Genomic DNA, 141,239 nt, shown 5'->3' with positions numbered 1-141,239 from the left:
TCAAAACGTCTTTCAAACCAATAAATGGTGTATTTTGTGCAAAAAATTTTTATATAAAGACTGTTTAAAACAACCAGATAAATATTTTTTAATTTTATTTTTTAATAATTAATACTTAACTAATTATATGCTAATCATGTTTCATGTTTTGCGTGTGGCCAATCAGCCAAAACCAATCGTCAAAAAAATGGACCTGACACCGATTTTATATTAATCAGATAGTCTTATTTGGAAGAAAACAAGTAGGTTTGTTTGAAAACCCAAGAAGGAATCCACCGAAGCCAATAAACAAGACAAGCGGAACTCATCCAAGATCCAAAGAAGGATTTTTCCCCCTCTTTTCTAATATTCTAGATTTGTTTACATCATCCCTTGGCCATTGATGCAATGGTTAATATTTTTATTATTCAACGGTTAAAACCACATTATACTAAGGAACCCCTTTGAGGATAGGGTAACACAGGAACGCATGAGTATTAAGATGTACATAAATTTACTAGCACGGTATTTTTCTGTAGCTCCAGAAGTTAAATGACAGCAAGCTTAATGCAAAAAAGAGAGCTGGATAAAAAATCATAACCCAGAATATATAAAACAGTCAGCCAAGATGTGTTTCAGAGCATTTCAGGCTGAGCTGTAGGGCAAGATCGAGCTAGGTGACCTTGAAGGTCGGTAGTGGCATCTGCAAGGCATTTCTGTTTTCCAGATGCCTCCAAATCCAAGACGCAGGGCGCAACACGCAGATAATGTTAAGCATTTTTCTGAAAACAAATGCAAGCTAATTTTTTTGTCCTTAAAACTGATGTGTACTCAGATATCACCACCGTATGCAGAAAATCAAAGAGCTCTTTGGGCACAATTTCAAAACTCACAGTTTTTGCAATATGTACTAATGGGCTAACATTCTAGTCAGAGCTAACTTTTTCACAAGTCACACTAAATAAAAAGTGGTGGTTGGAAGGTGATAGTTTTATGACAGAACAAAATGGCCTTGTATGTGATCTCATACTTTCAAAGACCAATGCCCCTGAATGCACTTGAAAAGAAGTTGTTTCAGGATGAGTTGGTAGGTGAGTGAAGCAGCTTCACCTATCTGTATTTCTAATATTATCATTGCAGTGAATTTTGATTCGATTTTTATGTCACTTAGATATAGCTGTTGTGCACATAGAACTACTATTTCAGAAAACTTGGTTCCTGCATAATTTGCAACAAGCTCCAATACTGACTAAATAAACTGAGGGACAATACAATGGTCCTCATGCATGTGTGGGTTGAGTCGTAGGGACGTTAACCATATTAATTAACCTGGCTGTTTGCACATGTTATATTACGCAGTTTACTCTAGCTAAAACAAGGGGATTAAGGGTCTGCTCTTAAGAGCTTAGCTACTCCTCATTTCCCATGAAACGTCTTTCAAACCTATAAATGGTGTATTCTATGCGAAATTTTTTATAGAAATTGTTTAAAACAATCAGATAAATATGTTTTTTATTTATAAATTGTTTAAAACCTATAATTAATACTTAACCAATTATATGCTAATCATGTTTCTTGTTTTGCGTGTGGCCAATCAGCCAAAACCAACTGCCAAAAAACAGACCTAGCAATGATTTTATATTAATCAGATAGTCATTTTGGAAGAAAAATAGTAGGGCTGTTTGAATACCCAAGTGGGAATCTGCCGAAGCCAATAAACAAGACAAGCGGAACTCATCCAAGATCCAAACAAGGATTTTTTTCCCTTTCTTTGGATGTTAATTCTAGATTTGTTTATATCATCCCTTGGCCATTGATGCATTGGTTGATGATCTTGTTATTCCGTAATGGTTAAAACCATATTGTACAAGGAACTATTTTTAGAATAGAGTAATATAGAAACACAAGAGTATTAGATGTGCATAAACTTATTAGCATGACATTTTTCTGTTGCTCCACATGTTAAACGGCAGCAAGTTTGGCCTGCTGCCGCCTACCGCCAACGCGGCCCAAAGCATGTCGAGGAGCGCCAAATCCCCCCGTCGTCGTCGACATGCCACTGGCTGCCGCCGGCCGGCCCGGCGCACTTCCGCACCACCCCTACCCTTCAGGGTGGCGGCCACCGTCGAAAGAAGCCTCGCCGCCGCTGTCCTTGTAGCCGCTCGGATTGCCGGCGAGCCGCTCAGGCAGCGACAAGGTGGAGGGAGGCAGCTAGGCAGTGTAGTGGCCGGCGGACTTGGTCGCCTGCCCGAGTCGCCCTGGGCTCAGGCGATACAGGCAAGCCCTCAGATTGTTGGTGGCGAATTTGAGATAGCTTGGTGCAAGAGAGAGCTAGATGAACAGTCATAACCAAGAATAAACGCTTAGCCAAGATGTGTTTTAGAGCATTCCAGAGCTGAGCTGTAGAGCAAGATCAAGCTAGGTGACCTTGAAGGCAGGTAATTGCATCTGCAAAACATTTTTGTTTTCCCGATGCCTCCAAATCCAAGACGCAGGGCAACACACAGTTTTGTACTGTCCATGCTGTCCAACAATTTGCATCCATCCAGAAAGAGGGCACAGATATATATAAGCTGAGTCACACAAAACTGATATATATTGAACTTCAATATATTATGATTATCAGACCCGCTATACGTACGATCCAACTGTACTACTTACGTTCGACTGAAACACTATAATTGTTGATTAGTCAAAAGGGATCAAGTAAATGACACTCCAGCCGTTGATCAATTGTGTCGTACATAAGTCGGATGTATGAATCGTACGTATAGTAATTTTCTATTATTATATATTTTTCTACTACAGCTTAATGGTTAACAGTGAAACCAAGAGGATATCATTGTTCGATAAACCCTTATAGTTTGATGGATCTGGGCATCCTAATATTACTGAAGGACTGTATAAAGGTGGTGAAATTGTACTCGTTTTTCAGAAACCAAATCACAGTTAACCGGTTTAGTATCATGTTTTAGGAAGTTCATGTCCTGACATTAATTCCAGACTAATACCCATCAAGATTAGACATTAACACTTTACTGCTACTCTTTCCCTCCCTTGAGTACCTTCTCAAGTGTGATGCCATCTGACTTTTTGTGCCCTTCTCATCTGATTCTGCAATGCTGTTCAAGTATAGATTTCAACAGTCCCAAGTTTCTTTGACTGAATTTTGTCATCAGCACAATGATGTTCTAATTTTGACACATCTGTGATGTACTGATGGCCATCCTTTTTATATTGTGCAAGACTAGAGTGTAGCAAGTTTCTATTTATTTACTCTATATATTATAACAGCATAAATCAAAAAGGGTTTAACCTTTCTAGCCAAAAAAATATTAAAGCTTCCGGGGCCAACTCAATGAAATGAAATTTGAAACAATCCTTCAGTGGCATATTTCTTATGGTCTTCAATTATTTTTTTCTTCTGTTTCCTTTCCAACTCAGCATATTGGTTGGAATGGTTGTGGCTACGTACCAGTAGAAAAAATATTCGAGTAGTTGATATGTTAGTATAAATAGATCTGATTTATTGGATTAGAATAAATAAATAGTCTAGATTAATTTTACTACTAATATATAACACTATTTCAGATAGTGGTTTGAGAAACCATGAGCCATTTCTGTTTTCTCAAAAAAATGTCAGCATCCACGTGTGAAAATGCTAGCTATAAAGAATACGGCTGTACTTTTTTAAAAAATTTCAGTAACCATCTCTACTCATCCAAATTGATGTTCAAAAAGAGAAACACATATATGGGAAAATACTACGATCGTGTTCGGCAGTTGGGTTGTTAACCTGCGTAAAAAATATAGCAGCGGATTAGTGTATGATTAATTAAATATTAGCTCAAAAACTTGAAAAATAAACTGATTTGATTTTTTAAGAAAACTTTCCTATAGATTTAACGCACAATCTAGCAGTTCGAAAAATATACACACGCAAAATAATAGAATATGAGTTGAAAAAATGGGGTAAAGAACACGGCCTATGTTAACTTATAAAATAACCATCGGATTGCCTTTGAATCTAGCAGCTATCGTTGCATCGGATCTCCAGCGACCATGCATATTATGACTTTGAGCGATTCTCCTTATCCATAATTCCATGCACCACACCTTGCAACCCATTATCACCATGAGGGAATGTTAAGGCCCATGGGAACTTCATGCTGACTTTGCTACAGTACTCTTTTCTAAAGGCATCAATGCATCATGGCAGATTGGGGCCTTTAGGCAAGGCATATAAGTTATCTTGTTACCTTGTTTTTCGCACGTCCACTTCCAAACTGTTAAACGGTATATTTTTAAAAAAATTATAGGAAAGTTGTTTTAAAAATCAGATTAATTAAATTTTTAATTAATAATTAATTAATGATGTACTAATCTATTACTATGTTTTTCGCGCTAGCTCCCACAGACACACTAGCACTTAGCACAAATGATTCCCTGTGTAATGCTTGTCATCTGCCTCGTGCGATGAACATTTGAGCAGTGACTTAAACGTGACAATCAACTCAGTGATATTTTACTCAGATTTATTTTAGGGTACACCAAAACTATTTTGAACCATCCATCAAAGTTTGATCTAAGGAATAATATTCATCTCACCTCATAGGAGGTAAGATGACATTTATTGTCATTTAAGGTCAATTAATATGAATCACTATATCAGAATGTGGAAAGGATCAATTTTCCTTGTAGTAATATAAAAACAGTGTAATATTATTAAGTTATTCTATTATCAGATTAAAAGAGTGTGTTTTACTTTCATGTTTTAACTAAAATTTGATTACATATAGCAGTTTCAAACATGAAAATACAACCTTTTTTTCATGCTCAACAACCTTTACGTTGAATATCTCAAAGTTTCACCCAATGTGTTAAACTTTGACTATGCTAGCTTTGGTGCATATCTGGATGAACTTTTATGTGTTGGTAGGTATACAACACGGCTAAGTCTTTTTTTGGAAGGATAATTATGTGGATAATTAAATAACATTTCCCTCTGTCAATGGAAAGAGTAAATATTCTTTTACAATATCAATAATCAAGGTTGAGAATCTTTGATGACACTCTTGCCTCTAGAGAGGTAAGTTGCTAGAGAGGTAAGTTGGAGTACCGTAAAAGAGCTCATTTTACTTAGCACCGAGATGTGTCCGAAGCGTCTACACATTAAAAGAGCTTATTTTATTCAGTACTGAGACATGTCCTGAGCGTCTACACATGAACTTTAGTGTAATATGAAGGCAATCCAAGATGCAGTGATACACACATTTTGCTACTGTGCATGCTCACTAGCAATCAGCTATTGTATCCAGACAGAGAGGACTGGAGGAAATTTGGGGAACAAGAGCACTGGGTAGTTCCAAAAGGGGAATCTGATATATATTATATGGAGGAATTTTAAGGTACTTAAAAAATATCTCAAGATATCTTTTTTAAAAAAAATTGATGCCTTGGGGCACTAAATTTTTATACTAAAATATAGTACCGCAAAGTATTTGTTTATTGATGTTAAAAATAACTCATATGGTATTCTTTCAGCTTGCCTTCTCAGATCACTAGCCAATATATAAAACCGGGCTTCTCACAAACAGAACATTAGTAATGTGCTTGACACTATAACCAAGACATTCAATGATGATATACTTATAGGGCTCCTAAGCAAGAAGGCTGGGCATAAGTGATGATATTGTAAGCATCTTTCACAAACAAAATATTAGTGAAGCCAAAGCTTTTGAGGAACATTATATAAGCTTTTTGGCTGCCACTAAGATATGGATACCGTACTGATCGTCAGACTTGGGTGGGTAGAGTAGTTGAGAGATTGCCATTATTATTTTGACATTTTTAGATTAACGGGATATCGACTATCAAATATTTGAATGATAACATGTTGGATAGCATGAAAAGACAAGTGCCAATAAGCAAGGACATTTATTTAATAAGTATTTTTCCGTGTTTGCATTTCGAAAAGGATAAAAATCCAAACCTCCATAATGAAAGATATTGTGTTAAAGGTACTTAAGTATTGATAGAGGTACGTAAGTAGGACTGATAACGGATAATTTTACAAAAGGGCAAAAAGTCATTAAATTGGAAAGGTACTGCGTAGGCACGTGTAAATGATTTAGCAGGCACTGATGATTGTCAAGCAATGTTAGATGTCAGGTTGATGTTACAGAATCCAAAATTTGACAAATTTATATTTTTATAGAAAAGTGAGAAGAATATGCGCCATGAAATTTGGTAAACATTTCCCAAAATAACATGAACTTAGGTAAACATGTGGTGACTGATATTTGCGAAGTTTTTCTTTATTTGCATTGTAGTATTGAGATTTATAGTTTTTTTTCCAAGAACCAACTGTAATAATGAAATATTTTTCTTAGAAGATCGGTAGGTTGAAAGAATGAGACATCCCTAATGTTTGAATCCAAATGAGCATGACAACAGTGATGGTTGATTCTAAAAACAATTCCACAACTCCACATGCAAAGTTAGGTAGTGGATTCCATAGTTTGTAGCCAAGCTAGGACATTTATATCAGTGACCATGAACACACAAATTAATCACATTCATATGATGAACATTCTAATATTGCCATCTCCATTTTCCCAAAGACTCACATTCCTATATGCAGAGTTCACATGCACTTCTGATATCACATTAATTATGCAAATTAAGAATGTGTCTATTCATCTATGGCTATTGATAAATTAGAAGCTTCTCCCTCGTGTGAAATCTGAAGCCACTATGTGGGATCGAGCCCTTCCTTTTCGTGATAGGTATTTTCTTTTTGTTTTTCAATTTTATTTTACTTATTTTGCTCTTTTCTTAATGAAATGAAATGCAGGTTTTAGTTCTCTTGCGTTTTAGAGAAAAAAATGATGCATTAGTTACTCTCACTTCTCTTATTTTTTGTTTTACAGATGATCCAACTTGCATATAAAGTTTTGGCTACAAGTTGTATGCAGGGTTTTATATTTCAGATCCAAATTTCAGAAATTAATCGGTCCACACGATAGGTTATTATGTTGGCCAAAATATTCAAACAGATTTTAATTAAGCAAAATTTGTTCAAAGTTTAATTAAAACTTGCTCAAAATTCAACTTATTTCAGTCTGGAATTCCCCGAGTTTTTTCCTCACTTTCCAAAATTTTGCTTATATCTAAACTTCAATCCTGAAAGAAATGTATAAACCGTATATAGATCCACTGCCTGAGTGTACTTGTAGGAGGTTGCTTTCTCAGAAGTCTAAGCTGAGTTGCTAGTTGAGTGAAACTTATGTATATCTCTAATTCTATTTTATGAGCTAAAAGAGTCAGAAAGGAGGTCTGTAAAAAAGAGGAAGGGGCTGCTAGCTCAATATTTCATCCAAGTAACAAAATTTTTAAAATTACCTAGCACTTAGCACATATTACACCCTATAATGTTTGTCATCCCCATCCCAATAAAGGCTAAGGCAGTGACTTAACCATGACAATCACATCAGCCATATTTTACTCTGCAACAAGATGGTCATAAGGATGATAACTTGCAACTTCATGACATCTCCACTTTCCCGATGCCTCAAATTCCAAGAAGCAGGGCTACACAATCTGTGCTCACTAGAGATTGGCATGCTGATGGAGATCTTGGAAAAAAACAATAGAAACCGGTGCTTGGATATGGGGAATATGTGTTGTGTTCTTTCCTTGCCCTTCTCAGCCCACTAGCCAATCTATATAAGCTGGCTCACACTTCTTTGATGATCCAGTTAGGCTCACTGAACAACAAGGCCGGTTACAAAGTGATGATCCAATTTAAGGATCCGTTTGGTATAGCTTTTGATTGTGTGATTCTGATTCAGATTTTGATTGCGTGATTCTTATTCTGATTTTGATTGAATCACATACCGAAGAGAATCAAAGTCGGTTTAATTAATAAGCATTTGGCAGGAAACATTAGCTCTGGATCCTAACGGGGAGACTGCCGGTTTGATTAAGCAAGATATTTTGATTTATATAAACATCTTTAAGAAACCAAATCAGGGTTCAAAGAGTCATGGCCCATTGTGTCATTTTGCTGCAGTTGATGAAGAGGGCACGGAGAATTAGGGATGGCAATGGGTCGGGTTTAAAGCAGGTTTTATAAAAACCTACCCGTCACAAAACCCGTGACTAAGATAAACTCATACCCGTAAATCTTCATGGGTACAAAACTAAATCCATACCCATACCCGCCGTGTATCCGAAACCCAATAGGTATCCAGGGGTGAAATCATGTAAAACAAAAAATATCTTAATCAAGACATTTTCATGGGCATATTAAGCTTTTTAATGCAGGGAATAAGCAAATAAACATAGTCAATTGATTAATATAGCAACAAGAAAATCAAAAAGGTACAATATTAAGCAAGTAAAACTAAGCTCGATGAATTCTAACGTTCAGTTATCCAATCATATCGACATAAACGGTCAATCATGCATCAACGATATTCTCATGCTCTCAGCTTATAAAACTAAACAATAAGCATGCTTCATGTCGAATATTTCGAGGTGTCGCTAGATTTTTGGGGCTCCAATGGACACCTGCGGGTTAAATCTAAAACCGATACCCAACTCATAGCTTCACGGGTATCCATCTCCATAAACCCATGGGTACAAATCTTCACCCATACCTGTACCCGTTGGGGCCCAAACCCGTAGATCCAATTGCCATTCCTACGTAAAGTTGAACCCACCATTAATTATGTGGTTATTAATCTGTCCATCCTACAAGCGAGTGGTTATACCTACTGAAAAAGAACACGTGTCCCCAACTACTTCATTTTATATTTCATCACTGCATAAAAGGCAGAAAAATAATGGCAGTTCTTTGTTGTTACTACTTGCAATCCAGATCTCAAGAACCCTATCCTTTCTTTATTCAGCCACATGTCAACTGTGGTCATCTTTTTGTTGATTGGAGGAGAAAACAAAACAACATATTAACAAACAAAAGACAATTTATTAATAAAATTATTTTATATATATAATCAAAGACAGAAAAATAAACTATGATAAAAAACCCTAAAATCAACTCTAAATCAAAAATTAAAAATTTAAATTTAAATTTATAAACATAAGTAAAAACGAAAAAAAGAGACTTTTGATTTCCTCTTCACATACACTGTAAAGCAACCCATCCTGTTGAGGCCTGATGAAAAATCTAACCCTGAAATCCTCTCCGTAGATCACATCCCCGGCGCCGGCCGGCATGTTCGCCGGCGAGGGCCGGGGCGGCGCTGTCGCCATGATGGCGGTGTCCCTCGTCTTCCTGGGAACCTGGCCGGCCCTCCTGACTTTCCTGGAGCGTCGAGGCCGGCTGCCTCAGCACACCTACCTCGACTACTCTCTCGCAAACCTCCTTGCTGCTGCTGTGGTTTCCATGGCCTTTGGGCAGGCTGGAGGGAGCAGCCCAAGCTTCTTCACTCAGCTCACTCAGGCCAGTGCCTTTGCTGCTCTGTTTCAGGTTTCTAATTGGTTCAGTTTGGCTTACTCTGTTGTGATGCGCATTCGATCTATGAAATATGTTATCCGAATTTTAATTGGAATTATATTCAAATTAGTTTTCTATTAGACTCCCTTATATATATCTTTGGTAAGCTGCATGGGAAGGACGCGTGATGGTCGGTCCGGTGTATTCCCCTGTGCTGGATCAATCTTAGCCATCATGAATTTAGTGTGGTTTTCAAAAGAAGCTGTGGGTTATTGATTACTGAGAGTGATTTGAAAATGATGATTAGTTCGAGTTGGTAGCTGCAAATTCAAATTGAATTGCTTCAAGTTGACAGTTTTGACTTTGGAATTCAGTGTATGTTTGAACTCATGTCGCTGTGATTATTATTATCAAAACAGCTTATTAACAATTAACACATTATATAGATGTTCTTAGCGATCTAAAAGTAAATATCGTAAGATAAACTACGATGACAAAAACCCAAAAAACAACTCCAAAACTAAGTTTTAAAATTCAAATTTCCACTTAGCCTGTAAGCTGTTGGCAAAACGACGGGGGTGAGAGTGTTCAGCTTTTGTTTGGATAATCATCTTCAGTTCCCTCATTTTGCAGCTAATGATCAATGCAGGATAACTGGCCTTCAATCCTATTTGCGATGGCCGGTGGCGTTGCTCTCAGCATCGGAAATTTGATCTCGCAGTATGCATGGGCATTTGTCGGACTGTCTCTGACAAACATCATCTGCTCAAGTCTGGCTGTAGTTTTAGGTGCACCCAAACATTGCACAAAATTCTGAATGTTCTGTCAGTCCATCACTCCTGTTCCTGCACTTTGCTGATTTCATATTATGAATGAAATCTTTCAGGAACAACCATTAACTACTTCCTGGATGGCCGAATAAACAGGGCGGATATTCTTTTCCCGGGTGTCGCGTGCTTCCTCGTCGCCGTCTTCCTCGGCTCTGCTGTCCACACCTCCAATGCCAAGGATGAGGAGGAGAAGCTAAGCGTGTCAGGATTCAGGAATGTGTTTGAGAAACTACCGATCTGAATTTTCTTTGAGAGGGTCTTTCCTTTGATCTCAAGAAGTATGTAACCTGTTTGCAGGAAGAGTGAAGAAATAGAGCTCAGCTGTGATGTCTCTGACAAAGGTAGTATACTAGTATCACCACTGAAATTGGTATGATCACCAACTGAAATTTGCTACCAAATTCTTTTTCAGTGATGTTGCTGCCTGATCAAGAAGCGCTGAACGATTGCGACGGCGAAGATTGCGATACCGGCACCGCAGAGTTCATCATTCAGGTCGAGAAGAGGCGATCGATCAAGGTCAAGATCAGTGAATCATAGAAAAAAAGTTATCTTTTACCAAAAAAAAACTGAACTCAGATTCTCAGAAATTTCTGCATTGCTGAAGCTGCAGGTGCTCGGCTCCAGCAGGTCACTAGGACTGGGCCTGGTGGTCCTCGCCGGAGTCTGCTTCTCCCTCTTCTCGCCGGCGATCAACCTGGCCGTCAACGACCAGTGGCGCACGCTGGACGACGGCGTCCCGCACCTGACGGTCTGCACCGCCTTCTTCCACTTCTCCGTCTCCTGCTTCGCCGTCGGCGCCAGCATCAACGTCTGGCTCCTCCGCCGTCCACCGCCGCAGCATACGCCGGAGACTGGGACGGCAGGCAGTGGGCGCTGCTGGCGGGGCTACTGTGTGGGTTCGGCAATGGGCTCCAGTTCATGGGTGGGCAGTGTTGAAGTTTATTTCAGCTGTGGCCCCACGCGGACCAGTTATCTCGGAGCTTAATGGGAGGAAGATTTGGTCACGGCAAAGTTGTTGCAGATGCGAATAAGGTGGCTGATCAGGAGATCAGGTGACCGCGTCAGGCGTGTGTGCGTGTGTGAGAATTCAGAGATTCGCGGAACGTGGGATGGCACGTTTTAGCCTCGGATTCGTTTATTTTTGTGTTAAGTATAAGTAGGAGTTTAGCTTTACTTTGCACTTGCAAGTTTTTCAATTCAGTTGAATGAAAACCACCAGAAAATTGCCCCGCAATCTCTCGCATTTCTAGTTCTCCTCTGAAAATTTGCTGCTTGTTCTTTCTCTGAAGTTTTTCTTCTACGCGTGTTGCTTGCTGCTGCCGTGCCGGACGTGAGCAGTGTGCGAACAAGTTCTTCGTCCGTTGTCCATCGGTGTCTCCGCCAACAAGTGGTATCAGAGCACTCAGGTTGAGGGCTGATCTGACACCATGGCCTTGATTCCGTCGTCGCAAGATCCGGCGAGGGGAAGCTCGGGGAGTGCATTTCTCTACCCGCAACTCACGGTGACAAACTACACCAGCTGGGCGATTCGCGTACAGGCTATGATGGAGGACCAGGGCGTATGGGACGCCATCGAGCCGGCGGCCGGGGCGGTCGTCGATCAGAAGAGAGACAAGAAGGCAAAGTCTCATTTGCTGCAGTCGCTGCCGGAAGACTTGCTGATGCAAGTGGCGAAGAAGCGAACCGCAAAGGAGGTATGGGACTGCCTGAAGACAAGGTTCGTGGGTGCTGATCGCGTGCGTGAGGCGCGGTTGCAGACTCTGAAAGGCGAATTTGGCGCGATGGCGATGGAGCAGGGCGAGTCCCTGGACCAGTACGCTGGGCGGATCACCGCGATCAGTGTGCGCCACTCGGCGTTGGGTGCGACGCTGGGCGATGCTGCGATGGTGAAGAAATTGTTCGACACCGTGCCGGAAAAGTTCGTCAGCCTTGTCGCAGGTATCGAGCAATTCTATGATATTGAATCCATGCCATTTGAAGAAGCTGTAGGCCGACTCAAGGCCTACGAAGAGCGCGTTCGGAGGAAGAAGGGGGCTGCTGGCGGGGTCACCGCCGACGGCCAAGTGCTGCTCACTCAGGCTGAGTGGGAGGCACGTTTCAAGAAAGACGACGGGGGCTCCTCGTCGCCGCAGAAGGGCAAGACCTCCGGTGAGGGGGCAGGACGCGGCCAGGGCGGCCGTGGCCGAGGGAAAGGTCGCGGTGGAAGCGGACGTGGCGGCGCGCCGCGTGGCAACTCAAGTGGTGGCAATGGCGGCAGTGGCCGTGACAAAAGCCACATCAAGTGCTTCAATTGTGAAGAGTACGGGCACTATTCCAACCAATGCCCTCTCCCGAAGAAGAAGAAGGGAGAAGCCCACTTGGCGCAAGTTGAGGATGCCAACCCTGCACTCTTGCTCGCGGTGACGGTGGACGAGTCGGAGTGCGCGGTGAGTGGGTTGGTTGAACATGAGGAGCATGTTTGGCCGAGCCTGCTCATGGCAGAAGCCGGGGCGCAGGCGAGCGACGTCTGGTTCCTCGACAACGGGGCCAGCAACCACATGACCGGCGACTGGGACAAGTTCCGTGAGCTGGATGAATCGATCACCGGCCGGGTAAAATTCAGCGACGCATCCACGGTGCAGATCAAAGGGAAGGGCTCTATCTTGTTCTCATGCAGGAACGGAGATCAATGGCTGCTGCAGAACGTCTACTACATTCCCAGCTTGCAATGCAATATGGTGAGTTTGGGCCAGCTCACCGAGACTGGTCACCGGGTGGTCATGGACGATGACGTCCTTGAGGTGTTCGACAAGCATCCATGGCGGCTGGTGATGAAAGTCAGGCGCACGGGGAATCGCCTGTATCGGATCGAGCTAAAGCTGGCCCACCTAGTGTCCCTACTGTCCAGCCTTGACGACCCGGCGTGGTTGTGGCATGCACGGTTGGGGCATGTGAATTTTCAAGCTCTGAAGCTGCTGGCGGACAAGGAGATGGTCGGCGGCGTTCCGGTTATTTGTCACCCGAATCAACTTTGTCAGTCCTGCCTGATTGCAAAACAGGCCAGGGCATCATTCCCGGCGGTGGCGCACTTCAGGGCGGAGGAGCCGCTCGAACTGCTGCATATGGACCTGTGTGGTCCGATCACACCAAGCACCACAGCCGGTAATCGCTATTTCTTTTTAATTGTTGATGATCACACTCGGTGGATGTGGGTGTTCGTGATCAAGACGAAGGACCAGGTGGTAGAAGCCTTCACCAAGCTCAAGCCGATGGCTGAGAACAAATCCGGGCGACGCATCAAAACGCTGCGGTCTGACCGCGGCGGTGAATTCTTGTCAGAACTCTTTGCACAGTTGTGCGAGGAGGCAGGGATCGAGCGACATCTGACGGCGCCATATTCGCCCCAGCAAAACGGGGTGGTTGAGCGGCGAAATCGCACGGTGATGGCGATGGCGCGATCGTTGCTCAAGGGGATGTCAGTCCCGGGCAAGATGTGGGGGGAGGCGGTGCGACACGCCGTGTATCTCCTCAACAGGCTTCCGACAAAGTCGATGGGGCATCGAACCCCGTTCGAGGCGTGGACGGGGAAGAAGCCGCAGCTGGGACACCTACGCGTGTTCGGCTGTACGGCGCACGCGAAGATGACTGCACCGCACCTCAAGAAGCTCGATGACAGAAGTGCGCCCTATGTGTATCTCGGCGTAGAAGAAGGCAGCAAGGCACATCGCCTGTTCGACCCTCGTCGTGGACAAATTCATGTAAGTCGCGACGTTATTTTTGAAGAAAATGTGCCTTGGCAGTGGGCGGCTACTGCAGGAGAAGCAATCAGCGTCGAGTTCACGGAGGTCGAGGAAGCCGGAGTGCGTGTGCCTACCCAGACGTGGCCAACGTACACGATCCCGGCGGGGCAGACACCTCTGACGGCTACGGGTGGTGAAGCCACTCCGCCGACAACCCCAGGCAGCTCGGGATCGCATGCGCCTGGACCGTCCACACCTGGCTCGCCACCAATAAATAGCGCCGAGGTGGGGACGTCGCCGGACGGTGCAAGCAGCTCGGCAAGTACCGGTGGACCGGTGCGATTCAGGAGCATGGCTGAGATCATGCAGGTGGCTCCCCGAGTGGAACTAACTGAAGAAGACGACGATCTCGGTGCGCTGCTCGTGGAGACAGAGGAGCCGTCGGCATTCCGCGAGGCTGCTGGGCACCCAGCATGGCAAGATGCCATGAACAAAGAAATGGAGGCTATCCAGAAGAACAACACGTGGAGACTTGCTGCATTACCGCCCGGACACAAGGCGATCGGGCTAAAGTGGGTTTATAAACTCAAGAAGAACACTGCCGGAGAAATCATCAAACACAAAGCTCGTCTCGTGGCGAAGGGATATGTGCAGCGACAAGGAATTGATTTTGATGAGGTGTTCGCGCCGGTGGCGAGACTCGACACCGTGTGCGTCGTGCTTGCACTTGCTGCCGCTCGCCGGTGGCAGGTTCATCACCTCGACGTCAAGTCGGCGTTCCTCAATGGCGAACTTGAAGAGGAGGTATATGTTGCACAGCCGAAAGGATTTGTCCAGAAAGGGAAGGAGCATCTTGTGCTTCGATTGAGCAAGGCACTGTATGGTCTGCGACAGGCGCCGCGGGCGTGGAATACTCGCCTAGACAGAAGTCTGAAGGAACTGGGGTTTACGCGGTGCACACAGGAGCAGGCGGTGTACACGCGAGGAAAAGGACTCGGTAACATTATTGTGGGTGCCTATGTTGATGATCTTATAGTGACTGGTGAAGATCCTGCCCAGCTCGCGGTGTTCAAGCAACAAATGATGGGGGAGTTTGAAATGAGCGATCTCGGTCGACTCACGTATTATCTGGGAATAGAAGTGGAGCAGGGTGAAGGAGGTACTGTTCTGAAGCAAGCTGCATATGCCAGGAAGGTGCTGACACAGTTTGGCATGGCGGACTGCAACCCTACATCAATTCCAATTGACCCCAAGATACATTTGCACAAGGATGCAGATGGCCAAGAAGTGGATGCAACGGAGTATCGGCGTGTAATTGGCTGTCTCCGGTATTTGTTACACACAAGACCAGACCTGTCATACGCCATGGGGCTGGCAAGTAGATTCATGGAGCGACCCACGGTGATGCATTTTAAAGCAGTGAAGCAAATTCTGAGGTACCTGAAGGGCACCATTGATTGTGGTCTTGTGTATGCTGCGCGAGGTGATGAGCTTGAGATAGTAGGATACACAGATAGTGATCTTGCCGGCGATATGGACGACCGGCGCAGCACTGGTGGAATGGCGTTCTACATCAACCAAAGTTTGGTCGCATGGAGTTCACAGAAGCAGAAGACTGTGGCCTTATCGTCGTGCGAGGCCGAGTTCATGGCTGCCACGGCGGCAGCATGTCAGGCGCTCTGGTTAAGAGCTTTGCTAAGTGAAGTGGCGGGTGTGGAGGAGAAGACAGTTAAGTTGTTCGTCGACAACAAGTCTGCTATTGCATTGATGAAGAATCCAGTATTCCATGGAAGAAGCAAGCACATTGATACCCGCTATCATTTCATACGTGAGTGTGTTGATGGTGGGCAAATTACGGTTCAGTTTGTCCGGACTGAGGAGCAGCGGGCAGACGCATTAACAAAAGGGTTGCCGGCAGCAAGGCTGGCAACGGCACGACACCTGCTAGGTGTTCGATTCCTTGGGCCACGGCAGAATTAAGGGGGAGATTGTTGAAGTTTATTTCAGCTGTGGCCCCACGCGGACCAGTTATCTCGGAGCTTAATGGGAGGAAGATTTGGTCACGGCAAAGTTGTTGCAGATGCGAATAAGGTGGCTGATCAGGAGATCAGGTGACCGCGTCAGGCGTGTGTGCGTGTGTGAGAATTCAGAGATTCGCGGAACGTGGGATGGCACGTTTTAGCCTCGGATTCGTTTATTTTTGTGTTAAGTATAAGTAGGAGTTTAGCTTTACTTTGCACTTGCAAGTTTTTCAATTCAGTTGAATGAAAACCACCAGAAAATTGCCCCGCAATCTCTCGCATTTCTAGTTCTCCTCTGAAAATTTGCTGCTTGTTCTTTCTCTGAAGTTTTTCTTCTACGCGTGTTGCTTGCTGCTGCCATGCCGGATGTGAGCAGTGTGCGAACAAGTTCTTCGTCCGTTGTCCATCGGTGTCTCCGCCAACAGGCAGGCTGCTGGATATGCAGCTGCTGATGCTGTCCAGGTGATTTCTAGATTTTTTTTGTATTTTTTAAACATTTTTAATAAATAATTTTTCTACTAAATTTCGAGAGAGGTTATTACTAAACCTTAAGAGAAAATATCTTCACCGTATAAACATTTTGACCACACTAATATTGGTGGCATTGCAAAACAACACCGTTACTCAAGCTTATTGGCGTGACAGGCTTGTCGGATCAGGATCTTTTACAGTCGAAGGCACGGTGCCTTCGACTGCAGAGGATCCTGATCCAGGCTTGCCATGCCATTGTCAGTGGCGTGACGCTAAATAACTCTATGTGTAGCGTTGTCTTGACACACCAATATTAATGGCATGGACAAAAGGTTCATGGTGTGAGAATATTTTTCTTCAAGATTTAGTAATAAAATTATTTATTAAAAAGGTTTAAAAAATAAAAAAAATGATGTCTATCAGCACAAGCTTATGCATGTCATCTCTGAAGAACTGCTACCACATTTTGGAACATTGCATTTCAGCAGCAGGCAGTATGTATACAGCTCATGGTGTTCATCATTTCATTTCATTTTGTTGTGTGATCAGGCCCTGCCTCTTGTCAGCACATTCTGGGGAGTGATTTTGTTCGGCGAGTACCGGAGGTCGTCCAGGAAGACTTACCTGTTGCTCGGCTGCATGCTGGCGATGTTCGTCGCCGCAGTGGCGCTTCTCATGGCTTCAGCAGCACATAGGAAGACAGGCTAGATCAATGGTATTCCGTTAATAAGTTTTTCTGATCTTGTCTAGATTTATATATATAAATAAATTTAGATAGAAATAAACATATATATTGATATATAGATGAATCTATATAAACCTAAAAAGTCTTATATTATGAAACAGATGGATTATTTCACCTTTGTGGAACATACCAGGATTTTACTCCAAGAAGATATCACGGAATATAAAACAATCACCATTAACAACAGTATTTGCCATTACAAACGTCTAGAGATTTATTATCTATTATTCACGGCGTAATAAAATGGTTGGGATGACAAGTTATGACGGGTGCTTCTGGACACAACACAGAACGGAGAATGATAGTTCAGGGACCGGTAGTATTTGGTTTTTCACTCTAAGACCTGAACGGTTCAGTCTCGGTCACGGTCTTTTTGTGCCGAGGGACCTCTTTTGCGTAGGTTTTAATAGTTCAGGGACCGGTAGTATCTAGTTTTGCGGTCCAAGGACGAATAACAGACTTGACCATAAGTACCTCAAGTGGACTTATTCCTCCTTAGGAGAGACATGGGAGTTGGGCCTAACCGTGGGAGGCCCACCATGTGGACAAGGCCCAAGCAATGAATAGGAAGACCCATGCGTGGCCCATATCAGTAGGCACGAGAGACTGTCATTCTGGACACGACACCGGCGACCACCGTGATTCCGAGCCGACTGCCCTTTCGCTCGTCGATAATGGTTTTCGTCCTGTACTTTTTCTGTCCTAAGAAGCATATTATGTTTCTTCCTCTATTTTATTGTAAGATTTTTAATTTTGGCTAGATTCATATATGCTAATGAGTATAGATATATATACAAAATATATCTATTGATACATAAATGAATCTAGGTAAACTCAAAAAGTTTTATAGTACAAAACGGATTCATTCGTGCATACTCTTAGTAATTTCTTATATGAACATCAACGAAGAATATAATGGTACATGTTAGGATTGATGAAGTCATAACGAACATGTTATATGTCATATATAATTAAAAGAATAGTTAGCTGTACGTAAACCTTTGTGTTTTTAATACAAAGTTATAGATTAAATATTGTTGGGATATGGTGGAAAACCAACCTAGCTAAAATTATGTCTCAGCAATAACCAAAGAGTCGTCTAAAATGAAAAGAAATCTCATATGTACATGAGATTATCATAAATAGTCGTGTAAAAAACCTTATTCACATTCATGTTTTTGAGATATAAAAATGACAAAGTTTTGAAGGGAAAAAAAAGCAGTTCAATCACTCTGACTTGATGCTCTTACTTTGGGGGTCACCATGACCTAGCATATAAAAGGTGAATTTCCAGCCAGGCATGCTTGGTACTGATCTTTCTGTCTTAAAATGTTCGATGATGTTGACTTTTTAATACACGTTTGACTATTTATTTTATTTTTTAAAAAATTACATAATTATTAATTATTTTTATATCATTTTATTTATTGTTAAATATACTTTTATATATATAGCTTTATATATTTTAAAAAAATGAATAAAACCAACAATCTGTTAAAAAATCAATAATGTCGAAAGTTTAGAAATGAACGAGTATATATTTTAGACACATTCATCGATCGATGGATGCGTGAATACATGCACATGCATGTATATATACGCAGGTGCCGTTGGATTAAAGTGAACACGTACATTAATTAGAGCGAGAGGTAAAGAGTAAATTAATCGAGATGTACACGTACATACTTCTCGTTCATGTTACGATATATACCTTTTAATCTTGTGTGATTCATTCATAGTTAAATGTAAATGTTTTATATAACATCAAATTTTGAAATGGACAAAAAAGTCGTGTAATATAAAATAGAGGTAATATGTCTGAGTAATTTTACCGTTTATAAAGGTACCAAAAGATACTATTTGAGTGTACCTTCTTCTCAGATGATGTGTTTGGATCGATCTCTTTAGTTTGGAGAGCTCTAAGACTTTGGCCAATAATGGTGACGGCGACGTTTCGCCGGATTACTGACTAATTTCATCGTCATCTTCGTCTCCGACCAGACACCGCCGTTTTGACGACGACGTGCGACTCATCCTTGTTCTAATTAGTATATATACTATACACATAACCTTTTTTTTCTAACATCCCCGAAAATTTCAGAAAAAAAAAATTCACACATACTTCCAACAGTAGTACATCCATGTATAAATTCCTTATGCGTTAGCAGCAGTAAAAATAAATCTGACATATTAAAGAGTATAATCTGTTGTAATTTTCCTTTTCTGATTGCTCTCTAAGTATAATGAATTTAAAGCTGATATTTTATATAGATGTGTGTAATACTATTGAAAATATATGTATAATTTTTCGGTGATATTTATTAGTTGATTTGTACGGAGTAAACACAGGAGGGATGCATTTCCGATATATAGAACATACATGCTACATCCTTTTTATATTGTAAAATAAACGTATATAATTTATATATATGTCTAGATTTATTAGCATCCACATGAATATAGGTAATGGTAGGAAGTCTTACGTTACGAAATGGGGGAATATGCAATATGCTCGTGGCTAGCTAGGCACTAGTGCACTACACGCACCTCGCCCGGAATCCCGTCTAAGTGCACACGTCCATGAATGCACCCTAATTATAAGGAGACGTTGATAAATAATTCGATAATCTGCCTGCTAGCTTAATTTGGTCATTGATATATTTTTCTATGAACCGAGACATGTTTTTCTTCGTGATTCAGTGCATGTGGTACTGTTGCCTCGTTTTACTATCCCATCTGTATTTCAATTTTTTCATGTTTGTTATTTGTCCTTACGTTTAACGGACGCACGCGGAGGACCATCGTCTAAATGTGGTGGATCACTGTTTTAGTTATGTCTAGATATAACTTCATGTGATACTCTATAGGTATAATCTAGTATTAACCTGGTAGTATAGATAAGAGCAATTGGTACTAAGGAATATCATATGATACCACTAAGGTATCGTGTCTGGTATGTACGTAGTATCATTTCATCATAATGTGATACCATACTATAGAAACCAAAATATTATCCTGGTACTGGCCTGTATTATCAGTACTATCTTGGCATCAGGCATTATACAATATGGTGTCATCTGATATATACTAGCTTAGCATTAATTGGTACCCGATACCATCCTAGTATCATTTGATACTAATGTGTAATGTGGTATCAGATTTGATATCCTAGTGAGATATCATATTTAATATCATCTCGTTCTAAAAAGAGATACCGTACAATAGCAACTCATTTATTTACCTATATTTAATTATAACCAATTGCATATTCTAACCACACATGCGTATCATATACCCCCATCCCGGAATATTTAAAACAGTGAAGATAAATTACGAGAAAAAATGACAAAAATGTTCCTTATTAAATATAGAATGGTCACAAGCAGGATGATGGTTCAAGTTAAGGTTTAAAATTTTCAAATGAACAGTACTACGCCAGGACATGGATATAGTAACATATTTTTGTGTTATTGTATCTCAAAAAATATTACAAAGGTAGATCTCCTCTGATTTTTTTCTTGACGCCGTTGACTTTTTATCACCATTTGACCTTTCGTCTTATTCTAAAAATTTATATAATTATTGACTATTCTATTATGATTTGATTTATTATTAAAGTAACTTTAAGTATGATTTATAATTTCGTATATTTGAACAAAATTTCTAAATAAGATGAAGGATCAAACGTAAATAAAAAAATATACGGCGTCAAAAAAACCAGAGAAGGTACATTACCAAATTGTTACTGTAGCACATGTCGCTATAGCAGCATGGTGTATTGTAACTCCTCAAACTTTCGCGACTAATCGATCGAAGTCATACATACATGAAGGCGGCTGCACGAGTCCCTAGGTATTATATACTAGTATTCAGGACTGCATTGCGAGACCATACGTACGTACGTGTATATATATATATATATATATATATATATATATATATATATATATATATATATATATATATATATATATACTCCGTATTATATACTGTAGCAAGCAGCTTAATTGGATCTGAAACAAATGCACTAAATAATTATATGCAGGAGGGCACATGTGGCATGTTGGGACGACGGACGTATGTGGCAAACTAAACAATTAATTAACGTTGTGTTCTCTGCTGGGACGTCTGGGATGCATGCATGCATATGGATGGTACATACGTGGAGAGTTCTCGATCTTGTGCTGGTTTCTCGACATTTCTATCCCTACGAGGCACTCGTTAACGTAGGAGTGATCCAACGTGGGCAGGCGGCGGGGCTCGAGCCCTCGCTATCTTTTATTAAAGTTATTGGAGTTCCTACAAAAACCCCTATGAAGAAGATAGATAGGCAATCTATCTTCTTGGGCTGTTTGTATCCAGAGACTTCTCTTGTCATATCAAACGTTTCGACGTTAATTAGAAGTATTAAATATAGACTGATAACAAAACTAATTGCATAAATAAATATTATTTCATTCGACAAATTTTATAAGCCTAATAAATCCACGATTAATAAATATTTACTGTAGCATCACATTAGCTAATTGTGGACTAATTAGGCTTAATAGATTCGTCTAGCGAAATAGTCCAAATTATGGGGTGAGTTTTATTAATAGTCTATATTTAATACTTCTAATTAGTATCATAATATTTGATGTGACAGGAACTTAAAAATAGTAGGAAGGATCCAAACACCCCCTAAAACGTACAAATGATCTCTCATCTGCGTCGTGTGATTTTTTCGGCACGCTGTGTTGTTCAGGGGGCCATCGATGTTGGGTTCTGAGGAACCGACACTAATGTCCCAGTGATTTATATGTTTCTGTGGTAGTGTATGACACTAATTATACTCCTCTATATATATATATATATATATATATATATATATATATATATATATATGTGTGTGTGTGTCCCCTAAACATTAAACATTTTATTTCGAAAGTTTATAGAGTAATAGTGGTGGAAGCTAAACCTGCCACCGACACCCCACCAACTCTCCCTAAATTCAAACATGTGGGATCACACAATTGTCTCTTAGAAAACAATAAAAAACCTCTAATTACTATGAACTTCAAAATAGATTCTATATATATGTACCTATCTGATCGTTTTAATTTTGTAGCGATGTACCGATATTTTACTAGCACAGTGATATTTGCTTTGCTGACATAATGTATGCACAATTAATTTTAAATGCATACACACAAATATCACTACATAGTCTAACCATAAAAAAGATCCTACATTTGAAGTAGTTTTATAAGTCATAGAGAGAAAAAAATTTTAGAGTCTGTCTACTATTTTTTATTATTGTTTAGTTATGTCTAGGGATGACCGTGGGTTGGCCCAGGGAAAGGGTCAACTATAATTTAACTAAAAGAACTAATTTCTTTTTATAAAGAGACTTAATTTATTTACTTAAATTAGAGCTAATCCCATGGGTCGACCCTCACATTTGGAACGTAAGGGTTCATTTTAAAGAATTTACAAAGAAGAAATGTAGGAATATGATATCCTTTGGAATGTATAATGTAGCAACGTTTGTTTCAAATGAATGCACCCAATAAAAACTATAGGAGAATTTCATATCCTTCCACTATTAGGGACAAAACATAGTAAACAAAAATAATCCACTCCAACCTCATTTTTACAATCCTTTGCTTGACTTGCACAATAACTAGAGACACGTTCATTCCTACCCTATTTTTACTTTTTTTTTCTATTTCTATGATTTAGGAATCCCATGGACCGCCGAATAAGCCTTTAAAATTTGCTTTGCTTAGTTCTCTTATCAATGGTAACTCAACCAATCACCCACGTCACATAGAAGGTGCAAATGCACAAACATGGACGTAGGCTGTCAACTAGCTGACCTCACCTACCCAAGCTTGAGGAGAATGTTTCACCGTAGAGCTTTTAAGCAAGCCTTATTTGAGCTCTAAACAGTATGCCATATATTTTAATAATGATTACTTTGTAAATATAATTATTTTTAGCTAATCAAACAGCTGATAAAAGAGTAAAACAACTAAGATAAATATATATATGTTGCTTGGTACATGCGAATTTATTGCGTAGATAGATACTAATTTATATTTATGAATTAGTTTATCAAATCAGTGAGTGAATAAGTAATAAATACGACGCAGTTAAACTCATCAGAAGTTGAAGCACAACTCAGCATGAGCCTTGGCTTGGGCTTGATTCGGCTTGTCTAGAGCTCGAGCCACCGGTGAGTGTCGAGCTTTTTTGACAGCCAAGATGAAAAAACAGAACAAACGACCCTAGGTACAATGATCTGCAAATGTAAATTTTATTAAATTTTATTGTACTACTATCAGGTTATCGAACCCGATAAAACCGTCGCCATAATTATTACGATAGTTCCAAACCATGAAAAAGCCACGACAAACGTGCTCCGCCGAACGGACGGTTTTAGAGCACTCCGTGCCCTGCCGCTACCTACCTGGCATCAAACGGTATCAATCAGCTCCACCATATGCGATTTCCACGAATATGCTTCTAGCTAGCACGTGTGGCATCATACAATTAATAATGCATCTCTGCATATATACTAGTGAGCAAATGTGACATTGTTCCTACCCTCTTGTTTTCTCTTTGGGTCTATTTTACTGCAATGAACCTTAAGTACGTGTCTTAATTTGGTTTGTGAGGATAAAAGCAGCATAAGTTTTTAATTTCACATATCAACGTCCCATACTACCATACCACGCTGATCAGCTCAATGTCATCGTCCAGCTAGTAATATATTTATAAGCAGAAAAAACTATTTGATAAAATATTAAACCATCCAGCTCATGCTCCCATTATTAAATTACACAAGGGGCAGTGAAATATTGTGATATACTCTTGTATCCATCTACCCATAAGTATAAGTGGTTTAAGATAGGGATGGATCCAATTTTGGACTGGAGACGGGGTGAGCCTTCAAATTGTCTAATCTAATCTCCTCTCCTGGTTCTTCTTCCCCTTCTCCCTCCATGAATATCCAACAGGCAGTGGGGCTCGAGCCCTCGTGCGCAGATGTTGGATGGAACGAGATGATCCTCTAACATAGTACAAGTTAGAGGGACCTAGTGGCTGACATGTTGGGTCCATAAATAGTGGGCTCACATGTCAGTGAACATATCTCTCTGATTTTACGTAAGAGAAACTGTGTCTGTGTTAGATCCACCTTTATTCCTAGGATTTCTAGGAGAGATTAAGACAGCGACCATATCCCTTTGACTTTATGTAAGAGGAACCGCGTCCGTGTTAGATCCACCTTTATTGCTAGGATTTCTCGGAGAAATTGAGACATGGAACAAGTAGAGAAATTAAATAACAGTTAGTTGAAATAGATAAATACTATACCAGAACCATTTATATTTATTTTAAAGGCTGAAAAATTTTATATTTATGGACTGAGAGAACAGAAAACGAAATGTGGCCCTCTCTCCCAAATTATCTTCTTGACTGGAACTGGAACGTGCAAAGAAAACATTGGGGGTCACGAAATAGCCAAGAACATATTTGTAAATAAAAAATAATTTATGGTTAAAACTTTTATATACATATTTTTAAGTAATCTAAAAGCAAAGGCTAAAAATAAACTATAATAAAAAACCCCAAAATAAACTATAAATTTAAAGTTAAAATTTTAAAATTTGGCTTAACATACGGTAAAATATGTAAATCTATTTGTCTTAGCAGGATTGTAATCCAATAAAGCCTCTACGAGCACAGTTCGATCTCATCTGACAAAAAGGATAGGAATTGGCCCGCGATGATAAGATTAGTCTGTGCAATTATTTTGAGTACGGACCACCTAAGGCTGTGGGCCCAGCTACTCACAACCTAGTCATCTGGTTGGTGAACTGGCCTGGTGTGGGCCCCACCCTCAAGCCAGCCTCTTCCAATCTCCATTCTCCTCATCACATATCCATTTGCTCTACTGGCTAAGCCCAGCTCACTGACCATGGCCATGCATGAACCTTCCAGAAGCACCACAGAGTTTTCAGACACAGCAAGCATATATACACACAGAGACACAGAGAGAGAGAGAGAGAGGCTGTCAGTACTGACAGAGCTCAAGGGCCAGCAAGATTAGCATTCACTGGTTCTTTCCTGCTCATTTGGTATGCTGTTGCATCGATCTGGCGTGTGTTAATTAGTTGTATATTATATATCTGCTTTGCATGAAAAAGAAGAAAGCTTGCTGTTTTGTTGCTATTTCTGCACTTTTCTTGAGCGACTGTCCTGGTGTTTTGGCTCCAGAGATGACAAGACTGGGAGATCTGTTTTAGGTTCAGTTCTTAATTAGCTCACAAATGATTTCTTTTCTGCTTCTTGACCCTGTTCTTAGCTCAGAAACTAAATAAGGTTCAGTTTCTTTCCTGTTCTGAGAATCCTGAGCAATCCTAGAGCTGGGCTGTGGTATGTAGGAACATGAACCTTGTTCTGTTTCATTTCTTCTTCCAGAGTGTATGGGACTTGTGATTCACATGCTGTTGGTGTTAGAACATGCATGTGAATGTGCATTGGATTCTTTGCTGTTCTTGAGAATTTACATGCTGTAATTCTGTTCTTTGCTCCCACCTCCCAGTGTATGTTGGCTTGAATTATTTATAGATGGAATTTTGTTTGGAGATCACAGATCTGTGGAAGTGATGTCCATGGATTAAGCTCTGCATCTTTTTATGTATTTTCTTTGTGAAATCCTGCCAGGTGATGCTGAAAATCCTTCTTCAACTGTTTTCACTTCAATCCAAAGCTGTTCTTTTGGACTTCTCATTCTAGTATTCAGTGTTTTTTCCCTTCTAGTTCACTTTTACTGTATTTCTTTCCTTTGAGAATTCCTTTTTTTACAGTATAGCAGTACATAAGCTATCCATAAAAAGGTTGGCTCTTGGGTTGAAAATAAATTCTTTAAACTTAATTCTGTTAAAGAAAAGTCTAACCTGTGTTTTCTTTTCTTGAGCAATTCTTGTTACTGGCCTATTACTGAATCTGCTGTTTCCTCAACAATTCTAGAGCTGCAACCATGTAACTGAACATGTGTCCTTGCATGTTGCTTTCAAAGGCTACGTGTGACCTCTCTTCCATCTTCCAAACTTCAGTTTATGAATTCTTTTTTTCTGTCCTGATGTTTCTGGTTTGAACAATTTTATCATCCTTAAGAAGGTATTAAAAGATATGACTATTTTCTATATAAAATTCGGTACCTCTTGGTAACTTACATACTATATGGTATCAGATTTTATATAGAAAACAGTGGTACCTCATGATACCTTCTCAAGGATGGAAAAAATGCTCTCCTGGTTTCAATGCAACACACAAAATCCAGTGAATTTTCCACGGAAGAATTTGGAGTGAATTCTGCTGTTTTCAGTTCATAGCCTCACACATTTTTCTATCAAGCCTGACAAGAGCTTCATGGACCTGCAGCAGGTAGGATAAAAAAAAGGCTCCGACGACCGGACCCCGTGGTCTTCTCCGGCGCCGGCGAGATGTACCTGGTGAGGGACATCGGCGGCGCCATTGCGCTGATGGCCGTGTCGCTGGTGCTGCTGGGCACGTGGCCGGTCGTGCTCGCCGTGCTGGAGCGCCGAGGGCGGCTGCCGCAGCACACCTACCTGGACTACTGCATCACCAACTTCCTCGCCGCGCTCCTCGTCGCCCTCACCTTCGGCCAGATCGGCGGAGACACGCCGGAGACGCCCAACTTCCTCACTCAGCTCACCCAGGTCAGTCCCGAGCCATGGCTGTTACTTCTTCTTCCTCTGAATTTCGAGCTTGTCAGTCCACGTCATGGGGGGGGGGGGTGATCCCTGCATTCGTTAGATTTGGTCAGTACCTGAAGCTACCGGTATCGAGGTACCAAATCGTTTTTCACCATTAGATCTATTTTAGTAGGATGTACACGGTTAGATCTAATGATCAGAAATAATTTGTTACCTCAAGATACTTTTTATTGTGCTAAATCAAATTTCATTTGAAATAGTTGAAAGTGATGGATTGATCTGATTGTTATAATATATAAAGTACTGGTTTTATAATGTAAAGATTTTTTTAGCATTGTCTATAATTATATATGCTAATCAATCTAGGTATATATATATATATATATAAAAACAATCAGAGACAGATCTAGCATAGTGCAGTGGGGCTAGAGCTTCCACTAACTCCGTTAAAGTTATGGGAGCCCCCACTAAGCTCTCTCTAAAATTTTATGACAAAAATTAATGTAAGTAGGACTAAAACTATATCTAATTTGTTCATACCTTTGACTAGATTTGTCACTGTAAACAATATATATTGATATATATAAATAAATTTAGATATAGACAAAATATCTTACAATACAAAACGAATATACAAATGGACTAATGAGTTGAAAAGTTATTTTCAAACAGGTCCTAATTTGATACTCCCTCTGTTTTTTTATTTGACAGTTTTGGCTTTTGAGATCCACATTTAACTATTCATCTTATTTAAAAAATTATATAATTAGTTTTTTTTTGTTATTAAAGGTATTTTAAGCATGCTTATAAATTGGTAAATTTGCCAAAAAAAAGAGAAGGTTTTGAATAAGATGAATTGTTAATTGTGGACCTAAAAATTTAATGGTGCCAAATATAAAAAAACGAAGGAAGTAAACATAGTATTTTTTTAAGCGTAGAGCAAATAATCCATTCCAATAAAATTATTTGGTGTTTTGTACAACTCGTTTTTTTAGTGTGTATCACACGTCAACCAGTCCAAAATGTACAGTAGGATTACTGGCCCTAGTCCAGTAAAACTCTACATGGGCCAAACAATCTGAAGTAATGCGGCCCACGCCATTAGCCCAGTCCGGCCCATCTCTCTCACCCCTTTCTTTGTTAAATGGATGTTGACATGTTGTGATTCTGGAATATACCAGTATGGTAGACTCTAGCTATGCAAACTTTAGAATCCTTTGATGAGTGACCATTTCCTGTGCAAGTTATACAAATTTTAGAATCGTCTGGATGGTTAAGGGCGTGTTTTTCAAACCGTTAAACGATGTGTTTCGTGTGAAAACTTTCTATATGAAAATCGTTTGAAGAAAATCAAATAAACCTATTTTTAAGTTTTAATAATTAATACGTAATTAATTATATGGTAACTATATTTCTTGTTTTACGTGTGTCTAACTGGCTAACCGAAAAGGCCATTTATTCCATGGCATGTTTGATGTCTAGTTGAAGAAATGGTTAGGATCTGACAAGTCAACATCCTCAAAAGTCTTTTCGATTATGCCATGGAAAACATGATAAAACTTTTGCTGGGCTGTTTGTCTTCCTCAAAAGTCTCTGTTTTTCTGTTCAACTGGAAGGGAACCTAAGTCAGGACCTGTAGGCTACACTTCAGGTGCACACTTAAGTCACCACCGGTTCATCTCTTTATTTGCCTTTAGCACACAAAAGAAAGCACAATGAGTGTTCATTTCTCAGCTTCTCCAGTTTCGCTAGTTCGTTGGATTGTTCAATCATCTGCTGCTCTTATGACCCAACTGAGATATAGAGAACTACTACCTCCGTCCCATAATAACCTCATTTTTCGTTTTTCCATGTCCAATGTTTGACCATTTGTATTATTTGAAATTTTTTTGCGATTAATATTTTTATTATTACTAAATGATAAAATATGAACAATACTTTATATGTGACTAATTTTTTTTAATTTTTTGTACAAATTTTTCAAATAAGACGAATGATCAAACGTTGGACACGAAAAAACAAAAAATAAGATTATTATGGGACGGAGGTAGTATTTGATTTCCTAAAATTTATTTACTTTGACATACCCACATTTGCTGCCCTTGAGTTAATTCATCGTTGCTGAGCACTCATCAGTGGAGCAAGTAGATACTGTGTATACCAAAAAAAAAAAAAAGAGGACGTAGTATCAAACAAGATGTTCTATTTCTCAATATACCATGTGTAGTTTCCATGTCAATTATCAACAAATCCCTAGATCCCTTTTGAGCATCTCCTGAAATGTACAGTAAAGTTATTCAGCATCTTAAAAACAATGTTATAAATTTATAAGCTTTCATAATTCTTAGGGCCTCGTAAAGTATCGTAACTAATATCACTGTAAAGAAAGTATTGAATCTCTTCTGGGTCTAGTAATGTTGTGTGCTCATTCAGAGATTCAGTTCGCTTGTTTGGTACAGTTTTCAGACTTTTCAGACCTGGAATACAACCATTTCTGAAAACTGTGGTCTGCCACTAGGAGGTGAACTTGGTGGATCAGGCTTCTGTTCAGTAATTCTTGCAGCGAAAACTCTGAAAATTTCAGCTGAAAGATGGAGGATAACCTGTTTTTTTTTCTTCTCATTTTCTGATAAAGATGCAGGATAACTGGCCTTCAATCTTGTTCGCGATGTCAGGCGGTGTCTTCAATGGCCTCGGGACGCTGGCAACGCAGTACGGGTGGGCGTTCGTCGGACTCTCGGTCACCGAGGTCATGGCCTCAAGCCTGAAGGTTGTCATAGGTACAAAATTCAGTCAGAGTGATATACTCTCCTTCCTGACAAGAATGAGGCCTGATGCTGGTCTCCTGAACTGTTCATAATCCGAAAAAATGACGGTATGCTATGACTGAGAACTGCTCCTCTTACAGGGACAACACTGAACTATTTTCTCGACGGCCGGATCAACAAGGCAGAGATTCTTTTCCCCGGTGTCGGATGCTTTCTGATTGCAGCCTGCCTTGGGTCTCTTGTTCACTCTTCCAATGCTGCTGACAACCAGGAGAAGCTGTCTAGTGCCATGGTGAACCACACCAACACCAATGGGTAGAACTCTCTTGTACTCCTGGGTGAATCTTTTTTTGCAGTTCTGCCAATTGCTACTTCTGAAATACTGAAAAGTTTGAAAAAAGAAACAAATATTTCAGCATCTTTGCTTATCTTTGGAATTTATTACAGCTGTTGCTAGTTGCGGCACATGTCTTTTTTTTTTTGTTTGTAGATAGGGCATTATTCTAGCACAGTAAATTGCATATGAAGTTCTGAACAAAGAATATAACTTCAATTATCAACAGGGACACTAAAAATGAAGAACTCACCAAGCATCTTCTTGACAAAGGTACTAATCAGGTCAAATTAATCATTTTTTTGGATTAATATGAAAATAATTTATCATAGAGATATGTGTATTGATCATTTAATCTGCAGATGAGCCCAAGGACTCTGAAGAAATAAAGTCTGATGTATCACTAGCTGCCCAAGCCGTGGAAAAATTAGAGGCAGGAACAGCTGATTTCCTAGTTGACCTTGAAGGGAAGAGATCTATTAAAGTAGGTACTTATAACACTAATCAAACCAATATCAATGAAATTATAAACCTACATGATCATGATCCAACAGCACAAATGCAGTGGGGGCAAAGGCAATGAGGAAAATTCATGCATTTCTTAGGAACAATGTTAACAAGATATTAGATATCAATTACTGGTTCAAATTTCAGCACAAAGAACAGCCATTCTCCTCTCACCTCAAATTCAATTGGGCATATCATAAACAATTAATCTTTGCATTGGGTGTTCATCTCAATTTCTTTATTTAATTGATAGCTTTAAGCCAACTTCCTAGTGTCAGATGAGAATTTCTATATAAAAACTTTTTGAAAAGACACACTGTTTAGTAATTCGGGTAGCGTGCACATACCAACTGAGGAAAAAGCCAGGCAAAAGAACACAACCTAATTTTTTCATAATACATTATCAGTGGCTATAAAATCAATATTTACATGCATTTCATTACAAAAAGTTTGAATAAAACGAAGGGTCAAATGCAATTCAACTGCGTCAACTTAAAAAAAAATCAGAGGGAGTATACTACTAGTTTAAACATTATTCAAAGATTATAGATATCGATTTCTCTAAAATTTGTCGGAACGCCTATAATCTGGGACGGATGGAGTACAAAAACTAACACAATCACCAAACATGCTCATGACCACAATTCACAAACACCAATATATATTTTCTTCTCCTCCCTGACAAAAATTCTCCAAAAACCATCAGGTCCTCGGATCGAACACCTTCCTCGGCCTCGGGATCGTCGCCTTCGCCGGCGTCAGCTACTCCCTCTTCTCGCCGGCGTTCAACCTGGCCACCAACGACCAGTGGCACACCCTGCGGGAGGGCGCCCCCCACATGGTGGTCTACACCGCCTTCTTCCACTTCTCCGCCGCCTGCTTCGCCGTCGGCGTCGCCCTCAACGTGTGGTTCCTCTACCGCCCCATGGTCGGCGTGCCGAGGTCGTCGCTGGCGGCGTACCTGCGCGACTGGAAGGGCAGGGACCTCGCCCTGCTCGCCGGCATGGTGTGTGGCCTCGGCAACGCCTTCCAGTTCATGGCTGGCCAGGCTGCTGGCTACGCTGCTGCTGATGCTGTCCAGGTAGGTGACCTATCTTTCTTGCCTCGATTTGCGCACTTCTGGGGAGAATTTTGATGCTCCGTTCGGTCGTAGATATTTGACGATTAGGATAAGATTTGATCGAGCTTCCAGAACTTTGACTATTTTTTTTTCAAACGCTCAAAAAAATTGCACGTTAATATATTAGTAGAAAAAAGTTTAAAACACATATGTCATAGAGTAGAGTAGACAGGCCAAGAGCAGGGACCAGGAACAGAAATACCGGCCGGACCCAGCGACCAACTAGCTGGAGAGGGAACTTGGACTGTTAATGACTTGTTGAAATGAAAAGTACTACACCATCATATTCTAAAGTTACAATATTTCAAACTTACCGTAATACAGAATTGACGGCCGTGGTTTTAGAAAGTTTGACTGAATTTTATCTTAAACGTCGAATATTCATGATTGGAGACTGCACATGACTTGAATATTTGATGGGCATTGAGGCATTTCATGACCTTCAGACAAGATATCTCTGAAATCATGAAATAGCCATGGATTGAGGGTGCTTAACAGTACGAGACGATACGGGTTTTCTGAAACTCTGAATTAATTTTTCTGAACATTTTTGGGGTGCACGCAGGCGCTGCCGCTGGTGAGCACGGTGTGGGGGATCGTGCTGTTCGGCGAGTACCGGAGATCGTCGCGGCGGACGTACACGCTGCTGGGGAGCATGCTCTTCATGTTCGTCCTCGCCATGGTCATCCTCATGGCCTCCTCGGCCCACCGGAAGCCGCTCTGACGGCCATGGCCATGGCCATGGTCGAAGAGCATGACAAGAATTGAAGCTGCCGCCGCCTCCTATGGCTCCTCGCGATCGACCTTCTCGAAGTAGTCCTTATATGTAATGAGAAACCATGGGAGAGTGTAGATTGGAGGTGTAATTGAACTCTCTATATATACTTATATACGCATAAATATATATAATTACGAGCGCTAGCTACGTATCTTTTTGAAGACGATATCACAAATTAAAACCTCCTTCCCTAAGTGAAAGCATAGTGAGAGTAATTTTAAATATTACGACCTTGTTAAAAGCGTCATGTTGGAGATACTTATGACGATGTATTTATGTATTGGATTCAATACGTAATAGCAGCGATAACATCTAGACAAATGATTTTTTTTCCCTACAATTTAGCTATTATCTGAAGTTATCTTTCGTTTTAGTTCGATGGCAGCCGCTAGCAATGATGGAGCGGAATTTGATCGACTAACAATCATCCATTGTTTCCAGAGGTCGGTTTTACTAGTTTGAGGGACACAAGGGGGAGTACACACATTTTAAGCAGTTTTCTTGCTTGAATCAAATTGTGAATTTGTAATTTTGGGTCATTTGTCCTACTAACTCTATAATAATTGTCACTAGCTTTTATAAACCAAAACCAAAATAAATGGATTTCATCATTATTAAAAAAATCAGTTTACTATAATTTTAGCTAGGTGTTTTACAAAAACTACTATAATAGCTATGACTTTATCAAGAGTAAATGTATTTCACGCTGAGGCGGTTCTAATTACCGGTGTTGCACCTGCACATTAGACTGGTTTAGGCGTAGATTCTCATTGTGGGCCAGTTTTTGTCACTTTGCGCTGCAGTTTGGACCAGCTGCTCTGCTACATACACCGGACTGTTTGCTGCCCATAGTGCACCCAGCACGTTCATGCGTCAACGCTAGCTCGCCGGCATTTTATTTATTTGCTATATGCTCCCTCCTATGCATTTTATTTATTTAACGTCATTGATTTTTAGATATGTGTTTAACCATTTATTGTATTCACTAAATTTATATAATTATTAATTATTTTGTTATGGTTTGATTTAGCACTTAAAAAACTTTAAAAATAACTTATAATTTCCATATTCACTAGAATCCCTGCGCGGCGTAGCCGCACACACCTTCATACATTTTGGGCAAACTTATTAGCAAGTAATGCTCAGTATAATGTTATGGGTTGGCTCAACTTTAATATTGATTACTTTCATATCTCATTATTTAAAGAGAACTCTAATGTACTTAAAATTTATTTTTGTTATATCCATGTTTACAATATACTCCCTGGTTAAAAATATTTGTTATTTTAGAACAAGATTTGACCAAACTTCTAAAAATCTGATAATAAAGTTTATATTAAAATAAAAATAATATCCATGTTTACAATATACTCCCTGGTCAAAAATATTTGTCATTTTAGAACAAGATTTGACCAAATTTCTAAAAATTTGAGAAGAAAGTTTATATTAAAATAAATTTATAAATCCTAATAAGTTTATAATATTATGATAATACTTTTTTAGAAGAATTTATGTATATCATTTGTATTGTATTTAAACTAAACAAATAGTGGGAATTTTAGAAGTTTGATCAAATCTTGTCATAAATGATAAATATTTTTTTATCAGAGGAAGTATATTTATATGTTTAGAAAATTTAAATGGTTTTCTACAGCCCAAACACTCTTGTATTATTTGCATATCTTAAATTGTATTTCCCATAATTTGATAATATTTGTCGTTTTGGACAACGATACGGTCTCCAAAATTAAACATTGATTATAATTTTCTATTATAATATATAATACTAAATACAATTTTACTTTTATGAAAGTATTTTTAAAAGCTTATCTATACATCGCCATTAAAGTAAATATTTTTAAAGTTAAGAATAATCAAAGTTTTAAAAGTTTGACCTTAAACTACCAAAATGATAAGAATTATCAAACTCGACAGAGTAATTAAATTGTCAACTAATGATGAAACATATATTTGTATTTTAGATAATTCAAAGTATTCCAGATTTTAGTTCTGTGAGGAGATATAATTTTTCCTTGTTTTAATAATTATTATCTATCTATTTTTTATAGCTTAAGCACTTTCTCCTCATCCTTGTGAGGAAAAAAATCTAGAATTTTCGTATTATTTTTTGTCATACCTAAGATGTAAAAGATGAAAGGGCATATTTTTTTAATATGTGGATGTTTTTGTGGATTTAGCTAAGTTTTTCTCTATATTTCTTTAAAATATTTAATTGACATAGGTATACAAAATGTTAAAAAAAGTTACTTGGACATTGATATAGGCATGGCAAAAATTTAAGAATTAAAATTAATATGACATAGGCATATGTATGATTGTTGTAAGTTTTTTACTGCATTAGTTTAATAAATGTAGTCGAAAGACTTTGTGAATTTTTAATTATTTTAATATTATGAGCGGATACAAATTTAGTCATTATTTATTTGTGGGGTGAGGAGGTTCCCTTAATGATAATATTTATATTTATATGTTGTTTAAATTATAAGGCGTAAAGAGAATAAAATAAAAATAATCGTGAATTGTACTATGTGCAAACTTGAGAGATAAAAAAATCGTTACAACCATAAACACTCTTTTGCAAAATTACCTAAACCTGGGCTTGAGCTGTTTGGCATTTTTGGCCATTTGACGTGTACTGGGGGAGGCTGCATGCCCTCATTTCCTGAGCAATATCAAGTGACACATGGACGCTCTGTCTGCCATAGGATGTGGGTGGATTTCGTATTATAGAGATATAAAAATTTTGGTTTTTTTTTGTTTTTTTAAACAATACTTAATTAGCTTAGATATTGAAAGACACTTATTTGTGATTAGATAGCTAAGAACATATATAAAGATTATATTAATAAAATTATTCTTTATTTATAAATACGTTGATTGACTTAAAAGTTGGCTTGCAGCCTACTGTTATCCTGTTCTTGCTCCGTCCAGCAACAAAACGTGCCTTTTTGGACGAGTTAATCCTCGTAAATTAACGTTTCATCATCGATCGATATCTTGTTAATCGATTTGATGCTTGAAAATCGTTTATCGTATATTTGCCTCACTTTTATAGAGTGCTTTTTCTTGCGTCAAGTTAATTTTCATTTCGAAAGTTGCGTCTTTTTTTCTTGGCCGTTCGGAATGGTAATTATATATTGAACGTGATACGCATATGATGACGCTCTCAGCAGTGTATTAGTGTCGCAATTTCACGTTTTACTGTTCTGGTAGTACAACTATATCGTTGTCATCCTTTGACCCATGTCGTTTTGTAATTTTGACCTTTCACTTGTGCTATGAATCGAATTTCCTCACGTTTTCGCATTGACTCTGATAAGCTTGGAACGAACAAAGCAAAATTATTATAGAAAAAAATGTAATTTTATATATATTATCAGTACTTTAAAAACAAAGGCTCTAAAATAAATTGTGTTTAAACTCTTAAAATTAGCTCTGAGTTAAGTTTTAAATTTTAAATTCCGTCGATGCTTGCATACGATACGAAGCGGCATGCGCACAAGATTTCTATCACCTCCCGGCCTTGTCGATCAAATTTTATTTTTTTTTCTTTTTATAATACGCTAATCAGTTCTGGATAGAGCGAGTACAGTACAATTTTTCCAGGGGTTAAAAACTATACTAGTATTCGTAACATTTTTTAAGTCTGGTCTAAATTCATCAATTAATAAATATATATACTTTATATATATATATATATATCTAAATTCATTAGCATCTAGAAAGTCTTACTATATTACAAAATGTACAAAACAGAGGGAGTAATTGCTAAGGCTCAATTTACTGTTGTTGTGACGTAAAAAATAGTAATTTATAATTTATATGTTTATTTTATAAGTCGATTATTTTAAACATGGTAAAAGCACGGATACCCATGTATACGCGTATTCACTCAAATATATCGACGCATACAGACACCTCGTGTCCTCGTGAATATCTCCAATAAACTAATCTACTTGATGTTAATAAAGTCACCCTCACTGTCCATAGCTACGCTGTCTATTAGTACTAAAAGAATATTCGATGTAAATGAACACTCGTAATAAGGTTGTACATAGAAGATAAAAGATTATATATTTTCTATAGTTATTAAATAATATAACTGATAAAATTAACTATAATAAAATAAAATATACTCTACAAAGGTGAGATGATAAATTTCTATATAACTTTTTTTAAATATAAGAAAAAAATTTAGCAGTTTGGAAAGCATGCGCGTAAAGCCTGAGGAAAAAGGTAAGAAAAAATACAGCCTAAGTCGAAGGCTCAAACCGATGTAATTATTTCATTTTTTTAAAAATATATATTATGTCATCCGATTGTAAATATTTGACAATTAAGACCATTTTATTATTTTTTATACTTTAATCATAAATTTTACACTAAAATAATTTCATATAATATAATCAATTCATGATATAGGGATAATACTCTTATTTTTTTTAACCAAGCTTTTTATTTTGTCCCATAACGTGACTGCTTCTGGCTATAAATGTAACTGCACGAGCGTTTAACCTGATTCGTAGCCTAGAAATAGTAATATATATACTTTGGAGGGTGATGTCGGTGTTATATACATGGTATACCTCGTACTCATGTTGACGTATCTCTAAAAATACCGCATACTCTATCAAATACAGATAGGTATATTGACACTTTGGAAAGAATACGATGAAGGAAGGAAATCTTGCTCGGATATGGAAAAATAATAGTCCGAATCCACACTATCTATTCATACTCCATAACACTTTCTTCGATTCGTACTTGAAAAAAGGTATACCGCCTGGTATAAAAACAAACGTATCCCAGGAGGAAAGAAAAAGTCCGAAGACAAACACAAGCCATGCCGGATCAAACTAGGGGTGGATAACGAGCCGGCTCGGCTCGGCTCGGTCTGACTCGTTAAGATAACGAGCTGGCTCGGCTCGGCTCGTTATTGTAACGAGCTAAAAACCTAGCTCGGCTCGGCTCGTTACAAAGCTCGAGCTGGCTCTTTAGGCTCGCGAGCCATGCATGAAAAGTTAATTTAAATAATTTTTTAATAGATTATATAAGCAAATTTTCAGTTCAAACATGCAAATCATATGAAATTGTATCTAAATATTAAAGTTTGAACCAACAAATCATATGGTGAACCTATAAAGTATTGAACACATGCTTTCCAGGGTGGAATCAATGAATGCCGACAAATCGCGTACCTTTGGTCTAGCTCGTTAGGCTCGCGAGCAGCTCATGAGCCAGCTCGAGCTGGCTCGTTATCATTCTAACGAGCTAAAATGCTAGCTCGGCTCGTTAGAAAAATAAAACGAGCCGAGTCGAGCCGAGTTTGTCACGAGTCGAGCGAGCTAACGAGCCACGAGCTTTCTGTCCACCCCTCATCAAACTGCAAGGAAAAAGACATTTATTAGGTGACATGTCAGCACAAAAGTAATTTTTTTGGAGAAATATTATTTTTTAATGGAAAATCACAAAATTGGAGTTCGGCCGCGGAAAATCGCCAAAGTAGTAGGCAGTCGTGGTAGATCGATAGGGCACCTATCGAACGAAGGTTGTTCAACAGGCCGGCTGTCGTCCTAAGAGAGTTCGACATGTCTGGGTCTAAGACCAGTAGTGAGCCAATAAACAGCCAGGAGGTGGAGAGCACATATAGCTTAGTTAGTTGGCATGCAAAGCTTAGTTAGTTGGCATGCAAGAATGTGGTCGGGTGATTAATTAGACCTACTGCACAAGTCTAGAAAGGAAATGGTCAGCCTGCATGGTATAGATCGTATGTGGACGCGTGTGCGTATATGCATTAGGTTGGGAGTTTAGTTAGTGGTTAGTGGCCGCTGTTGCTGGCGGGCCTGTCGAACCATGGGAGTTCTGTCCAGACATATCGAACTTTCTCACGACGATAGTAGGCCTGTCGAACAACCTTCGTTCGACAGGTGCCCTATCAATCTATCAATATTCGACTGTCTACTACTTTGGTGATTTTTCGTGGCCGAATTTCAATTTTGCGATTTCTATTAAAAAATAATATTTCTTCAAAAAATTCATAAAAGTGAATATTTGCATAAAACTACGAGTAGAGAGAAGGAATTAGTTTCATGGCTATGAAATATTTGGGCGCCGTTACCAAGTCCTCGGGGCAGTGAAACTCACGTTGAGGAGCTTGATGCATTTGATGTAATCAAATACTACTCTGCATGCAATCAAACTTTTAGCGGTAATTAAATGTTTTATGTAGCTTTGGAAATGATATGACGAAATGTTGTACTGTGAGTAGCTGTTTCATATATCGATTTATCGAGTTAACTGTTTTGAAAACTGTGTAGTGAACATGATACTGACCTAATAACCACCTACTTCAATTTCAGCGACATCTAATAATAGTTTGGTAGACTAGAAGAGAGTTAGCTCCAGTCTTATAATCTTTTGGTTCCCGCCAACTGTATTTAAAGGCAACATTGTCTTTAGCCAACATGAGTAAAATTATTACACATTTAATAGGGGCCGGAACCTATATATAAAATTTTCGAACAATTTAATATAATCTGGTATATATCTAGGTATGACCTAACCCTACGTTGGCATATATTGTAATCAGATATCTATTTGATGAGAGGAGACAGTATATATTACATATTTATAATTGGGTGGAGAGTAATTGATAATACTGTTTTACAGGTTTAAATAAAGGGCAATTAGTAAGATAAAAATATACAAAAGCTCGCATGACATTTGATATTATCGTAATCCACCCGCGGGATACACGTTGATCTGTGTACACATATTTATATCTACTCTTCACTAAATGTCTGAATATTAATTTATAAGAACTAACATATTACTCATGCGTTATAATAGAATCTTATTAAAAATATTATTAGCATGTTATTAAAGTAAAGTTAATAAAATAATTTGATATATATGTATAAGCTATTTTTTTTTTAAAAAAAGGAGGGAGTTGGTGGTGTCCCTTTAAAAGTAGTAGATAAGAACAAAGATTTTTTTTTATGGAATCTGTCATGCGTACCTCTCACGAGCCACGTTTTTTTCTAACTACATATATCACGTGCTTTGACAATTGCGCTCAAGCTAGCTTACCATGCTCTGTTTGGTAGGGTTAATCTATTTTGTTAATCCAGCTATTATCAGGTGATTTGGAACACGGTAAGAAATTCGGCACGGTTAACATGCAAGGTTATCTTGCCTCTCAAACTTTGGTTACAAAGTTGAGGTACGTATCCTTAATAAATCCCTTTGTAAATTTATTCTTTATAAAGGCCAATCTGTTGTCAAGAATAAACAAATGTTATTAATACCTGCAAAACTCGTGGCACTCACAGCTGTTTCACGCAGGGGCCAGGCTGACACGAAAATAAACCAACGGTTTGATATAACTAGCGCACATTGTTTATGCCTTTGGAATAAAATTTAATTAAACAAAATTGTATTAACCCATTTATCCGAGATTAGGTGTCCGATCTTTAACGTGGAGACGTTCATGTTTTGAGGCTTACGATAAGTTGATATCGTGACCTCATAGCAGTTACACCCGCATGTTTAGTTGTTACCGATGTTGTTCTTATGTAATTGAAACATCATGAATGTTTGTTCCTACAAACAATTGAAAATTTTCACACAAACAAGAAAAAACACAATCTAAACTACATATGGATGATTAAACTCATGTGTTTAGGGCTCTATGAACCGATCTAGCAGCGAAACTATGACAACAGAATAATCTAAATAAAACTCAATCCTAACTCGATGGTAGATATTGAATATAAAGGGTTTAGGGGTGACCAAGGACCTGTATTGGCATCTCTATGAGATTTCAACACAATACAAGGTTCACAACACAAAATATGATGATACAACACCTTGACAGATTCTAAACACCCTCTTATTTCAATGATTCCTAATAACTCAGAAGGAACTTTGACATGAGACTAGATACATTGGAAATGTAATCTCGTCAGCTTTATATGCATATATAGAACATCAAAATGAAATACATATGTTACCTGGGTGACTGATTTAGTGCGAAATGCTCATGAATCTCGAGGTGGACCTGAACTTGAGATAACTGAGACCTTCATCTTAACGTAAACACCCATACCAGTCTTGTCCTCCTCTCTTTACTCCAAGCACTTTTTGATCATCTCCATAGTTTTTAATCATAATTATATTATTAGGTATCAATCTATTCTCAAAATCACATAAAAAAATATTTAGTAACGAGCATGCATGTAAATTCAATTATCCTACATGAGTTCTAGTGATGAGACCTTGTATTAAACTTAAGGAACATTAGTGTCATGTATATCCAAATAAGTGATGTACTCATCACCCATTATTACCACTATTTTTTAATATGTTATCTCTTAATTGATGTTTATATTTCTTATGTATATGTGAATCGTTTGCTTCCACACTCATTTTTCTCTTTTCTTTTCGTATAAATTAGAGAGTTGTTTGATTATGGTTGATATGTGGGCCTTTTACTATCTCTTTTGAAAAGAGAGAGTTGATGGTAGGGTGAAGAGAAATTGACCCCACCACCATCACTCTTAGGAGTATATATGTTCCATTACAACGAAGAATTAAATATTTTAAGAAAGAAACATAACAAATATAAACGATCTAAGCAATACCATACAAGATTTTCTAAGCGAAAAAATTAATCAGTGGCAATAACTAAAACAAATAGATGATTTCACTTATCAAGCTTAAGTATGGTGTTTATAAATATAACATATATATACATTAGCCTTCAACGAAAATTTAGTGAAGGAAATAAGGTGCTGTTTGGTTCATTAGTCCTACGACTAAAAATTAATCTCTGGACTAAAATATTTAGTCCTTACTGTTCAGTTAAAGTGACTAAATGAGACTAAAAGTGCATCATATATAAAATTTTTTGTTAAGGGACTGGTGTAAAAGGAAGCTTTAGTCCTAATAAGTACCTATGAAAGAACTAATAGACTAATATAGCTTTAGTCCATTTTAGTCACTCCTGTTTGGGTTTTTAGGGAAATGAGACTAAAGTGGAGAGACTAATGGATTAGTCACCTAAACCAAAACAGGGCCTAAGAGTATCCCAACAGCTTATCTAAATTTAGTAATTTATATCTTTATTTGAATAATAATCTAAAACAATTTTATTTTTTATCTCTTTGTACTCCAGCAAATCATCCATATCTCTTCAGAGGATGGAGAGAAGATCTAAATATGGTTTTTTTTCTTCCTTCTAATATGATAACATCTGAAAATAAAAATGGAATAAGTGTTCTGCTCAAACTTAACTTTTACTTTTCGATCCGCTTATGCTTTAAAAAGATCTTTTTGGTTGGTTTCGGCCCTCAATACGTGAGTACCGTGCGTTTCATAGATAGAGATGAAAAAAAAAAGGCTGGATTGATTCCGTTATAGAAAAATGTAATTAATAACAATAATACTGCCACAACTCGCCGAGCTCGATGTAATAAGAAAAAGAAAAAAAAAAACTCACCTGTTCTGCTCCAAACAAATGGCGCCTGGCACACGAAACAACGACAACCGCACAAGGCGGTCAAAGCGAGAGAGGGTAGCAACAAACACAGCCGAACTGCCCGGGGAAGAATCTTGAGGATCTCTCCAGATCCGGAGTCAATGGATTTTTACATCTTTAGGTAACGACAAGAATCTCTTCTCTTTTTGTTTTCTCTTTCTTTTACTAGAGAACAAGAATCCTTTGAATGAATGTGTATGTGTGTGTGTATATATAGAGAGGGAGAGAGAGTTCATATCTTGAGTGTCAGGTGGAGGAGCAGAAAGAGTCCAGCTATTCTGATCTGAACAGGTTGATGGAGTGACAGGTTGTTCAGTTCTTGAGTTCTCCGGAGGGAGGAGGCATCCCTTTCCTGCTCTCCTTCAGTTCAGTTCTTGGGGTTCAGGTACATGTTCTTTCAACTGTTCTCTGATTTGTCTACGATGGATTGTTGATGGCCTGAAAATATATATCTGCTGTTTGTTTGTTTGTTTTCTGTTCTTTTGTTCTCGAGGGCATGGCGATGTTGAACCGTGGCCTTTCTTGATTGGCTGATTGTTTCTTCCTTTAAAAAAGATTTTTTTTTTTTTGGAGAGAAGATGATGGTTCTTGGTTGAAAACATGTGTTCTCAGGTTGATGGTTTTGAGTTCTTGGGTCGTGCCAGTTCATGAATCTCTTGTTCTGTTGAGAAATATATTAGTTTTTTCAGTTGCTACTTCATGCAGGAAGGAAAGATTCAGCGGACGCATCGTTTCTTGTAAGAATGGTCATCAGTATTTTTTTCCTCTCCTTGATTCAGTGTTTCTTCTCTTGCATTGACTAATGCGCCTTTTCTTGGATGAGACACGACTGAAAGAGATATGGGTGTGGTTGTTTATATCTAGCTAAAGAGTACAATTCTCTACTTCCATTATTTTTCTCTCTTTTCATTCTTGGACAGATTCAGCATCCAATTTGCAGATGATAACTTGTTTGATGTGGGTATCCAAGAGAGAAAAAAAAAAAGCCTTGATATGTAAATCATTAGACAGAAAGGTGTCAATCTGTCATATGTTCATAAACTTGTGGACTCTGAAATGAGTGATAAATTGATCAGAAATTATTTCATTTATGGTTATTGATTGGTTGGAGCAGAGGAGCCCTATAGGTCACTATCACCATTCCATTATTTTCAGCTGATGACGGGTGTATCTGTTGTCTTTTTCTTCACTTCTTTTCTCTCCATCTTTCTCTCCACCTCCATAAAGCTCCAATTCCATTGGTGATCTGAATCTGAGGAGACGCCGCGAATTCGCAAATTGCTGTATGAGTCAAACTTGTGCAGATCAAGTTGGACTTTCGAGTTTGAAAGATAGCATTGAGATTTGTTTTGTTTACCAGTGCTTGTCACTATAAGTAGTGTCCATGGACCATGTTCTTGGTTGTGCTACTTCTTTGGTTTCATGCCAAAAGGTACTTTCTTGCTTTCTGTTCTTCCGCTCCATTCTGTGCTGTGTTCAACTAGGAGTTGGGTATCTTCTCATTCTCAGCTGAATCTGATCTTTGAAGAATTGGGGATTTTTTGAAGAACTGGAGTCTTCCATGCTGATAATAATAGGTTCTCCATAACTGGGGTCTTTCCTATGGCTGTTGGAATGGATTTCTTGATTTGTTTTCTTTTATTTTCTTGTGTTTCTTATAATGATATGATTGCTTCTTGTAACAAACTTTGGGGAATGCAAGAAGATCAGTTTTGTGGAGGGGATGAAAGAACCCTGCAACAAATTTCTGATTTCAGAAGATTCACTTTCTGATTTTAGAAGATTTTGTGAACAAGAACATCAAGATCTTCAAACTCTTGGTCATTCAGTCCAAATTGAGCAGTGCAAGTTTCTCACATGGTGAAAAATATGTGCCTGTGGTTTTCAGGTTTTTGAAGGACCCCTTCTGAACTCCTTGTTCTCCATCAGACAAGGCCTCAAGATGTATGTCATAGAGGACAAAGGGGGTGCCATTGCTCTCATGCTGGCCTCCCTCATCTTCTTGGGAACATGGCCTGCAGTCCTCACCCTCCTGGAGCGCCGAGGACGGCTTCCGCAGCACACCTACCTCGACTACTCGATCACGAACCTCCTCGCCGCCGTTCTCATCGCGCTCACCTTCGGCCAGCTTGGTGAGAGCAAGCCCAGCATGCCCAATTTCTTCACTCAACTCAGCCAGGTTAACAACCTCTCTTACTGTCTGAAGTATCTCTGAATACACTGCTGATTGATAACTCTGAAAGTTTGCTGACACTGAAACTCTGAATGTTTTTTTGGCAATGAAGGATAACTGGCCTTCAGTGCTGTTTGCAATGGCAGGAGGTGTTGTGCTCAGTATAGGGAACCTCTCTACTCAGTATGCTTGGGCATATGTAGGTCTCTCAGTGACTGAAGTTATCAGCTCAAGTATGGTTGTTGTTATAGGTAGGTAAACTTACTCCTCTACAAAAGTGCAACAGATATAATTTTTATCTTGATGATACACGTAAGACACAGCTCATTGATTGTCACAACCTATCTTCACTAATGATAGTAGTAGGACTACAGTTAAGTTGCCACTAGTAGGAATACATTGTAGTTGGTCCTGACTGAAAGAACTTGTTTAGATCAACTGGGAAGCATGGGACAAGATTTTCAGTTTATTCAGTAGCTATGCCAAAATAATTGATCTCTGTATTATTATCCTAATTGGGGGGAGATAGAGAACTATGGGCTAGTTGTCCAGCTTAATCATAGCTCACATGTATGTTTGATCTTCAGGCACAACACTGAATTATTTCCTGGACAACCGCATCAACAGAGCAGAAATTCTTTTCCCTGGAGTGGGCTGCTTCCTTGTTGCAGTCATTCTTGGCTCTGCTGTACATGCCTCCAATGCAGCTGATAATGAAGAAAAATTAAATGGCTCCACAAATATCTATAAACTTGGGTAAGATATTTAACTTTGTTCAACACACCAAGATACCTCAAATACATCACATAATGGTTAATGTCTTAATGATCACCTATCTGGCTTCCTCTGTTAGGAAATATTATACCTTTAGGTGCCAATCTGTTTAAACCTTCTGCACCTTTCCTTCTTCTGGAGAAAAAAGGAACTTCTGCATCTTTTAATTTACTGACCATATGGTCTTGATAACCTGTAATTTCCAGGGAAAATGGAAGTGTAGATTCAAGCAAAGAAAAAGGTATGAAACAACCTTCTTTAAAAATGATTTACTGTTGTAAGCTACTGTTGATTTGTTGCAGATGAAATCCTAATTCTTAGCTCCGCCTATTTCAGACGCTGCCAAGGACTTGGAGAATGGAGCTTCTGCAGCCAAATATGTTGACAAAGCTGAAGCAGGAACTGCAGAATACTTGATTGAGCTCGAAGAACGGCGTTCAATTAAGGTAATTCAGCAAACAATACCAAAATATGCATGGCAGATGCTTTAAGAGAAGCTTGCAGAAATGAACTGGATTGATCTGATGAACCTTTTCCTTTGGCCAGGTATTTGGGTCAAGCACCTTCATAGGGCTTGGGATAGTGTTCTTCTCAGGTGTCTGCTTCTCACTCTTCTCCCCAGCATTCAACCTTGCCACCAATGATCAATGGCACACCCTGAAAGAGGGAGTCCCACACCTGGTGGTCTACACCGCCTTCTTCTACTTCTCGATATCGTGCTTCGTCATCGGCATCGGCCTGAACATCCTGTTCCTATACCGTCCTATGGCCGGCGTGCCAAAGTCATCCTTCAAGGCATACCTGAATGACTGGGAAGGCAGGCAATGGGCTCTTCTTGCCGGCTTCCTGTGTGGCTTTGGTAATGGGTTTCAGTTCATGGGTGGTCAGGCTGCTGGCTATGCTGCTGCTGATGCTGTCCAGGTTAGTCCGATCTCCAATTGTTATCACTTTCACTTCTCACATCATAATCGAAATTCATCGTGCTCGCAACCGGTGTCACGGGATACTGAGCATTGTTCTAGATCTTTGAGAGGCATTCTTCAAGTTCAGAAATTTCACACAATCTTCAGAGAAGTGCAACTTTCTGAACTCTGAAAGCATGATTCTCACTGCTTCACCCATTGCTGTTCATCAGGCCTTGCCACTTGTGAGCACATTCTGGGGGATACTGCTCTTCGGGGAGTACCGAAAATCGTCGCGGAAGACGTACATCCTGCTCGGGTTCATGCTGTTCATGTTCATTGTCGCCGTCGCGGTGCTCATGGCTTCATCAGGTCACAGGAGCACAAAGTGATTGTTTCAGAATTTCAGATCCTTTCATCTCTTCTTCTCTTGTGTTTGCAAGCGCAAACAAAACCACCATTGCTGTCAGAAGGCAAAGAAGTTCAGGCAGCAGCAGCAACAAACGCAGTGGAGCCTTCAGTCCAGGTCTCCAGGAAGCAGGTCATGTCCAGCAAGAAGTGATGAATGAACTCCATTCATGGAATTTCTAGTGGATGGAGATGTACATAAGAAAGAAAAAGGAAAAAAAAATGGAAGTATGTGGATTTGTGATTTCAAGTTTGTGTTGGATTATATAAATGTAATGTTATCCTTTCTGTAAGACCACCTGAATGATAAGAAAGATAGTTATGTTCGGCTAAGATTCGGAGATTCGGATTAGATTTCACTTATTGAAAATTTGAAAAATGAAGCAGGAACAAGTCAAACGAGTTGTTTTGATGGCTTTTTTATTTTTAAACATTTTTAATAAGTAATTATTACTAAACCTTCTACGTAAATATTTTCACTATCTAAATCTTTTAATCTCGTCACCAAACAACATTGAGTAGTTAGCATGTATCTTGTCACGCCATTGATGATGGCGGCAGATTAAAAGGTTTAGTAATAAAATTATTTTTTACTAAAAAGGTTAACAATTAAAAAAAATAACGTTGATGTTACTGGTGAAATGCCTAAGAGCTGAGCACCAGCAAAAATAGGCGCAAAAGCGTAGAAAATGGCATTTCATTCATGAACAAGATAATACGGCAAAAGGCACCAAAAAAGAAGAAAAGTTGCAACGTGGTGTGTATTTCGATTGAAGAATTACTAATAATAATTAGTTCCCATTCTGTACCAAGAACCAATACAACAAATGGTAACACCTCCACTCTCCAGGAAGAAGGAAAATTGCTCTACTACACATATCAAAATTGAGCTATAAACCATACGACTTTTTGGTCGAATGTGCTAATCAATCAGCATCAACCGAAACAAAACGGTAAAAAAAGGAAAATAACTACTTTTTGCTTGCCCTCTTCAGCGATTTTTTTGTCGTGTCTTCAGCATTGCGTGACCTGTCTCTTCCAAGTGAGAGAATAGCTTGTTCCTGCAACGAGAAGCATTTGATACAGACCATAAATGTATTTCCAGTTTCATGGTATGGGAAAGGGAAAGAGGGAAACCTCAAGTATACCTTGAGTCAAACGTCCTTCCACACGTTTCGCAGTCATTACTGGGTGCCTTGGAAACCTCCTGGTACATGGTAACTTCAAGTGTTATAACTACTTGCAGGTATATAGAATTCTATCCATATAGAATGTACTTAATGCATAACACAGTATTATCCCCACGAAATATATCCAAAATTTGACATGGATAGTCAAGACATAGCAGAATTTTGATTTTATGGTCATCACGTTGCACTAGCAGTAGATAGTGAACTGGTACATGCAAAACTTCTCCACATAGCATGTACTCCAACAAAGTTTTTTGCACTTGAAAGCTACATGATCCATCAAGCTTCCAAGTACCAGAACAAATACCTGCCCCCAAAAAGGCACTTTGGGTGATTGTTTGGCTTTTTCAGGGAAAAAGCCAAATGGCATATTTGAAAATGAAAAATAATTTGTGAATAAAACCTTTATATACATGTTCTTAGCAATCTAAAAGCCAAGACTGAAAAATAAACTACGATGAAAAAAACCTCAAAATCAACTCTAAATTTAAGGTTGAAAATTCAAATTTTGACTTATAAGCATAAGCAAAGGCGAAAAGATAGGGGTGCTACTTTTTAATCAAAATACGAGACAAAAATCATGATAACAGTAGAACCAAGTGGCTTCCCAGATTCTTATCACTGTTTGCAACTGTGCACTCACCCACAAATGTGTGTACACTTGAGTGGCGTTTGAAAATGGGCAATTTCACATATAGCAAGAATACACAGAAAGCTCAAACTGATAAAGTGAATCGATAGACGTCACAGGATAAGCATGATAATGATAATTGGCATGAAACCAGGACAAGGTTTTGTCTCCCACAAATATTTCAAAAAAAGAAATCATTATCCTCAGGTTTCTTTCCAAAATATTTAATCAATGCTATCAGAGATCCTTTCAGCCTATGCAAAATCGTCCTCAGCTTTCTTTCCAAAATGTGAAAAGAAGACTCAAGATCACTGCCAGACAGATAAAAAAGGGTTTTTGCAGAAGGAAAAAGATACACAACACAACAGCAACCCAACATCTGACTGTTCATAAGTCATAACGCAATAATATATGATTTCCATGAAAGTTTCTTTGCTAAGAAAGTAAGCAATTCTAATCATGTATACCACAGAATTCAAAACATTTGGTTATTTCCTCTATAAAGCATTTCTAATAAATGGCTTGGGTAGTTTGGTGGTTCTTTAATCACCTAGGCATCTGCATATGTGGTTCACATAGTACCGAACAGTAAACAGTTTTCACTATGTGACTTAAACATGGAACAGAATACAGGGGTTTTAGTCACAAATTCGTAATAATTTTCCAGCTAACTTCACAAGAAAAGAAATATCAGGGAGCCTTAGCCTAAAAAAGAATAAGTAACGAGATTGTACCCTTTGCTTCTTTCCCTTCAATGTATCCTTTTGTTCAGCAGGTATAGCTGTGCTCTTTTCTGTGCCTTTCTTGTTCTTTTTGTTCTTTTTAGTATTGCCGGTCTTTCCTTTAAGCTGATCTTCTTTACTTGCTGAAGCATTCTCTTCATTAGAGGATGGACCTTCCATCTTATCATCAACACCATTTTCATCATTGTCATGCCTAGATTCCTCAGGCTGAATAACACTCTTCATACCTTGCCCATTATCAGCACAAGTACCTTCACCTTGACCCTTCTTAGCTGCCCGCCTCCGGCGTCCTTTCTTTTTGACATTATTAATCTCATAGCTTGTATCGGCTTCGTCGCCGTCACCCATGGCACCACGCGGTGAAGCTTCCTCTTGAAGCGGAACAAAACCACTATTCTGATTCTTGCGTCTCGATAGCATTTCCTCTAACACACTGGTTTCATCATACGAACCAACCTTTTGCTCCGCATTATCCATGTTCACATCATCACTCTCTTCATCACGCACCTCTAAACCCTCGCTCAATTCTTCAGCTAACTCTTCTGCAGCATCTGAAAAATCACTCTCCTCTGATTCTTGTGCAGGTTTAAAATCAAATCCCACATCAACTTCTTCTAACTCCTCTTCAGCCTCCTTCAAAGCCTCCTCCTCTTCTTCAAATACCATCCTCAGCTCAGCCACCTTATCTCTATGCTTCTTTGACTGCTCATGGTTCTTCCACTGCTTGTCCGACTTGAACTTCTTATTACATGCCACGCAGTACAGCTCGTCCTTCCTCTTCGCCTTCATCTCCTCTTCCTCATCCTCCTCAAACCCTGCCTCATCCTCCTCCACCCTCGCCCACTCAGGCTCCTGATACGCCATCACCCGCTCCTTCTTTCTCCTCTCCTCTTCCTTCTTCCTCGCCATCTCCTCGGCCTTCTTCTTCTCCTCCTCGGCCTTCCTCTTCAGCGCCATGTCCACCATCCTCTTATCCCTCTTCTTGCAGAACGCCGCGAGCCCTCTGACGGCATCGTTGTACTCCCGCCGCGCCTTGCGCATCGCCTTCTTGTTGTCCTCCTCCATGAGCCTCCTGACCCGGCGGTTCTCCCCCCGCGCGGCGTCCCACTCGGCCGCCCACCCGAAATCCATGACCGTGCCGAACCCGAGCCAGTAGTTATAGAACGCGGTGGCCTGGGCGTAGGGGGAGTCGAGATTGCCGATCACCGGCGGCGTGGCGACGGAGTCGGCGGGCATGCCCATGCGGCGGGCGTAGGCGAGCTCCTGTGCGAGGACCCTGTCGAAGACGTCGCCGTAGACCTTGTAGAAGCCGCGGCCGGAGTCGGAGAAGCCGGAGAAGACGGAGGCGGAGAAGAAGGAGAAGAGGTCGGGGACGGGGGAAGCGGATGCGCCGCGGGCGCCGCCGGAGGAGGTGTCGGTGAAGAGGATCTGGGAGCGGTGGGAGTCGTAGTAGGCGCGCTCCTGCGGGTCGGAGAGGACGGAGTGCGCGTGCTGGAGCTCCTGGAAGGCGGCGGTGGCGGCGGCCGTGTCGGAGCCGGGCGGCTGCTTGTCGGGGTGGAGGGCGAGCGCGAGGCGGCGGAAGGCGAGCTTGATGTCGGTCGGGGAGCAGTCGAGGGGGAGGCCGAGAACCTCGTAGTAGCACCGCTTCGGCGCCGCCGCCGACGCCATGGCCGCCGACGCCGACGAGGAGGAGCTAGGGTTCCGTTCGGGTGGGACGTCTGCGTGTGTGTTAACGGCGAGGTAGGTCTGATTCTAACCCCTGTGAGGCCGCGTTCGTTACCCCTCAAGTTAACTTATCTCTTTTTTCGCGCGCACGCTTCCCGAACGGTTAAACGATGTATTTTTTATAAAAATTTTCTATAAGAAAGTTGTTTGAAAAAATCATATTAATTTATTTTATATTTTTTTAATAATTAATTTATCATGTAAATTAACTTACCCCCTCCATCCGAACGCGGCCTGAGTGTATGTATTAGTTAGGGAGAAAATTAATGCCACCTAATAAACCGCAGTTATAAAAATATCACCCACTAATTTCACTTCTTAACAAAATACCACCATATAGTAGTTTTGTATCTAACTGGCTCGCGAAATGACTAAAATACCCCTTCTGAACAGATCAAGTAGAGAAGAGAGTACAAGAAATGGAGAAGAGAAGAGAGAGACCAAACAAAAACCGCTAATTCGTATGAAGCCATTGAGCCAGCCCAACTAAAAACCAGAGTTGTGTGCATTATATGCACCAAAAGCAATCAACCCGGATCATTTAATACGACAGTATGAACACAATACCAAGGCAAACCTATGGAAATGCCCCTTTAGCAAAGAAAAATAGACACGATGTCACTTTATTTTATCACATTGGCAAAGACTATCCATATCCATATCCTATGTACCTAACCCTTCTAGGGGATTTTGTGTTAGAAAGCATTAATTTTTATTTCATTCCATTAAAATAAGAAGCCAATTCTGTTTTTGTCAGCGACCCCGGCCATCTCGTCGTCGCCGCTCCGGTCATCCCCCTCGCCGTCGTCACACCCGAAATCGGACAGGCCTCGGCTGTCATTGCCGCCTCCCCCAGTCGCCACCGTCGCGTCGTCTTCCCTCTCGCTGGTGTCGGTGCCCACCGGCCTCTCTTCTCTTCTCCATTTCACGAGCCGATTAGATGCAAAAGTACTCTACGGTGGCATTTTGTTAAGAAGTGAAGCTAGTGGGCGGCATTTTTATGACTGCAGTGTATTGGGTGGTTTTTGTTAAAGCCATGCCTACTAAGTGACGTATAGTTAATTTTCTCATTAATTAGGAGAGGAAAGAAGTCGGACTTGACTCTAATTCGTTTGTGATTAAGGTTTTCTCAGCGACACCTTGTTTGGTTTAGCTAAGGTTGTATCTCACGGGGACATTTAACTATTTGTCACTCTTAAGATTAGATGATAACAGATTTACCATCCGATGCCTATGACATGTAGGCCCACATGTGTTTATGACATGTGGGTCTAGTGGTAAATTTATTACCATCACTTGTAAGAGTGACAAAACGTTGATTATTCCTCTCACGAACACCTCGGTTGGTTGATCATGTTTACAGGGAATAACTGAACATAGCCAATAAAGAATGTTTTTCTTTTTTTGTTTTTAGCGAATTTATGAAATTAAATAAACAAATGTGTTGATAATGTGTCTTTATATATACTAATCTAACGCTACGACTTAATTAATAATGTAAATAAGATATTATATATTCCTTTAGATATTTCTTTAATAATGTAAATGTGTTGATAATGTGTCTTTATATATAAGAGTCTCTTCGGTTTGGGGACTTTCGTATAAATTTCGAGGGATTGAACTGTTTTATGTGAAAATTCTATATTTTTTGTGCATTATGAATGATGCCTAATTGCTCTGTAACACCCTAACTCCATCACACCACCATGTTATTTCTAGAGCACAAATCGAGATAATGATATTGGACGAGTATAATGAGATATAACTTTGAGCATGATTATAGGATTAAAAAATAAAATGGGCGCTTGAGTCCTTCACATTTTTTGTCCACAACAATAGTAGTTGGATCGATATGAGCAACGACAATGAGGGGTCGTAAAATCATGGTGAGTTGCAAGAGGATAATGTTGAGGCATATATCAGAAAGAAGCTCCATAAGTTCAAGATTGATGTGGCTTTAGCTAACTAAAAACATATCTAATAACATGGCCAAATGTCTCTCCGAACCAAAATTTAGTATATTAGGACAAAAATTTGACTCCAATAGACTTACCAACCGGATGGCTTGGACATATGACTAGCCAAACATCCCTCTTTGGTGCCATAATTGGCTAGGCAACTTAGCCCAGCAAGTTGTAGGGCATGTCCCTTTTTACCCAAGTCCATCTATCCTCAGGCATTGCTCCTCTCTCGCTTGTCTCCTGCATTGGATATCATTGCTAACCTACTAGTCCACTAGGCTAGCACTATCGTTGTCTACACCCATACAACAGATTTAGTGCCCTAGTGTCGATGTACCCGTCAGGCTAGTGCCTATGCTAACTCCTTCCTCGCCACACTTCCACTTGAGGTCCCACTATATCAGGTTGCCTCCATCATCATTCCCACCTCTTGCTCCTCCCTGCACCTTTGTCCCCACCTCTAGCTCCTCCCTGCATTGTCGACCCACCCCTGACTCATGTCGATGCCATCATTGCTCTAGTGGTGGGGATAGCCTAGGTTTGCTCAGCTCGTTGGACTACAGCAGGCAGAGATAGGAGGAAGAAGAAAAGGGAGTAGAGACTGTAGCATGTTGGTCTCATTGTCATTTTGGAGAGGCTAATAGAGAGGTTGTTAGAGTGAACATCACACCTAGCTAGCCAATTCAACTGGAGAGTTGCTATATGGGCATTTGGTGGACCTAGTTTTGGTAGTTTGTTAGAGATGCTCTAAAAAATTTAGCCACATCTTAAAGAAACTATTGTATGAAAGGAGAACAACATGCCTAAGAGTAGCTTGCGCGGATAAGAAGTTCGTGATCGGCATAACCCCTTGTCATTGTGTCAGAGGACAAACCCTACACTCTCCATGCTCCTAGATGCATGAATCAATGGCAAGCCTGGATACCCTCAACCAAGAGTTAGACTCTATTTGTTTGAGGTAGGGATTATTGTAATATGGATTATTAAGTCAAATTGTTGTAAGTTGGATTATTATAAGCTAAATTTGAAAGAAATAATAAAGGTAGGTAATTATTTTAAAGTAACCAAGGCAGTGGGTCTAAAGTAATTAAATAACCATATTTGATAAGCTTATCAGATTATAGTAGTCTAGGCTGTAGATTATAATAATATGTTACAATAATCTATTTGTTTGTTTCAGCTTACTCTTAATAAGACACTGGTGATGTTCTTCTTAGCTGGATGTAACTAGACAACAAATTATGGGTTTCTTCAAATTTTGTGGTGAATGAACTCTTGGACTACAATACTTACCTCGGTGAGTTATATATACTTTGGTTATGATCCAATATAGTAGAATATCATCCCTTGAGGAGACGTTTCTTGCTCATTTGTTCCCTTTGGATGCAACAAAAATAGTCATTCCAATATGTCCTAAAATATATGATGGCCACAATTTTAGTAAAAATAAACATTACAAGCTTCAGTTGATAATTGAGCTAACAATATACTCCCTCCATCCCTAAATGTTTGACGCCGTTGACTTTTTTATATATGTTTGACCGTTCGTCTTATTAAAAAATTATTTATAATTAATTATTTTTATATCAGTTTATGTATTGTTAAATATATTTTTATGCATATATATAGCTCTACATATTTGACTAAACTTTTTGAATAAGACGAATGGTCAAACGTGTATAAAAAAGTCAACGGCGACAAACATTTAGGGACGGAGGTAGTACATGTTTAGTGTTTAGTGTGATGCATGTGACATCGTCATATTTGTATTTGAAAATACTTTTATATGGTGAATTTGTAGCTATTGATAATATATTATGAAGAAAATTAATGGCGAAAGTTATAAGTTGGAAAGTATGTAAAAAGTTTATACGCCTTCTATTTGGGATAGATAAGAGTAAAAAAGCTACGGAGTGGAGTATTGTTTTTCAGAATTTCTACAGTAACCAGCAAATTCCCAGCGTTGATTTATCAAAAAAAATGCACTATAACAAATTTACATTCGATTCAATGGCAAGTAAAACATGTCGGCACTTGTTGAAATACTCTAGGCTGGTATAAGCATGCAAGCTCTGCAATGTACAAGCCAAGATTATTATCAATTGATCCTTTGGTTTGAGAAATCACTGGTAGACTCATTGGGAATCTTGAGACCTCATAGTTGGGGTTACACGGAACCAGAGTATATTCTCCGGTCCAAACCAGGAGAATGCCACAACACTATGTCTTTGCAGGCTTCGACGTTCTTCACAATTGAAATGCAGAGTCACACAAAATATTGGATCATCTTGTGCACCTCTAAGCTATTACGTTCATGAGGTTTTCCAGTCGCTGTCAAACTTCCGGTGCTGCAAAATGTACAAGTTAAATCAACTGTTAGTGGTGTTCTTTGACAAAAGCAAACACTTTCTCCATGAGAGTTATTACCTCAGATATTGGCATTTTAGTTCTCACTGCCTCAACTTTCGACAAGTCGATATCTGCTACAGCAAATCCAGTGGACAACCGATCTGTAGACATAGTCCGATCATATCACAGGATGCTATTTGAGTAGCATAATATGCAATGCTTGTTTCACATAATGTCAGAATATTGATTTCAACAAATACAAACACAATAAGTGCTGTATGGAAATGGCAGACTACTACATTTTCCATGACAAGTTCAAACTTAAATGTTAGCAAATATTGATGAGTACACAGTTTATCAGAAGATCTACATTGATGGTTGTCAAGGAACAAGGTGTGGCCAAAATTCAATAAAATCAAAAACATCAAAAGAAGTTTTCTGATAAAAGACAGTAACAAAATGAAGAGTTATACCTGGAAGTCGAGCTATAACTGTTCCCCATGGATCAATAATTATAGAATCACCATAGCTCTCTCTTTTCTCATTGTGTTTTCCAGCTTGAGCTGCAGCAATGACCTATTGAAAATCTTGGAAATTTAGCAATAACAAATATGCATATACCTAAATAGTGGATTTCACATTATTGATCCCAAACCGCATACTATACCACTATATGAAACAGATGATGTCTGCATAAATGAAATAATTTATAAAAGTTAGGACTGCATACATAGCATTGCGTCTCAATAGCTCGAGCACAGAGAAGAATTTCCCAGTGTGCCTCCCCAGTTACTTTTGTGAATGCAGATGGTACTAGTAAGACCTAAAAAGGTCATTGGCACGTTAGGAGAAGACTGGAAACCGATATGCAATTCAACTGAGCTTTTGTAAGAGGTGTGACAGGTTAAAACTTAGTATAAGACACTCAGAAAAGATTATGTCACTATAATGCCACAAATCACCACCTGTGCTTGATGCTTGAAACGCAAACATTGGTAAAGCTCTGGAAATCTCAAATCATAGCAAACAGTAAGCCCCAGTCGTCCAAAAGGACTATCCACTGCTACAACAGTATCACCTGATAAATAAATAAATAAAGACAACATCACGTTATAGGTCATCAACTCTATGACATCACTACAACTAGTTTCAATTACTTTTACTGTAAATTCAGTTTATATTTGGCTTCAGAAGAAGAAAAGCATCAATTGATAATGCCTGACCTAAGGCTATAGGGTGGCTGCTAAAGCTTATTTTATATAGAAACTTAAGTTAGTACTCCTCCTTGTGCTCATAAAACTATTTTGCCAAGATTATCATGCAAAAAGGGGGAAAAAGGAATTCAATATATCAGTACCTGCTGTCGTAAAACGGCTCTCTTTGTACACCATATTGCCTGGTACATCTACATCAAACCTTGAAAATAACAACGTGAAGATGAATATATGAACTTATGTTACAGTGTACCATAACAAGAAAGAAGAAAGACACAATAGTCATCTTGTATATGACCAATAATTCACCATTTAGACAGTAATCCAGAAATATACTTCTGAGCTGTTGTAATGATTTCTTAGAAATCTATTTTTATCCATGCGATTGTAAGATAAAGATTCTCTTATTAGAAGCAACTTAAAACCCATGTTTAACATTCTAAATGCCAGAAAATTGGTATTGAAAGTAAACTGATTGCAAATTTCCTTAAGGCATGTTCCTCCTGAAGGGCTGAGAAAGAACAAGCACCTACAGATGTATTTTCCGATATGAGCTCCTAATTTCTCCAGAGTCATCAATTAGTACATGAGTATTGTACTGGTGTGAGTCATCAGGACCCTTTTCTTGGAACCCTCCAAGAGATAACCACATACTTGATTCTCTGCAGAATGAAACTATGTTAAGTCAATGACTCAAGGTGCTATTCAATAACCCCCAAAAAATCGTCAATGACACGATAATATATTTTTATTTATTTTAGGAAATATTATAATATTTTTTCCGTAGCAAAGCATGAGCATTCAGCTAGTACTATTATATTACAGCATATGTTAAGCTACAATCCAATTTACCAAGCAGGGCAATGGGAGTTATGGCAGATTGGCAGTGACTTGTTTATAGCAGCTTTCAAAATAAGGAAAAAAAAGAATAAAGAAAGAAAGAAAGAAAGAAAGAAAGAAAGAAAGAAAGAAAGTGAGTCCTTAAAGTAAAAATGTTGGATGATTAGATAGATTTGCATTCTTTTTATAAGCCAAAATATTTTGAAAGCTAACAGATTGACCAAATACACAAACTGAATACACGGTCAACATTCTTTTGTGAAAGTGTAGGGCATAATGTTCAAGGTGTAGAAAACAAAATCATCAATGCTTAAATGTAGGGCTTGATAGAATGTAAACTCTAATAGCTGAAGTAGAATAGAAAAAGGGAGCTTCTACGAAGATGCACTTCTATGAAATTGCAAAAAGGAAATTCAGCAAGTTTCTTCTTACTAACTTTGCCAGTGATCTATATCTCTGCATTATTGGGCCATCTAATGGTTCAGCTATCTTAATAGACTCGCCATCCTTGGAGCCTATGAATGAGAAGACCTCAGGAAAGCAAAGAAATTTGACTCCAGCAGAAGCTGCTTCCTGCAGGAAATGATCCTATGTTAGTCTCTTTGGCATTACCAACCTAAAAAGAAGAAGAAACAAAAATGAAAGTACAATTCAGCACTACCTACAGACAGACACAAATGATTAGATACGAATTATGCAGTGAGGATGATTTTTCAGGATGCTCTGGAATAGAGATCTATGAACACCAACCAATCAACCAATATTGTACACGCACATATCACACATCACCACTCTGAAAGCACTGCTCAGTTTATCAGTTAGTCGGTTATGGATACTAGTGAGATTTTTGCTTCCCCTGTGATAAACCAAGCCACTGGATCAACAAGATCATGATCATTCAACCAATGCTCTACAAATTCACTTGCAGTGATGAAGCATCATATGGTTTATCCACAGAACAAGGGCATGGCATATCCAGATCATTTTTTCTGCGGAAATTTCCCCCGCAGATTCCACCACAACAGGCAGAGCAAACGAAGCTCGCGGCAGCGCGCCGACGAAATACGCGGCGACCCGGTCCGGATCGAAGGCTGGGAGGGGTAGGGGTGGGGGTGCTTGCCTTGGTGAGGCGGGAGCAGGTGGCGTAGTTGGCGTCGAGGTCCCCCACGGAGGTCATCTGCACCACCCCCACCCTTGCCGGCGACCCCGCCAGTCCCGCGCAGGAGGAGGAGGAGGGGGAGGCGGCCATGGCGCGGCGGAGGAGTGATACGCGTGACCTCACTGCGGCGGCGGCGGTGGGGAGCGAGGCGGCGGCGAGGGAGGCCAAGGCCATGCGAGGTGGAGCCGGCGACCGACTCCTCCCGATGAGCTGGGGTACACTTCCCCGGGTGCCCGTAGCGCGAGGCGGGGGAGGAGGACACGTGGACGTTTCCTGTCCGTCGGATCAGCACCGCTATCCGCCGTTCGATCTCACGAACCCCTACACCCACTGACGGAAAATTCAACTTTTTGTTACTCTTACGAGTGGATTTATGACATATGAGTTCAGTGACAATCTGTTATAAACATTGGTAAGAGTGGCAAAAGGTTAAATGCCCCCTACACTGACACGCTCCTCCGGGTCATCGAAGGTGAAAATGAGACACCAGCTATTCTTGTCTTCTTAGGTGCAAGAATGTTGTAGATGTTTTGTTTTGTGATTTACGGATGCATCCGGATCTCATTAATCCAACTCTGGGTCGTTGGTTGATCTCAGAGCTGGGAATACCACCCTTAGGGTATCCTCAGTAGCTAATCTAAATTTGGTCATCCATATCTTCATTTGGATGATATCTAAAACAGTTTTATTCGTCATATCTCTTGGTACTCCAACAAATCATCCATATCATCCATATATAACATCTTTCATATCTCTTTGGAGAGAATGAAGAGATAATATCTAAGAGCATCCCAGCAAATCAACTATCACATCCATCATTCTAATAGTAGATCATAACTTCTGGAGAGTATGCTGGTTTTGACCCCATGGAGCCTACTTCATGAAGTAGTGGCAAAGATGTAGCAGTTTAACACATAAGATAGGTTTCTGAATTTAATTTTCTCCACTCTTCATCTTTTGCTACTTATCACATTGCTTATGTACCTTTGTGTATGCAGAAGTGTTTACAAGACAATCATTATGATTGGAGACGGAGCAACTGATCTTGAGGTACTATTATGGTGCCTATAAAACAATGATAGTGCTATAGTAGATATAACATTTCTATTTTCATATACATATATATATATATATATATATATATATATATATATATATTAGTAAACTACTAACTAAAAAAGGGATAAATGTTAGCAAGAAAATAAGACGACATATGCATGACAATGCATGTGCCACGCTAACACGTTATCATCCAAAGTATTTGATATCTGAGCAAGGTCATCCCAATTCTCAATTAATAAGAGACTGAATGGTTGGTTTGCATTTTAAAATTCACATGAATCGTCAGACATGTTTGTTTATGCTGATGGTATGTATTAACATTTATATGTAGGAGAAACATTCTCATGTCAACGTATTCATTTTGTATTGTCATTTCAAATTTGACCATTGATGCTTGGCTTCTTTCTTCATAATTTTATATGAGCTATTTGCAATATGTACTAACAGTGTTTGGTTTTTAGCACAATGATGTGTTTCAACTCCATGAGTATACTGGTTCATTATTTTGTATTGCTTAATGTTAGTGTACATTAAAGGAATTTTTGTGTGGATGCAACTTGAGCAACATCTTAAACCATATGTTTCATGTGTGCAGGCTCAGCAACCTAATGGAGCTGACTTGTTTATCTACGACGCCGGTGTCCAGCTAAGGGAGACGGTTGCAACAACAGCCGATTGGGCTATGATGAGCTAATGGCCTATTTGGTGTGATTCTTTTCCTTGAATACCACCAATTCTTATGCTAGAAGTAACTGTGTAAATAACTTCCCATAAAAGCTTTTTTGAGCTATGCGTGTGCAACATGTGAATTGGCAAGGTAGATAATAACATCGCTATAGGGCTACATGTGTGAAGAGAATGTGTTTTGATCACAGTGATAGTTCTTCCTTTCTAGAGCTTACTACCCATTTCCCTTTTCTGCCAATTGCAATGAAATTCTAGTGTCAATACTTACCATGTACATGGGTTGTGTGATTTATCATTTGTTCGTTCAGAACAGGGAGAGGGAGGAGCCCCCCTGGATTGATGCCTCCACTGATATTGTAATGCAAAGCCTTTTATCATACCACAATTATCTCGTTTTTCTCATATATGTGTTGGAATTGACGAATTGCATGATTCTGATTAACTTGGAACCTTTATGTATTGAATCTTGACACTAATTAGATTTCCAAAAGTTTGGCCTTATGTTGGTGGTGTTGTTGCTGTTGTTGTTTGTGTGCTACATTGGAACTTCTATAAATATTTCTTGTGAATATTCTTAGTTATTTAAATTTGTATAGCCTCATTTGAGCAATCTCTATAAATTGGTTAGAGGTGGATTATTTTGAATGGAATCTATTATACACATGTAGTTATACCTAGGCCCTGTTCGGCATGGGGGGCATAAGTTAACTTATGTCTGGCACGGAAAACATAGTAATGATTAGTACATGATTAATTAATTATTAAAAAATATAAAGTAGATTAATATGATTTTTTAAAACAACTTTCCTATAGAAAATTTTTGCAAAAAATACACCATTTAGCAGTTCGGGAAGCATGCGCGCGAAAAACAAGGGGGGCTTAGTTAACTTATGATCATGGCCGTACGCGGCCCTAATTACCTATGTAACATATGTATGCTTTCAAGTTCAGTGCATGTTTCAGTGCATGTTTCGTATGAACATATTATTTTAAATATACACGCAGTACAAAACAAACTATTTGCATATCAATGAGGTATCTACCAAGGGTTTTTTTGTGGAGCTAGGGAGGTTGAAGCAGCAACGTTCCTGGATAAAAATCTTCGGTTCTACTTGTCATTGAAAACCTAAAGTCCAAATAGCAGTTTGTTGGATTTACTTGGACAAGGCTTGGTAAGAACGATTGTTAGGAGAGTCGGCGAGAGTGAACTTCATCGGAGATGAAACATGTCATGGCTTATCAAGCCCTGCTTCCAAACAAGGATAAGATCCAAGTAGGTAATTGCCACCTGGGTTCAACCTCCCATTGGGATCTTTTCCTTGAACCAAGTTGTTCCCTTCAATCATTAATACAACATGACATTTTAGTGTGACCTGAGGGAATAACATTTGTTGTTCAAATTTAGACAATATTCATCTCTTTGTTGCCAGTTTATTTTCAACATGAAACAAATGGAAGTTGACACTTGTTAGACTGCTAGGTTATGGGGTTGTGCACAGTTGTATTTAGAGTAAATTGCTCTAGCGGTGCAAAAAACTTGGTAGATGAGTGTGATTAGGTGCAAGAACTTGAAAACGGAACATACTGATACAAAAGCTTGAAAAACAAAAGATACCTAGAGAAGTTATTGTATTGCGATGTTTAGTTTTCGAGCTCTTGCACCTAATCACATCCACTTACCAAGTTTTTTAACGATAACACAATTTACTATTGTATTTAAATCCTAAGTTTTGTGTTGGTGTCTACAAATTTAAGGCATGCATTTAGTGGATACACATGCACCCACACTATGGGTTTATTTACCTGTTTGGCACCCACGACAAAATTCGACCATATCAAGAGGACATGCACACATGTATGTGTTCTAAGAGTAATGTGTTGAATGCCTAGAGAACTATCTCAAAAACAAGAATGAAACAAAATATGCTAGCAAAGTTAGAATTCTCAACATGAAACAATAATGGCAAACATTTAAAAGAGCACGTGCAACACATGTGTGCTTACGATTTATAATGGGAAATGGTTTGATTTTCTTATGAGATTATGACCTTTGACTACTTACCATATTGGGAGGAAACAAGTCTTGGTATAAAGGGGAAAAGGAATAGTATCCACTTGGTGAGGAACTATTATGGAAGTATCAGAGAAAAGTCAGCTAAGGGCACATACAACAGTTTAGATGGCTACCATTTGTTTGGCTCTTGCACAACAATCCAGATAGTTGTTATTTGTTTGGTTGTCTATAGGACGTTTAATGCATATATGCATCTATGATCAAACATGTATTGTTATTTGTATGCTATTTTGTTGCTTCGCTAATATAAGTGATTATCAAGCATAAATAGGAAACACATTGACATCTATATGTAACAATCACATTCACACACAAGTATGAAACACACTCAACATCTACACATCTAGAGGTTTCTTTCCAATTTAGTTTAGCAATCCGAATGACACCAATCTTCTAAGCATAAACCTGCATTTTGTTCAAAAAAAAAATCAAGAAAGCAAAAAACCAAGAAAATGTCATATTTTCCCAATGCCATTTGGGCAAAGCCTGCAGCTGGAGTGTTGATATTTCATTAACTTGGTATCACTATCATTATAAGGCTACCAATTGAGTAAACTAAGAAAGGTACATGTATATACAATAGACACTTTATACACTTTGGCAACAGCAAGCACCATCCATTAGAAAAAAGTGGCCAATTTACAAATGCCCCCCTTTTTTGTGAGCACACATTTTAAAACTGCTAAAATGTGCTCGTTTTGCAGACATTTTCTCTATATGAGTTTCTTAAATCAAATGAAGTTATTTTTAGGTTTGTAATAATTATCAGGAGATGGTTCACAATGGTTCACAATTAAGAATGTCTATGTTCTAGTTTATAGTCAAAACTACATCTAATAAATAACAGAACAAAATGGCTTTATAAACTACTACCTAGTATAGGCAATGTCGGATAATTACCATTGAGTCCATAGTTGGTCCCTAATAAAATTTCGACATTACCGCCATGAAAATTTGAATTTCCCACTCAACAGATGAAAATTTTCTTTAAATTAATAGCTCGAACATCTCCACTCCTTATCTATTGTTCCCTCCCTCTCTCCCCCTTCCTCCCGGTCCTCTTATGATGTCCTCCTTTTCCTCATCCACCCCTCTTCTCCTCCTCTCCTCTCCTCGTCCGCTCCTTCAAGGTGATGGAGTGTCCATGGATCTTAGTGACCTCCAACAGGTACCCTCTATGTTTTTTTCCTTGTTCATGATATGTAATGGATACCCACAATTGTGTAAGCAATAGAATTTGCTAAACTTTGGAATTTTAAAATGAAGAGACTTGTTTTGGTATGGCTACAAACACATGAATGTTTAGGGAGAGAAGTAGGTCAAGAGTGATTCTGACTCCGGTCCAACCAATAATTAAGGCAAGAGCACGATGCACATGATATTTCCATTCAAAAGAAGGAACAAAGATGTTATTCATGCGATTTTCCATCAATATGTTCCATTAGGCCCTAGTGAAATGTCTAGCAGAGATCTCGACATGTTTGCCCAAACTTCGGTGTCGTCTCTTGTGAGATAGCATTTGTATTCATGATAGGATGCACTGAAACCAATGGATGGTCCATGCTACAAATACACTTTAGGCCCAATTTTGTTACAAATTAATTATGTGGGAATTTAGGAGTAAACGAACAATTGCACCTAAAATCATGTAAAATTCATAAATTTCAAAGAAGCCCTTATTTTGAAGAAACCTCATCCAAAAGGGAGGAACCAAAGTAAATACTACAAAACTATGGTAAAATTCCTGCATTCCAAAGAACCTTAAATAAAAAGTCAAGTTGGGGAAATTTAATAAAATTATACTTCAAGGCATTGGTTATACTTATGCCGTGTTTGTTAAGCTAACTAATCCATATTCTCTTTTTTTTTCCATACACATGCTTCCCAAACTGCTAAACGATATATATATATTTTTTAAAAAGTTATATCTAAAAGTTGTTTTAAAAATTTAGATTAATCCAGTTTCTAATGTTTTATAATTAATAATCAATTAATTAATCATATACTAATTTATTGCCACGTTTTCCGCATCGGTTATCAAAACCATGACCGAAGCTGGCCTTAGAGCAGGTACAAAGCTAGCTATAAATATTTTTAGAAGATAAGAGAAGTGAGAGAAGCGCGGTGAGCTTTAGATTTGTAGCTGGCTGCAGCATAAACTCCAAAATACAATGTGTGTATGACAGGTGGGATATGATAATATATATATTTTATAGGTAGTTATTATATAAATTAGCTATTAAATTGATTATAGATAAATTAGACCCAGCAGTTGGTTGTACCATTGAACCTGCTCTTACTCTTAGTATCGTAACATCACTAAAATGGGCCGGGCTCAAACCAGTTACCACCCCTCCACATGGGCCGCGGGCCCGGTCACAAAGCTACCTTCCTTTCTCTTCCCACAAGAAAGGGGTTGCTTGATCAAAAGCGGCTAGCCCGCCCACTCTCCGCCTTTTCCATTTCGGGTCCCTGACGGGTCGGGCCCACCAACACCCCTCCCCCCTCCTCGTGGCCTCTCTCTCTTCACCCTTCTCCTCCTCCGCCTCTACCATCCCGCCCTCGCCTTCAAACTTCAAAAACGCGAGGACTCGATTCCAGAACCCCCCCCCCGCCTCCTCCCCTCCTCCCCACCCACGCGCTCCGGCCGCCGCCGTCGAGGTGGGCAGTGGGCTCCCCTCTCCCCGGCCTCTTCGTGCTAGATCCGGAGGGCGGGGACCTCTTCCTCCCCGGTCTAGGGCCGGCGGCGCCGCCCCTCGCCGGCGGGGGACGGTGGGCGTCCGTCTCTCCGTCCGGGCGCGCGGGGCGCTGCGGGGCTGGCCCCGGTTCGTCCGAGAATTGGGTGGGTGTCATGGCATTTGGGGTTCTGTTGGTGGTACGCATTGGTGGTTTTGCGGCGGCGGGTGGGTGGGGGTGGGGGTGGGGCGGGGGGTGTTCTTGGCCCTTCCTCCGCGTGGTAGATCTGTTTGGTATGTGGCTATGGGGATGAGGATGCACGCGGATTGATGTGCGCTGATGATATTTCGCGAGAATTTCTTGCTTAGGGCTAGGCTGGGTGGTCTCCTGTTCAAAAAGAAGTCAATTTTAGTTGGGTGTCCGCTGGTGACGTGAGTTGGAGGCTTTCTTGGCTCGATCTGTTGCAGAGGTTGATTTTGCATCTGTTCAGCGACATGAAAAGGGAAATGCTAGGAAATCTGACCTGAATATTGGAATGTTCATGGTGTCATGTGGTAGGCAGTTTGAAGGGACTGAGTTTTTCTTTTAAAGAACAACATAAATCTGTATAAAACAATGCCCCCCTCCCAAAAAGACATAGATAAAACCATCTGATTTCAGATTTGAATTATAGGCCAAACTGTGAACATTTGTGCAAACTGACTGCCATGTGATTTGTATGCCTGGTTGATCTATTATTTCTCTCAAAGGGACTGGATAATTTTGATTTAACTTGTGCACTTGAGAGTAACTATGTTATCGTAAGCTTTACAAAGATATCATAATCTTTTTTTTTGCTTGCTTCTACTTGTTTGTTTGTTTCACAAATGTGCATATAATGTCTAATGCGCTGCCTTATTCACATTTTTCTTGTTTGCATGCATCTACTTTGTTTATCTTCCAAAAAATGCATAATGCCTTGCCGTATCCACATGTTCAGCTCCACAGTGTTATGTGCCGTGTTGATTTCTCCATTGCCAACTGAATAAACAGTTAAGCCATTTTTTATTTAAACACATTCAGGCTCACATGGCTGCAAGGAAGGAAAATCCGGTGCTTACGGCTTGTCAAGCACCCAGTGGCCGAATCACACGAGCTCAAGCCGCTGCAAATCGTGGGAGATTCGGGTTGGTTCCCTCGGTACCACTACCTGCAAGAACTCAACGAAAGCAGACAGCAAAAGGAAAGACGAAAAGGGGAGCTTTGGATGAAAACACAGCTGCAGGTACTGCAGCTTCAGCGCCTCAGCCTAAACGGCGCACAGTGCTCAAGGATGTAACCAACATCGGCTGTGCTAACTCATCCAAAAATTGCACCACTGGAACTAAGCTGCAGGTATCAAGAATTGCATGCATTATTGAGTTATGCTATTCTGATTTCTAGACCTTTATTTTCATGAACATTTTCTATGGAGTGACATGGTTATTCCTTTGTTCCAGCCAAAGTCAAAGCCCACCCAAAGGGTGAAACAAGCTCTGAGCAAAAAGCAGTGCTCAAAGAAGGTCCCTAAGCTACCCCTTCCGGCTGCTGGTGGAAATTCAGTTGTGAATGATTCGAGAAATTCGGAAGAAACTCAAAAGGTGGACCTTTTGGCACAATTGGACGAGCACACTGATTTGCTTGGCAATGAAGGGGCACTGTCATTGCAGAATATTGAGCGAAACAGGGACAGTGCTTGCCACGAGGCATTCTTTGAGGCAAGAAATGGCACGGATAAACCTGAATTTGCTGACTCAAAAGCTGGTTAGTTATTCTCCATACATTGCATGCTTATTTTCAGCAATGAGTATCTGAACTTGCTGATATTTTGCAGTCATAATTTCTGCTAATCCACAAAACGGTTCAAGTTTCTCTTAGCTTGTCAATATGTACTGTACTACCATATGGTATTGATTCTATTGGGACTGTACTCTTGATTGTCTTTCTATTGTTACATAACTTGAAATCAAGAAAACCATGCCTACAAATGTTTCTTTACACTGCTGATTTCTGAGATATTCGTAGGTAATCTTTTCTGTTCTTCGCTGTGAGTCATAACAGCTCAAAAGTTGTTTATTTTGTTCCAGGTGACTCTTGTGGTTTAGATTTTATAGATATTGACAATGATAATGGGAATCCTCAAATGTGTGCTTCCTATGTTGCAGAGATATACACAAATATGATGGCGTCAGAGGTATGTTTATGTTCTCTGGTGAAAAAAAACTTGTTACTACTATTTTAGTGTGCTTATGGTTTCTTCATTTTCAATTTGCAAACATCCTAGTATGACAGTAATTTCAATTTTTCATGCTTGTATTGTTGGCACATTGTTCTTGTTTGAAAACATTCAAACTCCATCTTCTGCTTATGCCATTCCCCAGCTTATCAGAAGACCCAGATCAAATTACATGGAGGCTTTGCAGCGGGACATCACAAAGGGCATGCGAGGCATTCTCATTGATTGGCTTGTTGAGGTTTGTATGGAATTTCCGTGATGTGATTTGCACATACAATGCTCTGTTTTCTTTTTAAACGAATTTAAGGCTGTTTATTGTTGGGCTGTTGGCATCTCACTGCATCAGTTCACATAGATAGTATGTGCAACTCAGAAACATAAAGTACATAGTTACATGTGAATGTTACATAGTGCATCTGGGTAAAAGCCTACACAAACATTCTTTCCATTGATCCATTCTTGTTTATACTTTGTCCATTTGTCCTTTGCATTTCCTTTTACAGTGTTATAGTTATTTGATTTCAATGATGAGAAATTTATATGGGATAATTGAATAAGTTGGTGATTATACGGTCACTCTTCTTTGATGACTTTAGTGGATAGCCTGAGATATGGAAGAGGTCAGAATGAGTTGGCTTCTGCATCAGAAGCAAGCTTTGTACATTTCTTGCAAAAATAAGAGGAATCGACCTTTTCTTTTTTTTTATGATAAACCATGATGAATTGATAATCTTTTGTACATTTGAATTTAATCATTGTATGGACTGCCCATGACTTCTGAGCTTATGAAGTTCTGTATATTGTCTTCATTTCAGGTTTCTGAAGAATATAAACTCGTGCCAGACACACTCTACCTAACCATTAATCTTATTGACCGATTTCTTTCTCAGCATTATATTGAAAGGCAGAAACTGCAACTTCTCGGAATAACAAGCATGTTGATTGCCTCGTAAGTTTTGGATATGTATAATAACTCTGCGAGTTATTTATGCTTACTGTTTCTACTGCCACAAGTGCAAGCTATCTTCATGTCATTGGAAGCACCGCTAAGACTACCTTCTTTTTATAGGAAATATGAAGAGATCTGTGCTCCTCGTGTTGAAGAATTTTGTTTCATAACTGACAACACATATACAAAGGCTGAGGTACTTGTTTCACGTGAAGTCTGTAGAAATTGGTAATTATGTATATAAAAGAGCCATTGAACTGCCAGAGCTGATATGGTATCCTCCTGATTCAATAGGTGCTGAAAATGGAGTGCCTGGTGCTTAATGATCTGGGATTTCATCTATCTGTTCCAACAACAAAAACATTTCTCAGGTATTTTTGGTTCACATGAATACAATGTTTCTTGTCCAATCTAAGTTGTGGTTCCATCACTAATATTACTTTCCTGTTAATCTTTAAATTTGTCCAGGAGATTCCTTAGGGCCGCACAGGCTTCTCGTAAAGTAAGATTGGCACCCAAGCTTTTATCAGCAAAAGTTTGATTCATTTTATATGTATATCCCTGAATGCTAAGTTTTCAAACTCTATTTGCAGGTTCCTTCTATTACTTTGGGATGTTTGGCCAATTATCTTGCAGAGCTGACTTTGATCGATTATAGTTTCCTGAAATTTCTTCCTTCAGTGGTGGCAGCATCTGCAGTCTTTCTTGCAAAATGGACGCTTGACCAATCTGACCTTCCATGGGTTCGTATAAAATTAAGGATATGATCATATGCACTATTTATCAACCTCTGTGACCCAAATTTTTTTTGGATCTTTAATCTATGGTATTCCTTTTTACAGAACCGTACTCTTGAGCACTACACTTCTTACAAAAGCTCTGATATTCAAATATGTGTCTGCGCTCTACGGGAACTGCAGCATAACACCAGCAATTGCCCTCTCAATGCTATACGTGACAAGTATAGGCAACAAAAGGTACATGATCACCAGCTGCTTGAGATACTAGAGTAGAAGCTTTCAGCTACCAAGTAAAAACTTCCTTGTTCATTTTTTGTGACCATTTAATTGTACTTGTGCAGTTTGAGTGTGTAGCCAACCTGACATCACCGGAACTGACGCAGTCACTATTCAGTTGACAGGTCAATGGTATCAGTTTCCTGTTAATCAACAGCCATTAGCAGAGATTGTTACCAAGACTGATCTGATTTGTTGTGTTCTGAAATGTTGTTGTTTCCGACCTTTTTAGAGTCACCCCAGTAAAAATTAAAAAAAGGAGAGATAGCTTGCATTTGTTTGACCTTAAGTATGCCTTTAGTTGATAATTGTAAGAAAACACCCACTGTGTGTAGGCTACCGCCCTGGGTTGATAATTGTAAGATGATCCTGCTTGTATAACAAATGGTGCTTGGTTTGTCTGAGATTATGTTATTCCTTTGTTACAAAAACAAGTCTACTTCATTATCTTAAAATAAAAACAAAAACATGGTGGTTGACACTTGGGACTGTCTGTTTCACTTGATCACTTCAAACTTGTGGGTCCCATTTGTCACTAGGAGGATTGGAGGAAAGCAAGCTGCTATTCGAATCACTGATCAATGAATCTGTGAATTCAAAGTACTAAATATGATCAGTGAATTGAATTTGCCAAGTGATAAGGGTGAACTGACATAGTTATAAGTTATCATCTTATACCCTTTAATTTGATGCTAGGATCTTCCATCTCTTTGAACCTAAATGATAATTCGGCACCCTGTAAATGCAATAATCCTTGGATTTTATTCTGACCGACAAAAGTGATGACAAACATAGTGCATGAAAAGATTTATTTATAGGGGCCAATTCTCTACATGTCCCTTTAATTTCATCCAATCTGTTCTATGTATCTGAGATTTGCTTGATCTCTTATATATCCTAGAGTTTTTATTGAATCTCTTACACACTCACTATGTTAATTGACCATTACTTTGACCATTAGTTATTATAGAAATGATTTTATTGTCTTTGGTATATTGCTAAAAGCTAGAAATTTGTTATGTGTAAATTATTTGTGTTGTGAAAGACAAGGGATAAATTGTTAAATATTTCTTATGAATTTTAAAAAATAAAACATAATTTCATTAAAAATAAAAGATATTTATTGTAAAAAAAGTTTTGCTTCAAATTTGAAAATTACAATTCAACGAATATGAAGTAAAAAAATTGTTGCAAAAACACAAAGGGGATGGAATTACGTTATCACAAATTTAAAACATACTTAAATTTTTAAAATAAATTTCAAATTAAATTTGATGAATTTCACACATATTCCCAAAAAATAACATAGTTTCAGTTCTCAATTTTTAGGTGAAACTAATGTATGGATTTAATCATAAAAATTTCAAAAAATTAAGTTTTATTTTTCAAGTTTGGCATTAATTGGTTATATCGCTGTTATTTTAGTATAAGTTATTTTTTATATAAAAATTGATATGTATGAGAGGGGTGATATAGTCATTTTTAAAAATATTTAATGGTCAACTAACGGATGGGTACAAAGGGAATCAAAATGAAAACTCAGTGGTATATAAGAGATGAAATAAAATTTAGGGGTATAGAAGGGATTAAGTAAATTTTTAGAGGTACATAGGGATTTTCTCTCTCTATATATAAAAAATCCAAATGTTTGTGTTGCTTTATTAGATACCATGTGCATTTTGAATCTACTCTCTTTGTCACAAAAAGACTTCATTTTAGCCAATCTCACACATACCAATACAAATCTAAAATGAGTAGAATGCCCTTCACTTTTTGAACTTCAATGCATTGGCCTCTCCTTTTTCAAATTCTAATGCATTAATTGCTCTAAAGATGGAGTCTTTCACCCCCTATCGTTTCTTTTTTGCTTATGCTTGTAAACTAAAATTTGAATTTTTAATCTTAATTAATTTTCGGGTTTTTAATTGTACTTTTTTAGCCCTTGCTTTTAGATCGCTAAGATCACGTATATAAAAGTTTTATTTATGAATTATTTTTCGTTTGCAAATGAAGATGACAAGAAATGAATCTTTGTGAGAAGCGAGTGTATCTTTTTCTTGTGATTCGAAATGTAGACTCAATTCATTTTCAAAATATAAGTAACTCTAGAATGTCGCACTTTCTAATTTCTTCTCCTATAATTTCTCTAATAAATAACCATTTTCCTATGTAGTAATGAAGTCCCACGAAGACAACCTAGAGGGGGTGAATAGGTGTCTTGAAAAAATTCTTCAATCGTAGCGGTCAGTAGGGCCAGATCGTCCGAGCTTAGAGGCCGCACCGTCTGGTCGGGGCTCTCAGGTTGGGCGGAGAGCTCTGGCTGGACCGTCCGGCTATGAACACCGGACCGTCTAGTCAGTGAAAGGAGAGACTTTTAAGTCCTCCTTTCTTAGTGAAGTTTGTTGCGAACGTGCAGTGTGTGTGATCAAAAGATGAACGCAAAAAGATTACACGAACAGTAAGAAACCAAGAAGCACACAAAGATAGATAAGAGAGATTTTTACCCAAAGTTTGGGTCCTTGGATCCTATTCTCCGTTGAGGCGCTCCACTGAGCCGGATCCCTCTCGATCCTTTTTCTCTCTTGGCTTTTTCCCACAAGGCCAACACAGGTCTCCGAATTTACCCCTAGGTGCTAGCAAGCCCTTGATCGACCACCATTCTCAAGATCAAGGCGCCTTGCCTAGCCCTAAGATGCAACCCGCTCTACCCGGCAACCTTCTATTAAGCATAAGAATTCACTAGAGATCTTACCTATTTCTTTGCGGAGGTTAGGCACCAACCTTCACAAACTCGATCTCGGGCAATCCACAAAGCTTGGAGGCTCGCGGACGACGCCTATCCATCTAGAAGCACGAACTCCAAAAGTAATAGGCCTCCACATCTCTACATGCATCCATCCATCGCTCAAGATCACTCAACAACACTCATGATCACTCACTATTCCCAAATCTCACCACCTAGGCTTAATCCTTGCCTTAATCACTCTAGAAAGTGTTAGGATTAGTGGGGGAGGCTTGGTAGGGGCTAGAACACTCCTAGGAACCATAGAGTTTGAACTAGAAGCCTCATCAACAGCTAGAATCCCGAAGTGGCTTATATAGGGCTATCAAACGTCAGCTAGCTGTTGGATAAAGTTACATTGGTCGGACTGTCTAGGCCCAGGGCGGGACCATCCGGCCAACATTTATGCTCTGGCTACTGCCTGGGGTTGAACTGTCCGGTTCTCACCGGACTGTCCGGTCTAGGCTCTCTAGAATTTCACTCATACAAGCCTCAAACACTCATCACTTTCTCACAGATGCATGTAGCGACTTGGTGTCCCCTCTTAATAGTACAAATTGTCCTACGACTTAAAGTGAAAAAGAAAAACACTTTTGATCGTTTTGACTCCGTTCGCTTTTCGCCTTTTGGATCACGTCTCGCTTAATCAATGTTGCGCATTCCGTGCATGAGTCAAACTTCTCTGCATCCACAAATTGTTAGCGCACACATGCTTTCATAAGGATTGTCATTAATCATCCAAAACCCGCTTTAGGGCTAGATGCACTTTCAAGTAAAAATAAGGGATAACTGCACGATTGGCCCTATTATGAAAACTATCAGTTTTGCCCTATTTTCTTAATTTTGCTTATTTGGCCCTATTTTCAAAAATTTAAATTGAATTTAGAAAATGAGGATGACTGACATGACTCTCGATTTAGAATAGTTGGCCTGTCTTGGCCTTACTCCTTGTTGCCTCACCACAACATGCATGTGACTAGGGTTTTGACAAGTACTGGCGGAGACGGCAGGCAATGGAGGTGGGTGGTGACCGACGCGTAGCGTGGGAGAGTCGTCGGCATCAAAACCTCAGTCGTGTGAGTCACCAGTGTGAGGGAGATGTGGGAGTCATTGATGCTGGGTGTGGAGGAAGGGGCTTGAGTTGCTGCCGACACCGGGTACGGAGGGACTTTTATCACTAGCATCACGTGTCACTTGAGTCATCGGATCTGGGTGCGGAGGGAGGGGTTTGAGTTGTTGGCACTGGACGGAAGACTTGGAGAATATAATTCCGTAAGAGGATTTCAATCTTATAGGGAAAAATGTGTAAGTATTTGAAACAAAGGATTAAATTCTATAGTTTGGTTCGAAACTCCTATGAAATGAACAATCATATAGATATTATGTAGGAAAGTTAGAAAGAGCTCCAACCTTTTGCAAAAGTCTCTCTCTTTCGCGTGTTTTTCATGCAGTCTATTGAAGTGATAAATCATGTATTTTTCTTGCATTTTATGGTCTTCTATTTTGCACTTACAATCCTGTCAAAATAATGTGTTTTTTTCCATTCTTTCAGTTCAATATTTCAAAAGAGCCATAAGTCTTTTCCTCCCAACTGAATGAAAAAGATGAATCAAATTTGCCTTGAATTGCCCTGAAAAGATGAATCACCTCAACGTGAACATAGCAGACATACGAGTAGTAATTGGAAATATCTTAGGTATGTTTGGTTCTATGTCAATCTTACCCATGCCAATTTTTTTGGCAATGGCAAGATTTGTTCATACCAAAATTCTTGCACGGTTGTTGTTTGGATTGTTGTGATTTTTTTTTCAAGATTAGGCTTTGATTTGCATTGCAATGAAATGGATGGCAAAAAAAATTTGGCAGGCCAATTTTTTGGATTCAAACCAAATAAATGAAAATTGTTACCATGCATTTTTTTAAAAAAAATTTTAGTGGTGTGGATCCAATTAGCCCGTTTTTTGGGGATAGCTGGGTTGGCAATGACATAAACATGCCCTATAAAATTTTATGTCCAATTGTAATTCAGTTAGTATGAGTATGACCGTGAAGCGCTTAAGGCATCTTGAACATGTCTAGTGATGGTTTTAAGTAATGGCGGATCAATGAATATTTTGAGTTCGGGCAGACTAATAACGGTAATAACAATTATCGGCTCTGCTTTGTTCTTCTACTTATACTTATAAGCCAAAATTTAAATTTTCAACTTTAAATTTGAAGTAGATTTTTTTGTTTTTCATCGTATTTTATTTTTTAGCCTTAGCTTTAAGATTGCTAAAAACACACATATACCTTTTTTATTCATAAATTATTTTTTATTTGTAAATATGACTTTGGTATATATTCAAACCCGTTGGACACTAATCACAGACATAAGCCAAGTTGTGACTACGGAGAGTACAACCACTGCAAGATGTTATATAGATGGAATAATGATTTTTATTTTGGCTTTGCCTTTCTGGCTACAGACATTCGATGGTTTAGATCATGTTCAGTAACTTATTCATATTTGGTCTTTCATATAATGATCATTTAAAAATATTACTCTTCCTTATATATTTGTATTGTAGGAAATCACCCATTTACACCATCCATATCATAGACAACTATATTTTGTTAATATATATTAACTACCTATTTTCTTTTAAGTATATACTACTATATACTATTTAAGAAATAACCTTACGTCCCTATTTAGGACCTCTTCGTTTCACAGGAATTTCAAAGAAAACAGTTTAATTCCTCCAGTTTTCCTATAAAAATTTAAATTTGGAGTTTCTCTCCCATATAAACGATGGCTAAAAATAAAGTGTGTTAGAGGAACTATTGGACCTTACTGTTCGTCATCTATTTCTTAAACCTTTGCTAGCTCTCTGGCTTATCTTACCTCCATTAGGGAAAAAAAATTAGCAATGTAACTAGGCAAATAATCAAGTGGAGCCCAGACACAGGCGGGAGCATCTTGTTTTCAATCAGCTAAAAATATACCTAAATTTAAGATTAAATGCAGATATAACACGTAAAAGGAAGTACAGAACGGTTTGTTTCACTTCAAAAATGGCAAGATATGGAGCAAAGTCACATCGAAAACAGACTAAAATCATCCAAGTCGAACATACATACGCATACGCAAAAAATGTTTGTTGAAAAAAACATTTCAACAATAACGGCTCCAGTGAACGACGCACTTCATCGGCAGCACTCAAGCAAATCACAAAATACAGCAGCATCGGCAGTTTAAGTAAAGCACGTCTTCATTGTCACTTCAAACATAACATAACTAGTAATACCTTGAGTGATGTGTTACGTTATTACACCACATCTATGAAAATAAGCAAAGAACCCAAAAACCCAGTCACTGCAAATTGTTCTGGAAACCGATATATGACCTGACTCTGCATGACAAATGCATGCAGGTCACAACACTATTTTTCCGTCGGTTCGTAACTAGATCGCAAACTTTGGGCTCACAGGGGTCGTCGACCTAGCCCTGCTTGTTGGCGTAGTTGTCGGGCTCGTCATCCTTGAAGAGGTCATCCATGAGTTCATCATTCTTGCTGCTCTCGAAGCTGCCACCAGCAGCACCAGAGAAACCACCTGGAGTGGATCCTCCAGCACCAGCAGGGTTTCCACCAAAGCCACCATCACCTCCTAGGTTCATCCCAGAGAAGGCGTCGCTGCCTGCAGCTCCCTCTGCAACTCCGTAACCACCTCCGCCGCCACCCCTGTTGCCATACCCTCCTCCACTGTTGCCACCATAACCACCACCCTGGTAGCCACCGCCGCCACCACCACCGCTATAGCCGCCGCCATAACCACCACCACCATAGCCACCGCCGCTGCCACCATAACCACCACCACCATAGCCGCCACCGCCGCCGCCATAGCCACCACGGAAGCCACTCGTCCTCTCAGTAGCAGTGTTAACCCTTATGTTCCGGCCATCAAGATCCTGACACCAGCAAGGAAGAAAATAAATTACTGTAAGATTAGGAAAAAAATGACTTTGGAATTTAATGGACCTATTGCATGTTTTTTACTAGAAATCCATAGCTAAATGACACTACAGTTATAGGAAAATAACAGATAAGAAGCTCAATCATAACTTATTACTGTACCCACAAGGAGCCTATACTATCATTTAAGTGATTATACTGCATATAGGCTGGTCAGAGGCAGCATGAAATTTGGCATTCCAACCAAACCCATGTGAATCCACTTGAATTGGTTTGCAGTGATTAAAAATATATACACTGGCTATTTGTTAACAGATACACATGACATGCTCCGAAACTTAAATATTCAATGTGAATTCAACCAGCATAGATATACCCTCTGTTATAATAGACCGCCTACAAGTTGAAAAGTCAAGTTTAGATAACATCTAATCACCACCTAGGGCACAAACTTAAATCACCACCTACCCACTTTACCATACATGGAACTGTTAGAATCCTGGAACATAACCATGATCCTGCTAATATTCATTCCCTATAAGATTACCTTTCCATCCAAGGCTGTGATGGCAGCCGAAGCCTCTTCACTTGATGTGTAGGTTATAAAGCCAAAACCTCTAGACCTCCCAGTTTCACGGTCAGTGATGATCCTAGCTGGACAGAATGAGTAGATCCTACTATTAACAAAACATCGTACCAAGATGAGTGCAGTTAAACACATAAGGACAACATACCTTCGATAACTTGACCATAATTGGCAAAAGTATCTCTGAGGCTCTGCTCATCTGTGCCATAGGAAAGGCCTACAGTAATAAATTGAAGCCATCAGGAAAAACAATGCATATAATATTTTTCAGAACAAAGGATTAAACAGATAAAATAAAATAGTATCTGCCAACCTCCAACAAAGAGCTTTGAGGATGACATGCATCTGATTGATTGATAGAGAGATGGACTTGAGCTTGTGGCTTTCTTGAGCAGATTACCAATCTTATTAGCTAACGCCATTCTTGCAAACTACACAACGGTGAAATAAAGAAAGGCATAAGTAAAGCTATAGAAATAACACAAGACAGTTGGATGAAGCTAAGTCCTTATAGGACCATAGGTACAGTAATAGCAAGAAAGCAAAACACAGTGGTTGACTAGAATCAAATTTGTTGGGATTGCACATAAACCAATTCACAGCTAAAGCAGGCATCTCAAACCACTATTAACTACAATACAACTATCTCTACTACCCTAAAGGGGGATTTCCTCTGTACACTCATCCCTACCATTCCTCATGCGCACAGGATGGAAAAAAACACCTGATCACAGGAAGGAACCGTTTACACGTCCTTAACCAGATCACATTGCAACAGATAGGGATGTAACATTGGTACACCCTTCCGTAGATCCTTCCCAGATCACATTGCAACACACCACCGGGGATGATTTTTTTGGCTTTTTCGTGGAAAAAGGCAAACAGCATATTTGCAAACGAAAAATAATTTGTGAATAGAACTTTTATATATGAATTCTTAGTAATCTAAAATCCAAAGCTGGAAAATAAACTTCAGTGAAAAAGCCCCATAATCAGCTCCAAAATTAGGGTTAAAAATTCAAATTTTGGCATATAAGCAAACCAAAACCGAAAAGAGGGGGGGGGGGGGTGAGGAATGGAACAATTGGCATGCCCTTCTGTGGATCCCGTTGCAACAATATTGGCATCTTACCAGTAGATTTTTTTTAAGTAACAGTCCGACTGAAGTTGAGCGAACAAAGGGTTTGAAAAAATTGCAGCATTTGCAAATTGAAATGAGCAATCCACAAGGCAGAAGACTAAGCTGGACTGTATCCCAACGTTACTAAAGAAATAACATCAGCTACGTGCTACAAGCCAACATAAAAAAGTAAAGAAAAACTAACAATCACTGCTGGGGGCAAAGAAAAATGGTAGGGCAGATAAATCCCACAACTACAGTTCCAAAGTTCCGCAAAACTCAATCCTTATTCAAATCTTATTTAATTAGAGTGTGGTTGATAATTCAAAATCTCAAAGGCACTTTACAACATGAAAACTCGAGTAACTATCTTAGGTTTAAGATAAAAGGCATGGATGGCCACTTAGGATCATCACAAACGGGCCACACGCTAAACGTTTTGCTGCAACTTCAACCATAAAACATGCGGCTTTCCGAAACATTTTCGAAAAGATCAAATCTTCGCAGCAGATGAAAACCCGTAGGTCCTCAAATACCCACCAAAATCTTTCTTTCCTCGGTTCCCGACTTCCCCCGCCTACGCGAACCTACCCTTCCCTCCCTCCACCAACTCCCAGCCTAAAACCCTAACGCCCGCCACGAACCGCGCAGCAAACAGATACCACCACCGCAAAGCCACTCCCCCGCCACCAACGGACGAGCACGATTTGGATCAACAAACCGCACCACCAAGAAACCGTGAAAAAAAAAGGAGGGGCGGAGATACGAATCCGCGCCAAACCGCAGGATCAAGCCCACGCGCGGCTGGCTAATCCCGCACCAAAAGATCATACCAATTCACAAAAAAATCAACAGAAACAGGTGGGGTATTCATGGATCAGCAGCTAGGGTTTAAGAGCTCGCACCTGCGGGGGGTTTAGGCGGCGGCGTCGGCGAAGCGAGTGCGGGAGGAGGCGGCGGCGGCGGTATATAAAGCCTCGGGAGCGAGCTGAGCCGTCGGATCAGAACGGGCGGAGGCGCCCCCGCCGTTGGATGTGGCCGTTGACTTGTCAACAGCGACGGATATTTCTGGAGGCGCGGGGCCCGCATGTCAGTGAGGGGGAGGGCTCTTTCGTAATTTCGCACGGGCGGGAGGGGCCTCATCGGAAAAAGAAGGAGAGGTTTGGTTGCCGGCGGCGAGGGGGCGAGGCGAGATGGCGCCGCCGACGCAGAGGGAGAAGCCCGCCTCGTCGTCGTCTTCGTCGGCGGATGCGGCGGCGGGGGTGGGGGTGGGTCCCTCGGCTTCGTATTCTTCGGTACCTCAGGCGGGCGCGGGGGTGGGGGCGGCGGCGGTGGGTGGGGAGCGGTGGGGTGCGGCGATCGGGAACCTGACGGAGCTGGGCGCGAACGTGGAGGCGCTGCAGAAGCTGATGGCGAAGAAGGCCGTGTTCGTCGACGAGGACATCTTCTCCAAGGCATCCCTCGCCGCCGACCAGGCCCGCACCATCAAGGTAATCCGCTGCGTCGGACTCCTCCTCCGATCTCGATCTCGGTCGCTCCTGCCCCCGCGTTACTAAAGCAGTATCCATCCTCGGCTTGGCTAGTACATCATGAGAATTTGATGTGGATTCTGCTAAATCTAGTGTAGCTTCTCTGCTTGTGGCTCTGACTTGGCTTCTGGTTCTCATAGAGCTAAGGAAGCTGCGGTGGTGTTAACTACAGCCAAATGCGATTGATTATCATGGATTGTTGTGAACTCTAGGCATTTTCGGTGTAAGTTAGAATAGTGGATCTGATAGGATCTCGAGCATTTGCGCTAGGTGACTTGCTGAATCCCTTGTTCGAGTAGAACAAAGAAATTTGGTGGTGTTCACGTGGTTCTTTCAAAGTTGTTCACGTTCTCAACCATGTGTATGACATGGTCATTTGGAATAGCCTATCCGAGAAATCAATCAGAAACTAGTGATGTTAAGATTGTTTCTTATATCTCATTTGTTGTGAGCATTATTTATTCTGAAGTGTACTCACCCTAACATAGCATTCTATAATGATACGTGGCACCAGTGGCGGAACCAGAAAACATTGAAGTCTAGGGCTGAGCTAGCATGGTCTTATTCATTTTTAAAATTTATATGATACTTTCATATAATTTGAATGATATTTTGGACCTAGGCCTGGGGATCAAGCCCCAATTACTCCAAGCCTGGTTCCACCACTGCTTGGCACATTTCATTCTAATCTAGGTTTACATTACTGAAAAGCTGTTAAGAAAACCCTATACTATTTACAAGGGACTAAGAGCTACATGGTTGATAAAATTCAAGTATCAAGTCGTGGAAGATTTTAATCTACGAGTTAAACAAGTAATGGTCAACATATAAGTATCTAAGTATCAAGTTAATGATTGCTGACGCCCTTACTGATGCTGTCTCCAAATCTCTGTAGAAATTACTGCTTGTGTGAGACTAATGATAAGATCTGAAATTTTGATTCTGGAAACAATGGAAGTTTGTTTTCCCCCCTTATGAAGCGCACATAATGATTAATGGAAACTATAATGAAGACCATAAAAAGGGAGTATGACTGCATGCTTTGTGAACTCTCGTATAAGATGGATTGGTATAGTATATATAATGAAGTTCAGTGATGATTATGTAGACTAGTTACTGTATTATATTAACTTGGTGTTGTGCTCTTGTCAAAGTATGGACTAAGATCGACTATTAGATCAAGTGGGAGAATATTAGACCACTTAGTGTGATAAATGGATAAATTGTGTAATTTACCCATTGGTTGAAAGGGCCCATGAGTAATTAGTTGGCTGTCACAAAGGGTTAATCATTGATATGCCTTTATTTGGGTCTAAATAGAAAAGGGTCAATTCTGATCAGATTTTGCAATATACATTGAGGGGCACCTTGCTACCACAAACCTGACCGCTTATCATGTCTTGGTAAATGAGTAAAGTGACTTCCGAACCAATTAGGGAATGCAGTTTGGTGGGCTTGAAGGCTGATCCACTTGTGAGGAAGTTCCCTAGGACGGATCCCCTTGACATCACTGTTGATTGGTCATGGATCATTCCAATGAACCTCCTTAGGAGTAGATTGGACTCGAAGGGGGTTATCTTTTGGCTTTTTTAGGGAAAAGGCCAAATGACATATTTGCAAACGAAAAATAATTTGTGAACAAAACTTTTATATATGTGTTCGTAGCGATCTAAAAACAAAGGCTGAAAAAATAAATTACGATGAAAAAACCACCAAAATCGGCTCCAAATTTAAGGTTGAAAATTTAAATTTTGGCTTATAAGCATAAGTAGAAGCAAAAAGACGAGGCTGGAAGGCAGCAAATTATTCCTAATTAGTTCAGGAATAATCTTTTTTGGGCCTTGCTTACTGTGACATGTGAAGCGGTTAAGTTTGCAGTTGTAGGATACCCCCTTAATTTATGGTGTAAAACCTGACTTGGGACCTAACCCTTTCAATTTAGACCTCCAATCAAAGGCAAAGTAACAAATTAGCCCTTTGTGATAGCGTAATTACTTAAGACTCATGTTGTCTTTAAAACTAATGAACTAATTGCTTAACTAATCCATTGATCAAACTATATGATCTAACACATTTGTTCAAATTTGTGGATCTCGTGAGTGATTGGAACCTAAATTTTGGGGTTCACAAGTTCTCACGAAAATCCCAAAAACTTATGGCCTGTAGGCTGTAGCTAATCTAGCGGACACCATGTAGATACTAGGATCATTATGATTTTGTTCTTTTAAATTCTGTCTTGTGTTGGCAGCATTTAATATGGTATCAATAACATAGTACTCACAAATGTGTATTATATTCATATAATCTTTTATTTAGATGTGCATAAATTATTAACCTTTTATAATATCTCCATAACTGAAAAAAGGTTCGTGTGGGATCTGCTCAGTTTCCCTTTTCAAAATATGAACTTTAAAATATGTCAAAGCATATTTATTGACTGCATGGAAAAATCTAAAAATTTTGCTGTGAAAAATACCTTTATAATAGATAAGTTCAATCATTTTGCTAGTGTAAATTATGATAGTAATTAGTAAACCATAGGCATAGTCATACTTTGGAGTTTGTAGGCTGCAAGAAGTCAAAACTGACTTGCATTTGTAGCTGGAGGGCAGTATTTTATTTCACCGGAAATACTCTGTACTTAATAATTTTGCAAATCATTGGCTGCAAATAGGAAGCAGTACATTGGCATTTACGGCTCCATGTCAGCAGTATACTATTATTAGAAAAAATAATGAAATTAGCTAGAACTTGCTTTATTCTGTAGATGAATGCTGAAATTGTTGTCCATTGTTACTCTGCTAAAGTAAAATTCTTACTTTTTATGTATGTAGCTTTGAGCTCTGATATAAATTGGCTTTTAGTTAAAATTGTCCCAAAAGAAGAGCTGTAAGATTCATTTGCACTTGTTGCTTTTGGTTAGATTCTTGACCAGAGGGTGCAGTCCCTGGAACGTGAACTAGACGCTGCCATTTCTGCTGCTGCCCGGGCTCGTACAGAGAAACGCCAGGCCGAAGCTGCTCAACGAGCTGCAGAGTTACGCGCACAGGAAGTAACCAAAGAATTGGAGAACACTGCAAGTATGTTTATGTTTCGTTGCCACATTGGCATTTTGTATCTGAATGTACCCAAAACTGGATGTCTTATCTGGTTTCACTTTACCATCTTGCAGAAGTGTTCAAGCTACACATGGAAGAGCTGCGGGCAAAGCAAGAGGAGATTGCAAAGAAAGAGAGTGATATCAAGGTGTTAGAAGCAATTATTCGAACCCTGAGTAACAAAGATGATGGGGGGTCCAGCGATTAATTTCCATTGAGGAGCATTATTTTTCCAATGGAATTTACATGTTCAAGTGTCACCCATGTATGTAACAGATTAACAGATAATTGTAAATTTTCTCAACAAGATTGAAGATGAACTTTACGCTAATATGTTTGACTGTTCATCTGCCACTGCCCAGCCCTACTCCACCTAACTTGCTGCTGCAAGGTCTACTGACATGTGGAAACAGAGAACTGGTATTTTATATTACTATGCAACAGCTACTAGCAATCGTCAAGGAGAAGTTGGTGGTTTGTTCTTTTCCTATCGAGATTGGATATTTTCTAGTTTATTCACATCAAGTTGTGGCATACTTATCCTTGTAACTCACAATTTGCTCCCTCTGTGGGTCGTTGTTATGCTTAGGGGATACCCAACGATTATTGTGCTTGAGAAGGAGCTCCCATGATCTGCAATAGTCAGGGGTTATTTTTTTTGCTTTTCAAAAGAAAAAGGCAAATGATATATTTGGAAACAAAAAATAATTTATAAATAAAACTTTTATACGTATTCATAGTGATCAAAAGGCCAGAACTGAAAAATAAACTATAATGGAAACAATCTTAAAATAAACTTCATATTTAAGGTTAAATATTTAAATTATGGCTTATAAGCAGAAGTAAAAACCAAAAGACGTGAGTGACATGTCGAAAGTGTAAAGAACACCCAATTCCATCAATTTATCAGCATTGCAAGTCTATGAGATGAGTTCTCATCATCTCCAAACGTCGAAAAAGCATTTAGTGTCATGTGTGGATACTAATTCTGATAATTAATGCCTAAGAGTATCCATAACAACTAATCTAATTTTGGTCATCCATATCTTCATTTGAATGATTATCTAAAATAATTTTATAATTCATATCTTATTGTAGTCCAGCAAATCATCCATATATGACATTCTCCATATTTCTTTAAAGGATGAAGATAGAACATCCAAATATGGAGTTTTTCTCTTCTAATATGGATGACATCCAAAATAGATGATGGGATAGATGTTCCGTTGAAACTCAATTTTTATCATTCATCCTCTATTTTTAAGATGAAGGATGGGATAGATGGACTACTTGGATGCTCTAAGCATCCATGCTTACCATATGATTATTGGTACCACCACCATTTATAAACCTATATATGGAGTGATTGTTTGGTTTTGAGGAAACAGTCAAATAGTACATTTTCAAATGAAAAATAATTTATGAATAAAACTTTAATATATGTATACTTAGTTATCTAAATGCTAAGGCTGAAAAATAAACTTCGACGAGAAAACTTTAAAATTAACTTTTAATTTAAGATTAAAAATTCAAATTTTACCTTATAAACTTAAGCAAAAGAAAAATGATGAGAATGATAAGGTGTTACATAGGTGCTTCATTACATGGACACCTTCTATCCTCCTAAATTTTAAATTGACATCTGACATTGAATATGCTCTTTGTATGAAAAACACTACAATCAAAAGGGTACTCCTTCCATTTTAAAATACAAGTATTTCTAAAATTTAAATTCTATTATACAACATAAATATTTCTATAACATAAACATTTCTATCACTAGTTCTATTAATCATGCATTTCTCATTATCACCACCTACTCTCACCTATTCATTCCATTTTTTTATTAAAAATTCATCGATTTTTTTCTTATTAACCTTAGTCTGTACTGAAAAGCCAAGAAATGATCATATTTTGTAATAAAGAAAATATCGTGTTAGACATGGGGTTAGATAACATGTGCAGAAAACGTAGCGATGAATTATTACATAATTAATTATAAAAAATAAATTTGATTAATATGATTTTTAAAACAGCTTTTCTATAGAAAATTTTCATAAAAAACATACCGTTTAACCGTCTGGGAAGTGTGCATGGAAAAAGAAGAACTGCTGAACATGGTCTTGGTCTTCTTTTTTCACAATCAAATGTAGTTTTAACCGGTTGGTGGTGCTACAACCTAACCCTACATCTTATTAGGCAGAAGATCAGCATCATAAGCTACCATGCTTATGACTGACTTTCTCATCTTTTCACTTATCTTTATAATTATAAACCAACATTTAAATTTTATCGTAGTTTATTTTTTAATATTTATTTTTAGATCACGATATAAAAGTTTGCACGTAAATTATTTTTTAATCTTTAATAAGCCGTTTCGCTTATTCTCGTTTCTTTTTTCTTTTTGTGTATGGCACATTGTCACCGTAGAAACATGAAATTTCACACAAAGTCAGGGGCCTCACTGAAAACTTCCTCTCAATTCTCTCCACTAAATAATGGCAGCAGCAGCGGCGGCGAGGAGCACCCTCCCACTCGTCTTCGTCGTCTCCTCGCAGCAGCGATCGCGCCCTCCTCCTCCTCCTCCCGGATCCGGGGCCAAAGGTGCGTGCTCTCTTCCGAATCTGCGGCCGTCTCGATTCGGGCGGGTTCTGGGTGGTGATTCCGCTGGGATTCTGCAGAATCGGTGGGGGACTGCTGCGATGGCGGTAGCGATTTAGGGCGTGGTTTGAGGGCACGGATCTTGCGAGTTGGGCGAAAATGCGCGGCGGATGATTGGTCGCCTCGCTGTGATCTGAGTGCACCGGTGTGACGGTGTCGGATTTAGGTTCTTGGTGTGGAGGTTTTGGAGGGGGTGGGGTTTGATTCAAGTTGTTTTGGGCCCTCATCATTGGGTCGTCTTGTGATCTGGGGTGCGCGTCGTGCAAATCTTGCTGCATGATTAAGACAGTTCTTTTTTTTGTTGTTCTCGGTGATGTTTGATTTTACTCGTTGTTGTTAACTAAAGATTAGCTGCAGAAATCATCTGTGTTTCTTTTTGATTTACTGATTCGTGCTATGCGGAAGCTGGAATCTTAGGAATACTTTGAATTATCGGTGCAGATCATTGTGAATGGTTGGATCACGTTTCGATTTTTTGCCATGAAAAATATCATGCCCTCACCTTGTTCCAAATGCATCGCCGTTCACTAATTCGCTATAATTGGAGAATTTTATAATGTGATGTTTCCTACTATTGTTTTGTGACCGTGACAAATCAAATGGCTGTTGAGGTGGATACATCGGCAAGCTGTACCTAACTAATTTGATGTGCGTAATTATAATATTCTTAAAATTATTAACACAACCACATTGATATACATAAAAAATAGAAGCAAACACCGAATGTATATTCATTAACTTGTCAACAACTATTTCTTCCTTTAAAAAAACTGATCATAAAGAATTGGTTACTAAAATTTACAGCTTTCATTTTTACAGGCTGAATATGCCATGTTTCTCACTTCTGTTTGAAATAACATATCGATAAAAAAAATGGTCATCAACCATTAGTCAAATCCTCTAAGACTTTAACTTGTCTTGGTCCTTGACCACTTACATGCCGCGTTGTTGGTATACTGGTCAATAATATCTGCTTGCATTACAAGCTGTGAGCCTAGGTAAAAGAACAAATTTAGATACCAACAACTGGAATGCTTCATTTCTTCAGGATGTCTAAAATATGTAGGCTTTTTTTACGCTTTTCAATTGGTCCTGTGTATGTTTGAATTTTAGTTAGCCCTTTGAGAATAACTCTTGTTGTATCTGAAACTAATTTTGCAGAGTAATTGATCTTTGAAGTTCTATAACATGGGTCGTGGTGTTAGCAGCGGGGGTGGTCAGAGTTCCTTGGGCTACCTGTTTGGTGGTGATGAAGCTCTGAAATCAGCTGAGAGGCCTGCTCCAGTTCAAAAGCCTGCCCCTTCGTCCTCTGCAGAGAAACTGAAAGAGATTCCAGCTGGTATTCAAAGTAGTAAAGCAAACAATTACATGAGGTCTGAAGGCCAGAACTGTGGAAATTTCCTTACGGTTAGTGTCCACCTACTATTATAAAAGATTCAATTAGGGTTAGTTTTCACTTATGGTTAGCGTCAACAATTGAATGCTAGTGGACAAATAAATGTGTTACTTGCTCTCATTCATAATGATGTTGTTGGACATCAGTGCTTGTAATGCCATATTTAGTTGTAATCATGATTCTATCGACGCAATCTGATGGAGGCCATAAAATCCTAGTAGACCACCAATGGGAGCATTAATAATGTCTTTAGGCAGGTATTTTGAGATGTGGTAGTTGATTAGTAATTCTAGGGGAGTTCCTTAAATTGAAACTTGTTATTTTTGGTTTGCATTTTTCCATAATCCAGTAATTTCACAAATTTCTTCATGTGAATATCACCAATTTATCATCTCATGCTGACTTGAGTTGTACATCCTTTCTGTAACTTGAAGATTTAGGGGGTGTTTAGTTCTAAGGTACAATCTGCTGCACGTGGCTAAGGATTTTTTAATCACAATTTCTTGCCAACTTTTGCTTGACATGTTGCTAAGGATTTCTTAGCCACAAAAAGTGTGGCATGCCACACCTTAGCATAAAATGTTTGGCAAACTGAGGCATGCATCCAAACAGCCCCATATGTATTTTGCACTCATTTAACTCAGACTGTACATTGTCTGTTACTAAAAATGCTATGATGCCTTACATAACACTTAAGTTCGCTGCATAATCATTCTCGGTCAAACAGGCTGCTTGGTATAACAACAGATCCTATTTGCAAAGAAAACACATTAACATTATGTACATTAGTACTGACATTTCTTTCCTTTGTTCACACAGGACCGTCCGTCAACTAAGGTCCAAGCTGCTCCAGGTGGTGGCTCATCGCTTGACTATCTCTTCAGTGGCAACAAGGATGGCAAGTGACGGTCACTATGCTGTCCTGTTTACCATGAGTCTGGATGAAAGGTTCCTGGTCAACAAAAGCATGTATTCCCATGAGTAACTAACGGCCAAATGTATCTGCTCATGGTATGTCACAGGAATTGTTGTTATGTATGCATGTGTCTGTGCTTCGGTGTCGATGTATGTGTGTGTGCTCGTCAGCAGCTACTTGTGCAAAGAACAGATCGCATGTTCATCCTGTTCCTTATTAGTTCGTGGCTAACATTAGTGTGTGCTTGCTGCTTTAATGTATAACTGTGTTCTAGCTGTGTCGTACACGTCAGATTGGAGACATGGTTGTGGTTTGATTCTCATTGCTGAAGAAAGAAATGCCTGTTCTTTCCGGCATATTTGTGATATATTTTCTACATGACCTATGTTCTGTGTGGCGTTTAGTTGTCTCTTTTTAAAAAAATAATAATGGGAAATACTGGCCTCTAAATGATGACATAAAACCCAGCACAATGCAGTTGCCCAACTAGCAATTGTCTATTTAGCTTAACTCCTGTACCAGCTACTCCTTCCGAATTTATTTTTTTTATATGGCGTCGTTGACTTTTAAATCTACGTTTGATGGTTTGTCTTATTTAAAATTTATATCTAAATATGCAAAACTATAAAGCATACTTAAAGTTTCTATAATAATAAATCATATTATAATAAAATAATTAATAATTATATAATTTTTTTAAATAAGACGAAAGGTTAAACGTAGACCTAAAACTCAATGACATTATATAAAAAAATATAAAGACAGTATTATTTAGTGGGTTTAAACCAAAACACACCTCTAAATAAATTTAGCATAATGATATCCAAAGAATAGATGACACAGTTTTAATCTTGTTAAGAAACAACGTTGTTTACCGCCAGCCGAATTCCGTTAGCTAAAGAATATAGTAGATGACAGATTGTTGTCTCCTCTGTATTTGCTGGAGTGGTAAAGATCAAGTACGTACCTGAATTGTATCTCAAAGTACTTACCTGAAATGTAGAGATTGTTAGTAACTTGGCCCTAGTTTACCCACTGCACCTGTCAAAAAAATAGATTATCCATCGCAAATTAAGTGTAGTTTACACTGTTGCTAGCAAGTTACCCATATTTTGTAACATGACATTCAGATATAATATATTATTAATTATTTTATGGATTTATTAGGAATAGGTCCAATAGATAAATAGAGTAGAAAACAAAAGTTATTTATTTGGTTTACTTTTCTTTTGAACATGATCCACTGTGAAGGGCAAATCTATTGGTTTTTTTTCATATTTTTAGGATGGGGGTAGTGTTTTGTTTTTTTCCGATTTCTCAGCGTGGGAGCATGCTATGCGCAAGAGGAAGGGATTGATGGCTATATTTTTAAATAATAGATATTTCTAGAGCTAAATTAGGATTCAAGTCTCAAGATGGCCTTGACTTACATTACTTAATTCTATATCCATCATAAAATATAAATAATTTTGATTATACTTTTATCGTCAAAATCACTTATATTTTTGAACGGGTTAAGTAACGATTCAATAACCAACCCTTACCCCCTTACCTTTTGAGGTGCTTACTTAGCTACAGCAAAATTTTATCAAGATATTTTTCCTTTTGGCTACGCTATGGCCACTCTTACTGCATGGTTAAAGACAAATCACTCTGTTGTTTTATTTTCAAAAAAAAAAAAATGTATTAGTGTCTGGCAAGTGATGCTGAATCCTGTCCTCGATCAGTGGTTGGTACCAAATTGGCGTGGTGGCAGAGATTGCTGAAATGACAACACCTGGCAACTTGCTATACACGGGGATAACAACAACATTGTTGCTTCACCACAAACAGAAAAAATAAATAATCTGAAAAATAAAAACCTGTCTCTTTACTGTTGCTTAGTATGGGGCACAGTATCTACTCCATCTCATCTGGCATTATTTCAAAACTGAAAAAGCCTGGCTCATTGCATGTTACTTTATACTGCCCCTACTTTGGCGTGCTTAACGTTTGACCATCGTTTTATTTAAAAAATTTATTAAATAATTAAAAAAATAGTCACACGTAAAATATTATTTATATCGTACTATTTATTAATAATAAAAATATTAATCATAAAAAATAAATAAGATGAAGAGTCAAACATTTTATCAAAAACTAAAAAAATAATTTATTTTAAGACGGAGTTTGTAGTTTACTATGTACGGAGTACGTAAGTGAACTTGGGATTTCAACAATTTTGGTAGCATGTCATCGTTTAAAAACTTAAAACATTCCAGTTCATGTGAAGTAACATTTTTCAACTAAATTGTTCTGACAGAAACAAGCATGAAAAGCAATTAATCAGACAAGTATGCAACAACGAGCAATTAGCTAAATGAAGGGCATGAAAAAGTCGATAAAACAAGGTTAAAATAAATGCCAAAACATAAGAGAATTTCCTCTACGCCACTAAATGTTAGACTATTCCTCACTTGCGACAGAAAAAAAAAAGCATATATTGCAAACTAAGTGTAGTAATTAGCCTAAACAACGTTGTTCAATTCTTACCAAGATTACTCTACGTATTATTCTTAATTCTTTCCTGTCTTTGGTATGCACACTTCTCAAACTATTAAATAATATATTTTTTAAAAAAATTAATTGAGGGGCTTATTATCTCGCCTTTATAAAGTAGACTTTTAAATTTGTAATAGTTAATTCCATCGTTTATACCATTAAGTAGCTATAAAAAATTAGATAATATTTTATCAACAAAAGAACACAACCAGACCATCCATCATCATCTTTTTCGATGTACCATTTCCCCTCTATCTTAATTTGTTCCCTCTGTAGTCCCCTCACACTCTCCTTATACCTCCGAGGCCGAGTTCGTTATGGAGAGAATAAGGTTAGTTATTCCGCGCGGAAAATATAGCAATAGATTAGTATGTGATTAATTAATTATTAATTATTAAAAAATATAAAATAGACTAATATGATTTTTTAAAACAACTTTCCTATAGAAAATTTTTATAAAAAATACACCGTTTAGTAGTTCGGAAAACGTGTGCGCGAAAAACGAGAGGAATAAGATACCTTATCTGACTGCCGAACGCAGCCTTAGTTGGAGTAGAGCTTGTGAAGACCACTCTTGAATACATTAAATTTTTGTTACCTCCGTTCCAAAAGATTAATATTTCTAGACTATTTAGGATATATTCTAAAGAGGGGTTAAAAGGTCCTTTTTAGTCATTTTAGCGATCAATTTTTAAATTTTGAATTGATTAAATTTCTCTTCTAACATATAATTGGCTCTGAAATCTCATCCCTCCAGTTTTTATATTTGACTCCATTAGTTTCTAAACCGATGTGTTTGACACTCATCTTATTCAAAAATATTTCGTAATTATTATTTATTTTATCATAAAGTAAACTTTCGACACAAGTTATATGTTTTTTATTTGTATATAGATTTTAAATAAAATGAATAACTAAATATATGTGTAGAATTCAACAAAGTTAATCAGGGGAAGAAAAACATAAGAGGGGTTCAATATATATAATCAACTGAAGTAAACATGGTAACAAAGACCCTCGACCCAATACCCGGTGGGTATTTATTCTACTAGGATATAAATATGGACTAAATGTATCACCCATGGGTATCTAATTGGACAAATACGTTAACCCAATAGATATATGGGTATGAAAACATTCCTACAATCCTCATACCCGTTTACCCATAGGTAATAAATACCTGACAATCTAAATGCACATCCTGGCCAGTAATAAATTTGCCTAGCCCAATCAAGTAAAACCCTATGTATTTACCCTATGTATTTAAGTCTATGCTTCAACTCATCCATCAGTTTTCCACCCATCCCCCTTTCGTCCTGACGGTTTGTCACACCCGGAGTTTTATTCCAAGCCTAATTCGTAAAAGAAATCCATAAATAATAATTGGCTTAATTAACTCAGGAAAAATCCCTCTAAAAATTAATTTAATTAAATCGAAGTTCCAAATTGATTAACGGGATTTAAACTTAAATTGCAGAAGTATAAAATTTTGCCCAAAAATTAATTTAAAACTCGGCAAAAGTGGGGCTTTCCTTTTTCCCTCCTTTTTCCTTCTTTTTCCCTTCCTCCTCAAATTGGGCCGAAGTCCAATTTTCCTCCCCCTTTCTCTTTTTCTTCCTTTCTTTCCTTCCCCTCCCTTCTTTCCTCCCGGGTCGGCCTAGCCGAGCAGGCCCACCCTCCCCCACTCGGCCGGCCCAGCCGACCGGCCGTCCCTCTCCCGTGCGCGCCCTCTTCCCTCCTCCTGGGCCGCCGGCCCAGCTCCCCTCGCCGGCGCCCACGCCGAAGTCCGCCGCGCCTCCTCGCACCGGCCGCGCCTGAGTCCACCTCGCCGCCGAACCGGACTCCGCCCGCCGCCCGCAACGGCCACCGCCGAATCTGCCGTTTGGGCCGACTCGGTCTCCACTGGCCGCCCCGCCCTAGCCGGCGCTTTTCCCCTATAAATCCCGTCGTCCGCGCGCCGTCGCCACTTTTCTCTGTCCGCCCAAGCTCTGTCGCCGCCGCGCCCTCCTACTTCGCCGCTGCATCCGATCCCACCGTCGAGCGCCGCTCGCCGTCACCCGTCCGCGTCGCCACCTCTGCCTCAACCTCGCCAACTCTCCGCCGGCCTTCACCGCCGCCGGTGGGCACCCGAGCGCCCTCGCCGCCTCTTCGTCCCCGTCGTCGTCGCGCCCGACCTCGCCGCTGCGCGCCGCCGACCGCGCTCCGGACATCGCCGCCACCTCTCCGCTCGCCGTCGCCCGTTCCCGGTCGTCGCCGACCTCGTCGCCACCTCCTCGTCGCCGGTGAGCGCCTCCAGCTTCCCCTCCCCCTCTTCCTTCCTTCTACCGCCGTCGCTGGTACGCCCGTGCCGTCACCGCGCGCCGAAAGCCGCCTACCGCCGCCGATTGATCTCGCGTGCCGCCGCTGCTCTCGCTCGCCGCTGGCCGTCACTCCGCGTTCCACTGCGTCGCCGACCCACCGGACCCGTTCCCGCCACCAGTAAGCCGTCGCCGTCCTCCCTCTTCCTCCTTTTCCTCTCCGCGGGCTGTCGCCGAGGTCACCGCCGCCGCCGCACGCGTTCGCGCCTTGGACGTCGCCGTCGCCCCCGCCTTGACGTCGCTGACGCGGCCCCACCATTGTCGTCACGCCGCCGCGCCCGTCGCGCCGCCGCCGTTGCCTCCCCGAGCTGGCCGGCGTTCTCGCTGCGAAGCGCTGCAATGCGCCGTGTTCGCCGTGCGGCGTCCCGGTCATCGCCGTGCGACGTCCCCCATCGCCGTCGCCGGTCGTCGGTCGTCGCCGTCGACGGATGTCACCGCCGCTGGCCTCACCCACCGCTGGCCGAGCACCTCCCTTCCCCGTTCCCCTGTTTCCCCTCACTGATCGACGGGACCCACCCGTCGGCCTCCCTCTCTCCCTCGCCTCCCCGTGGTCCCACCTGGCAGTCGCCCACCGCCCCTCCCTTCCTCTCTCCTCCCCGGGCCCGCCTATCATCCACCCGCCACCCCTCTCTCCCACTAACAGGTGGCCCCCACCTATCGACGCCATTTAATTGCGCAATAATTGATTTAGGACTTTTCTGTTTAGTTAAAACCTAGAAAACTTCTAAAATTCATAACTAATTCATCTAGTCTCCGTTTAGACCCATTCAAATTTCATTAAATTCAGAATAAGTGTTATTTTCAGTTGTTTCTAAGAACGATGGTTATGTAATCAATATTGTCTATTTGTGTACCCTGGCTGATCATGGACAGGGATTTTAATACACAATTAAGTTCAGAAATTCGTGTGAGGAATTTTTGAGCGTGATAAGTTGGTATCAGAGCCTACTTTGACCATAGGATCAGCCCAATGAAAACCCTAAGAGCCCTCTGCTTTTTATGTTTGTACATAGTTTGTGAAAGTTAGAGTTGCTTTGAAAATAGGTTAATGCTTTTCAAAGGTGTGAGTTATTTAAAAGCTAAATCTCTCTGGTTGAAAAGCGTGAGTAAATTGATTTACGGGTAAAACTTTATCTACTTTGTTTTTTTTATGATTTATTTATCTTGAAACAAAATTTTGCATCCATTGATTCTTAATCCTCGTTGTTCTTTAGATGGCCAACCACCCCTTGTTCCACCGTGGACTTGGAATGGATGGATTTGTGGCAGAGTTGGCAAGAGTGTCCTTCACGGCAGGATACCCCTATGAACCGGAATACACCACGATCCACTCTCTCGAAGGCGAGTTTCCCCACCGTGTCAGGTTGGAGCTACACGAAATCCCCGGTTACCTTCCTAACATGGAAGCAGGAGCCGGAAGCTCGCATGAGCATGCCTGCCAGGAGGCCGCCTACAGTCTGATAACAATGCTCTGGGCCCGGCATGACCTGACGTTTCGGCATTCGGCTTACCGATATCACCCTGGTCGTGGACCCAATTCCATGGTCAATAGGTTTCTATCTGCTCGAAGTAAGAAGACCCTACCTTCGGTAGGATGTACACGGTGCTGTAAGGCCTCGACCAAATGTCAAAATCAAAATTTTTCCAGTGCCATCAGTATACTAAAGAGATATTCTTACAATTATATCGCGTTAAAAGCGTGAGGGATCCCATCCAACCCGCAACAGCCTCTCCCACAAGCGACAGAGGCAAAACGAGAAAAGAGAGGAAAAGAAAAAGCGCTGCCAATTAATCGCGGAGAAGAATCTGGTGGGTGCAGCTCGACTGACATGGTGGGGCCCACCCACGCAGCGTTTGGGCCCGGGCGGAAGCGAAGCGACGAGCCGACGACGTATACACAGTGTTTGTGTTCCATATTAGCCGTTAACTTTTTTTTTTTATACAGGTACGACTATTCGTCTTATTTAAAAAGTTTATGTAATTATTAATTATTTTTATGTTATCTTTATTTATTATTAAATATATTTTTATGGTATATATATCACTTTATATATTTGATTAAAAAAAGATAAAAAGACGAATAGTCAAATAAGAAAGTATAAAACTAGATATATTTATCTAGATATATATTTATCAACGTATCAATTTATATGTTTTATGTTTTATATATTTCTAAGAAAGGAAGTCGGCATGAGTCCATGTTTGGCCATAAATAGGAGCCCCCTCCCTCCGCCGTTTGGGAGCCAACAAGAGGCGGCCGCGTGCGTACTGACGGCTAGCTCTCCCGGCCGCCGGAGACAGAGAAGAAGACAAGACGGCGAGGCGAGCTCGCTCCGGCCGGAGGAGGGAGGGATGGGGAGGGGGAAGGTGCAGCTGCGGCGGATCGAGAACGAGGTGAGCCGGCAGGTGACGTTCTCGAAGCGGCGGTCGGGGCTGCTGAAGAAGGCCCGCGAGATCGCCGTCCTCTGCGACGTCGACGTCGCCCTCATCGTCTTCTCCGGCAAGGGCAAGCTCTACGACTTCGCCTCCCCCCACACCAGGTCAGGTCGATTCCTGCATCACACCACACCACACATGCATATACGCGCGCGCATGCACGCACTTCATCAAAACACCACACTGCTCCCTCCCTCCATTTTTGGTTATACGTTGTCTCAGTACTTTTACTAGAACAATTGTGTGTTGTGTGTGTATATACGAAGTATATATCCACTGCTCTCTCCGTTTCGTAACGTAAGTCTAGCATTGTTTAGATTCATATGGATCCATAAATTATATATATTCATCCATGAATAAATTTAGACAGAGCTATAAAGACTTACAATATGAAATAGAAGTAGTAGTATTTATTTAAATCTAAAAAAATATTTTACAACCAGCACAAAGAAAATAATAGCAAGAACACCATTGTTATTCATTCATCAGCTGCTTTTTTTGGAGAGATTCTCCTCTCCCGTTTCGGCTAGCTGCTTGTACTAGCTTCATGCTCACAGACCGACTCACATGTGGCAATAATTTGGTGATGCAGCTTTAGATTTTATTTCCTCATATAGGAACTGTTATACTACTATGTTTGGTATGTTATCATATTTTTTTTCTTATGTTTATGCTTATGGCTAAAACTTAAATTTTTAATCTTAAACTTAGAGTTAATTATAGAGTTTTGTTAATATTTATTTTTTAATTTCTTTTTAGATAGTTAAAAAATATATTTTTTAATTTATAAATTAGTTTTTTTTTTCAAATATACCTTTGAACAATGACACCCCCTAGGCCTCATGAACGACCAGCAGGCCCCATTTGCTTTTTTTTTGTCCTAGCATATTCTATTAATGGAACATGCTGTGGCTATCTATATAACCTAGCCTACCCTTGTTCCTCTTCTGGCGCCACACTGCGCTGGCGCTGCTGCTCTACTGTTCCCTGCTGCTCAGCAGCACTGAACTACAGATTCCTTGTACTCTTTCTCTTTTTTTCCATTTTAAGATTTTAAGACAAACATGAATGCTTGAAATTAATTTTGAAATAAACTACTTCATCCATACCAGAATATAAGAAATCTTATACTAGCTGGCTATGCGTATTAAGAAAGTTGGTAGTGGTTGGTTGTGATTGTATAAAAAGCTAATGTAGGTTTAGAAATTGGTATATTTTAAAACAAATTCTGAAGGTTAGAAGTTGCCATCTTTTGTGACGGAGGGAATATCCTGTAATACGACTTAAGATGATCGGTGCACCAAGTAAATATTATGTCTCTGTTTATAGAGTTGTAACGTCGAGTAGCCATGTCACCGTGCAAGTGGAGTGGTGTTTAAGTGTGCAGTTATACTATGTCGATAAGAATGATAATGATAATGCTAAGATATTATTTTGAATTTAGAAGTGGTCTCTAAAAGAGCTATAAGGAAAATTTATTTATGGTTAATACCAAAAAACACTCTAAGAAATACTTTCTAGAAATTAAAATTGGTTGCCAAACATACCCTGTCAAATCTCCGAGCAATGCGCACTCTTATCTTTTAAAGAACCATGCGAAAACAGTTCAGCCTCATAAAAAAGGTGACGTACCGGACCTGACATAAAAAAAGACGATTCCTTAAAGAAAAAAATCGTACGTCCTTTTAATATGTGATATTTTTCAGTACTAAAAAAATGTGATATTTTTCCGTCTCTCGTGGGGCAGCAACCTTTTGATTTGTGTCTTCCGAGTGAAAAAAAAACTAATCAATGTAATCCAATCATATCTCTAATGATTAGAGGTAGTAATCGATTTGTAATCAAGAGAGGTACTGTGTTCCGGTATAATCGATTTGGGTTTATAAAGATATTTTAGTACTTTACTAACATAATGATTAGGGGTAGTATTGTTATTTATGATTTTATCAATTCTTCGTAAGGTGTTTTATTCATTTATCATATGGTACCGATACCTAAGGTGTTTTATTCATTTATCATATGGTACCGATACCTATTGTGTGCTCAACGTGGCATCCTTCCACATGCACGTTTACGATTTTACCCCTCTAAGCCTATATTTTTTTTAACAATCATGTCTTTTCATGTTTCTATTACTGGGCGATGGTAATAGAAATATATCTGAACCATATTTGATAAGAATATATCAATGGTTCGGATCCATTTCTATTACTAGAAAAAATACCGTAACAGAGCTCTATTTTTAATGCCATGAACACTTGCTTACACGCAACTAATATATATATTTCATGTCATGTTAATTTAGATAATAAACACGCAACTAATATATATATTTCATGTCATGTTAATTTAGATAATAAACACGCAACTCATAATAAACCTTCATTTTTTTATTGATGTATATTATCAATGATTTATCTGTACACAACCCGGATCATGCAAGCTATATCAGACTGTATGTAAATAAACCGACAATTTACTCCCCCGTCTTTAAATAACTGTCGCTGAAGCTATATATTCATCTTCACATTTTCATTATTTATCGCTTTTGTGAAAAAGAAAAAAAACAAAATACTTAAAATATATTGTATATATGTTAACAAAGTATGCTGCACTTTAAACATAAGCACGAAACTTTCGTCTATTGCAGTCTAACCGTTTCAGAGAAATTGTCACCCCTATCACTTATTTTGACACAATGGATATGAGATATACTTTCTAATTTCCTCTGGTAAAATATTCCCTCTATTTTCTAATTCAATCCACAATTAATCAAGCCCCACACTACAATGCTCCCTACTGACATTAAAAATGAATCTGGACCATTAATATAATTTTATCGGAGGGTTTAGATCTATTTCTCCAACCAACTCACTTAACGGTAATAGAAACACAGGGGCATGATGGTTAAAAAAAATTAGGACGGATGAATAAAATCATACATTTCTCCCTGCTTGTGCTAGGAATTAATATGATCTAAATTTGATAAAAATTCTAAATACTAATATTACCCTAATCATTGAGTTAGTAAAGTAATGACATGCACTCATGAACCAACGACCCAAATATATTGCGTTTCTCTAATTAATTATACAGTGACATTTCTACACCATGCATGCTAATTAAATTTACTCCCTAACGAAACCCGGCCCCAATCCAAATAAAAACCGATCGATCAGGCCAACCCCGTGATTGTTAACTGCATACGCATTATTCGCATGAAACAGTCTCATCATCTCTGGGACCTACCATCGTCACATTGGTCTGCAAGGACACCCAGTGCTATTCAGCGCGTGAGACGCCCAATGCATGAAATAAACTTAAATGGATAGGTCTATCCACGAATATAAGCACCCCTACTTGTGCAGATTGTCGTACTGAAGTTAAATGATTGGAGCGGTTATATATGATGAAAAAAACTACGGTTTAAGAATACTTATGTTTGTGAACATATTTTAAATACTTTGAAATGTTTATATCTTGGTCCGACTCCGGTGCATTTTACTGGTAGTAGAATTTAATCCATACTGCTGATCTATTTTTATCGGACGGCTGTGAAATCCTACCAATAATATTAGGTGTAGTAGAAATTTGAAGGCGCAATATCGTCCTTTTTATTGTGATCTTTATTGCAAAAAAAATTACAAAATAATATTAATCAAGTAATTAATAAAGTATAAAAATACCATTTTTCTATAGGTAGTATAATACTATAAGTAAAATGCACCGAAGAGTTGCCCCTATATCTTCGGACGGAGGAAGTAGCTAGATCATATGTGAATTTTATCTAGGTAACTTGAAGTGAATCTACTCACCTTCCAATATTTCCAAACTAATATTTTGGGTGACTTAATTAATTAGTGCTATATTCCTTTACTCTCTTATGTCTTATATATCCTCTGTTGATCACACTTCAATTAATTTATTCATGCAAGGGTATGATAAGGACGGGAATACTGTGAATATTTTAAGTTTTGTTTTTACAATAGTGGAAATATCCTGACAATTAATTCCCGCATTGTTGGTAGCATGGAGCGAATCCTTGAGAAGTATGCCAGGCATGTGTTATTTGAAGGAAATAATATGGCTCAAGAGCGCCCTGAGGTGGAGGTGTGTAGGATGGGGAAAATGTTCATCATAACATTGTACTTTGTTGTATATCACTATGTCTATTCTATATATGAAATATAATTAACATTTAGATGGTAATCAATTCTATAGATATATAGTAATAAATTTTATGAAATATAATTATATATCACTATGTCTATTCTGTAGATAGTAATCAATTTTAATATTTAGTTTAGACCTAGTTTTGTAATTCTATGTTCTGTGCAGGGAAGCATGAGCTATGACCACATCATGTTGAGGGCTAGGATTGAAGCTCTAAAAAAGAGCCAAAGGTATACAAAATATCCAACAAAACTAATAGCTCTAGCAAAATTTGTCCCTTTCTATATTTAAAAAAGCAACTGGCCTTCTAGAGATCCAAAAAATAAGAAAATAATATCTATACATTCCCAAAATATGCCACACGTTCTGCAAACATTTAACTTAAGTTTTAATAAATACTAATCAAGAATAGGAAATTAAAAGTTAAACCCAGCAAATATTCACCTGTTCTTTTAATTTTAGCTAGATTATTTACCGACGCATATACTTTATTCCATATTGTCCAACTCAGCATGCTGACTATATATCCTGGAGAAAACCAATGCATTAGTCTGAAAAAAAAGTAGGCCCAAAACATTTTTTTAATGCAAGTGCAAAGTAACTTCATCTGTTCTTGAATCTTGATACCAGACAGACAGACGGTGGATTTTTATTGATGTTATTTTGCAACCAATAAAACATTTTTTTAATAAAAAATCATATTCATCTAGTTTAATATTGATCTTATGCATTGGTTCAAAGCTGTCTGGAAATCGGTGAACAAATGCTAAAACGCAGACACCTATTCTTGTCAAATGTATCTCCTCTGTACTTTGGATGGCCCCTAGTGGCTGGCAGGACAGAGACTTCATGCTCTCATGGTTGTCATTCGGCTCAGGAATCTTTTGGGACAAGAACTTGACTCGCTGACACTGCGGGAGATCCAACAGCTTGAGGACCAGATAGACACTTCTCTGAGGATCATCAGATCCAGAAAGGTAACACTCGATCTGAACTTACAGAATATATAAAATGCGTTTTCTTCAGATGATCATTTTGCAGTTGACGATGTTTTTTTGTAATGTTTTCAGAATCATCTCTTGCTCAAGTCGATCGCCGAGCTCCAACACAAGGCAGATGCAAAAATCTTTTGATTCTTGAATTTGTAAGTGTAATGTTATCAATCTTTATGTTAAAACCTTTTTGCTTCTATCCAGGAAAAGATGCTGATGGAGAAGAACACTATTCTGGAGAAGGTGAGGCTTTTACTGATGGAATGAGAAAGCATATCCCAATCATTTTCAGTTATCACCGCATGATTCTTGCAGTTTGCTTCAGCTCAACTGAACCTTAATAATCTTGTTAATTTGTCCATGAAAAAGGAGATTGCTGAACTGCAGACATCCCTGCCTAGAAGCTCCAGGGCTTCATCACCAACTGAAGTTCTTCTGGGGAATACAGCACCAACTGAAGTTGTTGGTGTTCCTATCAGCAATGCTGCTGATGCATTTGTTCCCAACCTGAATATCTGGTGAGCCACCATCCACTGCCACAATGCTTGAAATGCCATTTCTTCAGTTTCTTAATTCAACTCAACTGAAATCCTGCAACTTGGCCATCAAATCAAACTGCAGCTGCGATGATTCCGATGAGCCGGGAACTGTGGCGGTGCCACTTGGTTGGAGCAAGAGCAACAGTGGCTTGCCATGGTGGATGCTCCAGTCACCATGAAACGGCTAGCCACAAAATGTTCAGATGAAATGGCCCCAGCCATGCATGGTTGCTGAATAATGTCCCTGCTGGCTAAACATCCTAGAGCTTTCAGTTAGGGAGTAGTAGTAGTAGTAGCTAGCTTCTTGATCCCTAGATTCTAAGCATCCTTTTGTGTCCAATGAACCTCTAGTGATGGCATGCACCATCATCTTTGCTGTTAGTTTGATGAAATTTCCTGTGCTGCATTGAGATTACTGATCAGCCTCTTTGGTCATGTCTTTCACTGGAATCAATGTGTCTTGTCTGTCTTTGTAATCACTTTGGTTCTTTTGCTTGAGGTCGAACCATTTGGTCAGTCTAATGAGTACCTTCTGCTCAGTCCTGTCTGGATTGTTTCACAGGCAAACAGGAAAGGCCTACTGTTTCCTGTGACAAGCCCCAGAAGCTGCTGAACCACGACTGCTGCAGCCCTGCAGGAGACAACAGCTAGCAGTTTCATGGAAATGGATCTTTACCATTCCATTAGTACTAATGGTAGAGGATAAACAGTGCACTGCTATTGGATCAATCTTAGCCCTCCGTTTCATGACAGACGGCTATAGATCAGTATGCTACAGTTATATGCTACAGTACAAAACAGTAATTATATTATTGTTTTTTCTACCGTGTATATGCTACAGTGTTTTGCCATCTTCTCTCTCTACTTTTTTACTGTGCTAGCCTAGCAATGGCTGGTGATCAGAATCCGCAGTTCATAGAGAGAGATGTGCAGTGGCAGCAGGACGTTTCAGGCCGCCACTGTTCCTACAAACTGGTTGTGTGTCTATGATCCTGTTTGGATCCCATCAGTTTTTTTTCCCTGTCACATCGAATGTTTAGACACTAATTAGAAGTATTAAATATAGACTATTAATAAAACTCACCTCATACTCTGTACTATTTCGCGAGACGAATCTATTGAGCCTAATTAGTCCATTATTAGCGAATGTGATGCTATAGTAAACATTTGCTAATCGTGGATTAATTAGGCTTAAAAAATTGTCTATTGAAATAGCCTTTGTACAATTAATTTTGTTATCAATGTATATTTCATACTCCTAATTAACGTCTAAAGATCCGATGTAACAAGTGACTAGAAAAAGTCCCTAGATCCAAACAGCCACTATGTATCCTCTGCACTGGTAACACTGCACACATCTTCAGGATGCATTGAAGTTTGGAGCTGATTCTAGCTACTGGATTGTAAGAGCAAAGATTTGAGCCATGGATACTTCCTCTCTCATCTATGACAACATTTGATCAAGAGGAACTAGCAAATCTATGGAGCCTCATCCAGGGCATCACTCTGGATGTTACTGTGAGGGAGGGATGATGACATTATCTGGAGATGGTCTAACATATGGAGAGAGTTACTCAGCCAAATCAGCACAAAAAGTTCAGCTCGAAGGTTGCATTCCCAACAATGATCTTAAGTAGGTCTGGACAGCAAGAAGTGAGCCGCAAGAAAAAATCTTTGCTTGGGGTCCTATTCCATTAAAATATCCTAACAGTGGCGGGGGAATTTGTTAATAGGTGGGGAGCCCCTCACTTCTTACTTTCTTAGTCTTTTTTTTACGAGAAAGTCCCTTTACGATCTGCTTATGCTTATAAGTTAAAACTTAAAATTTCAATATTAAATTTAGAGTTGCTTTTGAAGCTTTTTTTATCATAGTTTATTTTTCAGCCTAGGCTTTTAGAGTTAAAAACACGTATATAAAAATTTTATTCACAAATTATTTTTTATTTACAAATATACCGTTTGTTTTTTTCTTTAAAAAACCAAACAATCCCTCCCCTAAGGAAAACGGACCCTAAGTGTAAAGCCTTGATAAACCTTGAGTGCATGCACGGCTTGTGACCCTGATGCAATGAACAATAGATGGATAACGATCTCTAAAGGGGGAGATGGTTGAATAGTTTCACATCGATAACGAAAGGATCTTATTAGAAACATGTTGTTAGTTGTCTGTTTATATAGGAAAATTGTTTGTGGTATGCACCGGAATGGGACAATCCAAATAAGCTAGAAGGCTACCATAGGTGCCTAACTGGGGCTTGGTGTAATGTTTCGAAGGAAAGGAACCAAAGATTTTTTTTTGTCAACAGTAGGTCAACAACCTCATTGTTTCCATAATAAGTATTAGCGAAATAACTTATTAGCAAAAAAATAATTTATAGATAAAAATTTTATATGTATGTTCTTATCATTCTAAAAGAACATTATGTAAAAATAAACTACAATAAAAAACTCAAAATCAATTTCAAAAGTAAGTTCTAAAATTTAAATTTTGGCTTATGCTTATAAGCAGTTGTCAAAACAATGAGGCAGGAAAACTACATACCACAAAAGAGGTTAGACAATGGGATTTAACTATAAACGAGTGGTTATGTTTAGATGATTCTCTCAAATTATTTCTAATTTTTTAGATTTATGAAACAGATTGTTTGTTATACTCTTCTAAAAGTATGATTTCTTCAAAATGACTTTCTTCTAATGCATTTCTTAGACCATTTGTTCAATCATGTTTGTAAAGTATATTGTTAAAATGTTAATTTACCACATTAATTGATTAAACAATCCACAACGATAATTCATCCAAAATTCACTTTAAAACGAGGCCTTAATTTCAATATGTAATTGCAAACCTTTCTATGTGTTGCTCTTCATATGCCTCTTGACCGAACAGACGGAGCTCATGCCATTTTGTTTAAAGAAAGGAACATTTTAATTATTTAATAAATAGATCTCTCTTTTTCCTCACAAAAATAAAAAAGAGGAAAAAAATAAAAAAGAAGAAGAAGGAAGGAATGAAAGAAGAGTAAATTTCACAAAGCCTGCACTGCACAATCCAATTTGTGCCTAACCATTAGGTTTTTGTCACATGGCACATGATCCATGTATTATGGTTCTATATTTTCATAAAGGGAAAATTTAACAAATACCATTAACAAACACTTAATTGTAAGAAATGCTATCGACATGTGTGAGTTCTACAAAATGCCATCATACAAACGAATTTGTCTAACAAACGTCATCGCCGTGAGGGTTCCGTCGGTATTTTTTTTGTTAAGTGCTATAGTATAAACATTGTATTTAACGACATAAATGGATGAAACCCTAACGACGATGACATTTCTCAGACAAATTTGTTTGTATGATGATATTTTATAGAACTAGCACTCGTCAATGATATTTCTTGGACTTAAACGTTTGTCAATGGCATTTATTTTATCTTTCATAAAAATTACACCCATTAATTAAGCAATTTGATTTGTTATTATGGAAAATAAACAAATGATTAACGTATATGGGCACAATTTCTTTTTACGATGGATCAAGTAATATACAAATTTGACATTTCATTTTTGAACTCAAGTGTGGTGAATCAAAGAAAAATTGATTAACGATGTTTTTTCCCCAAAACTCTAAGGTTACAGTGCCCGGATCATGTGCCACATATCAAAATCTCTATGATTTTGTATAAAAAGGGCCATAATGCTTGGGTTACGTACAATTTATTCATGAAAGAAACATCATCCATCAATTTCTTTTGAACATATGATGGGCTTTAAAAAGTTTGGACTGGCTCCGGACTCTGAAGAGGCCCAACATAAATTTGGTCCACAATGAGAAGTTTGGACTGCACACATTTTTCATTTAGCAGTAACTAGAAGGCCCAATAATTGACCACATCTTGTTCTAGCTGAAGTCGTCCCAAATTTACTCTAATTCCTAACTTAAGCATACATTTGTATTTGTTAGACAAAATATAAGTGCAGTTCATAAAAATTTGCATTGCTGTAATTAATTCATACTACAAATTATTAGGGTGCCTCCTCAAAGGTTCATAGAGATCACTTTTGAAATGAACCTGTTCTGCCAAATGCCATTCCAACGGTCAGTGAACTTCTGGAAAATTGCATTTCAGAAGCTGGTGTCTTTCTTGTAGAGAAACTGGTGCAGCTATTGTGGATCCATTTCCAGTGCAAAATTTTTTGAATCTATTACAAACAAAAATTCCACAGCAGCGGCACATGAACAGCTTGTGTATTCAGTAAGTGGAGCTGGCAGCTTTTGTAAATTCTTCTCTTGAATTCTTCGGATACTGAGTTCATGGCTGGGGAGTGCAGGCCTTGAACAAGCTCAAATCCCAATAAGAACATGAATACATCTTTTTAAAGAGCAATTTTACGATCTAACAAAAAGTATCAAATCGTAATAAGTTCATGGCTGGGGAGTGCACCGGTACCTCGCGGTACCAAATCGTTTCTGATTGTTGGATCTAACAACGCACATCCTACTCAGCTAGATCCAATGGTAAGAAATGATTTGGTACCTCGAGGTACTTTTTGTTGGACCGGAGTAAATCTCTTTTAAAGAACTTCCATACAATGATTCATGAAGCATGTTAATTGGACAGCTTGGGTGCTAACTGCTTCATGCTAAAGCTGCAATCTTGTTTGGGATTGGAATACATGTCCATCAGTAGTTTTAGCATATTGAAGTGAGCACTCCTGATTATTCTGTGAAAGGTGGTGCCATCATGAATCCTAGCCTTTCTCTGAAAATGTGAAACATGTAAACTTCAGTAAGTAAAGGGACTCTTTATCCAAAATAATCTGTTCTCAAGTAACTCCTAAGCAACAAAATTCAGCATCCCATTGAATCAACTTATCAAAAATTCTTCTCATGATTGCACATCTGAGAGCTGTGCTGGCTTGTCGGTGATGCAACACATACACAGTGGAGTGGAGATCAGATGAAGTGGCCTGAAGAATATACTACTAGCTGCTCATCACCAGCTGGGGCTCAGAAGCCAGAGACACATTTCTTTTTTCAAACAATGCCTGCATTTTGTCTACCAAATCATGGCACAATGGCCCGGCTTTATGGCCACAGACATCAGCAGAAACTAAGCTAGGTTAAGCTGAGCTGCTTCTCCATGATGATTGGCACTTTGACAGCAGTGGATGTGTCCTCATGTCCTTTGGCTTTGCTTGCATGCTCCTCTTTCTTGGATCACTGTGATGTTCATCAGCAAAAGTGTGATGATTTCTGTGATCTTGGGATTACCCAGCCTCCCCTGATCTACATCTCTCTAGAAAAGAAAAAAGAACAGAGGATTGAGGACAACTACCATGTACATGTTTGAATTTTAAACTTGAATTGTATCATATGCTGTCATATATGGGTGTGTTGTTGCTCTAAAATATATCTGCAGTATTTGCTGCACTTTTCACTAACACTGTTCCCTTTCAAAGGATTTTTTTAAAGATGCCCTCAAATAATTGTGAGTTGCCTGTTACTTTAGATCCAATGGATCTGATTTTATTATACTACATCAGTAGTACGTGGAGTAAAAATTTTATACGGACATGAAACTAATATATATAATATTGTGATAAATCTATGTGTCATATATCACGTTAAAATAGATAATCAGTATACACATCTTATCAAAGTTTTAAATAATATATTTAATATACTTTTAAAAATATGTAGTTACTGTACTAGTGGAATGTACCGTAGCGGTGCTTTCAAAATGGTTTGGAGATATCACCGACTGAAATCAACATTAGTCAACAGCATCAACCACTCTTGTTTGGGTCTTTATGTCCACTTCTAACCCACCTTGAGAAAATGGATTTGACTCATATATATACATCAAAACCGTGTGCCCTCTCCATTCACAACTTTTTATATATCTACTTGGTTTATTTGCATATACCATGATATTTTTGTCTATGGAGTAAATTGAGATTGTGTTGCAACATTTCTACCCTCCTCTCTGTCCAAAAAGGAAGAAAAGAGGCCAAGTCATTGTATCATGCCATTCCATAACTAAAAATAGTGTTAAAAAAAGGGAAAATTCGTTATATAGCATAGGTGGGATCCTGAATTCAAAAAAATACCACAAAAAAATTGGCGCTCCATTCTATACCACAGGCCACGCCATTTTCTTCTATTTATGCCACAACCGTGAGCTACTGTCATTTTTTCCGTCTGAGATGAGCAGGGCCAGCGACTTGATCTGGCAAAATGTCCACACTAGCCCGGCAATAGCAGTATGACACGAACCTGTCACACATGGGATGGATTGATGGCTTGAATCAATCAATAGCAATGTAATTGATCTGAGTGTTCGGTTGTATGCACATGCATGTGACCCAGATTTACAGCAAGACAATGAGGACAAACGAAAATTCGTGAGTGGCCTAGAATCTGATTAACTTGCAGTGAGGTGATACGCAGCGTGATGATTCCTATGAAGCCAGAACCTTGTGTAGCCTGATGAACTCGTGAGACGTGGATTTAGGGATTTTGGTCTGGGGGAGCCTGTGATTGGAAGATGAAGATCTAAAGGATATTCTTGTCCAACGTAACACCGTTAGTATGGAACGTGACAGTTATGCTATAAACCAAACAAAAGCACAACATACTGTGGTATTTCATGATTTTGAGCTTTAAGTTGTGCTATAGACTAAATTTTCCCTTAAAAACAAGAGAAAGTGAAAAAAAAAACTGCATGCACATACACTAAGAACGCCTAACAAGGTCCTAATAAACCGATAACAATATCAAAAACAAATACACCACTTAGAAAATATTACCTCCGTTCCACGTTATGAGACTCTGTGGACTTGCTAGATTTATTTGTGTGCTAATAAATTTAGACACATATACAAAATATATACATTGATACATGAATGAATTTAGTCACACTAGAAAGTGTTATAATGTGAAATGGATGGAGTATCAAATACACAAAAGTTAAAAAAAACATATTTTTTAAAGAAAAGTAGAGACAATAATTTCCCATTCTTTTTCATTTTTTTAAATAAAAAGAGAAAAAAATGGGCCTGCATATGCATGTAGGTGATGGTGGTCAAGCATGGGACACTCTTCTTTCCTTCCCTTTTTCTTTGCTTCAGTGGAGGCCACACCACATGCCAGCTTAGCTACTAACTCCACTCCACTTCTCCAAGAACTCACACGGCCGGCCATGGCGAGATCGCTGCCGGCCTTCTGCCTCCACCGGATCAGGTCGTCCGACGGCGGCGGCGGCGCGCCGCCGATATGCGCCAGGCAGGGCCAAGGCGGCGGCGGCGATGGCGATGGTAAGGTGAAGGAGGGTAAGGAGGAGGAGGAGGAGAGAGCGGTAGGGAGGAAGGTGATGGTGGTGGCCGACGGCCGGGGCGGCGGCGACGAGGCGCGGACGGCGCTGCAGTGGGCGCTGTCGCACTCCGTCCGGCCGTGCGACACCGTCGTCCTCCTCGACATCGTCCGGGGCGCCGGCAACGGCAAGAACCGTAAGCTTTTCGTAGCTAGATTAACGAACTCTTTAATTAACTAATTAGTTATAATTAATTAATTAGCATAGATCAAACCGTGCATTGCGAATAATATTTTTGTCCATGATGATTAGATTCTTTTTGTAGCAGTGTGTGTTATTAATAAGAAGCTTAAGGTGCACGCATGGAAATTAAATGAGATTGAAAGTTGGTTCTCTCTACTACCTCCGTCCCATAATAAACTCATTTTTCATTTTTGCATGTTCAATCATTTGTTTTATTTGAATTTTTTTGCGATTAATATTTTTATTGTTACCAGATGATAAAATATAAATAGTACTTGACTATTTTTTAAGTTTTTTTTACAAATTTCTTAAATAATACGAATGGTCAGGACACGGAAAAATGAAAAATGATTTATTATGGGACGGAGGAGGTAGTACTTGGTTGGTGATGAACTTTGATTGCTGATTAATTAATTAATTAATTAAGTAGGAGATGATCCAAGAAGACATTGCCAACATCTGGAGACCATGAGGAGTATTTGCCAGGCTAAAAGGCCAGAGGTACGGCTACTTTCATCCTGTGTTTCATAATTTTTTTGGGCTTTTTTTTACCATCATTAAAAATTACCTTGAGCTAAAATTTTTACACTAAAGTGACATCTTAAGGTACTTTGTCAAAGATACTAAAAAAACTATATTTTCATACATGAGCTTTACCAAAAATTTTAATACAAAATTCTGATATCTTAAGGTATACTGTACCTTGAGATACTAAAATTTTATACTAAAATATATGATACTTTTAGGTACTCTTTTAAAGAAATGTTAAAAAAAGGCTCTTCATACATAGCTATGAGCTAAGAACTTTGTAATGAGTACGTGGGTATAGCTTTCTTTGAAGTAAAGATCGGATTTTATCTATTATCTAAAGAAAGGTAAGACTACTGCTAAAAATTGTGGCCGGGTAAGGCTTTATTTGGATCAAATGATTCTCTTGGGAATTTTGGAGAAATACTGTTGCATAGGATTTTTTACTATTCTTTCATTCGGGTACAAGAAAGCGGAAAATTGGAGAAAATTTTCCTTTGGCACTGATTTCACCTGAAAAGTACAGGAATAATGCATCCACCCCAAGCTTTTTTTTTCATTTTCTTTGGAAGAATGAGACAATCAAGTACTAAACCTATATATTTCTATCTTGTAATTCGAATACTCTCAACCTGTATATTCCTCTGTTTTACACATTCATTCCTTTACTTTTCCTATCCTGCATTGTTTCTATCATGTGAACCAAATAAGCCCTAAAGGGTAGAACTTAGCATTCTCACGTATCAAATTGTTTCATTTAAGGGGATAACAATAGCGTAATATTAATTAATATATATTATTACTACTCTCCCGTTCCAAAATATAATTATTTTTAGTATTAGAATCTTGTTAAAAAATATAAACATTTATGACACCATTCATATAACTGTTTGTTTGATCATTCACTTCTCATTTAGGATTATTTTCATTTTATCCCCACCTACCATTCTAGTCACATATATTTCTTATTTATTAAAAGATATAGTAGTTTTTTCTCTTAACGTTAATCTCAATGCATATATAATGGGATGGAGGTAGTATACTTATAATATCTCATTTTAGTCAATTACACCGACCGGCTCTCCTGTTGTTTGGATAAAACGGGTAAGTTTCAGGTGATTTCTGCTGTTTGGTGTTATCCATCCTATCTGCATTCACTGCCTCGCGGCAATGTAATTCTTTTTCATAATGTTTTCATCAAAAAGTTCGTTCTTTTTTTTTATTTCATATATCCTCATGGAGCATGGAGGCCATATATGATTGTGCTTATAAAGGGTTAACATGATAAAGCCTCTGACTTTAGCATATCATATAATTCCTCCGTTTCATAACGTAAGATGTTTGATTTTTTTACTTGTAACGTTTGATTATTCCTCTTATTCAAAAAATTATAGAAATATCATTTATTTTACTTGTGACTTACTTTATTATCAAAAGAACTTTAAACACGACTTATCATATTTTATATTTATACTAAATTTTTGAATAAGACGAATGGTCAAACATTACGATAAAAAAAGTCAAACATCTTACGTTATGGAACAGAGATATAGTATTACACAGAGTTTGTGTTTGGTTTCATTATGTATCTTTTGGGTTCATACAAAAGAAATGCAAACTTATATCCAGCATATCTATTCAACCTATTTAAGGTTGACTATATAAAGATTATGGAATACTCCGACTTGGAACATCAGCATTAAGATTGATCTTGCGAGCTATAACTGCTACACATTTGACTTGTCCTGTGGTGGCTAATAAACAGAGTTTCTAATGCCAAATAGGCCATCTATAGCTAATTAATGTACCTTTTGATAAAACAACATCTTCTGTCTTGTAGTAAAGCTTTTTTTCATTGAAGTGACAAGAATCTACATTTGAATTTTATTTATATTCCAATTTTGTTTTTACTATATCAGCCTCTAAACCAAAATGAAATCAAATTTACACAGAATCCTACCCAGTAAAATCCAACTCTACCAAGCTAGAATCCTAGATGGAATTCAGCGTAAAAGTTGTTACTAAAAGGTAAAAACCTTAAACATGAAACATAATTCAACACGAACAAGAGAGCGGAAATCATCAAAAATCTGGAGATGATTCTTGCAACAAATCCACAAAATTCTGCAAGCCTGACCCTTTAACTGCCTTCTGGCATTTGAAGCGACATCATGCATGTACTACTTCTGATCAACCTATAGCTACAAAGAACATCCCAACAGTTCATTTATCTCATCTTTTAGATAGAGGATAGAAGATAAAAATTGAGCTCTAACAGAACATCCACCCCATCCTTTATTTTTAGATGTCATCCATATTTGGAGAGAGAAATTCTATATTTAGATGTTTTCTCTTTATCCTCCAAAAAAATATGGAGGATGTCATAGATAAATGATCTGCTGGAGTACAAAGAGATATAGAGGATGAACAGTTTTAGATGATCATCTTAAAATAAAGATATGAATGACCAAATCTAGATGATCAATTCTCTTTGCCGACAACCCAGCTGATCAGTATTAGCTTATCCTGTGGCAGATCCTAACCTCTAGTATTAGCTTATATGATCTGGAAATATAGGCAGATAGTACATAATAATAAGACTAGACCACCTTCCAATTGGTAAATTAATTGAATTCATTATTCATGCATGTTTTCCCTGAGACAATGCATTCTATGTCAAACAGTGCTTAATAATAGATGGTCCCATTGATTGTCAAATCATGAAAAAGAAAGATGAACAGCAACAACCAGCTGCAAGCAAAGACCACAAAACCAAATCTCCACAGAGATGCATGTGCTGAGCATATATCATCTCAAGGGGTTCATGCAGATGCAGTTGCATCCGCATACCCTTGATTGCGTCTCTCCTTTTTCATCTCTATATTTATGCTTCTCCTTATATTTTTAATTTAAAATTTTAATTTTTAACCTTAAAATTAAAGTTAATTTTAAGTTTTTATCATAATTTATTTTTCAATATTGTTTTCAAAATGCTAAGAATACGTATCTAAAAGTTTTATTCACAACTTATTTTTCATTGCAATATACCGTTATCATTTTCTATGGAAAACCAAACAATCTCCATCTGAATTCTAGTTTGACGTTCATGCCTTCTGCACCTGCCATGGCAGATGAGAATTAAGAGGTTAATCATCAATCGATGAGCCAAGAAATTCATGACCTAGAACATTCTGATGTGAAGCTAAGCTACATGCATCGCATCAACCAGTTTTTTTTATGATTTGCATATTTAATAAAAGTAAGTTATATATAATGCTGGAAGAAAAAAGTGGATATATATGGCAGTGGCGAATAAAAAATATTAGGAGAGGTTAGACGAAAGAGAGTAAAGATCCATGAACGTTGATGTACTTCTAACCCTTATTTTCTTTAGTAATACAAAGATTTTGTTGGGGGCTAAGGGGGCTTTAAGACACCGACCGGGTAGGAGGGGGCTAAAGCTCCCCTAGCCCCGGTGGTAAATCCGCCCCTAGATATATGCTATGACCTGTTTGAAAATAGCAAAATTTTACGATATTTTCACAAGATATTATTTTGAAAGGGACCTTTTTTTTGCAAAGAACCAATATATATAATTCCCTTTATTATGTGAATAAAGAAACTAAAAAACCTGAACCAAAACTTATGCATTTTATTCTAGTAGGTGCATGTGGAGCTTTTGGTGGTAGAGGGGAAGGAGAGGGGGCCGGCAATAGTGGAGGCCGCGAAGAAGCAAGGCGTGTCGCTCCTCGTCATGGGGAAGAAGAAGAAGAGGTCGCTCTCATGGCGGCTGCTGATGATGTGGATGGCCGGCGCCGGTAAGGGTGGCGGCGTCGGCGACAAGGGCGGCACGGTGGAGTACTGCGTGCAGAACGCGGCGTGCATGGCACTCGCCGTCCGGCGGAAGAGCCGACGAGGAGGAGGGTACCTCATCACCACCCGGCGGCAGAGAGATTTCTGGCTCCTGGCTTGAGGTCCGAGCTTGGCTACGGTGCTCTCTACCGACAGTAGAACTAAGTTATAATGTTTTTTTTATTCTAATCCAATCGATCAGATCTTTTTATACTGTCACATCAACCTGGTAGAACTCTAAGTTAAGTTAATGGTCGAGATTCTTCCGCTGATGATAATCCTGACTACCAGTAGAGAGTCGAGTAGCTAAGTTCTTTACAAGAGCTTGTGTGTGTAAGCTAGCTAGCTATGGTGTTGTAGGTGTTATACTGGAGGTTATAGTGGAATAGGCAGTCATAATATGGGAAACAATGTACAAGTTTAGTGATTGTCGTTTGGCATTGGAATTGGTTTGTTTTTTGCTGGATTTCATCTGAGGCTTGCACTCTTAAAATCCATATAAGAAAAAGGTTGAAACATATCTTGGTAACCACCGGAAAATCTATACCCTCTCGTATTGGTTTTGCCATCTTCAACTATTGTTTTTGTTTAAATTATAGGGAAAAATTATACCCCCTGACCCCTTTTGTTTTAGTACACACCCTTCACCTCCTTTGCCCATATTAATGTAGTGCATCTCCATCAAACCAGATAATACGGACTTATCAATCGACCATCGTCTCTCTTTATTTATTTTATACTACCTACGTTCTAAAGTATATGTGTTACTATCTTCTAGTTCTAGGATTCTTTCTCTTCCGGCTTTGGCCTTGTATTTACTTTCTTAATTTTATTTTAATATATATACCGTAGGGGCCTCCCTCATTGTGCTTTGATAAAAAAAAATATAAGTAAAGACATGTTAAAAGATTATTTTTAGCCACTCTAGTGGTTAATTTTTGAATCAATTAAATTCTCTTTCTAAATATATGATTGACTTCGGAATCATTGAATAATTGAAATAACGAGAATCAATGCAGAAATGTTTATACTATGACACATAATTTGAATTATAGAAATGCTTATATTTTAAAACAAAGAGAGCATATTTTTTCATCTTGAGATGTTCTCTAATTCACTGAACCTAAGAGTATCATCAGTCTACAAAATCATACTCACTCTGTCCCATAAAAAACACTCCTAGTTTTAAGGAGGAAATTACGAAGAACAAAAGACCAAAATACCCCATTAATAACAAATAGTGTTGGTGGGTAGGTTGGTGTGGGATATTGAAATAAAATATCTCGAGTTATGAACCAAGAGTAGTTAAAAAGATACATATTTATTTTGACATAAAGTTAGAACTCTACCTATTGATTCTTTTTGGGACGGAAGCATGCATGATCGCCAACATAATTGAAATTATTTTATCCCAAAGTTCCAAATCTCAATCCATGCCGTTTACTTTTCACATTAGAGCAATTTTATAATCTTTAAGTGCACCATAACATATTTTTCTAGCCTAAAAATTTATATCACAAGGTACATATCACAATGATGGTAAATTCCCCTTCTCACTGTGATAATCCCTGCAAACTTCAATTGCTCCTCTGAGCCATTCTCTCCAAACCCATTAATTCCTTCTCATCTTTTTTCTCCATTTTTGTTTTCTGCGGCCCATCTTGGCCCATATGATTCCGGCCCAGGTCACACTGAAATCCATTGGAAATATATTAGTAACTTGTCTTCTTCGCATAAAACGACCTTGGTGGACATTATTGTTCGAGCCTGATTGCGTGGCTTAAACAGCATAGCCGAAACAATTTATTAATAGTTAAAAAATATTTTATAAATAATATATATATATATTAATGACGCGGGAAAATAAATTACTATGAAAAAACCAATATGAACTTTAAATCTATGTTTTAAAATTTAAATTTTGACATGTCAATATAAGAGTAAGCGAAAAGATAGGAAAATGGAGGACCACCATCCATTAGAAAAATGTATAATCTTTCGTTACCAATATGGCCTAATTTCGGAATATTTCAAATACTCCGACTTCGAAATATCAAAATTGCTTGTCTTCAATCTATGCGATTTTTGAATGGAAGTGAACTATTCTATCGTGTACAATTGCACAAAATGTTCGCTCGATCAATCTCTCCCCAAAACCTCTATGTTCGATCAAGAAATTAAGCAGATCTAGCAGTACTACAATTATTCAAATAATCACCTATTTGTTCCACTTCCATGCACCACGTGCGTGGAGAATCAATGCCCTCCGTATCATATTATATTAATATAGTAATTTTATCATCCTTAAGTAGGTGGTAATTTTACATAGAATTGTTACCTATTCAAGGATGGGAAAAATGATCTATTATATATGACTTTACGTTTATTTCAAATCAAATATTTTTAAATCTAATAAATTTATCAAATAAGAACAATATTTTCAACACTAAATAAATATTATTACAAAATATATTTAATGATGGATTTACTCCAACTAATTTATTTTGTTGAATAACACGAATGATCAAACGTGTACCAAAAAATCAATGAGGTTGTCTATTAATTAAAGAGTACTTTTTTACTATACCACATGTATTATGATATAAGTTACACAAAACCACGTGGGTTTTAACATATGTTATAGGGATAATCCCTTATATACACCTAAATTTTAACAAATCTCTTCTATGCCTTTGAATTTTACTGGTTTCCTTGTATAACTCTAAAATTTGATTTTGATCTCGGCCATGCCCTCCCGTTAGTTGACCATCTAATTTCTATAAAATTAACCATTTTACCCTTTAAACGAGCATAGAAGTTTATAAATTACATTATTAAAATTGTAAAAGTTATTGCTATAAACTATTAATAATTATGAGTTTATTTTGCAATTTATTATTTATGACAAAAACTATTTTAGATAATAAATAATAAATATTTAATTATTTTATTTTTATTAAAACTCATAAAAATGAGGAGCATTAATACAAAGATAGGACTACCATTGTTCACAATATTTTTTAAGAATGCTCCCGACCAAAAAAAATCTATTGTCCTATTAAATTTCAAAAAAAACTAATTTATTATATTTTTAAAAAAAACTTGTGTCAAAATTTTCTTTACTTACGTAAAATGAACATACTATGTACTCAAATAAAATTTTCAATTGTTTTTAAGCTTATATTCAAACTTAAATCACCAAGGGCATTATAGACATTTTTCACGAACTTAACAGTGAAATGAAAAAAAATATAACAGGACGGGCATAGAAGGGATAAAGTTGAATTTTAAAGGATATAGAAAGGATCATGTAAGTTTTGAGGGTAAAGAAGGGATTGAGTGAGTTTTCAGGGGTATAGAGAGAATTTACCATATGTGTTATAAACCCTGATATTATAGTTTAAGACCACTTTCACAAAATCACTATTAACGAATTTAATTTAATAGTATAGCAAAATATGATTAATATTAGGTGCGTGCAACTTATATATGATGGGACTTATAAATCTGATATAATTATACATATAATTTTACAACTCATATTTGATTAAAAGTATGGTTTTGTGGAACTATATGCCCATAATACTTATGGTTATTCGCCACGTATAAAAAATCATGTGGTTTTTTGAAAATGCCACATAGTTACTCTTACTAGTTATAATATGGGGAGAGTATAAATTTGATCAAATTTAAATGTGTTTAACTTAAAAGAAAAAAATGAAGGTGAGTTATTATAATATCAAAGATGAAGTACCTATCCACAGATTATTAGTCGTCGTCTTCTTCCGATGATGATGATGATTCATCTTCCTCCTCGTCATCATCCTCTTCCCCCTCCTCCTCCTCCTCCTCCCCCTCCTCCTTGCCGTCGTCGCGTCTCTTGCGGCCGCCACCGCCGCCGCTCTTCCCCGGCCCAACGACCTTGTGGACGAACCTGGATATGCCGCCGTGCATCTTGTTGGCCACGTACGTCTTCACTCGCGCCCTCCGGCTGCCGGCCACGTGGCCTGCGTCCGGTTCCGGCAACGCTACCGGCTGCTCCTGGTGCACGTAGGGCGTCAGCGCCAGCGGCGGCGACGGCTGGTGCGGCTGCTGCATGTTGTAGGGCGGGTGGTGCGGGCCGCCGGCGCCGGGCGCGATCTGCGGCTGCGGCGGCATCGCCGGTGCCGCTTCATGCGAGGACGGCGGCTGGTGCGGCGTGACGTACCCGGCGGCGGGTGCGACCACCTGCGGCGGCGGGTGGCGCGGGCAGCACCCTTCCCGGTGGAGGGTGAAGTTGCAGACGGGGCAGCGGTAGCCGGGGACGCCGGCGAGGTCGTGGAGGCAGGCGTTGCAGGTGCAGAAGCCGGCGGGGACGGCCGCGAAGTCGATGGCGACGGTGGCGCGGCCGCAGAAGCCGCACGGAGGGGTGGAATAATGGCCGGCGCCGGCGATGTGATCATCCATCACGACCAAAATAGTTTGGTCCTAATCAATTCTCCATTATATATACAGTGGCTTGCCGCACATTTCGCTAGCTAATCTATGGGGCTGGCGGTGGTGCGCGCACGCCGCGCGAGCACGGTCTGCATGTACAACAGTGTTGATAATTTTTAATTTATTTGATATATACATGTTGTGCCATAAGTACTCTACTTAGTTATCTGCACAATTTAATATATTATTTTTATACTTATTGCATGTAATCAATGCATAAAGTTTCCATATAAAAAAGATTACATGTAACTTGGGTGTACACGTCCAAGTAGTAGGTGACCAAAGACTCGAAGAAATGACATCTAATTTTTTCTTGAGTTAATGATACCACGTAGGGTAATATGAAAATTAGATCTTATTACCCAGTACAGCTACTCCCTGCTAGGGTTTACAATTTTGGTTTTGAATTTTCTAGGGGGGGAATTTTTTCGGAAATTTCAAGCGAAATTTTTCAAATTCAAATTTGAAAAATTCACAAAAAATCTGAAAAATTAGTGGATAGCTAGCTAGCAGCGTAGCTTGCCACCGTCATCGTCCTCCTCGGCAAGGGCCAGGAGGACTGCCGCTAGCTAGCTGGTGCTTTCAGCATCAGACTGCCGCACCTCGTGTCGTCCGCCGTGTCAATCTCCGCTGCTGCCTGCCATGGCAAACGCACGCACCGACGCACGCATCTTCCTTGTGTCTCTCTCGCCATGGAGGGAAGAGAAGGGGAGGGGGGAGTAACCTGTGCCGTCGCCGCCGCCTACAGCTTCTTCTTAAGCCGCTGGCGTCGTCGCAGCCTTCCGCCGTCGCCGCAGCCTCCCTCGCCGTCGCCTGGAACTCCCCATGCCGTCGCCGCCGCCTGCAGCCCCCTCAACAGCCGCCGGCGGCCGGTGCCCGCATCGTTCCCCAAACCGCGCCGACGCGCCGTCTCCCCCAGCCACCGCCGCCTTCCCTGCTCCTTAACCCGTCGGCACCTAGCCCTCGCCTTGCAGCCGCAGGCGGCGCCGCCGCCGCCGCCTTGACCTCCCCTTGCCGAGCCGCAGACGTCGGGGCCTCCTTGCCGCGCACACTGACGCCGAGCCGCCGCCGGTTGCGCCGAATCGCCGACGCCGTCAGTCGCCTGGAAGGAGCCCGTCTCAGATCTCGAGAGTGGAGACTTTGTTTGGCTCAGTGGGAGGTTTAAACTTTTGTGACCGAAAATTTTGCCAGGTAGTGACTGACTACCGGGCCCCACCGAAAGTTCTGAAATTTCGGAAATTTCGAGCCGAAATTTCAAACCTGTTCCCTGCACGTCTATGATGAAAAATATTTTCATAACTGTTTCTGCTCCCGTCCAACAGAAAGTATAGATATTATTAAATCTCATGTAAATGATACAGCTATATGTATAGAGTTTGTACTTTCTGTTAGGGAGAGAAGAAATATATATAGATGTGTTTCTACACCTTAGACATAAAAGAAGTAGCTATACCTGTTAGTAGGATAGAAGTTTCCATATATATACACACGACCATTGTCTTCACTCTTATACATACCCTTAGTATTAATCACCATTAGGTAGTGCTTAATGATTTTAGGTTGTAAAATAATAAGCAAATAAATAGATTAAGTTGACAATTTTAAGTTGCAGCTGAAGGATTTGCGACACCCATTTAAAAGTTTCAAATTTTAGGACGATAGTCTAAAAAATGAGTAGTGTTTGAAATCTTTTGATTGAAAGTTTCTAACTTTTTTTTTGAAAACAGGAAAGTTTCTAATTATTGGTAGAAAGTTTACTCGAATTGTTCAAATTTGGAGTTAGATTTTTCAATTTTTGAGTTGACAGTTTCAACATTTAATTAGATTTTTTGTATTTTGAGTTCAAAGTTTCAAGCATACGCACAAAAGAAAAGGAAATTTTGTCTTCTAGTCGCAAATGCATGGGTCCCAGCTTGAACTATAAATTTACACGTCACTCTTGCTAATTTATAGCATGCTAATTAATTGAGGATGGTCCTTTTTGCAGTCATGTTCTGTCTCCTCATTAAGGTAGAGATGTTGGACGAAATTAACCAAAATGATAATTAATTTTAAGTTTTTGTTGTAATATGTGCACTTACAAAAACCATTTCGATGGTGAATGAGTTTATTTTAAAGCATTTCCGATTTCTTAAGCTCGTAATGTGGTGGGTACCTGAACCTCTCTCTCCTCTCATTTGTTTTCCTAAAGCTTTGTTGTCCGAGGACATATATATTTTCATTCTATTACGAAGTACGGTTTGATCAATAATTATTCAAGTAATTTTTGTGTAAAAGATTATACCAGTGTATTCATATTTAGTGTTTTCATTGATATTGCTTTTGAGATATCACGTCTATGTTTTGCCAAATATAGATAGTCCAAGTTTAATCAATGATGTTAGTTTTAGATGAAATGTTTATATTTAGAATTTTGTAATGAATGAATTGCTTCATCCGTACCATTCCGATATCGTAGCGTAATTATGCAACTTTGAGTTAGTCTCATTAAAATATCTACCATTTCACAAAGTTCACCGAAAAACACTAGTGCCAATAGTGACAGGTTCCATTTTAATTTTTTGAACAGAGATGTCCCAGAGCATCTTATTCTTATACGTGCCAAGTTGAAAACAAACATTGTGATTTATGATCACTGTCCAACTATAAAATATCTTCATATGTACTAATAATAGAATGACCGTACTTTGTAATGGGATTATATCACACGACCAATGTTGACATCGAATTCAGATCCTCGGTACCACTGGCCACTAATATATGAGTTCAATAGTATATAAAGGCCCACGTATTAGTGAGCAGTATCGTACGAGTCCAATGGTACATAAGGCTAGGAACGGCAATAAGTCGGATCGGGTACGGATAGAGCAAGAACATAACCAACCCGATACCCGCTCTTAGATACCCGACTCGTACCCGAATTGATTCATGGGCAAAAAGCTATACCCAAACCCGTACTCGAAGGGCGCCCGAGTACCCATCGGGTACCCACCAGCTGCTCGCTCGTCAGCACAGCCCGCCCGCAGACACTGTCGCCTGACCGCTGCCCGCCTCCCCCGTGGACGCCGCTGGCCGCCCGCTCCCCTGACGGCTGCCCTGCGGTAGTCGCCGCTTGCCGTTCCCCCATCGACACCGCCGACCGCTCGCTCGTCTGCACCGCCTACATGCTCCCCCACAGACGCCATCGCCCAATGGTTGCCTCGCGGTCGCTGCAGCGGCCGCTCCCCCGTTGACGCCGCTGACGACCGCTAAGCCACTGGAGTCCGCCGTCATCGCCCGAGCCTTCACCTGGAGGCCGTCGCCACATCGCCGCTGGCTACCCCCCGCCCAGTCACCGCCACCTCTGGTACTCAGCCGCAACTCACAGGGAAACCGTAAAAAATGAAGGGAGGTGTGTGTATATATATATATATATTATGGGCTAATTGGGCCAAAAGATGGCTAATTAATCAAAATCAAATTGTATGTATGTCACTGTTTACTGTGTTTATATGTATCGGGTCGGATACGGGTTACCTGTGAGTAAAAACTGAAACCCAGCTGCTACCCATTTAGTATTCAGCTCACGGGCAGATATGCCCAAGGGCAAAAAAATTGCACCCATACCAATGCCTATCGGATACCCATGCGTACCCATACCCGTAGATAAAATTGCCAGCCCTAATTAGGCCCATATGTCAATTAGCAGCATCGTACTCTCTCCTCCCAGTTTTATCCATGGGGGTAATTCATATATAGGGTGATGGCAAACTAACCATTCAGCATCACCATTTGGGGTCAAGATGCTTTAAAAATGAAAGTGATTCAGTTTCATAATGGAATGGCATGCCTTCAGATGGATTTCATCAGTGCCAATGGACGTATCACAGGAGGATAGAGAAAATGTGAGTGCATACAAAGAGACATGTAGTACCATTAGGTGGGAGAAAGAAATTTTCATATCAAATTAGTTTGACTGATTCATATTACACTCATGCTCCTGAGTGAAATTTAAAATTGATATCAGGTCACTTCACAAAACATATATTTCACCATAAAACATCAATTAGAAGTGAAATATCAACACATGGTCTTTCGCAAGATTTCTTACACAGCATAGAAGTAAACATACGGGTAACTAATGCACAAATACTCCACCTCAGGACTACAAGATACAGAAAACGAAATGCAATTTGGAGACCAGCGCAATGGGCACTAGTGAACTGCTGAGCTCTTCTGGAGTTATATACATATGCTCTAACCTCGATACTCGCTTGTACAGACCTGAAACTCGAAGATGCATCTTGCCGCTCGAAATTGGAATCTAGGAAGCCTGGGGGGTTTCTAGAAGGCGATAAATAGTGATCTCTTGCTGCTTGAAGTACCTCCTGTCTTCCTCATCCACAAGGACAAGATTCAGGTAGTACTTGACACTGAATTTGTTGTTTATGTTGCGATAAGAAGGGGTCAGCTCGTAAGGCGTCAAGAATAGCCTCACAGGAATGGATTCTCCTGAAAAAAACAGTTATGTCACGTCCACAGCAACCACTTGCATAAACACAAATTATGAAAGAAGCTAAACACCGAATAGGCCTCACTAGTCACTAGAGTGGGAGCCTTTGGTCACTGGTGATGCTTAAAAAGATAGCTAATGATGGCTATAAATTTTACCTCTGAATATCTGAGGGAAATGTAAATAACACTATGCACCATGCAATTTGCTTGTCCAAGTATACATGGGATCAAGCTGTAGAGTTCTCGAGTAAATGGTTAGCTTTACTGGGACTGATATTTCCTAGTCCTCTTTCAAGTATATATGAGTTGTTTCAAGAGACTTTCACTTCCACAGTGCATTGTGCTAATTGAGAAGAATCCCAACAGGATCAAGTGATAATTTAAAATGGACATGCATTTATGGGTCTACCAGCATATTATAGCAGCCTGAAATTCCTTCAAGTCCATGTGTTTTGCAACAATATGGTCTATAAATTAGTTCCTTGCAACTCCAAAGCATGTCGATTTAAACCTCAAGCAACAAGACAAGCAATGAACTGTATATTTTTAAAATCTATTGATAAGTGATAATTATAAAAACGTACCTCTGACAGGAGCACCATCCATCAACTCAAACTTCGCAAGAGTTTCAGTCTCAACATATGCGTTAGACCCTGCTCCTGTTGATTCCCTACGACGTATCTCTAATTCCATATTTTTAATCTTTATTCTGACAAGAAGAAAGTAGATCTTCCCAATAATCACATCCTTGAGATGGTACCTGAATAAGAATAAGAACATTGAACAGTAAGAAATGCTGTGACGCCATATTCAGGAAATATCAGAACAGATAGCCAATTAAGCATATAACCTTACTTGCTTTTGCTGTATTCAAACTCAATATGTAAGCAATCCTCAATCCCCACTTCCATCTGGAAAGGTACATGCAAGATCATGAGTTACAAAATCGAATGTTTTCATGTCCCACATCGAATAACATTTCATATTAGTGTTTTTAACTTTCCGTATCTGTAGGAAATATTATCAAAATTCATAACTACCATGTCAGAACTTTGTTTTGCAATAATATACAATTGTTACTTGCCCAAAAGGTCAAAACCAAATTAACTTGAGGTATATGTTAGGACTTAGGACTATACAATCCAAGTCCAATGGTTTTAGGCTGATTAGATTTCATATGGAGCTACGGATATGCACAACTTTGAACCATGAGTACTGGAGGTTGTGTGCAAGGGAACTAAACAGCATTGCCAGTTTGAACAACCTAGGGTGGTTATGGACCAAGACCCATGGGTCCTTTCACAACCCAACTTAGCCCTCATATATTTTTAGCTTAAAACTCTATAAATTTCAACCCACCCCTTTTGAGCCCAGCCCTTAAATTTTGTAGGCCAAAATGGAGGGCCCATTACCACCCCAACAACCTGGTTAAGCCACATATGTTCAGCCTGCATGCATGGTTGAGGCCATCAGGTAAGCTACTGCAGCCCACTTCAGAACTTTCTTTTTCAGATAGCATAATTGGATGTACAGAACCCACACCACAACATGCATGCACACACCTGGAATATTACCAATTGCATTGGCATGAATGCATGAATAGTGATCTCCAGGTAAACCACTAGGACTACACATAATATAAATAGAGAAAATCTAAAAAATGCCATTGACAAACGTCTAAGTCTAAGAAATGCCATTGGCGAATGCGAGTTCTAAGAAATACCATCGTACAAACGAATTTGTCTGAGAAATGCCATCGCCATTAGGGTTCCGTCCATTTCCGCCGTTAAAAATACTGTTCATACTATAGCACTTAATGAAAAAAAGTTGACGGAATCCTAACGGCGATGACATTTTTTAGACAAATTCATTTGTACGATGGCATTTCTTAGAACTCACACTCGTCGATGACATTTCTTAGAATTAAGTGTTTGTCAATGGCATTTGTTAGATTTTCTCAAATAGATACTAGGAGCCATTTTATTTTAATTAAGACATGCCATATGCTGACACACCCAAAAGTTATGAAACAACAATTATCTTACTCTTACATCACCAATGACAGCTCACCTTGATACTGTTGTTGATTGTGGGAGCAGGAGAGTAATTTCTTACCTATAAGTAATAGAAAAAGTAATAAACAGCCTAGAAAAGAACATTTATGCAGATGATGCTACGAAAAAGGAAATGTGTTCAATTTATTTATTTTTAATTACGAAAATGCTTTGCATTTACCAAAACACAGATCAGGACAAGAATATATGGAACTAAGTAACAATGCCCAGAAAATTACTAATTTAAAACTCACCTATTAAAAAAGAAATACACAACTAAATGGTGTTTTTATCAATACTGGTGGCTTATGATAGTCTAGAGACTTACACAGAAATCGCGGGATTCCACAATGCTGCCCATATAGTTTCGGGTGATCGTGACCTTCAAAACATATCTACAAGCACAACTGTTAGTTTTACCTTCATAGATATTTCATTAAAGCTGTTTATGCAGCATCAAATGAAAAAAACCATTACAAACTCATACTATGAGTTCAAAAGGTTGAAAAGATTAAGATAAACCTGAAGTCACAATAACTTATAAAGTAAAGAACAATAGTAACAATTGGAAAGGTAAATATGATAGGTTAAAAACAGATTAGTTATATCCCACTGACTTACTAGTAGATATGAGTGTGCACAAGTCTTAGAAATATATAATACTAGTAGTTTTCAACCAAGTTAATAATGTAGATCAAATTTTCCTTCAGAATAAATAATAATGTAAATCCAATGAGATAAATTTTTATATTATAGGCAGATCATTCAGAAGAAATCATCTATTATACAACTGCAGAGTGAGCTAAGTTCTTGTCTTACAGAGGGACACAGAATTGGTCAATGTCAAAAATTAATAAAGTCACTTAAAATGTAGCATTTCGTACCTCAATCTGACATTTGTTCCATTGTAAGATTCATAAGGCATTTCAACAGTGGAAAACTCGTACGGATATGTTTTTCTTTCGTAAATTTCACCAGGAATATCTAGCTCACGCACTGCAGGGGTAAAGAAGACACCTCAGGTCATGATAGCTTCTTGCAAATGTCTGGTTATGTTATGATTGCTAACCTAGCCTAAGCAATAAAATGGAACCAAAACCAATCAGAAGAACATAATTGTCTGAAGACTCCTCTGTACACTTGATGTATCTAATTCTGCTTCCAGACTTATAAGCAGCTGCTTTTGTCCAATACCAGCACCACTGTCATGGGTATTAATTAGACTAGCAGACTCTGAGGCCCAAGGGGAGGTGTGAACAGTACCACGTGGTACTGTGGCACTAAGTTTAAATTGGTTAAGATTAGGTTAATATTCATATTTTGGAGATAAGTTACTTAGGGGTCGAGTCATCCATCTTTCTTTCTTTATATTTAGGGTGTTGTATCTATTTTGATTAGGCAATAAACCAGAATCAATCTAATCCCTCCCACCATTCGCTTCCCCCAACCTTAATCCTCCTCACATACTAGAAGCCAACACTACCCAGCTATCCTCCTAGAAGTGTTTACGCTATGAACTCCTGAACGAGACAGATGGCCATAATATCAGTTATAGCGACCACTGGTGAAAGACACAGTGGGTGAATGGTGATGATAAAATGCCAATGTGAATATGTGATACAATAAAATCCCTTAAGAGTTTTCCAAGCCAGAGTAATTTTACAAGTAGTATGTACTTCTAATCACTCAGCCTCATCTATAGTTCTCATCACTAGTAAAAGAATTTTAAAAATCAAATACACTCCATGCCCACAAGTGAAATGATATTGTTTTCAGCTCTACATCTAGTGCAAAGGTATGCATATCGAAACAACTAAAACCAAATCGCATAAGTCGTGTTCAGCTATTTCAGCTAATATTTCTACAATCCCTGGAAAGTATCGGGTTTAAAATGCTCAAACGAACATTTGAAAGAACAGCATGCATTCAAAAGCACTGCCATACAAACTTATTGAAGCACCCTAGTTAAGAAAAGTTATAAAAGTAGATACTCACCCAATGAGGTGAAGTCATAGAATTTGCCTCGGTCCAAATAAAGCTCTGCAATATTACACCCAAAAGGAAGGTTAAATGAAGTTAGGACAATTTGAACAACTTGCAACATTGACTGCTAAATAGATTGTCTAAACAGTTGTGTATCAAACACCCAAAAAAAAAATATCGCAATTCAGAGTTGAAAAGAAATGGGCACTAAAGCAGCAGTGAATATATTGGAGCAACACCGCTGAACATGTGGAAGCATGAGCAGGAGGGACCATCATTCTGAGACTTGAGAAATCCACAATTCAGCATTGCATACCTATCTGACCCAGCAACTCGATCTTAACACCCAAGTGCTCGATCCTCTTGCCTGGAACCGGCGCTACCGACACCTGATCACACACACGAACTACATTTAACAACCCTCTCCCGCACCCAGCTCCATTCACCAAAATGCTGCAACAATTTCCACCACAGAACAGAAGAATCAAAGGAAAGGTGAAGCTGAACCATACCTCCCCGGATATGGTCTCCAGGCTCTGGAAGATCGGCACCATCACCGTCCTGCCGCTGTCATTCTTGACCGCAATCTGCACACAGCAGCCACACCCGCGTGAATCAGCCACTCCCGGCGCTCAGCTCACAGCGACTCCCCCCCACCAATCCACCTAGGTTAGCAGCAACCGCGAGACGAGAGAGTAGCAGGAGAACGGGGAGGGGGGGGCGCCTTACCTGCTTCCGGGACCGGGCGTCGGAGAAGGTGATGGCGATGTCGCAGGGCGGCTTGAACGCTCCGACGATGTAGTTCTGCGCACACGGAGAAAGCTCGCCGTCAGGGTTTTTGGAGGTCGAGCGGAAAGCAGGGAACCGCTGCTACTCCTGATGCGGTTGGGAGGAGGGAGGAGCAGTTACCATGGCGGCGGCGGCCGGCAACGAGCGGCGGCGGGGGCCGAGAAGATCGAGATCGGAGCACGGGGATCGGCGGACGGCAAAACTGGGGTTTGTTCGTTTTTTTTTTCTTTTTTGCTCTTTTTCTTTCTGTTGAAAATTCGGGAGGGGATTCAATTCGGGTTCCGGGTCAGGGCCCTCAGGGATGACAGGTGCGACCAGCGAGCCAACTCAGGCCCAGACGCCAGTTTAGGTGGTGTTGAGATGGCAAAAATTTTTGAAAAAAAACCATGTCAAATGTTTGATCGGATGTCGGAAGGGATTTCTGGACAAGAATCAAAACAAATTTCAGATTCCAGCAGGAAACTGCGAGACAAATTTTTTGAGTCTAATTAATCCGTAATTAGCACATGTTGGTTATTGTAGCATTTATGGCTAATCATGTCGTAGTTAGGCTCAAAAGATTCGTCTCAAAATTTTCTCCATAACTATGTAATTAGTTTTAATGATCATGTATATTTAATACTTTAAGTGTTTAACGATTCTATGTAATGTTTTTGGAAACTAAACAGGGCCGTAGATTCTAAAAATTTTTGGAAGAAGGAATACGTCGACCGATTAACCGGACGTCGGAAAGAGTTTTTGGATATAAATAAAAAAACGAATTTCACGGCTCGCCTGGAAACCACGAGACGAATCTTTTGAGCTTAATTAATCCGTCATTAACACATAAAGGTTACTGTAGCACTTATCTTATCATGCACTAATTAGGTTTAAAATATTCGTCTCATAATTTCTCACATAACTATATAATTAATTTTTATTTTCATCAATGTGTATTGTTCTATTTAGATGTCCAAAGATTCGATGTGATTTTTTGGGAAAAAAATTTTGGAACTAAATGGGGCTCAATAAGGCCATGTTTACTTCCAAAAATTTTCACGCACACACGTCAGATCAAATGTTCGAACATATTATAAAGTATTAAATATATTTTTAAAATAACTACTAAAGAAATTTGCGAGACACATGTTTAGCCTAATTAGTCTATGATTAGTCATAACTGTTACCATAACTCACATGTACTAATGGTGTATTAATTACGTTTAAAAAGGTGCCTCATGGTTTCTTGACGTCCTATATAATTAGGTTTTCAATTAGTTGCTAAATATTTTTTTGATATATGCTCAAACATCTGATATGATACCTAATCTAAAAATATTCGTGAAATAAAGGAGCCCTAAATAAACTTCTTCTGAGCATGCAAAAAAGAGGATGACACTTTTTCTCTCAAGGTGCTATATGCTGAAAACAAAATACTAAATATGTTTTCTCTTTCGGTTTTAAAATACAAGGATTTTTATATTTATATTTTGTCCTACAATAGAAGCACTCATGCACTGATTTTCATAATTCTTATCGGATCAATAAATAGTCAACTAATCAAAAGCTTGAAGAGAGAATTTAAAACATTCAAAATTCTAAAATAGACCGCTGAAATGCTAAGGGACTGTTTGTTTGGAAGAATTTATCCATAAGCCCCTAAAATACCAAACAGGAGGGACTAAAATAGACTAAAACTATCTAGGTCCATAAGTCCTTAGGGGAGGTGCTAAAAGGAACTAAAGACCTATAGTATACCTACTCTATTACTTCTATTACTCTGTGCCTATAGCTATGTACGTGTGGTGTGTATTATTGAGTATGTCATTTAATGATGTTTTAGTCCTTTTTAGTCCCTCCAAACCAACAGGGTAGGACTAAAAGAGAGTTATGTTTTAGTTCTAGGACTTATAAAACAAACAACACCTAAATAAATATCTTTGGATCTAGACTTGATATTTGCTAAACAATGTAAAATACAAGCATTTATGTCACAAGTGGCTTCTTTTTTTATTAATGGATATATAAATATTTTATTTTTAATTTTAATATGTATAATAACATAAAATGTTTAAACTCCTATCATCTCATATTATAAATCATTTTAAGTTTGTTTTTAAGTAAACTCTTTAAATTTAAGTACGTACCAGTGCAATCATGGTAATTAGCCAACACCTCCCGCGACCTGTCGCGAGAATAGTGCACTGGCGGTTTTTACTCGTTAGACAAATGCTGTAATCCAAAATCATTCGTTTTAATTGAACTGTCCAGATTATGCTTTCCAACGAGAGATGCACTATGTATTAGACTTTATATATATTAGAAATTATCTTAGTTACTATATATAGTTCCATATGGTAGAAATTATATATTTTTTTCAATTAGAAACATGGCAAGAGACTTTATATAAATACAGAGATATAGATATTCCAATTATAAAGTTACTATAAACTTGCACTATATATTTTGAATCAAAGTCTAACCATGACGTTAGTGTGCCAGACGCCAAGTAATGAAATTTGTGTTCATTGCTACGCCACAGTTGTGTTTATCACCTGATCGAACAAAACTCTAAACCACTATTATCAGATGCCTAGACCACCATATCACTGACAACAATATCAAATAAATCTCTAGTAATTACGAATGAGTATGTGGGGTTGTAGAAATATTCTATTGGCATAATCTCTTTAGGTGAAATAGGTAAATTCATTTGATCTATTAAATCATGCATTACAGATATTTATGTTAATCATTAAATTAAGTATATGTTCACATCCTCAGATAATAATGAACGTGAAACATAACTAGTATAAGCATCACGTGTAATTGCACTTAGGTAGAAACAACGTGGTATATTTTGTGAACTGAAAAAAACTCATGTGATAAATATGTGCTATGCATTGTACAATTAGTTAATATTTAATTTAAATACCTGTGCGTGCACATTATGTATTTATTTTATTTTAGTTTATTTTATTTATCGGAAGTAGGAAAGGATTAATTCAGATGGTTTACATCCACATTGCGTCCCTTATGTCTGGTTTAATATCTGCATACCAAGAAAAACAGCGGTTTTATTGTACTTCAAGGCAAATGATGTGTACCAACTAGCTCCGGTAGTTTTATCTACTCTCAGTGGCGGAGCGGAATGTTTTTAAACATAGGGCAAAATTATTTGAATTTATATAATTTTATTTTTATCTTCTAGTTTTTGAAATTTTAAAATAAAATTTCAATGCATATCTAGGATCAGGAGTAGGGCTGCAGCCCTAACCGCCCTACTCCTGTCTCCGCCCCTATCTACTCTTATACTACCTCCGTCCCTAAATGTCCATTGAATTTTTATATACGTTTGACTATTCATCTTATTCAAATTATTTTTTGTTAAATATGTAAAACTATATATACACATAAAAGTATATTTAACAATAAATAAAATGATATTAAAATAATTAATAATTATGTAAACTTTTTGAATAAGACGAGTAGTCAAACGTGTATAAAAAAGTTAACGGCGTTAAACATTTAAGGATGGAGGTAGTATATCACTTGATGCATGTGTTGGTGAGGCAAGAGCTACATATTACTATATCCATTTTACCATGTAAGACTTTTTAAAACTTCTTAAATTTATATGGGTGTTAATTTTTCCTTGGCTTTTGTTGTTTGCGCATTCTTCATGAACTACTTAACGGTATTTATTTTTTAAAAAGTTTCCACGTGAAAAGTTTATCATCTTATCTTTTTAAAATAGATCTTAACTTTATAGTACATAATTCTACCATTTAGCTAAAAAAATAGATAATATTTTGTCCTTTATCTAAAGCTGTAAAAGAACACAGCCATATCATAGGACAAACAACAAAGGGACTTATCAAATTATATGTACAGTGTAAGGGGGTGTTTGTTTTCCCAACTTTTTTTTAAGTACCTGTCATTTCGAATGTTTAGACACTAATTAGAAGTATTAAATATAGATTATTAATAAAACCCACCACATACTCTTGGACTATTTCGCGAGACGAATCTATTGAGCCTAATTAGTCTATGATTGGCGAATGTGATGCTACAGTAAACATTTGCTAATTATGGATTAATTAGGCTTAAAAAATTTATCTAATGAAATAATATTCATTTACACAATTAGTTTTGTTATCAGTCTATATTTAATACTCCTAATTAACGTTCAAACATCCGATATAACAAAGGACTTAAAAAAGTCTCTGAATCCAAACAGCCACTAAGTTCTATCTACTTTGATATATATATATATATATATATATATATATATATATATAACTTACCAATTGAGATCTCATGTGTCCTGTACTCCACTGTGGGCTAACTAGCCGATTTACAAACTGCCGAGCAACACAGTCAGCATTAGTTGTGAAATCAAATTGGACCTGCAACACAGTAAATTAATTATTTCGATGCTAAAATATATAGTTGTAACGACACTTGGCTTGAGTTAAACATGTTAGCAGCTGGAGGGATTCCCTTGCAAGTTGCAAGTGCTACGTCCACTTTATTATTTTTCTTAACTTGAGTTATTAATTTCTGCTGCTTTATTTTCTTGCTTCTTCTTAATTAGTCTTAATTAAGCTTCACATGAAGCTTTTGCATCCGGTGGAAAGGGAATTAGGTATTTTCACATGAACCTTTTGCCGCGTTCGGGAGGAGTTTGAACAGGGTTAGTTATCTAGCGCAGAAAACATAGTAATAGATTAATACATGATTAATTATTATTAAATATAAAATAGATTAATATGATTTTTTTGAAACAACTTTCGATAGAAAATTTATGCAAAAAATAAACCGTTTAGTAATTCAGGAAGCGTGCCGTGGAAAACGAGGGAATCTGAGGTAAGTTAACTCTCAGCCAAATACGGCCTTGGTCAAAGGCGCCCGGGAGACGTGGGCTCAATCAGGAGAAAGTCTTGCTATATCTAAAAAGCAAGCTCAAGAGGTGAGGCACATCTCTCACTTTAAATTTGGCTCAATCAAGAGAAATTTGGCTCACTATATGGGATTATTCCAATAATTTTTCCGGTCACACATTGGTGTCATTCAGCACGCGCTATCCAGTACTACATGTGAGGACATATAAATCTAACGCCCGCGGTTCACTGACCGACTCTACACATTGGCACATAAATGTTAAAACTAATCTTGTTACATAGGATTCTTTTGTGTTTAATTATTAGTTAATTAATTGGTTAGAGTGATCACGTTGTGTGTTAAATGTGTTTGCGTTAGAAAGCATATGATTGGAACACATGACAAGTTCAGGTTGAGGCCGGCCGATGCATGAATGAGTCAAGTCGCTAGCTAGTTAGTACGCGCATATGTTGCATGTAGTGGGCTTTAGTTACTTAGTGCACAAGTGCATGCATGTGTTGCGTGGATTAGTGGAGAAATGCATGCATGCAGCAGATTAAGGATCAAGTAAATCTTGTGTGTGTCGCGTGAGACTTGACCAGATTTGTTGCCAAGGAGTGTGTGTGCACGTTTCTCGTTACAATCCTCGGCCAATTCCAACATTTGATAACAGAGACAAGTCGGCAATTGCTAGTACCGTGCACGCTCAGGTGATGTGGGCCCGAAGCCCACTGAACCGCAAGTGCGAGGCCCGTATGTGCCCATGTGTGGAGCCAGCCAGTGGGCCGAGGGTGTGAGGCTCGTATATGCCGATGTGTGAAGCCAGTCGGTGGACTGTGTGATGTCCGTATGTGTTTATCTGTAGGGCCAGTTAGTGCTAAGGGGCACTAATGTGTGACAGTGGTGATTGTTGGTAATAGCCTCACATTGGTTATTTAGGAAGGGTTGAGCTAACTTTAAATGTGGTTGTTGGCAATAGCCTCACATTGGTTATTTAGGAAGGGCTGAGCCCACTTTAATGTGGGAGAGTCCTTCACCTCTTGCGCTAAAAAAATTAGATCCGTTGGCTCCAAAATAACGGACGACTCACGGTCATTGAAGGGTGCACTAAAAAAATCCAAGATTTTACTCCAGTTGTGCCAACATCTCACTGATTTGGGTCAAATTGAGATTGTTATGAGCCATCAAACTCAATCTTCTCCTCTAACTGAGGTAATCACTCATTTCTTAATTACACACCATATAAATTATGTAAAGAGTGAACTGATACTTAAATTACACACCATACAAATGATGTAAAGAGCGAAATGAACCAAATTTTATGTAGGTGGTATGCCAATGGCACGCCCTACCCTCGTGTGTTCATAACGGTAAATACATCATACATTCGTCGAGCCCGGCTATCATGAGCTACCAATCGAAATACCCTTACAAAACATCGAATGAATTAAGCAAAGAACCGAATTACCTTAGAACCATATTACAATCAATCATTAATAGAACCACGCATAACATTGAAACACAAAAGTGACAAGTAAAACACACACAACACACACACATCCCTTTACGACTTACCAGTTGCAATCCAAACGACCAAATTAAGGTCATTTTAAAGTTTTATGCATGTGCAATACATATCAACATCGCATGTTCCAAAGGTGAATCCTTTGTCTATACTACAGAACGTGTTGCACAAATCACTATTAGGGCACTGTGAAAACGTCTGAAAGTCCAACACCATCACTTCCTGAGCATCTGTAGTACACGTTCCTGCACGCGCTTGACGGTTAGTAGCAGCCCCACCACATGAAATAATATGTGTGCTAATAATATGTGTGCTTCCTCGGTTTCACGAGGTATGAGTTTCTAGCCTTATATATATATTTATATAGATGCTAATACACATAAACATAATGATTAATGAACGATTCTAGACGAGGATAAAAAAGTCTCCCCGATATGAAATGGAGAGAGAGTTGGAAGTAGCAGCTTAATTTACCTATCGCTACAGCAAGGAGCATGAGGAGGCAAACCCTGGATGAGGGCTCCATGTCTATTGATTGGTCCTCCTATCTTGCTCTCTTCTGATCAATCAATGGAGTGTGCAACCTTATTTATAGAAACGGGAAGAGTGGCACAAGTACTGAATATATGGTCTGAGATGCTATTAATTAGAAAGTCAGTACACAGATTAACAAAGACAGACATGACAAACGTGCAACACAACTAATGAGCTTGGTTAACCTAGGCCTAGATCACATGCCAACTATTCGATGGGTCCAATATGTCAACCAATAAAAATTTCCACGCAGGCATGTGCTTATTTTTTGGCATGTTAATTTTATAGTATATTCGCAGAAAATTATTGAGTACTTATTAATTTGATTATAGAAACATGTATAAAACTGTGATTTTTATGAACACACTATCTGAACGGATCCAAGATCCATCCAGTTTCCTGTGACGGTTAAACTCACCACAAAACTACAAGTAGGACGTCATGGGGTGTGGTGGGACGAACGAAAACACATACTCACTCATTCCCATAATAAGTTCATTTTTTAGTTTATGGATATAATTTTTGACTCTTCGTCTTATTTAAATTTTTTTGCAATTAATATTTTTAGTTTTATGAGATGATTAAACATGAATATACTTTACGCACGACTATTTTTTTTTAAATTTTTGTATAAAATTTTTAAATAATACGGATGACAAAACAATGGACACAGAAAATAAAAAAAGAAGTTTTTCTGAAATAGATGCAGTATTACATAATATATTATATTGGCGTGACACAACTATGTTACGCTGGCTTCGCTTGTTGGCTAACATGTGCTATAACTCGTTAGTGGGTGGATAGATGAAGTACGTGCTGGAGCTGTTTTTTCTTTTTTGTTTGGCTCGCAGATGGCATTGGCATTGCAGTTGACTTGCTGCAACTTCTGTTTAATTAATTAGATGCTGGGTTTTTGTTTGATCATTTTCATTAGATGGTGAATTTGCTTCAACATACCATCTGTTTGATTAGTAGCTACAGCCTACATGTATGTGATGTGGCTAATTAAGTATTTGGATTGCATTAAAGTTGTTTAGATGGTTGTGTAATTTAGGGTCATGTGAAATAAACTTGATGTGCATTGTGATATTAATCGTGGCTCCTAGGATTATGCTAGAATGTAATAGGTTTTTTTTGCTGACGGTGCGAACGTCAGGGCACTTTTGGTCGACCTTAGTGATCCTAACGTCTAGGCCGCGTTCGGGGTAAGGGTAGCTATGAGCAGCTCCAATGTATATCCTAAAAAGGTACATAGAGAAGAGAGAAATGTATGAGATGGTTGCTATACATTGAAGGGAGGGTGCTAAGCTAAAATTCCTAAGCACCCATTGCTTATTTAGACAACTAGTGCTTAGATTAAAAAATGTTGCACAGTGAGAAAAGATGAGAAAGATGATAACTTTTTATCTTAGTGGGTCCCATCTTAGTCTAAACTATATGAGTCTAAACATTAGAGCACACTTGACTAAACTAACACCTAATTTACTAAAAAAATATACACTAAAGATACCCTAAGTTAACTTAGCTGGTACGAAAAACATAGTAATAGATTAGTACATGATTAATTAATTATTATTTATTAAAAAATATAAAATAGATTAGTATAATTTTTTAAAACAATTTTCCTATAGAAAATTTTTATAAAAAATACATAGTTCAGCAGTTCGGGAAACATACGCACGAAAAACGAGAGGAGTAAGTTAACTTACCCGTATGGCCGAACGAGGCCCTAATCCTGGCCCTCCTGGTATGGTCCGACAGGAATATTGGCCGTCAAGAGTTCTGAAGTGTTGAATGGCGGATAGGAGTGTTGCCCTCACCGTCACCGCCTTCTGCCACGAAAGACAGTTTACTCTTGACAACCTATTCCTATCAACTAGTTCCTATTATATTTGGTTTATATTAAAAAAAATTGATATATTTTTTATACAGACGGTCAAACTTAAAAATTTTGAATTCCAAAAAGGAAACACGTGGTCTAGATGGGTTTGAGGTTAATTTTCATTTTGCACGTACTAGCTCCCTCCGTTCAAACCTTAATTGGCAACTAGAATTCAGGCGAAGTGCCAAAATTTGCCTCCGGCTAAGCCTTCTATCATGTAGAGGCATGGATGAACAAGAATGGGCATCATTCTATGAATCAACTTAATTGGCAAGTTACAAATAATCCAGAGCTCAGTTGGGTGTCAGATGTTATACATTTAAGCTTAATTAAATGATCTCCCAAAGCATCTGATGAATTGCTTTCTTTACTGCGGACTCTTCCCTGAAGATTCTCAGATAAGACGTAAGTGGATAATCAGATTGTGGATAAGCTGAAGGTTTTGTTGAAGACCGATGCATGGACAGACACAACACCAGTCACCAGAGGAAGTGGCGGAAGAGTACCTCAAAGCGCTTACTACTCAGCGATCAATGATTGAAGCCGTGGACAATGTCAAGAAGATTTAGATTGCATAATATGGTTAAAGAAATTATCCGGACAATGTCAAGAAAACAATGTTTTTTGCTCTCATATGTGAGCATCCAGATGTAACAATGGGCCATTTGACGCAGCTTAGAACGTTGAGCATTACTAGGGTGTCGACGAGTCACGTGAGGGATCTTTGGACCTCCATCAAAAAGATGATCAAGCTTACCAGATTGGCGGTTTCGACAAAAAGGCATGTACGAAGTCCTCAGCTTGGAACCCCTACATATCTGCAGAAGTTCTATCTGTATGGCAAATTAGGCCTTGGCCTAATCTTCCCTGTATCTGGCCATTTTCAGAACCTCAAGATCTTGTCACTGCAGAGTGTATGATACGTGGGTCCATCTGTGTCTATGAAATGTAGGTCTAGTGATAAATCTGTGAAACACCACGATTGGAGGCCTAGTTTTGCAATTTTTTCGCGCTGGTCTGGGCTGACACAAGATCCTCTCGGCTCCCTGTTACAAATGCCAAGCCTGGTTTACCTTGATCTTTGCGAGCCATACGATGGGGAAGCGCTGGTGTTCCGGTTTGGATGGTTCCCAAAACTCAGAGAACTCCACCTGATCAGGCTTCAGAGATTGAATTCGATTGAGATAAGTGATGGCGCCATGATGAACTTATCGGAGCTGGAATTCAGGAGAGCTGTGCCTGAAGGTCTTGGGTTTCTTAGGATGCTCAAATACTTGCGTGCAGACAAGATGCCAGGTGGATTCACTCGAGCACGTTGAAGTTCAATGCTGGTGATTTTGTTTGTTCGCGTTGGAGTCATTGGACTTGTTTAATTTTCCATGCTAATGCTGCTGCATTTTTTTAGTTGTGTTCTTTGGAAATGTTTTGATAAATTTCATCGAGAATATTTCATTATCAACCTGTTGTACGTCCTGAAGTGTAATAAATTAAGAAGAACTATTGCAATTCATATTCTTGAGCTTGACCATGAGGTGTGTTGTGTGGGTTGTAATAAGCTAGACATGCTTCCATTTTTGTTCAGTTCTTTTTGGACCTGGTTTAATTCAAACTGTTTCATTTTGAATGTACTATTTATTTATGCTCATTTGACCTTGTTTCATTTTGAACATATTCACAGAACGGTCATAATAAAGTTAGGTACATATGCCAAACTAACAAATCTAACTCTTACTTGAATCACAATAATATAAGAGAATCTACTCCATGCCTTTGAATTTGTTCTATTTTAATGATTTACCACTGACACATCGAGTTTGCCAAAAAAAAAAATTCTACAATATGCCATTGAGTTGGTTATTTTTTAAAAAAATGCTCAAAATTCCTAGTAGACGTATAAGATTTGACAATTGATTAGCGTAGATAGAAGTTTAGAAAAATGTGAAAATTTTTGTGGTCTCTCCTTGTACAACATTTTTATATGTTTCAAGAATTTTTTTTGAAAAGTTATTTTTCATGGTATGAGAAGAATTACTTATACAAAACATAATAGCAGATAATTGCACAAAAATATTTTATGTAGCATAGGAAAAGATGGTTTATATTAATAATACAAAAACTAATCTATATAGAACATAACAGATAAATTATAATCTATAAAAAATAGTAATTGAAAAATAATGAAGATTATACGCAAACTTCCGTGTTGCATGAGGATACACAAAAAATATTATTATTTTCAATAACTTATAATGCAACAAATCAATTGTTAACTTTGTATGGCTATAAGGTCATTTGGAGTATTTGTAAAAAAATTATCCAGGCCAAAGACATTGTAGAATAATGGGTAACCTCAAGAATTTTTTTTGTTTTTTAAACATTTTTAATAAATAATTTTATTATTAAACCTCCGGGGAAAATATTTACACTGTATGAATCTTTTGGTTATGTCACCAGCATTGGTATGGCAAAAAGGCTTGTGTGGCGTGGTAATATTGTCTTGCCACGCCACTAACATTGACATAGCAAGACCGTCACGCCTTGCCATGCTGATCATGTTGCGTGGCAGCGTTGTTTTGTCACGCCACCAACAATGGTGTGGCCAAAAAGTTCAGTTTTGAAAAAATTTTGTCCGATGGTTTAGTAATAAATTACTTGCTAAAAATATTTATTTAATAAAAAAGTTTCTAACCTCGACGGTATATTATATAATATAGCAATGTCAGTGACAAATTGTCCAATTGCGGCAAAATCAGTGGCAGAGTAGATTTTCTCTAATACTACTGTATATGTTGCCAATGTGTTGTGGCTGTAACATGAAAGATTATCATCTTTTATAGTTATTCAATGGTATAAACAATATAATTAACTACTATAAAATTAAAAATATGAGATGCTAAATTTTTATATAGAAACTTTTGCAGGAAAACGTACAGTTTAGAAAACGTACGTAAAAGGCTAAGAAAAAATTGACAATAATCTGGTAAGAACAACATAACCAAATAGAGAGAGCACTGCTGTTTCTGGTTTCTTGACAAACTATATATCGTGCTTCTGGCCTTAACTAAGAGAATAATAAGTCAGCATTATCACTGATTCGATATATTTTGTTGCTGAACAAATCAAAAGCCTGATCTGCCATTGACCGCTGTGCTGCGTGCGCAGCAGAAACTGCAGAAGGAAACCACAGATTGTGCCATTCCAGCGATTGCAGATGGAGACCCTGAATATTTATTTCGCCTGCTACTGGTTTCTGACGCCCAGGGAATGCTGGCGCTCGCATCAAGCAAATGCTAAACGTAGTTCAGTCTAATCTAATTTATTGCCGGATCGACGATGCCCTCTCCTCATTCGTCATGATCTGTACTGAATTTTGACTCACCCCGTGTTCTCCTCAATCTAATTTAAATGGGGCGTCTAATTTAAATTTGATGAATTTGCGGTGTCCACTAGAGAATGGTCAACAGAATCTCAAATAAAACCCAATCCCAGTTTTCTTTTTGCCTGACAAAACAGCTTCACGGCTTTTCAAGAAGTGTACAAAAATTTTATGGATGAGTTTTTAAGCACACATTGATGATGCTCTTATGCTGAGTCCATTTTTTGCGAGTAAACTATGTAAAAGTGAAATTAACTCATGTATCGTTTGTTGTAAAACCATGAGCTATTTGATATCAATATTCAACCCAATACACCATTAAACAGTTCGAGAAACGTGTGCACGGAAAAAGAGGAGGTTTAGATAACTTATTGGCTATATCGAACACGGCTATATAAGTACAGTGAGACCAACGGTAGCTATGTTCGTCCTTCATGCTAGCTAGGCCCAATCAAGATTATAAGAGGATGGCCTATTGCATTTATCTTATTAGGTTTTCTCTAGCAAATTTAATGTAAGATTAGTTTGATGTGATACTGTGTCATTTGGTTATGTGTTTGAGGCCATACGACTTAATTAACTACTGTGCTTCCACTAGGTCAAACTCGATTAATGTAGTACCATATCGATCATGAGATATGGATCATGAGATGTTTGGATGTAGCCCATACGACTTAATTAACTATTGTGCTAGATCATATAGAACATGCAAAGAAAAAGCATGAGAACACGCGATGAGCATAGATAGAGTGGAATTTGAAACAAGTTAAATTAGGAGAAGGTATTTGTAATAAATCATCTTATAAAGGAATATCATACTTGGTTTTGCTATACATCTCACGACATATTTTTAGAGAAAATCACATGAATTTCTAACCTTCGAATTCCGTCAAAATTTGTGTTTCGTCTTATTCACTGGGAAGCTCTAGCAAACTCCGACAGAGGACCTCTTGATTATGTTTTTAGGGTAAGGGGAGGGGGATGAGGGAATTCGCGAGGCTTAGAGGGATGGTCGTGGGAAACGACGCTCAAGTGGTGGGTGGGGGAATAGGTGCGTAGTGAGGCAACCGAAGTGCTGTCAGAGCCACATGGTGGGGAGTAGTGGTAGATAGGCGTTAGCGGTAGGGGAACTTGTGTTGAAGAGGGGTGGCTAGGATGGGGGGTGGGAAGAAGGCGAGATACGAGAGGGAAGAGGTCAGTCCAGCAGGCCTCACCGGCACCGACGTCAATGAGGGTAGGAAGCAACCTTTTAAGGTAGGGAGGTGAAGGAGGTGGAGAGTGACGTCTGTCGAATGAATCTTAAAGTTATCCTACTCGTCTAAAATTTATGTGGTACGGGAGAAGAAATCTTCCATGAGATACGACCGTTCATATCAAACTAGGGTGATGTTTGGAAAGGTTTATGTAACTAGATAGATACCTGCGCGTTGTTACGAGAGAACTGTGTGATAATATGATAATATGAATTCTTAAAAAAATCTTACCTATATGTTTTTTTCATGTGTTTATATATTTTTGTGTCTTTATCAATTATTTATAGATTATAAATGGTTGGGTTGTATGCTGTGTCTTTTGGAGAAAGAGATACAATTTACATTCTTGATGAATTATCTAAAGACTAAAGAAAATTGAGGTGATGTGGAGAGATCTAATTTACAGTCTTGATATATCATCATAAGGCTACAAATAATTAAGATGATGTTGCTTAATTTATACTCTTAATATATTATTATAATGCTAAAAACAATTAAGATGATATAGCTTCGTGAGAAAATAGAATGTCATCAAACTTTATAGAAAGAACTGGCAGGGCGGAGGGCAGCTGCAGCGGTGTGAGCTGATTTTTTTACGGAAGGAAGCGGTGGAGAAAGAAAGATGCGACACAGCAAGCTGAACCAACAGTAAGGATCTGGCGGCTGAGATAGAAAATGAACTGTAGCTTCTACAGTTAACAGTACACGTGGCAACCAAGCTTTCAAGGTATAAAAAACCATAGGTTTTATAGATTTAAAAACGAAATTAAGTATTTAAATTTCTTGCAACTAATCCAAACGGTCATTGTCAGCTCAACAAGTCGCACCAAGCCATCTCATTTCCGACAGAAGGCCGACGAGGTAGCACCACCGCCGGTGGGTGGGTTATGGCGGCGCCGAGAAGGCTCGCCGCCGCGCGGGGCGGGCTCGCCTCCTTCGCCGTGGAGGGCGGCGACGCCGGGCCGCCGCTCCCGTGGGACATCGTCAGGGAGAAGCTCGAGGAGCTGCTCCGCTTCCTGGCCGCCGCGCTCGGGGACTGGGCGTCCGCGGTGGCGCGGTGGGCGCGCTCGGCGCTCGCCGTCGCGGCCCCCGCCGCGGCCGTGGTGGCGCTGGTCGTCGTCCTCTGCTGCTGCTGCGGGTACTGCTGCGTCTCCTCCGCCGGCGGCGGCGGCGGGCGGCGGCGCCGGAGAGGGCCCGACGGGGAGGAGGCCGGCGGCGAGGGGCCGGTGGTGAGCTACCGCGGCGGCGGGTACAGAGGAGGGATCTTCAGCTTGCACCCCAATAAGCCCATCCGTGGCTAGCTTCCTTCATTCGCTTGGTGATTCGGTTCTTAGCTGCATATGTAACATCGTTCCAAAACTCAACAAATTGCTGTGAATTTGTGATCTGCATGCAAATAAATGTAAAGAAGTTTGAACAGTTTGCGAAAAAGATTAGGTTGGATGAATTTGATTCCTACTCGATATGATTTTTTTTCATGTTGTGTAAATGAAATGTTCTGATATATGCTTGAAGCATTTGAAACGTGTCTAACATTTTTTTTCTTTTCTTGCGCATAGAATCGATGGCATGATTTTCATTTTCACCTTCATCTTGAATCAAGTCAATTTAGCATATCTTGCATGGTTTTTCTTTCTTTTTCATCATGTTCAATTCATTTAGCTGATTTTTCTTGGACATTTGGTAAAGTCCTTGCCTTCTTTTAAAAAAAAATATTAGCTCATTTTACACCTACAACTCTGAAAGAAAAGCAGCAATATGTATCTTTTTTCTCATGCAGGATGCAGAGGAGTCTTCAGATGGTCACAGTTCAATTCAATTCAGAGTTCAGGTTGAAAACTTGAAACGACTGCAACTCACTTTAGCAGAGAGATACCTATTGCTTTTGTTCCCTTGCTTCTGAATTTCCTGCTGTTTGGACCATACATGGCCATGAACACAAAGCTATCCCTTGATTGATTGACTGATTTGAGCTTAGTGTTCACCACTGGACATACATGTCCCATGTGTAAGTGCTTTTAGGAGGCCCATCAGATCACATATTCAGTAGCAACTAATGGATTAAGGAATATAAACTGAATAATCCTACACACACTTCTGTTGAGTCTGAACATCCCTGTCAAGTCACAATGCCACTGATGCTATCTCTTTTCCTTTTTTGCTGAAAACAAGGAGGAA

General features: G+C 38.8%; 13 protein-coding genes across 18 annotated transcripts; 8 read left to right on the top strand and 5 right to left on the bottom strand.

The window, feature by feature from the left end:
- Window positions 1-10,082: 10,082 nt before the first annotated feature.
- Window positions 10,083-11,260, top strand: LOC102709519 (probable ureide permease A3). The gene is made up of 5 exons (XM_040529864.1): window positions 10,083-10,230; window positions 10,329-10,489; window positions 10,574-10,613; window positions 10,685-10,791; window positions 10,886-11,260. Exons 1-5 carry the CDS (start codon window positions 10,086-10,088, stop codon window positions 11,258-11,260), a joined length of 828 nt encoding a protein of 275 aa, XP_040385798.1. The 5' UTR covers window positions 10,083-10,085.
- A 13,924-nt stretch (window positions 11,261-25,184) lies between these two features.
- Window positions 25,185-32,627, top strand: LOC102703173 (ureide permease 2-like). Of its 2 annotated transcripts, none has more exons than XM_015843157.1 (8): window positions 25,185-25,354; window positions 26,667-26,962; window positions 29,595-29,739; window positions 29,868-30,042; window positions 30,291-30,334; window positions 30,424-30,545; window positions 31,275-31,649; window positions 32,254-32,627. In XM_015843157.1, exons 2-8 carry the CDS (start codon window positions 26,726-26,728, stop codon window positions 32,410-32,412), a joined length of 1,257 nt encoding a protein of 418 aa, XP_015698643.1. In that variant the 5' UTR covers window positions 25,185-25,354; window positions 26,667-26,725; the 3' UTR covers window positions 32,413-32,627. The 2 variants fall into 2 exon arrangements, with proteins under 2 accessions (XP_015698643.1, XP_006664047.1); XM_006663984.2 differs by having other exon boundaries at window positions 26,664-26,962.
- Window positions 32,628-41,975: 9,348 nt separating this feature from the next.
- On the top strand, window positions 41,976-46,615 carry LOC102702899 (ureide permease 1-like). Of its 2 annotated transcripts, XM_015843156.2 has the most exons (9): window positions 41,976-42,146; window positions 42,243-42,410; window positions 43,914-44,204; window positions 44,311-44,449; window positions 44,786-44,954; window positions 45,179-45,213; window positions 45,309-45,418; window positions 45,519-45,893; window positions 46,108-46,615. In XM_015843156.2, the coding sequence occupies exons 3-9, from the start codon at window positions 43,968-43,970 to the stop codon at window positions 46,264-46,266; spliced, it is 1,224 nt and encodes a 407-aa protein (XP_015698642.1). In that variant the 5' UTR covers window positions 41,976-42,146; window positions 42,243-42,410; window positions 43,914-43,967; the 3' UTR covers window positions 46,267-46,615. The 2 variants fall into 2 exon arrangements, with proteins under 2 accessions (XP_015698642.1, XP_006664046.1); XM_006663983.3 differs by lacking the exons at window positions 41,976-42,146; window positions 42,243-42,410 and adding an exon at window positions 43,127-43,457.
- A 403-nt stretch (window positions 46,616-47,018) lies between these two features.
- Window positions 47,019-50,592, bottom strand: LOC102702617 (DNAJ protein JJJ1 homolog). The gene is made up of 3 exons (XM_006663982.3): window positions 48,838-50,592; window positions 47,431-47,489; window positions 47,019-47,343 (listed from the first exon to the last, which is right to left on the bottom strand). The coding sequence occupies exons 1-3, from the start codon at window positions 50,512-50,514 to the stop codon at window positions 47,274-47,276; spliced, it is 1,806 nt and encodes a 601-aa protein (XP_006664045.2). The 5' UTR covers window positions 50,515-50,592; the 3' UTR covers window positions 47,019-47,273.
- A 3,821-nt stretch (window positions 50,593-54,413) lies between these two features.
- LOC102702337 (deaminated glutathione amidase, chloroplastic/cytosolic) lies at window positions 54,414-58,303 on the bottom strand. Its single transcript, XM_006663981.3, has 9 exons — window positions 58,056-58,303; window positions 57,372-57,508; window positions 56,629-56,757; window positions 56,239-56,297; window positions 55,847-55,959; window positions 55,612-55,704; window positions 55,355-55,457; window positions 54,960-55,042; window positions 54,414-54,880 (listed from the first exon to the last, which is right to left on the bottom strand). Exons 1-9 carry the CDS (start codon window positions 58,266-58,268, stop codon window positions 54,845-54,847), a joined length of 966 nt encoding a protein of 321 aa, XP_006664044.1. The 5' UTR covers window positions 58,269-58,303; the 3' UTR covers window positions 54,414-54,844.
- A 7,357-nt stretch (window positions 58,304-65,660) lies between these two features.
- LOC102702058 (cyclin-A2-1) lies at window positions 65,661-69,237 on the top strand. 2 transcript variants are annotated; one of them, XM_006663980.3, is made up of 11 exons: window positions 65,661-65,967; window positions 66,072-66,375; window positions 66,699-66,805; window positions 66,993-67,085; window positions 67,663-67,796; window positions 67,917-67,992; window positions 68,091-68,167; window positions 68,265-68,298; window positions 68,390-68,539; window positions 68,639-68,773; window positions 68,878-69,237. In XM_006663980.3, the coding sequence occupies exons 1-11, from the start codon at window positions 65,662-65,664 to the stop codon at window positions 68,932-68,934; spliced, it is 1,473 nt and encodes a 490-aa protein (XP_006664043.1). In that variant the 5' UTR covers window position 65,661; the 3' UTR covers window positions 68,935-69,237. The 2 variants fall into 2 exon arrangements, with proteins under 2 accessions (XP_006664043.1, XP_015698518.1); XM_015843032.1 differs by having other exon boundaries at window positions 65,662-65,967; window positions 66,777-66,805.
- Window positions 69,238-74,733: 5,496 nt separating this feature from the next.
- Window positions 74,734-78,188, bottom strand: LOC102701775 (glycine-rich RNA-binding protein blt801). The gene is made up of 5 exons (XM_040529825.1): window positions 78,162-78,188; window positions 76,450-76,567; window positions 76,285-76,353; window positions 76,098-76,204; window positions 74,734-75,546 (listed from the first exon to the last, which is right to left on the bottom strand). Exons 2-5 carry the CDS (start codon window positions 76,556-76,558, stop codon window positions 75,079-75,081), a joined length of 753 nt encoding a protein of 250 aa, XP_040385759.1. The 5' UTR covers window positions 76,559-76,567; window positions 78,162-78,188; the 3' UTR covers window positions 74,734-75,078.
- Window positions 78,189-78,366: 178 nt separating this feature from the next.
- LOC102709234 lies at window positions 78,367-82,509 on the top strand. 2 transcript variants are annotated; one of them, XR_005812937.1, is made up of 4 exons: window positions 78,367-78,746; window positions 81,709-81,865; window positions 81,958-82,148; window positions 82,246-82,509. XR_005812937.1 is itself a non-coding variant. In XM_006664513.3 (3 exons), exons 1-3 carry the CDS (start codon window positions 78,450-78,452, stop codon window positions 82,089-82,091), a joined length of 588 nt encoding a protein of 195 aa, XP_006664576.2. In that variant the 5' UTR covers window positions 78,367-78,449; the 3' UTR covers window positions 82,092-82,507. The 2 variants fall into 2 exon arrangements, 1 of the variants encoding a protein (XP_006664576.2); XM_006664513.3 differs by having other exon boundaries at window positions 81,958-82,507.
- A 1,873-nt stretch (window positions 82,510-84,382) lies between these two features.
- On the top strand, window positions 84,383-87,232 carry LOC102701497 (protein SPIRAL1-like 3). The gene is made up of 3 exons (XM_006663978.2): window positions 84,383-84,487; window positions 85,706-85,951; window positions 86,760-87,232. Exons 2-3 carry the CDS (start codon window positions 85,733-85,735, stop codon window positions 86,844-86,846), a joined length of 306 nt encoding a protein of 101 aa, XP_006664041.1. The 5' UTR covers window positions 84,383-84,487; window positions 85,706-85,732; the 3' UTR covers window positions 86,847-87,232.
- Window positions 87,233-94,106: 6,874 nt separating this feature from the next.
- LOC102708952 (MADS-box transcription factor 20-like) lies at window positions 94,107-100,384 on the top strand. The gene is made up of 8 exons (XM_015843096.1): window positions 94,107-94,294; window positions 98,219-98,300; window positions 98,529-98,593; window positions 99,241-99,340; window positions 99,434-99,475; window positions 99,560-99,598; window positions 99,725-99,873; window positions 99,977-100,384. The coding sequence occupies exons 1-8, from the start codon at window positions 94,107-94,109 to the stop codon at window positions 100,071-100,073; spliced, it is 762 nt and encodes a 253-aa protein (XP_015698582.1). The 3' UTR covers window positions 100,074-100,384.
- Window positions 100,385-107,098: 6,714 nt separating this feature from the next.
- LOC102708674 lies at window positions 107,099-112,362 on the top strand. Its single transcript, XM_006664511.3, has 3 exons — window positions 107,099-107,405; window positions 107,883-107,953; window positions 111,645-112,362. Exons 1-3 carry the CDS (start codon window positions 107,099-107,101, stop codon window positions 111,951-111,953), a joined length of 687 nt encoding a protein of 228 aa, XP_006664574.2. The 3' UTR covers window positions 111,954-112,362.
- A 1,105-nt stretch (window positions 112,363-113,467) lies between these two features.
- LOC107305375 (proline-, glutamic acid- and leucine-rich protein 1-like) lies at window positions 113,468-117,431 on the bottom strand. Its single transcript, XM_040529523.1, has 3 exons — window positions 117,033-117,431; window positions 115,587-116,397; window positions 113,468-113,523 (listed from the first exon to the last, which is right to left on the bottom strand). Exon 2 carries the CDS (start codon window positions 116,276-116,278, stop codon window positions 115,601-115,603), a length of 678 nt encoding a protein of 225 aa, XP_040385457.1. The 5' UTR covers window positions 116,279-116,397; window positions 117,033-117,431; the 3' UTR covers window positions 113,468-113,523; window positions 115,587-115,600.
- A 2,814-nt stretch (window positions 117,432-120,245) lies between these two features.
- On the bottom strand, window positions 120,246-125,881 carry LOC102701042 (vacuolar protein sorting-associated protein 26A-like). 2 transcript variants are annotated; one of them, XM_006663976.2, is made up of 11 exons: window positions 125,749-125,881; window positions 125,569-125,643; window positions 125,352-125,426; window positions 125,156-125,228; window positions 124,852-124,896; window positions 123,741-123,852; window positions 123,185-123,251; window positions 122,873-122,917; window positions 121,658-121,713; window positions 121,387-121,562; window positions 120,246-120,799 (listed from the first exon to the last, which is right to left on the bottom strand). In XM_006663976.2, exons 1-11 carry the CDS (start codon window positions 125,749-125,751, stop codon window positions 120,612-120,614), a joined length of 915 nt encoding a protein of 304 aa, XP_006664039.2. In that variant the 5' UTR covers window positions 125,752-125,881; the 3' UTR covers window positions 120,246-120,611. The 2 variants fall into 2 exon arrangements, with proteins under 2 accessions (XP_006664039.2, XP_006664040.2); XM_006663977.2 differs by lacking the exon at window positions 122,873-122,917.
- Between the last annotated feature and the right edge of the window lie 15,358 nt (window positions 125,882-141,239).

Source organism: Oryza brachyantha, chromosome 12, assembly GCF_000231095.2.
Source record: "Oryza brachyantha chromosome 12, ObraRS2, whole genome shotgun sequence".
Classification (NCBI taxonomy): domain Eukaryota; kingdom Viridiplantae; phylum Streptophyta; class Magnoliopsida; order Poales; family Poaceae; genus Oryza; species Oryza brachyantha.
The sequence above is the reverse complement of the archived record's forward strand: the minus strand, read 5'-3'. Positions and strand labels throughout refer to the sequence as shown.

Coding starts and splice junctions, on each gene's coding strand:
- LOC102709519 (XM_040529864.1), top strand. CDS start 10,086: ATGCAGGATAACTGGCCTTCAATCCTATTTGCGATGGCCGGTGGCGTT. Junction 10,231..10,328: donor AAGTCTGGCTGTAGTTTTAG/GTGCACCCAAAC, acceptor GAAATCTTTCAG/GAACAACCATTAACTACTTC. Junction 10,614..10,684: donor CTGTGATGTCTCTGACAAAG/GTAGTATACTAG, acceptor ATTCTTTTTCAG/TGATGTTGCTGCCTGATCAA.
- LOC102703173 (XM_015843157.1), top strand. CDS start 26,726: ATGTACCTGGTGAGGGACATCGGCGGCGCCATTGCGCTGATGGCCGTG. Junction 26,963..29,594: donor TCCTCACTCAGCTCACCCAG/GTCAGTCCCGAG, acceptor TTTCTGATAAAG/ATGCAGGATAACTGGCCTTC. Junction 30,335..30,423: donor CAAGCATCTTCTTGACAAAG/GTACTAATCAGG, acceptor TTTAATCTGCAG/ATGAGCCCAAGGACTCTGAA.
- LOC102702899 (XM_006663983.3), top strand. CDS start 43,410: ATGGACCATGTTCTTGGTTGTGCTACTTCTTTGGTTTCATGCCAAAAG. Junction 44,205..44,310: donor TCTTCACTCAACTCAGCCAG/GTTAACAACCTC, acceptor TTGGCAATGAAG/GATAACTGGCCTTCAGTGCT. Junction 45,214..45,308: donor AGATTCAAGCAAAGAAAAAG/GTATGAAACAAC, acceptor CGCCTATTTCAG/ACGCTGCCAAGGACTTGGAG.
- LOC102702617 (XM_006663982.3), bottom strand. CDS start 50,514: ATGGCGTCGGCGGCGGCGCCGAAGCGGTGCTACTACGAGGTTCTCGGC. Junction 47,490..48,837: donor TGAAGGGAAAGAAGCAAAGG/GTACAATCTCGT, acceptor ACCATGTACCAG/GAGGTTTCCAAGGCACCCAG. Junction 47,344..47,430: donor GGAAGGACGTTTGACTCAAG/GTATACTTGAGG, acceptor TTCTCGTTGCAG/GAACAAGCTATTCTCTCACT.
- LOC102702337 (XM_006663981.3), bottom strand. CDS start 58,268: ATGGCCTTGGCCTCCCTCGCCGCCGCCTCGCTCCCCACCGCCGCCGCC. Junction 57,509..58,055: donor CCTGCTCCCGCCTCACCAAG/GCAAGCACCCCC, acceptor CATTTCCTGCAG/GAAGCAGCTTCTGCTGGAGT. Junction 55,705..55,846: donor GTTTCAAGCATCAAGCACAG/GTGGTGATTTGT, acceptor TGACCTTTTTAG/GTCTTACTAGTACCATCTGC.
- LOC102702058 (XM_006663980.3), top strand. CDS start 65,662: ATGGCTGCAAGGAAGGAAAATCCGGTGCTTACGGCTTGTCAAGCACCC. Junction 66,806..66,992: donor CAAATATGATGGCGTCAGAG/GTATGTTTATGT, acceptor GCCATTCCCCAG/CTTATCAGAAGACCCAGATC. Junction 68,774..68,877: donor ACAAGTATAGGCAACAAAAG/GTACATGATCAC, acceptor GTACTTGTGCAG/TTTGAGTGTGTAGCCAACCT.
- LOC102701775 (XM_040529825.1), bottom strand. CDS start 76,558: ATGGCGTTAGCTAATAAGATTGGTAATCTGCTCAAGAAAGCCACAAGC. Junction 76,354..76,449: donor CTCAAAGCTCTTTGTTGGAG/GTTGGCAGATAC, acceptor TTATTACTGTAG/GCCTTTCCTATGGCACAGAT. Junction 76,205..76,284: donor TTATGGTCAAGTTATCGAAG/GTATGTTGTCCT, acceptor CATTCTGTCCAG/CTAGGATCATCACTGACCGT.
- LOC102709234 (XM_006664513.3), top strand. CDS start 78,450: ATGGCGCCGCCGACGCAGAGGGAGAAGCCCGCCTCGTCGTCGTCTTCG. Junction 78,747..81,708: donor ACCAGGCCCGCACCATCAAG/GTAATCCGCTGC, acceptor GCTTTTGGTTAG/ATTCTTGACCAGAGGGTGCA. Junction 81,866..81,957: donor AGAATTGGAGAACACTGCAA/GTATGTTTATGT, acceptor ACCATCTTGCAG/AAGTGTTCAAGCTACACATG.
- LOC102701497 (XM_006663978.2), top strand. CDS start 85,733: ATGGGTCGTGGTGTTAGCAGCGGGGGTGGTCAGAGTTCCTTGGGCTAC. Junction 85,952..86,759: donor ACTGTGGAAATTTCCTTACG/GTTAGTGTCCAC, acceptor TTGTTCACACAG/GACCGTCCGTCAACTAAGGT.
- LOC102708952 (XM_015843096.1), top strand. CDS start 94,107: ATGGGGAGGGGGAAGGTGCAGCTGCGGCGGATCGAGAACGAGGTGAGC. Junction 99,599..99,724: donor AGAACACTATTCTGGAGAAG/GTGAGGCTTTTA, acceptor TCCATGAAAAAG/GAGATTGCTGAACTGCAGAC. Junction 99,874..99,976: donor GTTCCCAACCTGAATATCTG/GTGAGCCACCAT, acceptor ATCAAACTGCAG/CTGCGATGATTCCGATGAGC.
- LOC102708674 (XM_006664511.3), top strand. CDS start 107,099: ATGGCGAGATCGCTGCCGGCCTTCTGCCTCCACCGGATCAGGTCGTCC. Junction 107,406..107,882: donor CGCCGGCAACGGCAAGAACC/GTAAGCTTTTCG, acceptor TTAATTAAGTAG/GAGATGATCCAAGAAGACAT. Junction 107,954..111,644: donor GCCAGGCTAAAAGGCCAGAG/GTACGGCTACTT, acceptor TTATTCTAGTAG/GTGCATGTGGAGCTTTTGGT.
- LOC107305375 (XM_040529523.1), bottom strand. CDS start 116,278: ATGGATGATCACATCGCCGGCGCCGGCCATTATTCCACCCCTCCGTGC.
- LOC102701042 (XM_006663976.2), bottom strand. Junction 125,427..125,568: donor ACGCCCGGTCCCGGAAGCAG/GTAAGGCGCCCC, acceptor TGCTGTGTGCAG/ATTGCGGTCAAGAATGACAG. Junction 122,918..123,184: donor TGGAATCCCGCGATTTCTGT/GTAAGTCTCTAG, acceptor TATTACTTATAG/GTAAGAAATTACTCTCCTGC.